Here is a 137640-nt window from a genome sequence, read left to right as displayed (position 1 = left end):
TTTCGGATGGTGCCATGTTAGGCTAATTGTTTCCTTTTTCTTTTTTTTCAGACAAAAGTTTTGATGGAGTCAATTCAATCATCACCACTACGAATCAGAACATGTCTCCTCTAAAATCTCCACTATCGATTAGGTTAATTGTTTTGTGGCCTCTTAACAATGTACTGGTTTGCAGACCACTGAAATCTCCCCTACATCCCTCATTGAATGCTTATCTACTAACTTCTAAGGTCTAACATAGCAAAATGGAAAAACTTAAGAAAAACAAAAACGGAAAAAAATACTCAAACGATTGGTGCTTTTTTTTTTTGGTTAATTACATTTACCTCCCCTGAGGTTTGACCATATTACTAATCAATCCCTGTAATTTGTCCAAATAACGGTCTCACCTTTTGAATGATCAAACATTTAACAAAAAATCCCTTAATACAGAAAATGCCCTTATTGAGGCCATGTTGCATTAAAAAAAGAACATATTTTTATTTTATTAACCCTGAAGCAATCCAAAAAAATAGAAAAAATGTTTGCTTATTATTTTATAAAAACCATGGGCTTGTTTGGAAGTGAAGTTTTTGGCCAAGTTTTTTAGCTACTAGTTTTTTAACAACTTTTGCTACAGGAACCCCAAAAAACTTATCAAAGTTTTTTACTTACACACTTCAAAATAATACACAAAAAACTTTTCCTTCAACTTTTCTTCTTTTTCCTCCCCCACCCAACCGGCCACCACCTCCACCACCACTTCCCGCGCCGGTAACTATTCAGGCCAACTTTTGCCGGCCTTCCTCTTTTTTTTTTTTTTCCTCTCCCTCCCCTCCCCCTTTGACCGATATGTTGGTTTCCAAAATCTCTTTTTTCTTTTTTTTTCTTTCTCCCTCCCCCCTCCCCTCTTTCCCTCTGCCTTTCCCCGCCATCTTCCCCGTCCCGCAACTTGGGGAGAAGGAAAATTGCAAAAAAAATATAAATAAATAAAAAATACACTCGGCTGTTGCTGCTTATTCTGCTGGCAAGATAAGGAGAGGAGAGGGAGATAGAACATTGGAAAAAAAAATCATTTCTGTTGCTGCAAAACTCATGTGCAAAACTCAGGTGGCGGCAGAGACAGAGGGAGAGGGAGGGGTGGCGGGGAAGCTTTTGCAGGGGTGACGGACAAAAAGGGTGGTGGGAAAGGGAGGGGTGGCAGGGGAGCTTTTGCAGGGGTAGGGGAGGGGTGACGGGGCAGAGGGGGAATGGGCAAAGGGGGTGGCGGGAGATGGCATTGGTGGAGTTGCTGCTGGGGGTGGCGGAGGTAGTGGGGAAGGGGGAGGGGGAAGGAAGAAGAAGAAGAAAAAGAAGAGAGGAAAGAAAAGAAAAAGGAAAGAAAGAAAAAGAAAAAGAAAGAGAAAGAGAAAGAGAAAGAAAAAAAGAAAGAAAAAAAAAGGAAAAAAAAAAGTTTTTCACCCTACAAAAACTTCTACAAAACTTTTCACCTTACAAAAACTTCTACAAAATTTTTTCAAAAACTTCTACAGTGCACTACAGTAAAGTTTTAGACAAACTCCAAAAAAACTCAGGTTCCAAACAGGCCCCATATTTTTGCTTCCATAAATATTTTTGAATCAATAATTATTTTAAATCTTAAAAATGAATGTTAAAAATTAGATAAATTGAAAAAAAAAATAAAAAAGAAGAAATTATTTTAATTCCTGAAGTATGGTTCAAATTGAGGAAAACATGTCTTGTGCTCTCTGCAACATGTCTTGAACCACAAATTCGAACCATACTTGAGGATTTAAAATAATTGCTTCTTTTTTATTTTTCTTTCAATTTATCTAATTTTTAAGATTTAAAATAATTATTGATTCAAAACTATTTATGGAGGCAATGATATGATTTTTATAAAATAATAAGTAAAAATTTTTTCCTATTTTTTAAGATTACTTGAAGGTTAATAAATAAAAATATGTTCTTTTTTTAATGCAATATGGCCTCAAAAAGGGCATTTTCAGCATTAAGGGAGTTTTTGTTAAATGTTTGATCATTCAAAGGGCGAGACCGTTATTTGGACAAATTATAGGGATTGATTGGTAATATGGTCAAACCTTAGGGGAGATAAATGTAATTAATCCTTTTTTTTTTTGTTTTGCCGTTGAAAGGAGATACATATCCATTGATGCTTTATTTGCTTTTCGCTTTTGGAGGGTGACTATAAATTGTGCTTTCAAGTTTCAAATACCAATTGATCTAAGTTGAGCCGGCGGCGGCCCATGTTGGCCAGTTCGACCTCATGATCTGAGCTTAAGTTTTTTATGCAGTTTACTCTGGCCCGATATGGGCTTTTCTTGGCACCTTCGATTGGCGGATTATGATAGGCCTGGCCCATTCGAAGTATGTTGCAAATAGAAACCAAAGAAAACAAGAAAAGTAAATAAAATTTAGCGCTTTTTTTTGGGATCTGCTACTCTTTGAAGTTTGAAGTAACTTGCACTTGTACGATACTTTTCTTTTTAATCTCCATGGCGAACTTTGGGTTTAGTTCGGGAGTTTGGGAGAGAAGAGAAAAGAAAAGAAAGGATGAGATATGAAAGGAAAATAAAAGAAAATAAGAAAAGTTTTGATTTTCTTCTCAAGTTGATTAGGAATTTAGGAAAGAAATGAAATGATTATGAACATATTAGTTATTATGATTTTTATGGATAAAGTTGACATTATGAAAAAGTTTATACAAGTTGTCATTTTCCTTCCATTTCTTCCCATTATTGAGAAGAAAGTTTTTAAATTAATCTTTACCTCTTTTTTTTTTTTTCCATTTTCTCTTCTTTTCTTCCCATATAAAACTCCCAAATAAGGGGACACTTTAAATTTCTCTTCTCTTGTTTTTTTTTTTTCTCTAGATCTCAACTCACAAACTAAGCCTTAGAGAGTTTCTCATTCAATTCAAGTATATATTTTGTAAACAATTAGGAACGATTTTACATGGAGCTGTAAATTAATCAAGTTAATATAAGCTTTTAACTTTGAGTTTTTCTCATTGAGTTATCGAGTCGAACTAAAACTCGATTCCATTATTTAACGAGCAAAAAAATATGCTCGAGTTTGACTTGTTAAAATTATTTCGAATTCAAAATTAAGTTTGAGCTCAGGTTGGGAAAAAACTCAGTTTTACAATAATATTTTATACAATTTTGTAACTTAAAAAATTTAACCAGTTTAATTAGTTTATTGAATGAGAAAATTTTCACCAAATATAAGAAAATTTCCAATTTTCTTAACGAAATAAAATTGTAAGCAATCAATACAAGTTAAATCTGCATAATTACTAAGAAAAATAGGAATACTAGTTCAAATAAATGCACAAAAGAACTTAAACTAGTTTAAACGAATTATGCATTGGTTGAGTTGAGATCGACTGATTTAGAAAACATGTCTAATTTGATGTTGGATCTCAATTCATTTACTCAAACGAATTAGTTGGACTCAATCGTACTACAGTCTCATTCTAAACTTTCTCTCTCCCTCTCTCTACCCTCAATATTCTCTCTACTCTTATTCCTCAATAGGAGGGAGATCTTGGCTTTAAACCAAGGTCTCACTTCCTCTTAGTTCGTTATTCCTTCATATTCCTTTGTTCTTATTTTTATTTAATAAAATCTTTCCTAAGGTATTATAGTGAGAGTTTTTTTTTTCTCTCTTAGGCTATTGCAATGAGAGTTTTCTTCTATCATAGGCTATCCTGGTGAGAGTTTTGCTTAGTTTTAACTTTTTTGTTATTTATTTTCTCAAATTTAAGAATTTCTTCATATTCATATATTGATTTAAAATTTATTTGATCTTCTCATCAGATGTCAACATTATTTTTGAATTTGAACCAGTTGGATAGCAGATTTGAGAGAATGAACATGCACAAATATTTATGGTGCAGTTTGTTTAATTAGTCAGATTTGATGATTGGTGATTCACAGTGTAATTTTTTATATTTTGTAATTCTATCAAATCTTATAATTTTTCAAATCAAATATATCTGTGATATATTCCATGTATACTTGACGATTTCCAGCGAAATGATTAATAATATTGACTTATATTTTATAAAAAAAAAATTCGTGAGCATCTCAATTCATTTAACAACTCTATTTAGCTAAGTCGAATTCCCCGCTCTGCCCTAATATATATGAGATGAGAAGATGAAGTCGTAATTGAGTTGGGCAAGATGTCTATTACCCCGCGTGACTATCCCTCTCTCTTAAGTCTTAAAACTAGAACTCCTAAGTCTTAAGCACTGTAGCAGTGTAAGTACATTTAACCCAACAAAAGCATGACAATGACGATTAAAGGGCGAGAAAAAGAAATAGAAAAATCTGGAACGAACAAGAAGCAACCAGGAAGCAGTAAAATTTTGTCAAACTCCGTAAAATTCCTAGAAAGCGCCTGTTCCCTTTAGCCCCAGGGGAACGGGAAGTCAAATAGAAAATATCTGAGCTAAGGTATGATTTGAGTCGTTGATGCCCTCCACTTCAAATCCAATCCAACGGCTCAAGATGTCTCCAGAATATTCTAGAAATTACCTTCCCACTACTACTGGTATTTAAGTTCCCCCACCGCTCCTTCCCTTCCCTCCCATCCCAAAACATACTGTACGCAGATTTTCAATCTATCCGATCTCGATTGCAATTTTAGTAGCCAGTTTTTGCTGCTAATTTCTGTGTTGATTGTAGAAGAGAATCATGGCTGGAAAAGGCGAAGGGCCTGCAATTGGAATTGATCTGGGCACGACATACTCGTGCGTCGGCGTCTGGCAACACGATCGTGTCGAAATTATTGCTAATGATCAAGGCAACCGGACGACGCCGTCTTATGTGGGTTTCACAGACACCGAGCGTCTCATCGGAGATGCTGCTAAGAATCAGGTCGCCATGAACCCCCTCAATACTGTCTTCGGTAAGTTTAAACGCTCGCCACTAATTGTTATCTCGATTGATAGCTAAAATTTCATTGAGTACATATGGATTGTGATGCTTTTCTTTTCGTGAAATTTCTACTACTGTGTTTTTTGGCTGAGAATTACTACGCTTTTATTTTTTGGATTTTTTTTGGCTTAAAAGTGTGAATTTTGGCGGAAAGATTATTTTAATCGGATCGGAATCCATAGGCTCTCACTTTTTTGTAGCTCGTATATATGTACCTTGTCCCCGTGTTTTTTATAATTAATTACGGAAGTATTCTATGTCCAACAAGGCTCTGTTTTCATTCATCAGTTTTCAAAAATTAGTTTTTCAAATCAAATATTCAAATACTAAAAATTTTTTTAAAAAGGACTCTTTTAGTCTAATTTTTTTAATGTTTAAAAAACATTTTAAAATATATTCTAAATATTTTTATACTCGTAAATATGTCAAAATATTTTTAAAAAATATTTCAAAATATACTCTAAAAACTTTGCTACAAAAACACCCTGAAAAACAACTAATTCAAACACTTACGTTTTCTGTTTTTTCCCTAATTTTGGTTCTTTCGTTTTGTGTGTTTTTTTTAATTAATGTGGGACAAGTTATGAATGAAGATTGTTGAATTGCTCCCGATTCTAGGTTGTTCATATATCGGGTTATTTGATCTTGAAATATTCCTGTCTGTCGTTAAAGTCGAAAATTTAAATTTAGTATCCTGTTGTTATTTGATTGTTGGTGTACTTACGAATTGGGTAAAATTTGAAAATCAGATGCGAAGAGATTGATTGGGAGAAGGTTCAGCGATTCATCTGTTCAGAGTGACATGAAATTATGGCCATTCAAGGTCATTGCTGGTGCTGGCGATAAGCCCATGATTGTAGTCAATTACAAGGGTGAGGAGAAGCAATTTGCAGCTGAGGAGATCTCCTCCATGGTCCTCAACAAGATGAAGGAGATTGCCGAGGCTTATCTTGGGACGTCAATCAAGAATGCGGTTGTTACAGTTCCTGCTTACTTCAATGATTCTCAGAGGCAGGCAACTAAGGATGCTGGTGTTATTTCAGGATTAAATGTGATGCGAATCATCAATGAACCTACGGCTGCTGCTATTGCCTACGGTCTTGACAAGAAGGCAAGCAGTTCCGGTGAGAAGAACGTGCTCATCTTTGATCTTGGTGGTGGTACTTTTGATGTTTCTCTGCTTACTATTGAAGAGGGCATTTTCGAGGTTAAGGCTACTGCTGGTGATACTCACCTTGGTGGTGAGGATTTTGACAATAGAATGGTTAATCATTTTGTTCAGGAGTTCAAGAGGAAGAACAAGAAGGATATCAGTGGGAATCCAAGAGCTCTTAGGAGATTGAGGACAGCTTGTGAGAGAGCAAAGAGGACTCTTTCATCTACTGCTCAGACTACAATTGAAATTGATTCTTTATACGAGGGTATTGATTTCTACTCAACTATTACTCGTGCCCGATTTGAAGAGCTTAACATGGATTTGTTCAGAAAATGTATGGAGCCAGTTGAAAAGTGTCTAAGAGATGCAAAGATGGACAAGAGCTCAGTCCATGATGTTGTGCTTGTTGGTGGCTCAACTAGGATTCCCAAAGTTCAGCAACTGTTGCAGGACTTTTTCAATGGAAAGGAGCTCTGCAAGAGCATTAACCCTGATGAAGCTGTTGCCTATGGTGCTGCAGTGCAAGCGGCTATTTTGAGTGGTGAGGGCAATGAGAAGGTGCAAGACCTTCTGCTCTTGGACGTTATACCTCTGTCCCAAGGTTTGGAGACTGCTGGAGGCGTCATGACTGTTTTGATTCCAAGAAACACTACAATTCCGACTAAGAAGGAACAAGTATTCTCTACATACTCGGACAACCAACCTGGTGTTTTGATCCAAGTCTACGAGGGTGAGAGAACCAGAACAAGAGACAACAATTTGCTTGGCAAATTTGAGCTTTCAGGCATTCCTCCAGCTCCTAGAGGAGTTCCTCAAATCAATGTCTGCTTTGACATTGATGCCAATGGAATCTTGAATGTCTCTGCAGAGGACAAGACAACTGGTCAGAAGAACAAGATTACAATCACCAACGACAAGGGAAGATTGTCCAAGGAAGAAATTGAGAAAATGGTGCAAGAAGCTGAGAAATACAAAGCTGAAGATGAGGAGCATAAAAAGAAGGTTGAGGCTAAGAACGCTTTAGAGAACTATGCTTATAACATGAGGAACACCATTAAGGATGAGAAGATCAGTTCCAAGCTTCCTGCTGCTGACAAGAAGAAAATTGAGGATGCAATTGAGGGTGCTATTCAATGGTTGGATGGGAACCAGCTTGCGGAGGCTGATGAATTTGAGGATAAAATGAAGGAGCTGGAAAGCATCTGCAACCCGATCATTGCAAAAATGTACCAGGGCGCTGGTGGCCCTGATGAGTCTGGTGGGATGGATGAGGATGCCCCACCAGCTGGTGGGAGTGGTGCAGGCCCGAAGATCGAAGAAGTTGATTAAATTGTAGAAATGCTAGACTAGTATAATAGCTTATGTATGTTATAGCCCATGCCGGGGAACAATTACACTTTTTTTTTTAATACTACTAAAGTGGGGATTTTATATTTTGTGGTTCGCCAACCGGGCGCATTACTGCTGTTCCCTGGTGTAGGTGCTTCTTTCAACTCTTAAGTTGCTATGGGAAGTTTCTCTCCGTCCTGCTTTTTGTGCTGGGTTTTTATCTATTACGAGCGGGTTATTATCATTTTATCATTTTAATGTTTGGTGTTATTATTAATTTTTTTAACGTTATTTTTTAGTTATTTTTCTTTCAAGACTAACAGTTAAATTTAACGAAATTTGTTAATTAAAATAAAAAAATGAGTTTAGTCCTTAAAGTTATTATCAATGTATTCTCATAAAATATAATTTTATTATCAATTTATTGTATATAATTATTTTTTGGGTAATTTATTTCATTATTAAATTAATTGAGTAAGTTAAAAAATTTTAGATAAAAGTATTCTTCTCTTTGTATAATAAAAAATTTAGAATGACTCTTTTTTTTTAATATTAAAAAAAATCAAAGTATTAATTTCTTTCTTCTTGATAATTTTATTAACATTAAAAAAATAGAAAAATCGGAAGAGGAGGGGAGAGAGAGAGAGTTCAATTTTTTTTAAAAAAAATACAAATAAGAAAGAATTAAATATTTTATTATTTTAAAATTATTTTACTTTACTATTTATCACTAGATTTCAATTTTAATCCCAACAATCTTAAATTAATATGATAATATTAGATTTTTTTTATTTTTTTTCTTTGCAAAATCTAATTTTGCTGTCTCCTTCTTTCTTATCTTTTTTTCTTTTCTTAGTATTAATAAATGTGAAAAAATTTGAGAAAATCATTTTATTTTTATATTTTTGGATCTTTTAAAGTGAAAAAAAAAGAATAATCATACCAATTTTTTTTATTTTTAATTATATATAAGGGTAAATATATTTAAAATTTTTTTACTATACTAATTAGATTAACGGCGAAATAAATTGTTTAGAAAATAATGTTAGAAATTAAAGCGATTATATTGCTATAATTTAAAGAAATAAAGTAATAATAACAACATAACAATTCTATAGAATAAAAGGGTATTTTTGTCCAAAATTTATTAACATGTTGAGTTGAATTGCTTATGGGAGTGAAGTGACTAAATAATAACGTTAGGAGGTAAATTGATAGTACTGATATACTTGAAAGGAGTAAAGTGATAATAACCCATTACAAATTTAGCTGCAAAAATGCTTTTTACTGCTTGGTTCAGCAATTATCATCTCTAACAGTGGAAATATAATTTACAAGTGATGCCTTGTTCAAGACAACATGATGTTTGAAACCTAAACGCTACCAAAATGTGCTAATGCGTATGCGTGAAACCTTAATGTGCATTTTAGGACGTAATTATCACATATCCTTATATTATATAAGAACGAGTTTAGAACAAAAACGGTTTTTAGATTTCAACCGCAAGTGTGGGGTTATTTTGGGAATGTTAGAGTGTTTGAAGTGTAATTAGAGCATTGAGTACAAGTTATTACAACTTTAATTTTACTATAATTACTTATATAACCTTTCAGACATTTAAGGTTAGGGGCAGGTTTGATATGTTACAATGTTTGGTGCCAAGTTGAGTATCAAATACAATTGAATTAAGATTATGTCTTGATAGAATTACATAAAAGCCCTTTTAATCATTTATTATACTAACATCCAAGCCTTCCAATTTCCTGCAAACCTTTCTCATCTGTTAAGGAATTAATTGGATGTTTACATAATTGGATTTTAATTATAATTAATTAACTTAATTATTATTTGAACAATCATTATCATATTTATGCCCCAACCGATACACTTTCTTCTTTTTCGGTTTCACCTCTTTGATTTTATTATGGCTATTAAATATTTGGTGGAAGTATTAGTTTTTCCTTTAAATTGAGGTGAGTTCTTTGGATTTGTCTTTTTCGAATGTAATTTTTTTTTGCTGATGAGTGGTTTATTCAAAAACTCCATATAATTTACTTTTTGATACTTCTAATTCCAAAAACTGACTAATTGTATTATTTTCCTTAGTAGATCCTAGAGATTCTATCTCTGATTTGAAATAATGTTGTCACTTTCTAAAATAATTAGAAAAGCAATTTTATCATCTTCTCCTCTTCGGTTAAGGTATTATCTCTTTATTTAAGTCAAATAACCTTATTTCTCATGAATTTTCTCCTATTATTCTTGATTCCAGGGATGTGTTGACTACATTACAGCAGTTATGTTTTTACCATAACTACCGCAAACCAAACAAATGTGCAGACATGCTAGGGAATTGGGGAAGAAGCATTAATGAAGACTCCACTTTTTTTTAATCCTATCCTGATTTTGTCCTTCCCTTACTTTTGCAAGACTTAAAAGGGTGTCATCAACACATGGATGACTTTACTTTAACTATTACTCTATAGGCTTTGACTTTGTTTTAATGCATATTTATTTTACAAAAAAAAAAAAAAAGACTTACTCATATGTCGTGATTCACCACCTACACATACTGTCACATACTATATACCGTCACATCACTCAAACTAAATCATGTAGAAGCATGATATATTTTGACAGTTCTCGAAAGAAAGGAGTTTGAATTTTCAGAATTCCCGATGTCTTGTTGCTACCAAGTAGCTAGGAATCCAAATTCCTAAGTGAAAAAAAAAAAGAAAAAAGAAAAGGGTATGATCCGACAATTATCATGAAGAAGCCCCAACCTTGGCAGCTTCTTCTAAGGTCTCAAATTGCTTGAAAACGCTAATCAGTATTGTTGAAACTAAGGTATGAAAAATCGATGAAAGCAATTGAAACTTGAGGGTTTGAGCCAATAGGCATATGAGTATGGGTGTTGCAATAAGCATAGCAATAAGGGATAGAGTTGAGACCTGGTGATTCTGCTAATAGTTTAATGCTTGACAAATTTTTTGATGGTTGGACAGAATTATTATGGCATTGTATATTATGGATATAGTATGGTTTAAGTAGTTATTTTTTCATGTAATATGATTTGGAATTCAACTTGTGTTTATTTTAATTGAGAATTTTATGACTGTAAAATTTATTAACTTAGAATTTTGTATTTCATTGAAACTAAAAAAGAAAATTAATCATGCTACATGGTACTAAAATGTCATTTGCACTTTATTTGCTTTCCCTGTTATGATCTTATTCTTGTATTCTACTGTTTATATAGTTTCAAATACAAAAAATTTACTTTTTATGCTATCTAAAAGAATTTGCAGTGGAACTTGATGAGTTTAAATGCTTTAACTATAGCACCATTTTGATTGCATTGTATGAATTCATTTACTCATAATTGTATATTGTACAATGATAAATAATGTTTCTTGATTTGATTGAAGCAACTATTATCCATAATTCAAACGAGTCAATTAAGTAGAGTTGATATATTGGATACTTATACAAGTAACTATTGGAAAATATCATTAAGCAGTTTCTACCTATAATTTGCAATTCGAATTCATATGACGAATTTCTTCTGATTTTAGTTACCATTTTCTACGATTTCAAATTTAGAAAATTTTATTTGCACCAATTTTTTATAATCAACATAGTTTCAATTCAGATCTTTAACAATTATGCAGATTTGAACTTATTTATGAGATTATAAAGAAATGCTCCTAGCAAAAAACATCAAATCTGAAATGTTTCTACAAAACTTTGAAAAAGACCACTTTTATTTCTTACCTATCTATCAGTTTTGGGCATTATTATCTCTGTAAGAAACATGTGATTAAGTCGTATTATGCCCACCAAATTATATAAATAGTTAGTCTAAAATAAAATTATTTTAGATTAGATTGGGCACAAAGTGATTGATGGATAAACTTGACTTGATAATTCAGGTTGAACTTAAGTCGTGGAAGAAATCAGTAGCATTGCTTAAGGGATCTTTCACGAATATATATAGATTCGAGAGATGAGGGGTCCAATTAATACTTTAAAATATTTTATCATCTTGGATAAGTTTTAAAAGAGACTTTTGGATAATTTTCAATTGCACTTTAAACATTTTTACCTTTTCAAACTACCTTTATCTTTGCGGTTGAAATTTAAATATAACCTTTGATCACAACGAATTTTTACATAGTATAACGATAAGGATGTTTCATTGTATATTATTTTATTGACTCACTATGTAACTTATGTTTTTTCTATTAAAATCCCATGATAAAATCATCATACTTCAGTTCTTATACTATAAAATTTTAAATAATAATTATTAATTATCTTGAATTATAACCACCAAATTCCGGCGCGTCGCGCTGCTATCCCTCCCTAGTAATCATTTATCATAACGAGTTGAAAATTGTGCAACCCTTAATGAATTAGAGACAAAAGAAACAGGAGGGCCTCAGCGACTCCGGTATTTGACATCAGAAAACATCTAGGACAGAACAGTTCATCAAATATAATTCAAAATCATAGAGTGCTTCTCATGTTTCGATTTCATGATCTATGTGTATCTTCGCCTCCTTGTTAGTTGTTAACGTACATGACAGTTTTCCCAAGTAGTGCCTAATCACTGACTAATTGTTTCAGGCATTGATTGTAAATATGATTATTACTACTTCTTGTAATCTTGTGTTTTGATTATCAAGATATACTATCAAAGGCATTGCACGCCTTTTGTGGGTCACGCAATACACTAGTGACAGCTGGATGGCAAAAGTCTAGTGAACTTTTGGAAAAATGTCGAATAAAGAGAGTTCAAATATTTAAGACAGCAAATCAAATAAAATGAGAGCTGCAACACGAAATTAAACTAGTTATTAATGGTCTAAGAGTCTATATGCACAATAACATTCAACAGGGCACGAGAGTCGAATATTATGCAAGCAAACTTTTTACTAGTATTTGCCATCTGCTTTGACTTTCTCTGCCTTCCTACTTTTTTTTTTTATCAGACATGATAAATTCTAAGTTACACTTACTTTTACTTCATACTAAGAGGAGGAGAGTGATCCAAAGGGGTTAAGGACGAAGTTCGAAGAAATTGAATCACCACTGGTCCAGACAGATGCCTGCGTATCTGTTGACGAAATTTTCCATAAAATCTTGAATTTTTAGAATGCAGATCGTTCTTTGACCTATGCTCGAGGGATTCTGCCTTCGTACTTATGGTCATCAAACATGATTAAAGCTTGTCCTGTACTTTCCTGGGTTTCGAGAAGGCTGAATGTCAATCTATCAAACCAGTTAAAAGAGGAAGAGTTTCAAAATTGGGGCTAACAATTTCAAAATGTGAGGAGCAGCAATATTCTGGTAAAAGCGCAAATCAATGACGATAAAGAAGATATGTATCCTCTCTCCAAAAAAAAAAACATGTATCCACTTAGCATTGACGAGGGCAAGAAGCAGCAGATCCTTCTGTGCATTGTATGTGAAACTAAACCTTAGTACTGTAACCAGGTGAACCAGGCGGGAATCTGCTTCTTGATCCAAAGTCACAAGTATGCTTCTGATTTCTTTGCGCAAAGATTGACTTTCGAGGGCACTAGAAGCATATGACATTGCCTATGAAATCGCGTATCCTCTAAAACAAACCACACGTTCAAGAAAAGTGGAATATATGAAATTATCGCCTGCTTCTCTGATGTCCCAGTAGGCTGAAAGCGAGAAAATTTGTTACCATGATTCAAGTAGAGAGATAGTTACGCGAGGACCTTACAAGATGTAGATAAAGATGTCAATACCAGTTCAAGAAGAAGTAGAATTACAAGAAGAGGGTGAAGTATGGACATGAACAAACGTATTCTTTCGCAGTAATGAACATGCCGAGGACAAGGTACAGGCAAGATAAATCTTTCGTAGTAATGAACATGCTGAGGAGGAGATCTTGTGTCCTAGCATCGAGGAAGTATAGGCAAGATGAAAGGATAAGGGATGAGAATGCATATGGCAACTCGCAGGAAAAAAAGGTGGATGAAGAGGACGATTCTGTCATGTACGAATTATGCTCCAGAAATGAACTGAATTTGAGATCCTGTTCAAGCAAATTTGTAAGGTGCAAAAGCATCTTGGTCCAAGACTGGGTTAAGGCTCCAAAGGCAGAGGCTGCTGGTTGATGCAGAAAATTTCACGGTTCAAGAGATTAAAATGATTAGACGAAAACCCAAATTCCCAGTTTCAGCTTTTCTGAAACCAAGACTATTTCCGCTCGCTAGGCACTAAACGATGATACAAGTAATGCCAATCTCGTAAAACAAAACTTAAGACTACTCAAATCACATCAGGAGGCTTTCACTGAACAGCAAGCAGTAATAACATGTTAAGAATAAAATAAGTAATATTGGATTCATAAAACTGGAAAACATATCTGAGTTATACAAATTTTCTAAGAATTAAGGAACAAAAAATCCACTAAGTCTAAAATCATCTATAGACTATTCATTGACTGACGACCACCAATACTGCTAGACAAGTCTTCTATACGAGGAAGATTCATTCTGTTAAAGAAAAGGAATAGGACGACGAAAAGAAAAAAAGTACTTTTCTTGAACAGCACAATTACTTGATAATCTCCAATTATGAGATCAGTTAGTAAATAAAATGAAACAGCAATCCTGGACCGCCATTACATTCATCAGACCAAAGCCTCTGTCAAGTCAACATATGCACGCTCACTCCAAGGAGAAGGGCGAAGACAGACACGGACCTCATGCTCTTCTGGTCCTACACGGTGCTTAGGAACAAGAATCTCAAGCATAGTTCCTGTTGGATCACCATATGCTTCTAATTTAGCATCTTCTGGTATGCGAGTTGGAAGGGGAATTTCGCGAACAAATTCTCCCTGAGGGCAGTGCTCTGGTGTTGGATCTGTTAGCTTAAATGTCCTGTCATGTCTCTTGATCATTGGTAAACACCCAATGCTGACACAAGATATCTTCACAATTCCATGCGAGAGAGTGTTTCTCCACGTAACTTTCACCCGCTGCAGATCTACAAAAGGCATGCTAACAATAATCAAAAACCCCTGGTCATCTTCATATATAGTTTTTGCAGCTGTCACAGGCCCATATGCACTCCTCATAACTCCAGTGAACTCACTCAACCAAGGAGGCTCAATCGCATGGATATCCAAGACTTTATCCTGATTCGAATTAATAGGCAAACAAAAATCATCATCATTTCCATGTGGGAAGAAGTTCTTCTTCCGCTTGTTGCAGATGGCCAGAAGTTCCAACCCTTCACCATTTGAATGGTTTGATGTCTGCGTAGATAAATTCAGGCTCGAACCACTAAGCAATCTTTTAGGATGGGAGCTTGGATTACTTTTTAATGCTGGAGGTCTCACAAGCTCAAAATCAGTGTTTGGTAAATGCCTCCATGAACCAAAATCACTGGCTTCAGGAGGAATTGAGAAGTTCAAGTCTCTTCCAGTTAGCTCCATCCACTTCTTCCGCTCCTCATCATCAAGAATCTTGAGATTGGGAGTCCGAACAACCTCGATACCATGGACACACTGGGGATTCGAGAGACCCCTGTAATGTTTCCTCTGCATTCTGTGAGATCGAACAAACCCCTTCTCCACGCTGAAAGGGAAGGGGCGCTCCCCTTGACGTGAATGCCCATTCATGTAGCTCCTGAGCTGCATCTTCCCCAGAGCATTTTCAGGTCTCTCTTTGAAGACCCACATATACATGTTCTCCATATCATGCTGAACCAAGAAAACATCCAGCTTCAAATCTGACTTGTCGTATCCATTAAGCCCATTACTTTCCCAAGTGACCTTATTCTTTGATTTCTCATTCAAGACTGGCTTAAAATAGAAACTGAAAAAGAACCAAGCACCCCAAACACTATCCAACCGCTTGGCACATTTCTTTCCAATCTTAGTTGCAATATTATTCGCCTCAACCTCATAAAGCTGTGGGCCAATACCAACATCTAACATATCACAACTATCGTTCCACACGGGAGGGGGAGGACTGGGCTCAGCTGAAAGAGGAACATTGATATCGGGCGGCTGCAAAAGATTGACCGCCCGATTCAACTCTCTCTCAGCTTCCTCGTGATTAGACGAACTAGAATCCATGGTCAGAAGGGTAGATAATCGATTGCTTTCCATCGATAAGCTAGTGAGAAGATCTTCACCCATTTTTTCTTTTGCGGGCATTTGTTTTTTAATGGGACGGACTCAATAGTCCCACCACAGCTATCACTCAATAACATGACCACTCCTTGACAAACATATTCACATAACAAATCAACAAACCCACAAAATCTCCGGCCTCATTCATCATCTTTAAAGCATAACCAACATTAAAGAATCATCTTTTACACCTGTTTCCAGACACCCTTTTGGCCATAATGACTAAATTATTTAAAAATTCATCACAAAAATATGAACTTTAAGAAATCATATCAAATAGAAAAGGAACATTTAGGCTAGTTTAAGAAATCATATCAAATAGTATAAATTGGTACATAATTTTTGCTAGTTTACAATAACGGATACAGAAGTTTTGAGATGAATAGGGAAATTAGGGTTACCTTGGAAACAGGGGTTTGAATCTGCATCTCGAGAGAGAGAGGGAAGGGAAAGGGAATGGGAAAACGGAGGGGCGTTTAAAGAGAAGGGATGGAGGTGGGAACGGAAGAGTCGAGACTCGAGAATGAGATGGACCTGCACCAGATAGGACCGCCGTTAGGATAACAAACGCCGTTAGCTAACGGTGATGATGATGAGAAGATAGAGAGATCGGTAGAGGAAGTAGGGTCAAATACGACGTCTTGACTTGACTTTGGAATATCCACGTAAAGCTACACTAACCTAACTAGTTTCCTAGTTCACTCCGCCGCTACTAGTTCGTACCTTCGTGCTATCAAAAAGAGGGGGAAAATTTTTTTTTTCTCCTTTGCTTCTTTTTCTCTTTCTTTCCTTTTCTTTTTACAAAAAAAAAAAAATTCAGAGAGAACTGGAGAGGAAATGAAAGATCTCAAGTTTGATCTTTAAAAGAGAAAAGAGTATCTAACCCGTTTCTTCATTTGATTTTTAGAGAGATTCATTTGAATTTAATTCCAAGGCACCATACATCCATGCAATTAGGGATGGCAATTTTCGACACGACCTGAAAACACAACACGAACCTAACACAAAATTAATGAGTTTGGATTGACGTTTTACAGGTTCGGATCAGAATTGGGTCGAACCTGATGAACCATAAAAGAAAATGGGTCAAATTCAAGTCAACTCGCGGGGTGACCCGATATAACCTGATAATCAGTTTACGAATTAAAAATAATTTAATAAACATAAAAATTATTTTATCTAACTAAACTAAATTATTCTTTTTTTCAAAGACATTAATCACTTAATCCTAAATGAATTTATTTAACTTGTGTGAAATTGAAATTATTATATTTGGACAAATAACGTATTATATTATTTTTTACTTTTATACTGTTTTAATTTATTTTATATTGGATTTGGGATAAAACACTTTTACGGTGTTTTAATTTATTTTAGATTTAGTTTTGGATTATTTATTTAAATTTTATTACTTGATTATGTAATTAGTATTGTGAGAAATTTGTTTTATTAGAAATTACAATGATAAATTAAAATTAAATTTCGGATCATTCGGGTCGACTCACCAACCCGAAATTTTCGGATGCGGGTCAGGTATCCTGACCCCGTTTCGGGTTGGCGGGTCAAGCTCAAGTCAACAGGTTTTCTGTTATACTCGAATCTCAACTCCACCCGCCAACTCGATTTAAACATACAATTAATATCATCGTTTGTTTATGAAATCCTGTTAAAGCAAAAAGTTTGCAGCAAGTACACCATTTCCTTAACCTTCAGTTTTGCCCGAGAGTCTTCTCATAGCATTGACCACATATCCTCTTTATGTTTTCCCATTTAACTTTATTGACCATATAAATCCTTGACTCGCTTTTTCTTTCAATTTTTTTGGCTGAAGCAGAAATTTGCTTTGAATTATCAACAGTGTACTTTGGTGATACGAAAAAAATGAATATATGATGAATTGTAATCACGGCAAGTTTTATTATAGTGATTGAACAACTTATAGATTTATCTTATTAGTTGCTCATCAACCAACTAAAGGATTTGACAACTCGATAACTAATGAGCCTAGTTGGCAATTTGATGCCAAGTCAAAATTTAATTTTAATTAATCCACTTTTTTCTCCCACTTTCTCTGCCCTTCCAACTTTTTTTTTTTGCGGGCAGTGCAATGTACATTGCTGCATTCCAACCTGCTCTCCTATTGCCGATTTCCTCTCTTCCCTGTTCTTTAGTGTTTTGATAATCGAACCGGATCGATTGGTCAAACTGCAAATTGGTCATGTCTTCGATTCAATGAATAAGTCAAAAAATCAGTTGAATCGACAAAAATCGAGAGGTTCAATCGATTTTTAATTTTTAAAATAAATACTTTAATTTTATTCAAAGTTTTAATATTAAAATAAATAAAAAATTTATTAAATCTTTGAACGAGGGTCGAAGAGATAAAATCAAGAATCAAGAGATTTTTCGGTTTCCTCTCCTATCTGAGTTTTGAAACAAATTGCTATTATTCAACTCTTTTCGCAGAGTAACCAGCCACCCATTCCTCTTCATATCTCCCCATCTATACTCCCCTTTTCCATGACACTGCAGACTCCCCCATCACAAGCATCAGAGGCTTTCTGAGGATAAAAGTCACGTTACATATTCGAATTACACTAGGTATTTGGATGCTACTCCATCGCATGTTCATTAAAGTCGATACATTTTTTTTAAAAAAAGTTGAATATTACTGCTTCAAATGAATCGAGCAATTTGGTGACCTGCTCATTTTTGTTAACGTCAACAACACCCTTCATACAAACTAATCTCATGCTATAAAGCTAAGAGTAGATTTCTCCCGGAAATAAGAAGAGAAAAGACAAATCAGCCAAAGTGCAACGGCCGCGCGTGTGAAGGGGTAGAAAGGCAGAAAAAGTGCAAGTGGCGACGGGTAAGGTAAGCGGTGCTTATCACTTATCAGGCAGAAACGGACAGCTCTATCATGTATGGTCGGCGGAGAAAACAGGAAAGGCGAAACATCCCCTTTCCGCCCCAGCTGTATAATCATGCGGGATTGCGTCTTGCGTTGCGGGTGGTCCTTTTATTTTTTTCTTCTGCACGTTAAAAAATGCCTAACTTGCAACCAAAAATAACAATAATAATGTCATGACCCCATTCGTTCCTGCTTTCTACGATCAATGTCGACTTATAAAGCTGGACTTGGCAATATGGCATAGTGCGTTTAATGACGTGCCTAACTTATGATCATTTGCTCATCACAGTATGAAACTTTGAATTGTGGACCGTCCACGAGTTTGACGAGAAAAAATGTCATGTTTGAATTGAACAAGTCCACATACAAAGTCACGGGCATTATTGCACAACGGATCGTTTTATGGAAAGGAGGATTCTTGCAAACCATGTAGGTGGATATACTAATTTGACCGTACGCACGTCACCGAATGAGATTTGGTCAAATAATTAGAGGTGTAAACGAATCGTGTTGCTTACAAATTTACAATTTTACTCGGTCTAGTTCGAATTTGAATTATGTTAGCTCAAGCGTAGACGAGTTGTGTTGCTTACAAATTTGCTCGGTCCAGTTCGAATTTGATTTATATTAGCTGAATTTGAGCAACTCGAATAATTAACGAGCTTAAATTTGAGTCTAACATATAATGATCCAAGGCTCATCGAACTTAATTGAATTTCAACGTTATGATGCATTAGCTGCATGAGCAAGGAGTAGTAGACAAGTACTAATATATTATGAGTGACAACTATAACTAATTTTTGCATAACAAATTATTAGTTGCTTAAAATCCCGATTAGCAAATAATAGTAGCATTGCCAAAGGAGGAAGTAAACCAGTTTGGAATTTCACTAAATGTCAGCAATGACGTCATATTTTGATGGGGATGGTGCAGACAAAGAAACTACTACTCCCTCCGTCCCACTTTGATAGTCCTATTTTCCTTTTTCATCTGTCCCAAATTGTAGTTCACTTTCCAATTGAAGAATGTAGTTATATTTTAATTTTTCTAAAATATCCTTATTCAATGTAAGTTGTTGTTACTATAAACCTACTCCATTTAATGAGAGTTGGTTCTTTTTTTATCACCAATTCAAGTTCCCATAAAATTGTACTCTAATTAATGTAAGGATATTTTAGAAAAATAGTTACCTAAATTAATTGTTCCAAAAAAGTTAACTACTTTTTCTTAAACTGTGTGAAAAAAAAAATCAGGACTATCAAAGTGGGACGGAGGGAGTACTAGTTTTGTTGGATGACTTGGGGAGCTCACGGAATAAACCAGGAATTAACGGCGTTTGTTGCTTTCCTTGGGTAAACCGGTTCCAAATAGTAATAACCACCTCTTAACACCAAAGTTGCAACCACCCCGGAAGACTGGATTAGAGTTCCTCAATTTGAAATTAGTACTTAGCCTCCACCCTTTGGGACGTGATATAAGCCACCCCAGATAATGTATCACAAGTCGATAACTTTTCCCGCTTACTAATATATGGAATTCTTGCTTTCAACAGCTTATGGGGTCACCTTATCTTATCACCTTATAATTTCCTAGCACCTTCTGCTACGCAGATTCTCAAGTTCCCAGGCTTCCTTCTTGTTTTATTTTAATCAAGTTTATCGGGGATCCAATTGTAAAGGTCCACCACGATATTAATTCAATTATTAGGCGTTCCAGCTCTCATTTGGGCCGTGTTTTCTCTGGTTCGGGTGCTTTCTGAAGTGACAACCGACTTGATGGACAATCCCAATGAATTAGTGCAGTCTAATCCCCCGGGGAAGAGGGGGGGGGGGGGAGGGTAGGTTTACCCATAATCAAGGGGATTACTTTCTTGAAATTCTTGTACAACTAACAAATTCAATTGTACAAGAGATTATGATCATATAATGTCGATGTGACAATATAAGATAAATTGCACGCAAGCACTAATTAATTACATGATTTAAGGCAAATTATGAAGCTGGACAATTTGTGATTGGCCCCCAATATGATAATAAGTGCACCTGTCGTTTCATGATCTCCATTGATTGATTAAGAAACAGATAAAGAATGAGGTAAGCTTAGATGGGCACTTCATCGTGTTCTTTAAGGCGCAAATTGTTTAGTTAGAAAATGAATTTCCTGATCAATCAACTCTATATGCACCAGATATAACCTGCATCTCACAACAATAATTGACCTATTATAAGTTACAACAAAATTATTAGACTGATGAACGCTTCAAAAGTGGAGATGCATGCATGCACGCACCCAGGCTGCTCAGACACTGACCTGCGACAAAGTGGTGGTGGTGGTGGTGCTAGGCGGCTGCGACAAAATTTAACGAAGCAAAACAACATTTGTATTAGGATGACAAATTAAATACTCGAGGCGAAATCTGGACTAGTTATTTCAATAACCACATCTTAGTTAGTAGTATGAATTTTGAGCTATTCCGTCTGAACTATCAAAAAGTGTAAATTTTGAACCATTTTCGTCTGATTTGTTTCAACGAATTCATTCTTCTTTAAAACATTTTTATTGTACAGCGAATAGCGCATATGCACACACACACACAAAAAAAAAAAAAAAAAAAAATCTCTCTTCATGTTTGTAAAAAGCATCTTATCAAAACAAAGAAAGCAACAAAAAGAAAAGGTCTCTTTATGCTTTTGATTCCTCAGAGTATCATAGCTAAAGTAAGTTGATGCGCTGTCTAAGTGGTAGTCGTTTAACTAACAAGACACGAGGATGTGTTGTGACGTAGTGATGCTTTAAGATAGAACGGAAAAAATAGCCAATTGGCCAAGGCTGTTGTTCCTTGTTACTAGGACGGAATTACACATTTTTCTCATCACCCCATTTTCCATTCCCTCTTCCAGTCTCCCTCCTTTTACCCTCCCCTTTTTAATCCCTTCAACAGACGGAATTAGTTGTTTGAGCCCTAAACTGTTGGTCCTGAATGGAGGCCGATTAAAGCGATCAGAACCTCATTTTAATGGGCCATGTGATACCTGTGTACCAACAGTTTAGGGCCATGTGATCAGATGATCTGGTCCAGAATTAATAAACCCATTCTGTTGGGCTAACCGAAAGTACTACCCCTTGATTGGGGCGGGAATAAAATGTTGCAATCACGTACCAATTACGTCATCACCATCTCTGGTGATGCTAGAGGTCAGGAGTTCAACCCCTGTCTCTCACAAACTTGTCACTTTACATGGCTAGTCTTCTGCCCCTACGGGATAGAGTGGGGTCTCCTCTCCCGGGCCGTAGGGAATTAATCGGGCTCCATAAAGATTGATCCGGACACCCCTGACAAAAAAAAAAAAAAAACTACCAATTATGTCATCATGTTTGGATTGTTAGTTTTTGCAAAAAAAAAATTTATTCGAAAATACATCTCCTAAAAATAGCAATCCAAACAACACTGCTCCAGCAACAGAGACGAGTACTGAAAGCAAAAGCCCAAGTCTTCCATGTCAAAATAGAACCATTATCAAACAACAATTTCATCTCGTAATATCCGACACTTTCTTCTTCTTGGGCAATATATATATATATATATCAAAGTTGCCAACCTTTTGTTGGTATTGATTTCAGAATTCTCATATATTAATTCATGTTCATGGCGGAGGATGATAGCTCAACCCTCATTCCCAAATTGATCATTTGCTTCATTGCAGCAGCTTCAGCAGCAGTAGTAGTCACCATCTATCACTGCATAACCGCAGGTCACATAAGAGCCCTACTACGCTTAGGCCCCCGCTATCGCACCACATTCGTCCTCAGGCACCACCACCACCAGCCGGAAATTCCCCAAAGCAGCATGGAGAATTCCTTAGCGGAGCTCATCCCATCCCACAAGTATCAGAAGGGCTCCGGTTTGGTCTCTGAACACGACGGAATGTGTGCGGTTTGCCTGTCAGAATTTGAAGAAGGCGAAGATTTACGTACTTTGCCCGAGTGCGTGCACTCTTTTCACGCTGAATGTATAGATATGTGGCTGTATTCTCATTCCAATTGCCCCGTGTGCCGCACCAACGCCGCCCCTTCCCCTCAAATGCTAATGCACCTGTTAGAATCTAACGTCGAAACCCCGCATGAGCGGCATAACTCTCCGATTTTGAGTGTGTAAGCTAGCTGTCCTCCGTCGCAGGCCGCATGATTGTTGAGGCATTTTTTTTCCCTTTTTGCAACGGGGTAACTGGTAAGCCTATGCCCTTAACAATATTCAAGTATATAAGTTTCGATTAACAATACATTCCTTGTTGAATTGCAGAACTTGTATATCTTTTTTTTTTTTTTTTTTTTTTTGTTGGCTGGGCAAGAACACTTGAAAAAAAAGCGTTTTTATCAACAACAAAAAAAAAAAAAAAAGGAGGAGGAGAATCCGAGATTGTGCAATGCTCAAATATGAATCCATGATCGCTCATATACATGAAATATTTACCATGTAATGGCAAGACTATTTGCATCTTGATTAATGGAGAAAATGGAAGGCTTGTACATTGAAGAAATTGAGAGTAAAATTTGTACAAGGACAGTTGGGCTTCACTTTGTTATATTGAGAGGGACATTTTTCTACTACAAACAACTGCAAACAGAATCTTCGTCAAAAGAAGAATCAATGGAGACGACGAAGATATAAAAGCTTTGGCAAACTTTCTTCGGAAATATATCCTTAAAGTTGACGTGTTGGCATGTACTATGATGTTTTTTTTGTCCTGCACGGCTGTTTTCCTCATTCTTTTTTGCTTTTTTAAAAAAAAATAAATAAACTAACCGATTTTCAACTGAAAAAATGATGGATAAAATGCCAAATTCGTCACCATTTACCACTCAAAGAGGAAAAAAAAATTGTGGCCGAACAGCCACTAAGTGTTTCTTTTATCTGTCTAGTTGCTATTTATTAATTTATTGAATTGGTGTGTTTCCCTCCTTTTTGTTAATATACGTTGGACTTATGTTTGCGCGATTGCAGCATCTTCTACGGTCGGCAAAAGTTATTAATGCTTACACGTTAAACATAAGACGAAGAGGTAAGCCATAGCATTGAAAGTCTTTTCTAAGTTTCTAATTGAAGATTTGGAGCATTTTGTTAATTGTTGGCCGACAATGAGAGGTGTCGCCAAAAGTCAATTGCTGGATGATGCGACCATTTTACTTGGGCATTGGTCATCAACTTGATCCAAACATAGTGTAGTAAATCCCAAATCCAATTCTCATTTTTGCACACAACCCAAACCAGCCTCATTGGTCGATGAAGTGACAATTCCATGTTAGTATGTTATTAGAACAAATAAGTTTCCACAAAAATAAATCAAAAATTAATATATTTCTCCTTAATTTCAGTTGGGAAAAAAGGTTAGAAGACAGTAAATAATCCCATCTCAAGGCTAAGGTAAGCCATACACCTCATTCGTGGTTTACAAAAGATATAGGAGTAGTAAAAAGAAGATCACAAAACTTTAAAGCCAAACGAAATAGTTTATTAGGGGAGGGAGAGAGGGAGAGATGGATTGGGTGGTACAACAGGACGAAGGACGAAGGATAAGTGAGAGATTTTAGGTTCAAAATCTTCTAATTTTTTAAAAAATGAATTAGTTTATTAAAGTTAAAAAATCTTAACCAAATATTACGCATTGGCACTTACTGGGCCCTAACAATCGGCCCACACAGCTGATGAATCATGAGTAACAAACTTCTTGTGAACCACAGCGGACTTGGAACCTTCATATGGTCCATCTTTTGTTCAGCGTGGTTAATGTCAAATGAAATTGTTACTACCAGACACACAGTAAGGAAAAAAAGAAAAAGAAAAAGTGGCTGACTAATTGACAATTGCCTTATTTATTAGAGCATTTACTGTAATTAATTTTCGATGTTCTCCTCTGTGGTGTTGGAACTCTGCGTATCTGATGGTAAGTTGGAAAAATCTTAAAATGGGCCTAGTGGGCCCAAATGTCCATGTCCGATGAAGGGCGCAGAGGCCCACTTGCTGTCACCAATGCCACTACACTCTGGGTACAACAATGTCCCCTTTACTATTATTTTATCCCCCTTATGGGTTCTGCTTCCAAACCTGATCCTCCTTTCATTAGACTTGTATTTTTTTCGACCTTTCATCAAAATCAATTCATTAGACCCTTCATCAAAAAAAATTCATTAGAGCCACTAACTATATGTCAGAATTGGCGATCGCTAGTTTTTTTTCCCTATATGTTAGGGTCTGTCTAACATAATATTTTAGAGTTTTTCTAACAGGTGCTACATTGAATATTCGTTAAGACGTATATCAGTTGTTAGATTTTTGAAAAAATAAAATTAATAAAAAATATATATATGTATTGAAAGATAATAATTATTAGTATGTGTACATACATGATAGGTCGGGTAGAATTTATGTGTATTAACAAGTGCCTAATAAACATCAATTAGAAAAGCTTTATATTTTATGCTTGAGATATGGTTTAATTGTAGTTGCCTTTCAAAAAAAAATTCCATTTCCATATTTAAACTACTATTCCATACTCCATCCGGGAATTTTGATGATACGAAAAGGTTAACCCATCCATACAAGACCCAAAAATTCCATAACAAGCACCCCTCCTTAGAGGCCGACGTCCTTGTTGGCCTGGAAATTCGGGGCTCCCCCTTCTTGGAGGCAGAGTCCCGTGAGACTCGAACCTGGGACATTGGGATTATTTGTCTGGCTCTGATACCATTGATACGAAAAGGTTAACCCATTCATACAAGGGCTAGAAATTCCATAACATTTGATGGGTCAAGATTTGCACCAAGCATTACACTTTTTTTTTTTTTTTTTCTGAGGAAAGCATTACACTTATTGTTTCTTTTTCCTGCCTGAAGTTTGTACTCTGGAAGAAGTTGGATGCTTTTGTTTCAATCAGCGGTAATAATATAAAATATAAATTATCACATGAGGTGGAGACCGGCTCGAAAATTCTTCCCCTCCAATCGTTTATTGCGAGAACGACCCCCTGTTAGAAGTTTGTCCTGGGCAGCATTGATTGCCATTTCAGCTGATGCTCTTATTGAGAATGGACCCATACTATAGCCCCAAAAGAAGGCCCGACAGGCATTCGTCTAGCCCCACAACCCACCTCAAACGGTGAGAACAAGAAGTACACTACCATTTGGGACACCCCCCCCCACCCAACACTCGGCCCCCCAAAAAAATAAAAAAAAATTGTCTTCCCATGAATAAATTGTCCAAGAATTGAGTTAACATCAAATTTTCATTCACAACCAACAGCCCAAAGGCTTGGCCATCACCAAGTTCTTCTTAAGGAAACCTTTTGCTAAAAAATTCATATGTGTGCATAGTGTACTCGTCGTCTGATTTGATGATAGATCAATTTCCATCAATCCCGCGTTAAGTCTAGTTGGATTTATTTTTATATTAGGATAAAGTAGAATAATATAGATAAAATGACGATAAAAAAAAAAAATTGCATGTCACAAGACCACATGAAAGCCTTCCTAGGTATAAGCTTTTTCCCTGTGCAGTTCAATGTAAATATGTAATGAATGAAAGCTCACGCAAACATGAAACAGAAAAACACACTAATAAAACAGCTAAGAGGAAAAAGAAGAACAGCTGGAGAATGTGATGTGGCCCATTCAATGAAAGTTAAAGATGCATCCAAAAGTTCATCGATATATCAACCATCAAGAGCCTATTATAGCATGGACAAAAGTTTCTCGCTTCAACTTTATTGATTGACCATTTCTATGCAAGCTTTTATTAGTAAGATTCATTCAGGATGGCATTGAAGCCTATTCATCATCTAACTAAAATATAGACGAAACTATGGCATATAGGCAAGCGATCTAAGTCAGCAAGAAATGATTTTTACTTGCCAGTTTGATGGAGTAAGCAATTTTCCGGTTAACTTATGGTTCTATCTCAATTACGCCCCAAGATTCCATCCCCGCTACTTTTTTTCTTTACCTTGAAGCCTCTGCAATTGTAGGGGCGAAGTTGAATTCTGATAAAACTTGTGAAACTTAAGATAAAAATAATAAAAATGAGTAATGCTCAATTTTCATAAATATTGGTAGCATCTTGTAGCCGTTAGTGACTCTTTAATTGGGCAAAAGAAGTCCGCTTATTTGTCTTAGCTTCAATAGAAATTCTGTACATTCTAGTCATTTAAGATGTTAAACTGTTGGGAAGGCTGTGAAAGCCAATATAAGTTGTCTCAATTGGTAAGAACGATCATTTATTTACAAGAGATTCTGTGTTTGAATTACGTTGTTAACGTGAGAACTGTGACAGAATCCCTATAAGCCATCTATGGTTTTGGTGGAAAGGCCGTGAGGTTTCCAGACCTCCTACAATTGCCCGCGGAATGCAGTACAGCAATGCCATTTAAAGGTTCAAAACAAAATTGAACGATGGGCCAACAAAGGGAGGAAGAAGAAAACGAAATTACAGAAGAGAAAACTGAAAAGGTTATCACTGAAACGAGGTAGACTGTTGGACCAATTTAGTGTAGCAACTTTGTACTCAAAGGCCAAAAAATTGAGGGACACTGGCATGGCCAAGACTGGATTCTGGCGTCCGAACAGTTCTGGATTCATCTATTTTTTTCATGAATCGTTGTAGCTCCTCTTTACCTTTGTGTCTCTCATTTCAGGCTAATTTGGCTTGTTAAATTTTATCCTGTTTGGAAGGGGGAGCTGAAGAAGTGTTGACAACTATCCTGTTCTTTTTCTTACTTCCGTGACCTGAACGTTTTTGGATTGATGATTATATGGAACTTTTTGGTATTATTCATTGAGATATTTTTTAATGTAATATGATGTGTATGAAATAAAAATTTGATTAGAAAATGCGTCCATCCGTAATATGAACAATTAGTTCAAATGATTAGTATATCCACAACACTCCTATTACATTCTCCTAGAATGAGGAAAGATTTCCACAGCAAATGTGTTGGTGCCAAAGTAGGGCTCTCGATGAACAATAACAGGTTTTACCAGGACATAAATGAGAAATGAATGTCGAATAATGGGATACTGAGGTCAATCAGTCAAAAGGAAAAAGGACTTCCAATTTGTACACAGGTTGGTTCCGGGGGTAGATGAAGTGGGTTGGCACTATACGACCATGCAACACTAGATTGTCTTACTTAATCCTTAAAACAGTTCCCCTGGACTCATAATCTATGTACAAAAACCAAGAAGAATGACAGCTCAAAGAATCTCATCTTATTTGGAGTAGTCAATCAAAAAAGAAAATTTAAGATCAGCTGTTTCTTACTTGGCTGCGTCCTCTACTAGCATTTTTTTTTTATCGCATATGATGTATCATCCCTCTCACTTGGACACGGGAAACCAAAACAAAAAAAAAATAAAAAGAAAACCATCAAACAAGAGTGCTGAAAGGAGAGGAAAAGGTAAAGAGGCATAATGCTGAATGAGTTAACTTTCTTCTGTCTATATGATTCCCATGTGAGCATCTCTCCTTGGATGCGACCTTCCAACCGTATAGTTCACCGACTTTTGCCACGCGCTGGCTACTCACTAGTGGTTTCTTCAGGTTCCTGCTTCCTCCTATAAATTATCTTTGCATGTTTGAGTTAGATATTGCTTGCTTTAAAGCTTTAAGATAAATACAAACGATTTATCACTCGAAGAAAACTATGTAAAACTAGAAGCCACGACATCTGTGGCGTCTATTCCTTTTTATTTAATACCAATACACATTAGACAATGACTTTTATCCAAATTTAGGAGGATTTTGTTCTTTAAATTCGTGGGATTTATGCTTTGTAAAGCTAAAAATCTTTGCAAGCCATAATCACACATCATCATTCCTCAAGGTGATTAATTATCTGTAAGAAAAGGGAACTCTTTCTTTATTTAAGGCTAGCTTTTCCCAAAGATGAGAAGCTGATTCTGTGTCTTTGCATTGCATGTCCAGAGAAGACTGGGACAAGTCATCAAAATTCCTAGTAAGATTTTTTTTTTTCTTTCTTGGGTTTTTCTTCTCTCTGCATATGCTTTCAGTAACTCAGAGTCGGTTGTCTAGTTTTTGGTTTGAGCTTGAAGCAAATATCTTCTTCTACATGGTTGAGAGATTGAAGCGGTAGTATCTCAGTTAAGGGGCACCACTTCTTTCTAGCTTCTTTGAGCCACTATGATACAGATATAATCATATAAAGATGAAGTCTTTGAGTAGTGTAGGACTTGGATTGAGTCTTGTTTTTGGATGTCTTTTCTTGGCCCTTGCTGCTGAGCTTTACTATTTGTTATGGTGGAAAAAGAGGATTCCCAACAGACATAATATCGAAGATGGTTATAGCAGCACAGGAACAGTGGCCAAAGAGTCTTTCTACAAGCTTTGTTGGAAAAAGCCCTCATCTTTAAGATCCGCTACTCTGAAACTGAATCCACAACATGTTTGCTCTTCTCATGAGACCCTTGTCCATGAACCTCAAGCTCAACATCATGGCAATTCGAACAAGGATTTATGGCCCTATGAAGAAGATAGTGTGGAGGCAGAACTCGTGAGGATGCATAACTTCTCGGGGCCTCCTAGATTTCTCTTCACCATCAAAGAGGAAACAAGAGAAGATTTGGAGTCTGAGGATTCGAAATCTAGAGGGGAAAGGAGTAGAAAAGGATCAAGGAGTAAGAGCTTAAGTGATCTTTTTCACATAGTGGAAACTCCTTACTTGACACCTATAGCTTCACCGCCATATTATACACCCCCTTTGACTCCAGTGAAGTCCTTGTACAATGGCCAACCTGGTTTTAATTCATTCTTTGGGTCGGCTAATGAAGCAGAGTTCAATTGGTTAAGGTCTTCACCTTCTCCGATGTTTCAATTGCTGAAGGATGCTGAGGGCAAACAGTTGAGAAGAAAACTCACGGTCACAGAAGAGATTGATCAAGATTTTGTTCACAGAAATGATGTTCCTTCAACTTCAACTATTCTCATGGATGAAGAAAATGAATCATTTATCACGCTTGTTGTTAATAAGAAAAAAGAGTTGAAGAATGATCAACATGATCAGAATGTGAATGTGGTTCAATTTCCCTCCAACACTTCGCAGGTACTCCCCCTAGCTTCTTCACCTCCGACATTCAAATTAACGTCCGATAACAAGTACACCATGGATCAGATGCTCCAGCAAGGTCAATAGAAGGGTCTTACACCAGTGCAAAAATCGTCAAGTATCGACAAAATTCAAGGAGACAACATTCTCATTTAGATAAAGAAATCTGAAACTGATGTTGAGAGGTGTCTGATGCCAGTGGAAGACCAGTGGGTTGGTTCGTTTTATTCAATCTCCTGTCTCCTGAGTTGGCTGGATGTTCCTGTAATTAGCTAATTATCCCTTTTCTGGGTTGTGTAATCATGTACTGCTGACGACTAAGCCTTTACTGAAAATCAAGCCACGGTGTTAGTGTTACTGCTACAGATGAATGTTAATCAGCAAGTATTTATTGTTTTCTGGCACAATATTCCCTTTCACTCTGTTCCTGACATTTACATTTTCTGATTATTGAACGATCCAATGATTTTCTTTTTATTATGACCAGATGTGAAGTTATGGACTCGAGCAAATACTAATTTTTTCTGGTTCACGTATTATCAGCTTCAAACAGGCGTCAATGGTGAATTGACCCCCCCCCCCCCCCCCCCCCCAATTATGATGATACTGAGGGAGATGGTCATCCGTACACGTAGAAAAGGAACTGTGGAGGGGCATAATAGTTGTCGAGCCAAGCATCTCTCCTTTTCTTTTTTGCCATAGAAATGATTTTGAATAGACCAGAGGAGAACAGCTTTTCAAATAGGTACAAAAATCAGGATGGAGGTGAATTTGTTCGATAACTAAACTAGCCGGTTCATAAAGGGTGCATGAGCAAGTAACTGATATGCCCGGAAATAACCATTTGTTTTTACTATAAAGTATAAACCAGCGAGTTGCTAATGTGATGTTTTGGCATCAACCTAAAGAACAGGGCAAGTAGCTAAACAGAGCACTTGCCCGTGACAAAGTCCCGTGCGTGCAGCCCCAAAGGCACCCCACCTTGAAGAATCATTTCGTTGAGCACATTTTTCTAATCTCTAAAACAATATATAGTAATGTATTATACTGGCACTCATGGTATTGGCAAAACCATGTCTGAACTGAAGATGATCACATGCTTCAAAAGATGCAATCAAACAAATCCGAATTGAGCTTTCTGGTATCGGTCTCCCTCCCACTGTATTGTAATGTTTATTAATGATGGATGTGCATGGCCTTAACAGTAAGAGGCTTTTTTTACCCAATGCATATGATATGATCACAACTTGACCGAATATCGCAAAAGCTGTACCACAAGGAATAGAATAGGGAGTAGGGACCAATTTTCTTTCTTTCTTTCTTTCTTTTTGGGAGAAAGAAACTAAATTCAACGGCTAATAATTGGTCTTACAGGAAAGATGGTTATAAGTATCATTTTGATTCACATTCACGCTTCATCTTTCCAAATAAGTAACCAATTTTATCTTAGCTTCAAACCAGTTTGATAATATACCCAGCAGCGTTTAGATTACTCAACTTGAAATCATCATCTTAATGACTGAAAAATGACTTCTAATTTACTCCACCATCTAAATGCTTCTACAGTTTACAAATAGTACATTTCTGCCCACCTAACAAAAATCAACACCAAGTAATCCGTGGCAACTGATTAGAAGTGGGATGCACTTTCTCCTTGCTGGTGCTATGCCACGCAACATCTAGCAGCAGTACATGCCTACATCATACGCAAAATCTGCCAGTTGCTTGTAATAATTCTTCTAAGTGACACCAGTCATAACCTTAAAACCTTCTTGAATATTTAGCTCAGGCAAGCAAAAATAAAATATTTGGGAAAAACCACAAATGCGGCACATATGTACCCAATAATTGGTGTAGCAACTGATTGCCATCTCGTTTTACATCACGATCAAGAAAGTAAATTGGACATCAATACTATCCCATCACTATATACTAATAAAAAAAAAAATAACCATTAAGAGTAAGGTGGCAGCGCTGTCATGACAGATGCCATCCGCTGAAACCTTAACAATCCTTCCTCAATTATTGGGATACTAAGCCGGAACCCAATGGCACTTCCAAGTTCCAATAGCGCAAGCTTAAATATTACAGTTGGAGATGGAGTCCGACGGTAGCAATCTCTGTTACTCCTAGCTCAACGGAGACAGGGTTTAGGCCAGGTTCATCTAATAGACTAAATGCACAAAATCCGTAGAAAGAGTGGTAAAGATCTGGGAACTGTCCGGGGGATTTACAAAAACCACCATACTGGAAAAAAAATAACAAAAAACAAGGAATGATGAGATTTTGCAGCTCAAAATTTACATTTCTTACATACTCATTACAAGTAAAAAGCAGACGAAGCCGTCTCATACAGGAGAAGGAACAAGCTTAATCATTTTTCAATGTAAGAAACCATGGTAAAGCAATGAGATATCATTTAAAACACTACCATCTTCAGAAATCTTGAAGACAACCAAACGTCATCCATAAACCCAGCAATTTACTTGTTAGGGGTGGGAAAACAAGAAAATCTAGTTGAAAAAAAAAAAAAAACGCTTTCCGTGTCTCTGAGAGAATAGGGACACACAAAAGGCTGTAATCTACTACTTCGGTAAAGCCTGAGAGACCTATTCATGGAACATAGTTTCTATTTGCCAATAATGCCTCATGCTATGAATGATTTCCCCCAACTTCCTCCCATAATCCACTGCCAGATAACTTACCGCTCCTTCTTGCAACCCATAATATTTCGAATAGGGAAATGAAGAACGCCCTGGCTACAACCATACTGTTACAAGGGACAGACACTTTCCTAACACTTAGGTGAGGGGAATTAGAATTGAATAGCACAAAGTAAACAGGAAATCATGAAGTTTTTGGATTGTTTGCTTCATGGGACATACAAGTTTTCTCCTCCATTGGTTTTTTTTTTGTTTGGGGGGGGGGGGGGGGGGGGGGGGGGGGGGGCGGGGGTTGATTTTCAATATTAATCTCGTAATTCTTGCCCATGCAATTGCATGTTTATTAATTGAGTTCTTTTGTACGTGCTGTACGGAGTGAGACTTTAATGATTCCTGATATAGTCATAGTTTACAAGATTTTACGAACTAAATAACAAACATCTTAATACTAACAAGTCAGTAAAATGCTAGGACTGACAAACACATCTTAATAACAACAAACACATTGAATGTAGAAGAAGGTAGCACCTGGGACTGACAAGTCAGTAAAAATCCTCGTAAGCCCCCTTCATCAATAAACTTCTCAGCTCCTAAGATTTTGAGAACTCCTCCTACCCTGTAGAAGCGCAGTGCCAATCATGCCATCAGAAATGCAACCAAGCTCAGGAAGTTAAAATGGAAGTTTTGAACTTACCAAAAAGCATAACATGTATCAGTAAGCTTGTTTGGTCTGCCTTGAAATCCACCGTCTTTTGCCTGCCTCTGTAACAGGCAAAGAAGCAATATGCTAATCATCTAAGAAGAAAAGAGGACCCTGTGGGCACATTAACTATAAACTGCTGGTTGTTTTAGAAGTATTCTCATCTATATCCATAGTGAAAGGCTAGTTGAAGTCATAAAATATGGACAGATTTGTACACTTATGGGAAAATTCCTCCTCACCCTCTTGTACAATGAAATAAAGTTCTTTCCTGTTCTGAATCAAGGGAATATGTGTTTTTAGACTCTGGGATTAACCATATTTGTCTATAGATGAAGAAAACCAACCTGCAAGCACCAGTCAACCAGCATTGGCACATCTATAATGCAAGGGGACATAACTTTAGACAATGGATCATCTTCTATGTAGCCCATCAAGCGGAGAGATGCAACAGCACAGTACGTGGCACCCCCTGTGATACTAAGTAAAGAAACCCATGAGTATTGCACAGTATCCTACTATTATGTTTCTCTCAATTTTTCAGCATTCTCAAATGGAGAACAAAATTGAATTAGGAAACAGGAAGCATCTTCCAGATCCAGAAGTCACTAATCATTCGAGGAGTAAATTCATATAGGAACAGCCTTGAAGAAAAGTTTAAAAAAAAAAAAATCTGTTGCTTGCAAAAATAATAAAAATGATCCCCCCCAAGGAAAAAAGTTGAGCAACCACTACCCAGTACCAAACAACCTGCGGGTAAACAGTGACATTCCATACAAAAAGAACAACACTGTTAAAAACAAAAATAAACAAACAAAACAAGAGTAACCTGGCAGAATAAAATGGACAAAAAAAAAAAAAAAAGAATAACCTAGCAGAAAAAGACCAATGTTGTTCAACAAATAACCTGCTGCTAAAAAGATACAGCTGTTTGATTTTCAAATTGTATGTGAAAGGGAAGCACAATAAAGCTGCATCCAACACCACTAATATTATGGGTTTAGAAAGAAAAAAAACAATCGAGTACAATGACACCTAGCAAAAGTAACTGAAAAAGATAAGTTGATCAAAAACCATTGAAGACTACCAAAGAAACAAAGAGAAGTTTGTTTATTTGCGGGAAAAAAGACGAGAGAAAAAATTCAATGCGCTGAAGATCAAGCAGATGCCAAGATCATACACAATTGTGTCCACTCACCATGTGATTCCGAACCAGGAATCAACCCAAAACCACCATCATATGACTGCAAGGACAACACTTGTAAGCACATCTTAAATGTATCTCAGATACACAATAGGAACATATGTTTGCAACTTGAATAATTAAACAAACTAAACATGCCATTCAAGCTTTACATACCTGACACTTTATTATGTAATCCTTTGCTTTCTCTCTGTCCAGACCACTCCAATTGCCCAACAAAAAGCAGATGGCCACTGATACATTAAACTGTTAGTATTATCTATCAATATAAGAATTTCAATAAGAAGGACCTAAAAGCATCTTCCTCACCTGCACAAAATACAAAACGGAGATCTGTCTCTGCACCATAATGAGTAGGCATAAAACTGGAAAAAGACAACAGCTTTCATGTATCAGTTTGTAATATTAGTCAAGAATCAACCGGTAGATAAAAAAGAAGTGAAAAATATAGCGACTAGAATTAAGAACAATGTCAAAGCTAGAAAGGACTCCTTTAGGTCATTTTCTTAATCGATGCTAAAATGACAAATCACAAAATCTTCAAGTTATAACAGTGATGTGGCAACTACAAATGTTAGAGTATGCATCCAGCTTGACACTATTCCTGCCAAGAGTAATTTCAGAGAATAGAAATTAGCTCAAGAATGAGAAACTGTCTTCAATAAATAAATAAACAAATAAACAATTGAGGATGTAGAAGATGGATGCTAACACATAGCAGCATTTAAGAGATAAGCAAAGCTAAGCATTTTGCAGCCTTTTTTTTTTATTGTTCTTCAGTGAATGCAGTGGTGCAGGTAATTTCTCAACATGTGAAAGAAATTTTCCAGCTGTGATCTAGAATGGAACAAAAGGTAGGTTGGACAAAGGTTGCAAATACTTCTTTCATTGCTAATTCTTTACTTTTTTTTTTCTATACTCTCTGGAGTTTGATATATGATACACTAACAAAGATGATAAAGTCATGGTCTACAAGCAAATCATACCTACATTTTTTGCTCAAAATCACAATATGAATCAGGTAATAAATCAATATATCTACAGATCTATCTTAAAAGTTGGCAATTTGACAAGTATCCGAGGATGGAGGGGAATCCATGTTCCCCAGAAACTACAAGGCCATGAAACACATTACCTTACATGGTCCCACAAACGATGTACCCCTAAATCAGAGTCTTAAGAATGAATTTGAACAGAGAAATTACCTCCCATCTGACTGCTGAAGGTTTTTCATTGATTTTAAAATTGACGTAAAATCAATAAGTGACAAGTCATAGCCAACAGTCTTCAATATGGCCAGAGCGCAGTACGTGCTTGCCAAATGACTACCATTGGGGACTAATGCCTGCAAGCAGACACTATTGTGTTAGAAAATACATTCTAATACTGCAATATCCAAGAGAAGAAGAGAAATATATGGTTCTTCCAGCCAAGTCTAAATCCTAACTTGACTTGTAACCAGTTCTCATACCCCTTCAACATTTGATTGAAACTGAGAACTTCTTGAGCCGTGGAATCCATAAAATTGTCCTGTAGAAACACAAAATCCCATGTCAAATCTGCCACCTACAAAATATAGAAACATATTAGATTTAGAAAGACTCTTGCGAAAGAGCTCATACCGTTGTTCAAATCATCCTTGTTCTTTGGATGAGCTTGCAAAGACAAAACCCACTTTATCACGGCGTCTTTGTCAATCTATCAGACAAAATTATAAGACAACCGTCAAACCTGAACACAAACACAATATCATCCAAAAGAATTAACTACCAATACCCAGCTTAAATTCTCCAACACATTAGAAAGTCGAAACCTTTCCCTTATATCCCTTCTTAAGCATTTCCTGGGCTTCCACAGGCTTAAGGTCTTTCTTCCATTAATTAGACTGTCCTCTTCTAGCCTTTAGCTGGGCAATTGCTTTATAATAATATATTCTCTCAGCTCAAGTTGTTTAATCCGAGCAAATTAAAGCCAATTTCTGCAACCATCGAGTACAATGTAGATTCAGCGTGTCGCAATTTCCGTTGCTAAAGCTACAAAGGTTGACGTCCAGTTAAGTTCCAAAATCGGTTCTTGATTCCGTAAGTTTAAGATATTTAATGCGAAATCAAGTTTAGTGTGTAGATTTTTGCTAAAATTATTGGGAAAACATAACTCGATTAATCCGTAACGAAAAGAGTAGAAATTTCAATTGACAACCTACTGTGGCAGCCTAATGAATTTAGTAATTGAATTCTTAGATTCTGTAAAGGGACTCAAATATTCTGTATTATTGAGCGAGTAAAAGAAGTACTCGATCGAGGGAGCCAAGAATGTCGAAGCCTATGATGGTGAAGTAGGCAAGAGTAAGGCGGTTGATTTCCTGAGTCTGGTAATCCGACGGCAGGAGATCATACATCATCTCCAGGAATCGCAAGTGCCGATCCTTGTCGAAGAATTGTGGCTCTGAATCCGAATCCCACAAGAAATCGTCCTCATCTGCAACCATTGTTGAAGACATTATAATCTGGTGATGGTGCTCTGCCCTATTGATACTTTACTGAATGTGGTTGGATCCAGTTTATTGTATAAGCTCAAAGAGAGTCAAGAAGGCTCTCTACATGAGTTTTAGGCAGGCTCTGCCCTTTTGTATTTTGCTGTCATGTGGCTACTGCACACGACTTCTTCAAGAATCGTTCACTTTTATGGGAAACTGGGAAACGCCGTAGATGTTTTCTAATCCTACTATAGTCGTAGGTGGGCTCCGTTATCTACTTCAATTTAACGATTAGGAAGAATTTGCAATGAACGTTAGTTCCACTTTGGATTTATCCTTTTCCTAAAGGAGGAACACGGAGTTAGGAGTGTGCAAAATCGAAAAATTTTGATTTATCGATCGAATTCAAATTAATTCAAATTGAATTTAAAAATTCGAATTCGATAATTCGGAATGAAAATCGGAATTTCGATTTCGAATTGGTCGAATGCGATAATGAGATTTTTCAAATCGAAATTTCGATTTCGAATTCACAATTCGAAATCAAAATTGAAATCGGAAATCGGAATTCCTATTTTGATTTCAAATATGTTTTTCATATATATATATATATATATATATATATATAATATAATATAACATTTATATTATAATAATAAATTTTATATTTATGAATTCGGTGAAATCAAAATTCCTATTTCGATTTCAATTTCATACATATATATATATAATATTTTTATATATATATATGTAATATAATATTTATATAATAATTTTTATATTCATGAATTCGGTGAAATCGGAATTTACCGAATTTCGAATTGAATTCGGAACGAATTTGAATTCAAAATTGGTGAATTCAAAATCGAAATTGGTCGAAAATTCTGATACCAAAATTTCAAAAAATTTCAATTTCAAAGTTCTGAATTATCGATTTCGATTTCGTTTCACACCCTACATGGAGGCGAACATGGGATCATCTTTACGGCACTTGATATGCCTTGCTTTGCCAACAAAGTAACATATTCTGTTTGCTCCCTTTCGAATGTGTTTTGTTTCATATCTCCTCTGACTAACTTAAAATCCACGACGTAGCCGCATTTAGTTTTTCCTTGTTTACATTTCGAACACCTTGTTTGGAAAGCCATTTTCTAACAAAAAAATTTTACGTTTTTCGTAAACATATTTTTTAATCATTTTTTTACTTTATGTATATCAAATCGTTACAATACATTTTCTATAAAAATTTCAAAAAATTGCAATCCAAATAGAATTGGCAACGACAAAGAAAGTTGTGACATTTATAATTTCTTGTTGTTTAGAAAGAGAAATTAACGCACGTAAGTACTAGGTTAATATCAATAAACTCTCTCAAAAAGTAATATTGGGGTTCAATTTTGTCAAATATTAATTTACTTGCATCGTAAACACATTTTTCAACTTTATCTTTTTATCTCACATGCATCACATGATAAAAAAGTATTAGAGTAATTATTCCAAATAATACTTTATCCAAACACTTAAGTCTGTTTTTAGCTTGCCTACTTGAAATGTTGAGTCGTACCAATCCATCTCCTATAATAGCACAATATTCCCAATTAGGTGTAATTGAACCAAACAGCTCAATTTGTGGCCGATTATTATCAATTTGCACTTCACTTGATTCTGCGAATTGATCAAACTATCGCCGCCAAAATCAATAATTGACATAACCATTATCACAATGGTTGAAATGATAAGAGGACAACTGATGCAACGTTTTAGGTTATCAAGTAAATAATCCGGTCACTTCATTTATTACTAGGTTATTCTCCCACTTAAAAAGAAAAGAAAATTATTCACTTCATTTACATATTTTTCTAATCATGTCAATTACTAATTTTTTTGGGGACATCGGTCTATTCACATAATTAGGTGAAGTATGCATGATCCAACCAACTACAAATTGGGTTATTTCAGGCGATTGTATCTAATTGGGAATATTATAATGTTATAGGGGTGAATTGGTGCAATTCAACACTCAAGGGGGCAAGATGAAAAAAGAGTATTTTTGAGGGGGTTTATTGGAATTAACCTTATTACCTTGTACCGACCCAAGTTTTTTTTTTTTTTTTGGGAAGGACTCTGGAGTCTGGACCAAGCTTTAGTAAGTCCAGGCGGCAGGGTATATAGAGTAGAGCCGTAGAATTTCAAAATCCAAAACCCAAACGACGAAGACGAAGCAGGCCCAGCGGTTGGTGGGCAACCAAGTGAAGGTACCGTACCAGGTTTTCTGGCTTGCCGTTTTCAAAATTAAGCCAGTAATTTCGACGAGCACCTGCTGTGCATCACCGCACAACTATGAAAGGAAGCAAAGCATCGGCCTTAACACTTGCCGAAAAATGCAAGGTCCTAAGATACAGAAATAAACTTACAAGCAAGGTCCTTTGTTATTAAGTTCAAATGACGCAGCTGGATCGATTGAAGCTGACTGCTTTTCTATCTTTTTCTTCTTTCGCTTACAGAATATATTGGCAGCAAATTGGCAAGGTAACCTCAACACAGTAAAAGCTGACGCTAAAGGGAGGTATCGAAAATCAATACGATACAGCAATGAATAATAACGAGTTATCTGTTCTTGTATAATTAAAAATTTGGATTCTTCAGCTAAAAAAGCTGTTGCTCTTTGGTTTTATTATTGTGGGTTTTTTTTTTCTCATTTTATCTCAGCAAAGGGGAAGTATACACCTCAAAAGTCAAGTATTTTGTCAAGAAAGGGAAGCCTTACATTTGGGTTCCAGAAAAGGACTCGCATAATGTGGTACGACCTTGCTGCTTCTTCTATCTCTTTTCCCATGTTCACGTTAGCATTACTACCTAGTTTCAGGTTCCTGTTTTCGTCAGCCTACTTATGTATCCTGATCCATGCTCTTTAACTGCTCACCAGATTTTCTTCTATGGCTGTTAGCGTTAGCATTTAGTGTCATTGCCAAAGTACAAGCTCTAAGTGCTAATTCTAGTTATTTCACTCACGTGGTCTTTGTTTGTCTTGTTTTTCTTGTCATTTCTAATAAGATTTGTAAGAAAGAAGTTTTACGGTTTTCACATGACATGGATTGGAACTTAAATAAGCCTTGAGCCGATAAGAAATGATTGCATGACGGTGATTGGTGAATACCATTCCTTGCACGGATCTGGATTGACTTTATGTCATAAAGCTTAGCTCTGAATGACATGACTCCACTGTTGAGATTCTTGTTGCTAAGAAATGTGGTGCTTCCAATGCGATATGTTGATATTGCCATTTAAACGCAGACATTAACACTGTTTGTTGCATGTTCAAACTTTGATGTACTTTTTGTCTTCTGACTTCCCATTATGACATTCTCTCTAGTAACTACTGAAATTTGCACTAAAATATGTTCAATTCTGCATTATTGGTTGCTATTTGTGCATTTTTAAAGTGCCATGCTTCCTACAAATTTTACTGCATTCTTTGGTTCTGATCCGCTAGTTGCGGGCAACATATGAATTGTTTTATGCACTACAGAATCTTGTTTGCAATTACATCTGAAGTTGATGTCTACTTGTCTCAGTGTATCTAGATTCTTGTTTTGTAGAACGCGATGATTGATGAGCGCAGTTCTTTTGCTGTCGCCAGTCCTTTTCCAGGTCCACTTGCAAGCTTGTTGAAATCAATAAAGAAGGTTGGTGGTGCTCATGATTGTTCGTTCTTTAGTTAGTTGTTTTGTGTTCATGCAGATAACTTGCCCCGCTCCAGCTTCTTGGCTTATATCTGGAACCATTCTTTCTTGCCTTGACTTGTCCTGAATCCCTCCCTAAGAATTGTAAGCAGATGCAATGGATTACTTAACCAATAAGGGCTTCATGCAAATTGAAGCTAAATTTTTTGTATGTATGTAGTAGTAGTTGCATAACATTGTAATCTTCAACTGTTTAGCAGAGTTTTCTTAGTCTAAGAATTATACAAATGCAGTTACCAGCTCGGGTTGCATTGACTGGTGATATTGTTCCTCTCAGAGATGAAAAGGTGCGAGTGCATACTTCTTCATACCTGAGCGTGCATATTGTAATTTAATCAATTGAATTTTATCACCCTTCTAGTAATTACAGTCAAAACTTATGCTAGCTTGATATTGGCCACTTAATTATTAATTTTCAGAAAATTCTGTTACTACAATGGATTGGCTAGTTACTTGATGGAATGGAAGACTAGGATATTGTGTGATGGCTTATTCTTGTCCTCTCAACAGATTAAGTTGGCTGCAGAGAGCCTCAGAGAAATCATATCAGTAGAGCAAAAAACTATTAAGGAGTCAAGCTATTCAGTTTCTGGCATATTAAGTTCATCTCGCCTTGGTTCTACATCACGAAGCGATAACCTTAAGGAGTTGCTGGAAGGAAATGAGCAACATTTTGTATATAAGTTCAATCTGAAGTAACAAACTTCTACCCTTGCCTTCTAATTATAAATTTATGATTTTGTTCTCAATTTTTTCAATGGTGAGTATCAGGTATGCATGTGGATGCAATAGTATAATCACTGGCTAGACACCAATATCTAATTCGTTTAAGGCCTCTTATGATCTCAGTGTTCTGGGAGAGACGAGTTTTTCTCCTTGCATTTATTGAACAGAGGAGAATCTAATTGGATAACTTTTAACAATAGGTAGAAATATGGTCATAGCATTCATAAGGTGCATGATTTAGAAATAATTTTTGAAATCCGGCCTTAAAGCATGCGAAACAAACTTACATTGAACTATTCACTTACAGTTCATGCACTTATATTGATGGCAATGGAGGCAATCATGAAGTTAATTTGGAAGATATTGAAGCATCTAAACCAGATCCATTATGTAAGCAACAATTCAACACCATTTTCTGGAATTTTAGATGTGTTTGTACATTTTACTTTTGGGTGATGTTTTTTATATGTTGTTTTCTTTGTTTTAGCACCATTTTCTACAAGCCTTATTGATGGAATTAACCAAAGTGAAATGAGGCGCAGAGCTTTGATACTCTTCTGTATTACACACTTGAAAAAGAATGCAAAGGTAAAAGTTACTGAATTTTAAGTGCTGGTAAATTATGTAGTTACAACATTATTTGTTCTAGCATTTGGCATGGCTGTTAACCTTTACATATTCAGAATTAGTACTTGCTTGCAAATCTTCAAGCATTCTAATGTTGGTCCACATCAAAGTATTAACATCAGAAAGTTACTACTGGTTCCAAAGTTTTTGTTTAGTTGATTTTCGGTTCAACATTTAGTTGAAGTGCAAAGCAGGTCTAGTCAGAGTCAGTGGTAAAATGCTGAGTTCAAAGCAGGATTACTTGCAGTGGTTTAAATGTTATCTAACCGATGTCTTCTCGCTCTGTCTTGCTTTTCTTATTTTCCTTCTCTTTAACAACGAAGTTGCAATGTCCAACTTGCCTATTTTTGAGCTTGTTATTTCCTGGTGAATAAAAAGCTATGATGCATGGAGTACAGTGACTTATAGATATGACTGCCTTTAAGATGTTTGCTGGTTTCCTCTAAGAATGGCAGATGTTCTTACTGTTCCTATATGTGTTGTTAAAAATATAATGTAAGAAAGCAACATTATTACCAGATGTCATTAATAAGTCTTGGTTGAATTTGTTCTGAAGGAGAATCTTTATGTTTTTACCAATGGGTTTCAACTGCTAATATCTGCTTCTGCGTGAAGGATGCTTATCTGCTCTCTGTAGACCGGAAAGGATTTGATGTGCTAGGAAAAGTTCTAGGTCCGGGGCGGGCCGATGGCTCTCGTGAATATGTGTGGAAGGAATTTAGAATCATCTTCAAAGAAGAGGCCCGCCATATTGAAACGTTTTGTCGACAGCTAGCGCAAATGGAAGAGGAAGCCCTTAAGAACATTTCAAGTTTCAGTGGGCTATGAGCAAAGGAATTTTTGAGGCCACGCAGGATAGTGAGATGAACACAACCTATGTTGTCATGATACGGTGGGCAATCTCGTGAGGCATGGATTGTTGCTTTTAATACCTTACAAGAAGTTAGTTATACTAAGTGTGAGCATACAAGACTGTGGACTATGGAAGCAAAGAAAGCAAAGATTCACCTTTACCTTTTATTTTATTTTTTTGTCAATTGGAACTTGTCTATATTACGTCTAGACCTACTCCTACTCTAGACTATACTAAGGGGCGCACCTGTATGGATTTAAGCCACTTAAAGTGGCAGCCACATATAGTGGCAAGTGGTGAGAAACAAGGTTTGAACCCTTGAACTCAGTCTTAAAAGGCTATGGTGTGCTGTTCTTTACCTTTTATCAAACTTGCTTTTTATGTTTTCCTCGGTTAACTATTTTGCGGCTCTAAGAGTGGGTCTAAAAAGTAGAACCATTGTATAATGCTTTCTCCTGCATATTCAAGTGTATATGATTACTTGAATATTCAAGGTGTTAGTGAAGTTGCCGTGAAAATCTACAACTTGGCTATATCGTTAAAATGGTTGATATGGCTGCATTGGTATGCTTCTGTTACGTTGGTGGTAAAGCTCAAACTAAAATAAAGAAGAATCCAGAACCATTGAAGGTAAATCAAAATGAAGTGAAAACTTGACACGCACCAATAATACAGGTTAACGAGGATAAGTGAATCAGTATATGGCAATTCTCAGCTGAAAAAGAAAGTTGTATCAAGCAGCCCAACGTTTTCACTGTTTTCCATCACATGCGCTCACACGGTAAACTACAGCATGCTCCAATTCAGGTCGAAGAACGAGAAATGAGATACTTTGCCATTAATTTTCTTTCCCATTGGTTTCTTGAAATTTGTTTTTGGTCGAACGTTAAATGCCAGCCATCTGATCTAAAAACTGCCGTCGTTATCATTGAAATTGAGGTGAAAATAATGTGGAAGAACTTAACGCAGTTATCCTCAGCATTTCCCGGTCGAAATTTGATTGTGTTGATGACTAAATCAAATCCCAAGGATTATGTTACGGGATTCATGCATGTCTAATTCCTTAACCTTCTCTGTTCCCGCTGTCCAGTACACGCATTCCACTCCTTGGCTATTATTCTCGCACAAGAAGCTAGATGACTACCAAATCAGTTATATGGCAATTGTCGGCTCAAAATGAAATGCTATAGATATTAGATAATACTATAGGTAAGTTATCGTAACAAAATGCGGAAAAGGGCCAAGGTTTTTTCCAATTTTAGAATCTCATGCACGCAGAAAATATTAGTGAGGACATGCTCCCATTAGAGGGTCAAACTTTAAAGGACAGAAAACGACTAATTGCTGCGACTTGAGCAAAATTTCCTCTCTTTTACTCGTTTGTTTTAGGGGCATATGTACCTTGTTTTACCGATCTGAACAGGGTTCTGTAATCTTTAAAAACCTGCTGATGTAGAGGTCGAAATGATTTTGCAGGCGCTAGACAGCAGGATACCCTCATGTTATAACAAGCAAGCAAAACCGCATGATTGCATCACCATGGGTGTATCATAAAAGGCAAAAAGCAAAGTTAGATATGAGTCGCTTCCGTTATATCATTCAGTTCTTTGCACCATTCATAATATGTAGATTGCTATCTAGATCAGTAATCACATAATCTACCAAAAGCTGAAAGAGATTTTCTCTTTGACAAAATCAAAATGCTAAATCAGAGTACCATTAGTCACTGCAGCCGGTTTTGCTCAATCAATTGTCTCAATTTTTGGAGGAGCACGACCAGAACCAGACCTAGCTGAAGGAGTGTTATTGTCCATAGCGCAAGCCATGTCAGGTCTACCAGCACCCTTGTACATCTTGTTAATAGGTTTGCAGATACGCTCAAGCTCCTTCATCTTCTCCTCAAATTCAACCGCCTCAGCGTGCGGCTGACTATCCAACCATTGAATGGCCTGGTCAATTGCATTCTCAACCTTCTTTCTGTAAGACACAGGCAGCTTAGCGGTTATCTTCTCAAGCTTGATAGTTTTTCTCATTCTGTAGGCAAAGATCTCCAGGGCATTCCTTGCCTTAACCTTCTTTTTGTGCTCCTCATCCTCAAACTTGAACTTCTCGGCTTCCAGGACCATTTTCTCAATTTCTTCTTTTGACAATCTTCCCCTGTCATTGGCGATAATAATATGATTCTTCTGGCCGGTAGTTTTATGCACAGCAGAGACATTTAATATGCCATTGGCATCAATGTCAAAGCAAACATCGAACTTTTCAGCTCCCTTAGGGGCTGGAGGAATTCCCGAGAGATTAAATGAGCCCAGCAAGTTGTTGTCCTTTGAACTTGCACTCTCACCCTCGAAAACTGCAAAACGAACAACAGTTTGATTGTCTTTTGATGTTTCAAATACTTTCTCCAATTTGGTAGGAATAGTGGTGTTCCTAGGGACAACAACCGCCACAATTTCTCCAACAACTTCTATACTCAGGGATAACGGGGTGATGTCCACCAGAACAAAGTCCTGAACCTTCTCCTGCCCCCCGCCAGCCAGGACTGCTGCTTGGACAGCTGCACCATAGGCAACGGCTTCATCTGGGTTAATGCTTTTGCAGAGATCTTTTCCAGGGAATAAATCTTGTAACAATTGCTGAACCTTGGGAATCCTGGTTGACCCACCCACAAGGACAACATCATTGATGCTGCTCTTATCCATCTTGGCATCGTTCAAACACTTTTGAACTAGCTCCATGCATTTTGTAAAGAAATCCTTGTTCAGCTCCTCAAATTTGGCCCGACTCAAAGTCGAGTAAAAGTCAATACCCTGAAACAAGGAATCAATCTCGATTTCTGTCTTAAGACTGAAAGAAAGGATCCTCTTGGCCCTCTCACAAGCTGTCTTCAATCTCCAGAGAGCTCTAGGATTTCCACTAATATCCATATTATTCTTTCTCTTAAACTCCTGGACGAAGTGGTTCACCATTGTATTATCAAAGTCCTCTCCTCCAAGATGAGTATCCCCAGCAGTAGCTTTCACTTCAAAAATACCTCCTTCAATGGTGAGAAGAGAGACATCAAAAGTACCACCTCCAAGATCAAAAATAAAGACATTCTTTTCGCCAGTGCTTTCAGACTTGGTATCAAGACCATAAGCAATGGAAGCAGCTGTTGGTTCATTAATGATACGCAACACATTGAGGCCAGCAATGACTCCAGCATCCTTGGTTGCCTGACGCTGTGAATCATTAAAATAGGCAGGGACCGTGACAACAGCATCCTTGACAGTTGACCCGAGGTAGGCCTCCGCAGTCTCTTTCATCTTAGCGAGGACCATAGCAGAAATCTCCTCAGTTGCGAATTGCTTTTCCTCACCCTTGTAGGTCACTACAATTATAGGTTTGTTGCCAGAACCAGGAATGACCTTGAAAGGCCAGTGCTTCATGTCACTCTGTACAGATGGATCAATGTACTTCCTGCCAATTAACCTCTTCGCACCTGCAATCACAACAAGAGATTAGTATCAAATATTCGATCAATTATAAAAAATGACAAGCCTCAGAGGATACAAAATTTAGAACAATTAACGCAGGTTAGAGTCTGGACTGGTGCATGCACTGACCCCATTAAAAAAAGGGAGAAAAAAAAAAGAGTTGTTTGCACATTGCATAGAGATCACCTTTTCCTTTCCTATAATGCAATACAACTCTAGAACGACCGAAAACCTTGGGAGTAACTTCACTCTCTGCGACTGCTACTGGAATAATCTAAATTTAATTCACAAATCTTAGTCAAGACAGTCAAGCAAGCATCATTATTTATTCACACAAAGAACTTCGAAATTGAACAAATTGAACCAGGTATTCCAAACAGACAACCAAATTAATTAAGTTGATATGGTATTAAACTTCAGCTCAGGTAAAAGCGCGTCCAAAATCGAATAATATGTAAAAGAAACTGGCATCATAAATGACCACTATAAAAGGTTAGCTTTTTCTCCTATTTTGGGCATTGGAATATTATCACGTGTACTAATACCAAAATGGTCAACTAAAAAGTGATCAAAGAAAGACAGCAAATAGAAAATTACCCACCTATCATACTACTTAGTCACACAACATAATGCACCCAAAAAGGGGGAAAAAAAGTGAGATGAGAACTAAAGAAACCATCAAACATAAATCAAATAGTTGGGTTTCCATAAAACCTTACCGAAAACGGTATTGGTGGGGTTCGTGTCAACCTGGTTCTTAGCGGCATCTCCTATGAGACGCCCGGTATTGGTGAAAGCAACATAAGACGGCGTCGTCCTGTTACCCTGATCATTCGCTATGATTTCAACGCGACCGTGTTGCCAAACGCCCACGCATGAGTACGTCGTCCCTAAATCGATTCCGACTGCCGGTGCCAGCTGAGGGACTTCGCGTTTTCGTTTTTCAGCCATATTACTATCAAACTCTAGCAGTTGATCAGAAAGAAAAGGATTCAGTACCTTGCTTGGACAGAGCGAGAGTTGCTCGAGGAAATGTATACTTTTACCAGAAGCCTGGAAGCATACTAAAAAGGTTGAATTTTAAAATTTGAAGGATGGCCTTTTTATTTTGTTTTTCTTTCTTTTTCTGTCCGGTTTATGGTTCCCTTGAGAAATAACTATGAAGTGGCGCGGGAAGCTCAACTGACTGCCTTTCAAATTTGAAACCGTTGACTTAATATATACTTGTTTTCATAAATTGCTCTACCAGGACAATGGTCTCTTATGCCTTACCTTATTCCCCTATACATTTCCTTTCTTTTCAACTTGGAAAGAATAAGTGTACATAATAAATCCAAACGTGATATTGTAAAACTAATAATATTAGATTACTAACGTAGGGATTGGAATAGTAGAGTGAAAATCGGACCGAGAGAATAAAGAACTATGGTATTATTATATTCACTGATCAAGGTTCTTCACCCTATTTATAGTTAATCCAAGATCAAAGGTACATGAACCCGATTAAACACTAATACATGAATTTAGTACCTCAAGTACACCCATAAATGGGTTCATCCAATGTACCAATGAACTTAGGGAGAATACATGTATCTTCCTTATTGAGAATATAAACGGACATCCATATCTTATAATTATTTCATAATCATATAGTATATTTCACAATTTCTTTTAATTTTATAGAGGATAATAAATGTGATCGAAGTGCTATATGGTCCTGTTTATACATTGCACAGAATCGTAAGCACTTTTTCTTGTATTGGATTGACATTTTTAGTTTTTATTAAACCGACAAAACAGCATATTATTGGATGTATATATGTAAAGGTAGATATGAAAGAAAGCTTAGTCCAAGAGAATTAAGAACTAACGTATAGGATAGAGGATTATTTATAAATTTTTTTTAGGATAATCCTATAATGTTTTTTGTAATATGATATATGTGAGATAAAAATGCAATTAAGAAGAAAAAAAGGTGATTGAAAAAATATGAGTGTGTTTGAATAAAGTAGTATTATCTGAAATAATTATTATAACATTTTTTATAACAATGTATATATATATTAGATAAAAAGATAGTTAGAAATTTTTAAAAAAGTTGGAAAACGTATTTATTGTGTAAGTAAACTAATATATGACAAAAAAAACTTGGTATCCAAATGCACCCATTATGTTTTTATGCTGCAAGCCAAAAAAAAAAGTTCCAAATAATGGGGTAACTCACTAACTCCTTTGTTTATTGCTGAAAAATAAAAAAATCGCAAAAAATGAAAAGTGGTATAGAACTATACCTTCTAGGTTGAATCAGCCCGGCAAGCAAGGCAAAAAAATATTTTTTTAAAGAAAAATCGTTGGGTTGCCGGGCTGACTAGGCCTAACCGTCAGCTGGGAATTCTCCTAAAAAGCTGTTGCATTTCAGCCGCTTGAAAAATTTTTTTTTTCCTAATTGTTGGCTGCCCGGCTGAGTGTGCCAGACAACCAATTAGAACCCCTTGGCTTCCAAATTTCGAATTACAAGTCAAATGGTCAAAGCTACAAATTTTTATGGGATAATTTCAAAAACCTCTTTTGAGGTTACTGATTGTTTCACTTAGCATTTTCAAACTTTAAAAAATCTCACTTGATTCCCATGCTTTACACTTCTTGTAACATTTAAAATTCATTTCAAAATATAATATTAAAATCTCAATTTGAAAGAGAGAATACAATTTCATTTCAAATTTGCCCTTCTTTTGTGATTTCTTAATTATCATAATATACCAAATTTATTGCTTAATTATAAATTGATCGATATAGCTCTTTAATGGAAATTTAACATTTGACAATAGGATAAAAAAAATCTTTAACAATTTTTGTGTCATTGGTTTTGACAAAAAGGTTTAGTTAAAATTATGAATGATTTACAGTACTCTTAAAAATAACTTGCAATAATTTATAACCATAAAAATACTCTTTTTGACTAACTTTAAAAAAATAAAAACAAGTATATATATAAATTTTAACATGTTGTATCTTTTTAGTTGTCAAGCCATCGATTTAGACAAAAAATTAAAAATATGTAAATGATTTATTAATTAACTCAAAACACTTTACAATAAAGAAAAATATTACCTTTGTAACTTGCAAAAACTTCAATAAAATTTTAAATTATGGGCGGAAAGTTTTAAAAAAGAAAAGAAAGTAAGTAGTTTTTTTTTTTGGTTTGGGAGTTGGTTACAAATGAAAAAACAAGATATTTAAACAAATTACTTTACAAATATGCCCTTTCTATAAAGTAAAAAAAGGTGTTTTGGTGAGGGTTTTATAGTGGAGAGACTCATTAGGGATTAAAATTTTTCGTATTTTTAAGGATAGTTTTGTCATATTTAAAAATTTACTTAAGACTCCCACACTTTCCTTCCCTTTTTGACTAATTTTGTGCGGAAAGTTTTCCTTTACATGGAGTGAGATGAAATCTTTCAAAGTCTTTTCTTTTCCTTCACATTTTTGCTTCCAAACAATGAAAAAACTTTATCATCCTTTTGAGGATGATCATTTTGGCCCAGATAATCCGAGGCCTCATATTCTGGTACCTCCTGGAGGCGCCACCTCGGCGCGTTACTTATCGAGGTGATCGTAACCTATGTGCCACCTCGGCTATAATCTTCAGGTCGTTAGCCGGGGTGACAGCTGACTGATGGATACCTACAAAAGATAGGAAATGACACCTGACATGTCTGACGTCCGATGGACAGCTGCTCTGACACACGCCGCCTGAACCTGGCGAGTGTCCAATCAAATCTTTTCATAAAGACCAGTCAAATCCACCAGATGCACTGACCATCTCCGATCTCTAGGAACCTGTGCGGCCAGTCCCTCTTTCCAACAAATCCCCTATAAATACCCAACGTATCTACAAAGATAGGGGATGACCAATTCTCTGGTAAAACACACTACTCTTTTCTACTACCTCTTCATAACCCAACTAACTTAAGTTTCGGAGTTATACCGGGGGATTCAGCCCCCCCTGTAATTTGAGCAGGTGACCTCATCCCAGTGAACTGCCCAGAGTAAGATTCTTCTCCGGACCCGAAGGTTCACCCCAGCAGGACCAGAATCACCTCTTCACCTTTCAAAACCCTTCTTTTCTTTCATTTCCTTCCTCCCAAACTAGCTATTAGTTTTACATGCAGTAAGTAACTTTCGTTAGGTATTCTTGGAGGTCGAGCTCCGTGGATCAAATTATAGGAGGCGAGTCGAGTCACCAGCCTCCAACACAAATGCATGGGCAGAGGCGGAGAGCTGCTCTGATCCTCTCCGGTGGCATCCACGATAATGAACCCCAATTGCTCGCATACGGATTGCCATAACGCTTACCTCGTTTTCCGCTGCATCTGTAGGCGTATGTAATTCTTCAAAATTCCAACAGGCCAGTGATATTCCCAGGATTAGGTTGCCCTGTTTCTTTGACGTTAATTAATTCCATTTGTATTGTCCATTGCCTCAGGATTCAGGTGGTAAAGTAAAGCTCAAATAAATCATTTAATAAGAAAAAATCCAGATTTCCGTACTCAATTTATATCTAGATGAATTGAAATTTGATACTGTAGCACTCAAGCTTAATGATAATTAGCTCACAATAACACAAGATATATTAACAAAACAAAATGGAAACAGGGCCAAGGTTACCTGTTTGGATTATACATTAATATTTTCACCTTATTTACATATACTGACTTGCTTGCATCATCAACACATTTTTTAATCATTTTTTTATCTCATATGTATCAAATCAAAAAAGTGCTACAGTATTTTTTCACAAAATTATCTCTAAGTAATTTACGATTCAAGTTTACTATCTTAGGCGCGTACGAAATAAGTTATTTGCACTATCATTGGTCAAATCAAAGAAGGCACCAAAGCAGAAGTTTGGATGAGGAATCATTTCCACCATATCATTCAGTAATTTTCTCCAATAATATGTAAATCTTATCCCAAGTAGTAATCACATAATCTGCCAAAAGCCAAAGGGGTTTCTCTTTACTTAAAAGTCAAAATGCAGCATCCAAGTCCCATTGCTCACTTTCAGCCGCTTCTGCTCAATCAACTATCTCAATTTTTGGTGCAGCACGACTAGAACTAGATCTGCCTAGAGGAAGAGCATCATCGTTTATGACGCCAGCACCCTTGTAACTCTTGGGAATAATGGGTTTGCAGATGCGCTTGAGCTCTTCCATCTGGTCCTCAAATTCATCTACCTCCACAAGCTGGTGACCATCTAACCATTGAATGGCCAGCTCAATTGCATTCTCAATCTTCTTTTTGTCAGCTGGAGGCAGCTTAGCAGTTATCTTTTCATTCATGATTGTTATTTTCATTCTGTATGCAAAGATCTCCAAGGCATTCTTTGCCTCGACCTTCTTTTTGTACATCTCCTCCTCAAACTTGTACTTCTCAGCTGCCAGGACCATTTTCTCAATTTCTTCTTTTGACAATCTTCCCCTGTCATTGGTGATAATAATATGATTCTTCTGGCCGGTAGTTTTATGCACAGCAGAGACATTTAATATGCCATTGGCATCAATGTCAAAGTAAACGTCGAACATTTCAACTCCCTTAGGGGCCGGAGGAATTCCTGAGAGATTAAATGAGCCCAGCAAGTTGTTGTCCTTTGTACTTGCACTCTCACCCTCGAAAACTGTAAAACGAACAACAGTTTGGTTGTCCTTTGATGTTACGAATACTTTCCCCAGTTTGGTAGGAATGGAGGTGTTCTTAGGGACAACAACACTCGCAACTTCTCCAACAAGTTCTATACTCAGGGATAACGGGGTAATGTCCACCAGTACAAAGTCCTGAAACTTCTCCTGTCCCCCGCCAGACAAGACTGCTGCTTGGACAGCAGCACCATAGGCAACGGCTTCATCTGGGTTAATGCTTTTGCAGAGATCTTTTCCAGGGAAGAAATCTTGTAACAATTGCTGAACCTTGGGAATCCTGGTTGAACCACCCACAAGGACAACATCATTGATGCTGCTCTTATCCATCTTGGCATCATTCAAACACTTTTGAACTAGCTCCATGCATTTTGTAAAGAAATCCTTGTTCAGCTCCTCAAATTTGGCCCGACTAATAGTCGAGTAAAAGTCGATACCTTGAAACAAGGAATCAATCTCGATTTCTGTCTTAGTACTGAAAGAAAGGATCCTCTTTGCCCTCTCACAAGCTGTCTTTAACCTCCAGAGAGCTCTAGGATTTCCACTAATATCCATATTATTCTTTCTCCTAAACTCTTGGACGAAGTGGTTCACCATTGTATTATCGAAGTCCTCTCCTCCAAGATGAGTATCTCCAGCAGTAGCTTTCACTTCAAAAATGCCCTCTTCAATGGTGAGAATAGAGACATCAAAAGTGCCACCTCCGAGATCAAAAATAAAGACGTTCTTTTCGCCGGTGCTTTCAGACTTGGTATCAAGACCATAAGCAATGGAAGCAGCTGTTGGTTCATTAATGATACGCAACACATTGAGGCCAGCAATGACTCCAGCATCCTTGGTTGCCTGACGCTGCGAATCATTAAAATAGGCAGGGACCGTGACAACAGCATCCTTGACGGTTGACCCGAGGTAGGCCTCAGCAGTCTCTTTCATCTTCGCAAGGACCATAGCAGAAATCTCCTCGGTTGCGAATAGCTTTTCCTCACCCTTGTAGGTCACTACGATCATAGGTTTGTTTCCAAGACCTGGAATGACTTTAAAAGGCCAATGCTTGATATCACTTTGCACTGATGGATCAATGTATTTCCTGCCAATTAACCTCTTAGCACCTGCAATTAGTCACAAGAGAATAGTATCGAATATTCGATCAATTATCTTAAGTGACACATCAAAGCCTCAAAGGATGCAGAATTTGGGCCAAGCAAAGCAGGTTGGATTGGAGGATGCACCGACCCAAAAGAGAGAGAGATAGAGAGACCCGTATGGATAGGGCACCATTTCCGGTACTACAAGAGTAATGTCCAAAAACCTTTGGCTTAACTGGAATAATCTAAATTTAATTCACAAATCTTGCTGGAGAAGCTCAAGCAAACATCTTTATTTATCCATACGAACAACTTTGAGAAGTCGACAAATTGAACCAAATATTCCAAACTGACAACCACATTAATCAAGTTGAAAACTTCAGCTTATTATAAACACCCATCGAAATTCCAACAATATAAGGAGAAAAAGGTTAGCTTTTTCTTTTGTTTTGGGCATTAGAGAATTGCCATATGTTCTAATAGCGAAAGGGTCAACTAAAGAAGTGATCAAAGAAAGAGCAATTAGAAAATCACTCACATATTACTGTAATTAACTAGTAACACAATATAATGGTACAGAGTGAGCACTAAAGAAACCATCAGATAAATTTAGCTTCGTTGATAAAACCGTACCGAAAACGGTATTGGTGGGGTTCATGTCAACCTGATTCTTAGCGGCATCCCCTATAAAACGGCCGGTATTGGTGAAAGCAACAAAGGACGGCGTCGTCCTGTTGCCCTGATCATTCGCTATGATTTCAACGCGACCGTGTTGCCAAACCCCCACGCATGAGTACGTCGTTCCTAGGTCGATCCCCACCGCCGGTGCCGGTGCCGGTGCCGGTGCTTCGCGTTTTCGTTTTTCAGCCATGTTATCAATCTCTGGTCCAGTTAATGAACTTTGAAGAGAGTGAAAGTTGGTTGATACAAAATATACTACTCTTACTCTATTGCTTACACTAGAAGCATGCAAGGTAGAATATTAATTTTAAAAGACGACTTTGGTTGCGTCCTTTTGTTTTGCTTATTATTATTATTATTATTATTATTATTATTTTCTCGTTAGGTGACTGCCTTTTGAAATTTAAAACCTTTGACTTACTAAACAAATTTTTATAAATTGCTGTGCCAGGACACTCGTCTATTCCGCCTTTCCTTATTCCCCTGTACATTTCCTTTCTATGCCCCTGTACACTCTTCTTCTTTTTTTTTTAAAAAAAAAAACAAAGAAAGATTTTGGAACAAAAAGTATAAGCACAAACGGAATGATACTGTTGTAGTAAAATTATTTTAAAAAATAAGGGATAATTTCAGAAACCTCCCCTGAGGTTTTTGACAATTTTATTGAGTTCCCCTGAGATTTAAAAAATTACACATACCTCCCTTGTCATTTAAAATAACAATACTACCTTTAAATATTTTAATGAAATTCCCTTGTTTGGTATGCTTATGCTTAGAATGACTTTAAATTTATTTTTTCATTCTTTTTCCTTTTTATTCCTTTTTATTTTAATTTTTTGCTAATAAAATTGTAAAATTACTACTATTATCTCAAGTTTCTATTGTAACCAAATGTAGAATTAATGATTTTTTTTTTATAAATTAACTATATACGTAATCCAATATTTTTTGCTAATCTTTGTTTTCTATTTTTTTGGTATTAAAATTAATAATAAATCAAAAAGAAATTGCCCAAAATCACTATTAAATTATGATAATTTCACTACTCAAAAAATTCATAAACTCTAAATTAATTATTTCAACATTTTATATTCTATCTTATAAATCTAAATTCATAATAAAATACCATCAAAAGTATCCTATCATAGTGATAAAATTATTATTATAATTGTTCATCAAATAGTATGTATCGACATGAAAAATTCGGTACTTTTTTCTTATAATTACATTAGACAATCTTTTTTTTTTTAGGTGTGTCCCGCAGGGAGTGGACCCCGCAGACTATTCACCACCCTCAGCAACTTGCTGGCAGCAAGGTTCGAACCAGGGACCTGAGGCTCCATCTTCAGCAACCTCAACCACCAGACCAAGCCCCTGAGGGCTACATTAGACAATCTTATAATTCTATAGGGAAGTAAATTAAAATTCATTACACAAGGGCATTTTTGGGTATTCATTTAAAAATTTGACCAAATCAATATTATTTTAAGGTTTTGTTACTAAAACTATCAAATCAAGGGAGATATGTGTAATTTTCCAAACTTTAGGGGGAGCTCAGTGAAATTATCAGAAATCTCAGGAAAGGTTTATAAAATTATCCCAAAAAATAATGGAACATGAAAACAGGCTCACATTTTTTGTTAAGTGTATAAAACGTGCCAAATAATTGACAATTCTTTTGTTTATGGCGTGAGACTTAGCACTGTATGTGATGAGCTAATGATATGATTTACAATTACAGTACCTTTCTAGGGTATGGTAGGAAGGCTGGCAGAGAGCAACACGTATTGACGTTAGATACAGTTCAAACAGAAACGTTAAATTGTTGCACAGCACGTGAAGAGGAAATATACGAGAATTGCTTGCGGATGCAATTAGAAAGCACACTGACTTCCGTACGAGTTGGGCCAGAAAGTGTTATTGCATGTTAAAATTAGAGGCATTTATGTATTTGCAAATATACCCATTACTAATGGAAAAATGTTGTAAATGCCTTGGACAAAAAATGTGCGTAAAGAAGGTACCGAAATTTTAAGAAATAATAAATGATTATCGCATACGCGTGGGGGATAATAATTTGGAAGAATGAAAAGTGGAGGTAAACGAAAGGATTCAAACCTTCTTTATATTTATATACATATATAAATTTAGTACCCAAGTGTTCAGCTTAAGCATCCAGGAAAATGGTCCCATAACTATCGATACGGTAAATAACACAGTTTTAGATATGATATAATAGGTTCTAAAAATTTTAGCTACCATTTGATTACCCGTTAGACCTATCCACTTAAATAGGATTATGGGTAAAAATAAGGGAGTAAATTTGTCATTCAAAATAGTAAGTTAGCGTAATAAATTAGTAACTTTTGCAGTCGAAAAGGTAAATTGTAAGTAATATGAAACATACTTTTTAAAGAAATAAATTACAATAGTATATCCCAAATATACTTTTGACGGAGTAAGTTTATTTGAAGTAAAAATATGTTTTTATACAAAAATAATGAGTTTTAGTTATAACATAGTAAATTTGATTAATGACAAAAACATGCTAATTTATGGCCATAATATTGTATTATGCTTAAAAAACTTATATGAATCCCATATTTTAGAGTTATTTGAAATAACACAAAAATGTATTATTACTGATTAAAACTGAGTACGTTACTTAGTTAGTATAGTTATTAAACTTGTATACATGCTTGATGGTATGTGTATAAATAAGCATTTTTGAGATTTATGGGAAAATTGAATTTTTCTTTTGCAGTTTTAAAAAAAAGGTAAGTAAAAATCTTTTTTCTCAGAGCACAAAAATTCACAAGTCAAAGTTCTTGGTCTAAAGGGGAAAGAAACATTCTGAATATCATTGTTTACAGTACTAAATAAATTAGATGTAAAATACTCGTTAAAAGCAGGTGCGCTGACATATAATAAAGGAAAGACATAAAAAGCAGACCATTTACGAGAAAAATTGTCATTTATAAAAATAGCAACGCTTTACGATTTTCTTATCAGTCTTGCAACGTATGAGCAAAATGGCAATAATTAAAATAGTATTTTATTCGAATTATACATATTTCATTATTTTTTCCATTTAAAAAAATGAATGAGAATCTTTTATGAGAAAGCACATAAGTTAAAGGAATGGTGTAAAAGGGAAAAGAATAGCATATACGTACAGTACCTATAGTTTATGTTCGAAGGACTATAGTGCTATTTTTGAAAAATATCCCGAAAAATATGTAATTGAAACAGAACCAATTCTTCACTATTTAAAATGTCAAATATGTGATTGTATTGTAACTGTTATTCATTAGTATCGTCAAGTATCATTTTCGCATAAAATTTCACCTCTTTAACACCAATTTTCCCATAAACCAATTTATTTATCGGATAAAATACATGAAAATTCGGTTTTGAATAAACAGTAGCTGTTTATGGCTTTCCTCTATTATAAGAACAAAGTACCCATTTTTGCATAAACAAATTTATTTATCGGATGAAATAAAAATAAATCCATTGTTCAATAAAACACTAACTCTTTATGACTTTCCTCCATTATAAAAATAGAATACCCATTTCAGCCCCTCTAGAAAAATTCCACCTCTTTAACACCAATTTTCCCATAAACCAATTTATTTGTCGGATAAAATACATGAAAATTCAATTTTTCAATAAAACACTAGCTCTTTATGGCTTTCTGCCATTATAAGAACAGAGTACCCATTTTTGCATAAACAAATCTATTTATCAGATGAAATAAAAATAAATCCATTGTTCAATAAAATACTAACTCTTTATGACTTTTTTCCATTATAAAAACTGAGTACCCATTTTTGCCTTTCTAGAAAAAAAATATTGGCTTTGTCACTGACTGAAATATTTGTAACTGAGATTTATCTTTAGTGAAAAAATGTATGATACGTAATTTTTTCACTGTATTGAATTTATATGATGGCAAATTAAATGGGTCAATTGGATTAGTGTGCAGCAGTTTTGTGAATGATTCTGAAAGTAAACTATATTGTGGCAGTAAAATACATTGAATTGTGAAAATTATAATTTCAACATGCTCCTAAATTTTGGATATGTGACTTTCGGTGTTCCGAATATCTTAAATTAACAGTTAGTTATTACTATGAGTAATGTGGTAAATATGAGATGTGAATGTTTGTAATAACTGTTAGTTAATACTATCAGTAAAGTCAGCAGTAAATGTGAGATGTTAATTGGAATTTACAGATATTAATTTGACATGGTTGGTTATTATCTGTTAGTTAAAATTCGGGAGTTTTTATTTTATTGGTTAGTAGGGAAAATGTGAGGGAAATGTGGGAAAAACATGAACACGATTATAGGATTTGTACGAGCAGTTAAAGGATTAGTTGTGAGATAAACATTTCTTAATTTTAGAAATGTAAAATTGTAATAAAATAATATTTGAACTTTTGACAATTTGAAAAGCTCCTTATCTAAAATTCTCTCTGCAATACATATAGACAAATATAAATGTCTTTTTTTTAGTGGTTGAATGTCATATTCGCGAACTATCTGCAGAAAAAAATAAATTTGTAGACTAAACTAATTTTGTTATACCAATTATGTTATTCTTATTATTGTATTAATTGTTATGCTATTTTTCTCATTTTGTTAGGTTTACATTAATGCAAGTTTAATTCCTATTATGTCTTGTGTCCCGGCTCAGAAAATACATATTATCCTATTCAAGTGGATACGTCCAACTGATAATCAAATTGATGCTAAAAATTTAGAATGAATAAGTTACTTTTGCATAATGGTTGGAAAGGTTTCTTGAGACTTTATGAATGAGGTGTCTTGCGTTTGCCAAAAAAATTTGTAGCATATTTTTGTATTGGAAATGGAGTTAAAACTTGCTATGGGTTACTTTTCTGTATTTCAATTTCATCGTAAAGGGTAATTTGTTGTTCAACCTAATTTCATTCTGATTTTATCTAACTAATAAATTAACATATTAAAATAGATAATTTATGGAGGAAAGCCATAAGTAGCTGGTGCTTTATTGAAAAATGGATTTATTTTTATTTTATCCAATAAATTCTTTTATGCGAAAATGGGTTATTTGTTCTTATAATGGAGAAAAATCGTAAAGAACTAGTGTTTTATTAGAAAACAGGTTTATTTTTATTTTATTCGATAAATACACTTTTCAATTGAAAGGTAGGTACTGTATTCTTATTATGGAGAAAAGTCACAAAGACCTAATGTTTTATTGAAAAATAGATTTATTTTAATTTTAATTTATCCACAAATTTTGTTATAGTACTTTGTTCTTATAATGGAAAAAAGTCATAAAAAACTCGTATTTTATTGAAAAATGGATTTAATTTTAGTTTAGCCGATAAATAAATTTTGTTTATGCAAAAATGGGTACTCTGTTCTTATAATGGAGGAAAGTCATAAAGAGTTAGTGTTTTATTGGAAAATGGGTTTATTTTTATTTTATTTGATAAATAATTTTTTTTTGTTTATAAATGGGTACTCTGTTCTTATAATGGACGAAAACCATAAATAACTACTGTTTTATTGAAAAATGGGTTAATTTTTATCTTATCTGATAAATAAATTTTTTTATGAAAAAATGGGTACTCTGTTCTTATAATGGAGGAAAACTACAAAGAGTTTGTGTTTTATTGCATAAAAGGTTTATTTTTTCATCCAATAAATAAAATTTTTAAGGAAAAATGGGTGTTAAAGAGGTGGTATTGGATGAAAAAATGATACTTTAGAATACAAATGGATAACAGTTAAAACACAATCACAGATTTGGTATTTTAAATAACGAAGAATCGGTTTCGTTTGCATTACATATTTTTCGGGTTATTGTCAAAAACAGCACTGTAGTCCTTCGAACGTGAAATATAAGTACTGTACATATCTGCTATTCCTTTCCCTTTTAGATCAATCCTTTTGACTTATGTGCTTTTTGATAAAAAAATTTCAATTTTTTTTAAAATTTGCAAAAAATAAATTAATTCTGTATAAATCGAAAAAATTACTATTTCAATTATTGGCACTTTGCTCATGCTTTGGAGGACTGGTAAGAAAGCCGTGAAGAGTTGGAATTTTTATTAATGAAAACTTTTTCCATAAATGGCCTAATTTTTATGATTTTCCTTTATTATATGTCAAAGTATCAGTTTTTAACCAGCATTTTACATCTATTTATTTGGTGCTTTAAACAATGCTATTCAGCTGTATCTTTCCCTTTCAAACCAACTATTTTGACTTGTGGATTTTGGTGCTCTGCGCAAAAAAAATTTCGCTTACTTTTTTTAAAAACTGCAACAGAAAAAATTTTAATTATGTATAAATTTCAAAAATACTAATTTTTTCACATATGATCAAGTATTTATACAAATATATTAACATTACTTACTAAGTAAAGTACTCAATTTTAATCATTAATAAAACATTTTAGTGTTATTTTAAATAGCAATAAAATATGGGCTTGGCATAAGTTTTTTAAGCATAATAGAGAATTTTTGCCATAAATAAGCATGTTTTGTCATTAATGAAATTTACTATGTTATAAGTAAAAATGATTATTTATGTATAAAAACATACTATTACTTCGAATAAACTTACTCCCTCAAAAGTATATTGAGGATAAAAATTGTAATTTATCTCTTTAAAAAGTATGTTTCGTAATACTTTCAATTCACATTTTGCGCTGCAAAAATTACTAGTTTATTACGTTAACTTATTATTTTAGATGACAAACTTACTTCTTTATTTTTACGCATAATCCTATTCAAGTGGATAAATTCAACAGGTAATCAAATGGTTGCTAAATTTATTATAACCTATTATAATAAGTTTTTTTACCATAACGATAGTCATGGAACCATTTTCCCGGATGCTTAAGCTGAACACTTGGTCACTAAATTTATATATGTATATAAATATAATGAAGGCTTGACTCCTTTCGTTTACCTCCACTCTTCCTTCTTCCAAATTATTATCCCCCATGCATGTGCGATAATCATTTATTATTTCTTAAAATTTCGGTACCTTCTTTATGCACATTTTTTGTCCAAGGCATTTGCAACATTTTTCCGATCGTAATGGGTACATTTACAAACACATAAATGCCTCTGATTTTAACATGCAAAAAAACTTCCTGCCCCAATTCGTACGGAAGTCAGTGTACTTTTTGGTTGCATCCGCAGACGGTTCTCATTTATTTTTTTTCCACGCGCTGTGCAGTAATTTAACGTCTCCGTCTTCCTACCATAGGCAGGTCCCCACCATAAAGGTATCCACCTTTCTAGCCTACTTGGCTCAGAGTTACTGGTATCTAGACTCAGATTTCAACTCTACGATGTGCACCTTAGTGTATGTTTGATAAATCTGAAATCTATATCTGAATCTATTAATTATTGAATTGTTAAATATTCAATATAATATATTTGAGTGTATATCGCATTCAGTGATAAGTGAATAACTTATTACTTAATTTTGGGAACAAGTTTTGCCTAGAAAACTTAGTGCTACTTAATTAATTCAGATGTTCAATTTTTTATCATCAAATGATCTAAATATGTTAAGATTCGAATCTATTAAGTTTAGGTGCTGAATTAAACTATCAAACAGGGCCTTAGCAACTTATTGGTCCAATTGGAAGTCATAGCCCATTGCGAATGGAAGAACTCTGTCTTGGATTGTACCCAGTAGGCCTGGACCCTTGGGAATTCGGGACACCCACGATCTTTAGCAAATTCTATACAGTATCTCTTTGGAGTTGGACCGAGCCTCAGTCAGCCGGACCATGCTTTGCCATGAAACAATTCCTGAGTGAACCCCATTACTTCCCAACATTGTTCTATTGATCATTGTTACCGGAAACCACAGCTCTGATTGAAGTTGACTTCATCGTTGGAATTTCAAATTGTTGAGAATTTAGATCCAGTTAACTTTATTACGTTCTTATGACTCGCGATCGAATTGCTAGTTTTCTTTAAATTTTGTAAAAATATATTTTTCAATTAACCTTTTATTTGGTATATATACAAATCATAGCAAGTTACAGTATATTAAAAACACTCCAATTGAGAGCTCTAAACTTAATCACAAAACTCTAGCTTAGTGGTCACCACTTCTCTTAGTAGGGTGGGAGGTCAGGGGTTCAACCCTTGCCTCCCACCAAAATTGCCACTTTAGGTGGCACCTTTGCCTCTCCTTGCCCATAAGTTAGAATAGATTAGATTATAAGACTTCTACTGTTGCGAAAAAAAAAAAGAGCTCTAAACTTGATGTGCCGAAAACACCTAATTATCATTAGTAAAAAAAAGAGCTCTAAACTTGATGTGCCGAAAACACCTAATTATCATTAGTAATCACCCGATAATAATCCTTATAAAGAAATGAACCTAACATTTTTTTTTGGTTTAGTGAAGATGTTATAATGCCTACTATCAATGAATTATCTAAAAGCATTATTATTGATGCCACTTCCAAGGCATATTCAGCCACATTAAACAAGTAATTTGGAATCTGTTTTAGAAGCGTCTTAGCCCTTAATCACGTGAGCACGACCTTTTATGAGGAGATTTGTCCGTTGTTAACAAGTGATTTGCCACTCCCAAATTTCTTAATTACCACACGTGACTGCAGTGTTAAATGCAGAGATTAATTAAGTAGCGAAGTTGGAGCTGTGTGGGAGGCGGAGGTGACAGCGAGTGAACAAATAATGGCGGAAAAAAGGCTGCAACAACTACAAGGTGTGGCTAACTTTCCAACTGTGTTGTGTCTACTATACAAGAAGAAGGGGGAGGGGGTTTGCTTTTTGCATGAAAATGAGCTAAAGAAAGAGATATTCTGGCCCAAGATATTGATTAGATAGGGAATAGGATTCTTGCTCCACCACCAACCATTCCCAACATTTTCCAGAACCTCAATTTTCTAGTACCACCACATGCATGTGCCTGGCTTTGGAGCTTCATCGGATTTGATCCCATAACGTCTTGCAAGAAGTTAAAAATCACCACCATTTCTATCTGTAACAAGTCGCTTTTTTTTTTTTTTTTTGTTTTTCCTTTCTCTCTGATATATTTATATATATATATATATTGGCTGAGATCTCACCAGGGCCTTTAATTCCGTGAAGAATTTTTTCTCGTATCAACACATTCAACAACGTGGCCTGGATTCCGACGTTTTCATGGCGCCTCTTGGTTCCCTCCCACCATTAGAATTTAGATACGCAGTGAGTCGACGAGAGTGCCTGCCTAGTTGTTGTCTTGAGGATAATTATTAGTTAGTAGACAACATGCGATGTTACGAAGATGACGTGCATAAATAAATGTGTCTGTCATCTATATATTCTTTTCTTTTATCCATGTCTGCATATATAGAATCACGAAAAGCATTATGTACAAGCTTGGTTGAATTGATTCTCATAATGGACTGCGTTTTTATCCTACTGAATTGGACGGATGAAGGATCATGACGTGATTGCGATGATACAACTGATTCCTGAAAATGTGAGGGTATGTTTTTGTTTTAACAGTTTTGAAAAGCCAAAAATTGTTCTCGACAGGCGGCTATAAGTATAAGGGCTGCTTCTTCTTTCTAATAAACTAAAACCTTAGTTTCTTTATTAAAACCAAACTTCATCTTCCTATATAATGTTTTTGCTATACTTGTTCTTCAGAATTGTATGTCATGCGGAGAATTCTGAGGAAAAAGGAATAGGAAACTATTTGTTTCAAATTGCATTATTCCAGAGAACTAATACAACTTGGTTGACGTTTGGAATGCAAAATGTTTACATAGAAGAAAAGCCGAGTTGTGTAAATTAACATAAAGCTCATACGTTATAAAGCGTGGAATCTTTTCTTTTCTGATGTTTGTCTCTCATGCACATTTTCCTCCCTCAAGGAATGATAACGAAAAAGATCGAGACTAAAGCAACGAGAATACAGATTGCACTGAGAAAGAAGGGAAAAACCGAAAATGGCATGAAAACAAAAGAACAGTATCGATAGTCGGATCGAATGTTCTTTAGTTACAATTTTCTTTGAGGAAAGAAATGTTGAACCATTGACAAAAAGTACTTCCACTAGAATGTTCAGTCATATCCATGCAATCAATATAGTATAATATAATTCAGAACATTGATTTGATCAGTCTTCCGAAAAAAGAATGTCCTATATATGGTCTTAATTACTAATTGATTAGTTCTTGATCTCAACATAAAAATTAAAGGGTTTGAATGTTTTCGTCGACAGTGTGGAATGAGACATTTATCTACTAATTAAAACGAGATATATTTCTTAGGATGATTTAGTTAACTATTTTCCAAAGAATTCTAATATTCGCCTCAAATCATGATGACCATATAAATTTGTTCAAAATAAAGCGATACATGGGGCCGCAAGACTATTATATTAACACGATAAGCATACTAAGTTTTACCTCCAATGATTAAACCAAAAGATCTTTCCTTTACCGAAAATTCTTGCTGCTACCTAATTGCTTCAGCAGGAAAATAATTCCTTAGCCCCATTTTTCAGCGGTGATGGGGACCCTTGGCATTGGGTGGTGAGACCTCATTTTCACAGCTAAAGATGGAGAGGTGTTGACGAAATTTGATTTTGGTAGGGCAACGCACGGAAAAAGAAGGTATTGCAGGAGGACGCTGCGGATATGACGTGGCACGTGAGAAAAGCAGCAAGTCTCCCGACCATAAGCATCTGAGCCTCACGACCAGTCTCTTCCTTCCATCTCTCCCGGCTGCGCCAGTCTTCCCCTCCTCATTCCTCAGCCCTCCCGCCCCACAAATATTTTATGCATGTCGCCACCACACACATGCAGGGATTGGATTCCTTCGTCTAAGGTGTGCTCCATCATATGGTGTATAGATGGTAGTAGTTTTTACTAGTCCAAATGACCAAGTGCAGAAAAGTATTTTAAGTTAGATGATGCGTCACGTTTGGAGGGGTAGCCATTGATCAGATCGTATACTTGCCTGCTTTCGCCATCCCCAGATACTCGTGGAAATTTAAGCAAAACCGAAGAACATGTAATGTACATTTCCCATTAATTACACTAATTAAACTCAGAAGGAAAAACAAATAGTAAGTTTTTTGGACAGGAAGACTTGTTATTGTGTGCGGATTTGAGGTAGGGCAAGTCACTTGCATCGCAAGTAAGGATCAAGATTGCACTTAATTGCGTTAGTCTATGTAAGGCTTCATTCACCCGGGGGGGTATGGGTTCCTCTTTAGGGTCTAGCAGGCTCCTTGTGGAGGTTAATATCCCACATCGGGGTTGGGGGGGTTTGGGTGGTTAGTATATTAGTCTCCTGTGAGACCCTCAAAAGTTACCGGCTTTTGTGGATTCTCACGGGTTAAGGTTAGTAAAAAAAAAAAAAAATATGTAAGCCTCGCAAGTTCCTTCACTGTTTGTATATGTAAGTTGTAGCTAGCAAGCTGCCTTGCGTCCTTGTTACGTTCCAAATGTTGCTGACCCCTGCAATTGATCGATTGATAATTAATTCACTTTTTTTTTCTCCTTTTTATTTTATTTATTTTAACCCCTACAATTGATGGATAATTCACTTGGCACAACATTCATATTAGAAAAAGTTTTATGCTTGTTGGAATGCTAAATAAGACCATGCGGCAATTGTTCCAAAACTTTGAATTGAGCTGCAAAGAGAATAAACTTGACTTTGGCTGATTCCAAAGTGAAATTACCATGGAACACTTTCACTGTGAAGAGCTACGGATGGACTATATATAACCTGTTGAATACGGTTAAATTACAAATAAAATAATGATAAGATCGATCCTGAGAGCTGATCTCATTATGTGGAACTCCTTTAATTCGATGGAAAGTTCTTCTAGCCAATGGGTTTGAGAGCAAATTGATCTACTCAACCTTTGACTGCATCATGATGGCCAATGAATCGCTGCCTGCCCTTTTCCATGTAACATTCAATTAGGAAGTTCATATATTTATCGACTATTTAATTTCTAGAGAACCGGCATGTTGTTAACAAGACATTAATTAACCGAATGTTTCTGTAGAAATTATAAAAATGCACACTTTTCATAATTGGAAATCAGTTTCAAATTTCATGGAAAAACCTAAAAAAAAAATTATTATCTGACAATAATTTTGAAAGAACTTAAAATAGAGCAGCACATAACCAGCAGATTAATTCCATATCTTTATATAATCACAAGAGGATGCATGTCGGCCAGGCTTGGCTGTGCATATAATCACCGGCGGTAAGTAATGAAACATCAGGAGAATAAGGCATTGTATCAACTTACTGACTATTCATGTTACCACAGTAATCTACTTTAAAAGATGAGCAAAGATGGCTTTTCATATGATAATGTTCATGATATCTGCCTGTGCACTATGCACGAAAATTTATACAAATCGGCGGGGACATGCCGGAACAAAGAAACTTACATTCCAGGGTCACATTTCCATCACATAACCCCACCAGGCCCTGCCTTTTCCTCAAGTTTATTCTTATCTAATGCAAATCAAAACCCACACCCAAATTTTTTTAGTCAATTAGGAACATAATGAAGTGTATGTACAGGCTTAAAAAAAAAAAAAAAAACGAAATCAAAAGTGTATGTACACCATAATTAGATATATATTAGAATATTAGATTAGGGTTCCATTCACCATTAGCATCTGTCTTTATCAGTGCATGGCCATCAAATTTCCTTTTTTAATTAAGGGTTTTGTATTAGAAGCACAAAGTTGAGACCTGTAAATAAAGAACTAGTCGTATGTCTTCAAGCCCTGAAATTAATTTAAAAAAAAAAATAAGAAAGAGAGAAAGAGAAAGAGGAAGGGGAGGGGAACGGGGAAAGAAGAACAAACCACTATAATAAATAAGCACCACTCCTTTAACTTTATAAATCTTCTTCTCTTTTGGTCTATACCATCTTTCTCTGCAACTCTCTCTTGTTGATGTGATTCTCCACCATAAACCACATCAACCTTTACAAAAGAGAGAAAGGTCCAGCACCACCATGGTATTCTCTTCTGTTCCGGTTTATCTAGATCCTCCCAATTGGCCACAGGTAAACTACTGATTAGTAATATTATTACCAAGGTTTAATTTCTCCACCCTCTTTTCCCAACCAATCTTAAATCCCCTTAAACAATAACTAATAGTGAGACCTAACTAATGGAAAAGATACATATCCACGTAAATATTCCGAGCTAGCTACCTTTTTTTTTCCTAATCTTTTTTTCTTCATTTTTTTCTTGAATATTCCAGAAAATATTTGATGCATCTGGCTTTACTTTCCTGCAGCAACAAAATCCGCAGCAAGTAGCTGGTGATGGTGAAAATTCTCAATTTCCACCACCTCTTATGCCGCCCCCACCTCCGCCTGGAGCTGGGGGCACGGCATCTATCCGACCTGGCTCGATGGCCGAACGAGCTAGGCTAGCAAAGTTACCACAGCCTGAGGCAGCCCTCAAGTGCCCCCGCTGCGAATCTGCAAACACAAAATTTTGCTACTTCAACAATTACAGCCTGACGCAGCCCCGTCATTTCTGCAAGACTTGTCGGCGATACTGGACTAGAGGAGGGGCACTAAGGAACGTCCCAGTTGGAGGAGGATGCCGAAGAAACAAAAGAAGCAAAGGAAGCAGATCAAAGTCCCCAATGACTAGCGACAATCAAAGTAGCAATTCCACCTCAACTAGTGGAGTTTCTACTAATAATAGCTGCTCCACTGATGTAATGAGTCATTTGCCACCTCCACCTCCGCTATCTTTCTTTCCTCCTCTGCATAATCTTGCTGATTTTTCGAATGTGGATATCGGAATGAGCTTTGGTGGAATCCATCCAACAGTTACGACCAGGCCCGGTGCTGGAAGCGAAATTGAGTTCCAGATTGGTAATACTTTGGGTGCTGGGCCACTTAATTTGTCATCTCGATTCGCAGACCAGTGGAGACTGCAACAAGTGCAGCAGTTGCCATTTCTGGGTGGATTGGAACATTCAGCTGCTGCTGGAGTGTATCATCTTGAAGGTGAAGTTATTGATCAGCCATTAGGATATGATGGCGTGACAACGGATCAGCTGACATCTAAAACATTGGAAGCTCATGGGGGTTCAGTCAAGCTGGAAGAAAATCACCAAGGGCTGAACTTGTCGAGAAATTTCTTGAGCATTCCTGGGAATGATCAATATTGGAGTACCACTGCCAATGCATGGACAGATCTCTCTGGTTCTACTTCTTCAGCTAGCCATCTCATGTGATAATATGGTATCCCTAATCTTGAAAACGTTATCAATATTCAGGCATGTGTGTCTTAAAGCGAATACGGGTTCTGGTAGCTAGAAAGAAATCTTATCAGAAAAGAATATGATCAGGATCGATTGTTAAAAGATGAAATGGGGAGCAACGATTTGATCAGCATCTCTTTCGAGCGTCTGCTGAAGAAGTTTGGAAAGGGTAGGCATCGATTTTCATTTTTTTGTTCATTTCATTTTTATGGGATATGCTTACTAGAGAAGTACTGTAGTGGTAGACGTATATGTGTTGATGCCATCTGACAGGAAGGTTTAGGTTCGTTTAACAGATCCACTCCACTGTATTAAGTAAGTTCTTTGTTTTAATTGCGTGGAAGAATTATGTAAATTTCTAAACTCTACCGTATCCTTCCTAAAGTTGAATTAGGATTAATAATGACTCCGCTGGTGAATGTCTCCATTTTGAAGATCATATAAGGATTAAAGATGCTACATTAGAAACGCAATATTAAAGGCACACAACCAATTTTCAAGATTATATATAGCGAAAGGTGGTCCATTTAGATGATGAGCTATTAAGAACGCCAATGAATTCTGGAGAGCAAAAGCAAAGATCCATGCATTTTAGTTGACCTACCACCAATTTGTAATTAAATTTGAAATGTTCATCCAACAACATTGTATGTTTTAAAAGAACTTCATCCAATTTGTAATTAAACTTGAAATGTTCATCCTTGTACTTCTACGTGCATTCTAGGCTTGTGACTTCAATTTACAATCTTTTGCTGTGAACAAATTTTTGGAGTCGGTGCTTGGACAAGATCACGAGTCAAAGAGAGACATACGAAGCCTCTTGACGAAATGTAAAGCTTTTTCTTCAGTCAACAAGAGGCCATTTGCTACTTTGACAAGATAAATCATCTTATGGTTTCCATTTTGACGTATTTTGTGATTGTGTACTTGTCCACTGGAAGCCCTGGATGTTTGGCTGAATATAGTAGCTACGGGACTAATTGGTTAAATTCATGCATGTTGCTTGACTCCCCCATACCTTGCAACTTTCTTCTTTCACTAACATAGTGACCAGGAGGCAGGAGCAAGTTAACTAAGATTTAAGAAACTCAATCCAACGCTGGAAGTCTGAGAATCTCTTTCAGTGGAGAGCACTGCAGAAGTTGCATTCTAGAAGTAGTTTGCTGGCCATGAACGCTGTTTCATGAAACCGGCCATGCTTAAATTCACAAATATGGAAGCCAGAAAGCTGAAATGAGTCATGGTTCACGGTACCAAGTTTCTTTAATCACCAATATGGTAATCCCAAATTCCCAGATACCCCTATTTCTCGTGTATATATTTTGGAGTTGTCATAAATTGAGGTAGTCACCTTTCACCCTTCCAAGATTACTGCTGAGCAGACATTTATTTAAGTTCGTGCCCATGCTTTGAAATTTAGAGAGAGAGAGAGAGACAGTTTGCAAAGCAATGATCTTGCAATTATGATGAGGCAGTGAGGCATCTAGAGAGGGTTAGTGAATCGTACTTGTTTGTTGTTTCTGGAGACTGGAGTGAGTGAGATACGTAGGTTGGTAGTTAGCAGGACGGGCAGACAAAAGAAAGAGAAAAACGCCAAATTCTCACGCAAAACCATGACGGGGAAATGAAAGCATTCTCGAATTGTAGGCTTGCTTGGAGAAACTGAGGTATGAATCAACATCAACGTCTAGTCATTTAGACCAAATGACTGGAAACAACTTTTTCATATAATTAATTGAGAATCGAGAAGGGGGAAAAAAAACATGTTTTGAGTACATAGGATATGGTATAATTAACTTACTAGGAATTAAGGACTATTTTACTAGTATGCATTTGATACCAAAATTTAAACTTAACTAGAGCAAAACTAAAATACGGCCTCTAAAGTTCCATAGTACTGGAGTAAGAGCTTTGTGCATATATAATACCAAAACGGATTTTGTTTGCCTCGTTTGCTCATGTAATTGAATGAACAATTACCATTTATGCAGCTTTTATAACATGAACACTACTCCTGATATGTGTATTAAACAAAATAGAGTACTGGTGGTCAGGAAGAGAGGGAGGGGGGGGGGGGTGGGGATCAGCAGCTGGTTTTGATAAGAGTAAGGAATCTGGGTCTGGATTTGCTTTTACAGTGCCCAAGATCCCTTATAGGTAGACATGAGAATAAAGCAAATTCAGGTTCAACCTATAAAATCACCCGTCAATAAAGCGACACTGTGTGTCTGTGTGTGGGATGTAAGCAATCCAACAGTGATGAGGTTCCTTTTTCTTTTCTTTTATGGTCGGTCACCCTTATTGTACTGTTGTATTTTATCCACAAATTATCGATGCCATCAAAATATTACTAGTACTATTTGGATCTCAAAAATGCTCTTGTTTTTGTGTCCACCACCGCGTTACAACAGTTGATGTCCATATAAGTTGGCGTGAGAGGATCCCTCTGTTTCTGTGGCAGCCTTTTGAGAAGTTCTTGTTAGTTTTCTTTTTCCCCATCTACACTTCCAGCTGAGTCTAATACAATCATGCCAACACCCCACCACCCACTCCTCCTTCTTCTCTAGATTCCAGCTTGTGTATATATGCTCTTCTTCTGGGATCTACCTCACAGGCCTCAGCTAATTAACGAGCCAGTTGAAGCGCATGATTAATGATTTAGAAGCTTATTAAGTCTGTGACCGTCTAATTCTCTATGCCCCTTAAGATTTGTCTACGCATACTGCTAACAAAACATGCAGTAGAATTTAATTAGGATGGTGTGGTACTAGTCTCGATTTGAGTATTGAAAGTTTATAGTAAAATTCGCCGCATTTAACTAACAAACAAAATTTTGCATCTCACCAATCCGGGCGTTGTACATCCCGTTGGGGCAAATTTCACTTTCTTACCTTGAAAATCCTAAGACTATGTCGTGGCACTTTACAGTTTCAACTTCCAAGTATGGAAATGCAATGCCCTCGTTTTTTACACTTAATCTCAACTCAAGATGTTAAAATTGTGCTAAACCACAGTGAATTTAATTTCTGATAATATTAATTATTCATGGATGTTGAACGTAATCTGTCGAGTGGGTCGACAAATTTGACTAGTTGAAGAATCAATACAAACTTGATTAAAAAGTTCAGGAACTTGATTAATTTCATACAATTAACCCGACTGAAAAACTAGAAAATAGATTTTGGTATATATTTCAGTAATTCATAGCAGGTTGGCACAGATTTTGATGGTAGTTCAAATCGGTCAGCAACAGCAAATTGGAAACAAGAAACGAAATTCCTTGACCCTGAAAAATTCCAAGCTCATCATTCATGAGAACCGCGAAAGAGCAGTAACATTTCGAGGAAATGATGAATCACTTCAAGGTCATTGTTTATAGTACGGTTAAGATAATCATTGCTTTTGTCGCGTAATCCACAGAAGAATGCTGCGTCAGGCATCAACGGTGGGGCGATGTTCTTGGCTTTTCAATCATCGTCTGTCTCAACTCTCGTCTCGAGGGGTAATGTCCCATACTGTTGCTTGATTAATTGGATTGCATGGTCTTTCGGCTTCCATCTAATTCAACAGCAACAAATTAAAGCAAAATGGAAGCTTGCGTAATCCAGCACTAATTTTGCATGGCGTTTTCGTTTAAAGTTCTTTTTATCTTCTTCTAATGCCGCCAAACCAGCACCCTCATGCTCTCTTAACTTATTATGCGGTCATAGATGTAGAAATTTTGACTGGTCTTGAAAACCTGTTGCTTTTCTTTTCCTAAAGTGAGGGAGAGGGACAGAGAGAGAGAGATTGGGTTTTCCACAAACCTATGCTCAAAAGAAGGCAAACCCTCAATCGAGAAAACTAAACTGAACGGAACAGTGACGTCTCGGCTCCGCTAAAGTCGAGAAAGATAGAGTTGTTCGTTAATTAAGATGGATGACCAGACAATTGTGCTTTAGGAAGGGTGTTTATTAAAAGTTGGCAACGGACGACGAATGGGAAAAAATATATATATACTTAAGGAACTTAACGTAGTAAGACTTCTTCTTTTTTTTTTTTCAATTTTATTTATTTAAATGTAATGTGGTGAAAGAAGATAAAACCAACAATCGAATTTATTAATTTCTAAATCACGGATCAAGCACTTACATGGTCGCCGCTTTGTGGATGTATCATGCCCAAAAGCTAATGGTGGTCTTTGTCTTTCCATGCCTAGCGCCCCAATTAATCACTACACCTAGGACGTCACTTTCACGTACAACACGATTTTTCCCTATTCCTCTTTCGTCAATCATCATGATTAATGTTTCAGGACCCCCTAAATTTTTTTCTTAAAAAAAAAATATATAAATTTGCCAGTTCGTTTATATTATAGATTTCAACCATTATGCAATGAATTTCAACTATGACTTGGAATTCACCTTGCTAGGAATCTATCACAGAATCTAATTACCTCTTCCTTCGTATCATTCAATTCATAGCTCCGGAAACAAAGGCTTTTGTTACTTTTGACATTAGCCTTGCTTTCCATCATTTCTCCAAATTATTTGGTAACCTGTATGCCTAAAAATGGCTTCGTGGAATTGTTTTCCAATCAAACTTTTAATCCATTCTAGGTAATTTTAGTTGCCTACACGGTTATACCTGTTGTTTCCACTCAGTCTATGGGCCTTAAAAGAATTCCGCATCGTCACCAACCAAACCAATGTGAAGTGAAAAACGGTTCGCAAAATGAGACTAAATCTTTGTCTGGAATGGGCCTAATTGTGAACTTAAATGGGCCAAATGCAAAGTTATTATTATCCACGTATCTATTTTCCTAAGATCAAGAAATTTTAACAGCACTTAGCTTCAAAAAAAAAAAAAAAAAAAAAAAAAGAATTTAGTACTCCGTATTTTGATAGTTGGAGCTTGGAAGCGTACACCGGCTGTACAGTGCCGGCCTTCTCCCCACAGATTAAAGGCAACGAAGTTATATTTTGGAGTTTTCCCATCTTAGATTCAGGAATTTGACAATCAAAATACAATCAGTTCTGATACTGCTAGGATTACCGGGATTAAATGGTAAGTAGGTTAACCCAAGACCAAATTGAACACTTTAAAAGAGGTCGGCAAAACCCAATATGAGAAAAAAAAAATCAAAAGAAAATTGGCATAACTTTACGTAGATTTTCGAAGGAGACGGATTTTTGGGTTCTTGTTTCACTTTTGAGCTTAAGTATGAACCACCCTCCCAAAAAAAAAAAAATCATGTATGAAACCAAAGCAAGCCAAAACTCATCTTTAGCATGTCCATCCAGCTTAATTGAATACTCCGACTGACTACTGATCTAATTGACGTTGCAATCAAACTACAGCAGATTTCAATAAGGCCGGATTGAGTGAAATTTTTTGAAGTTTTTATATGCTTTCCTTTTTTTATCTTTTTAACTTCGTCGTGAGACTGGCTAACGCCGTGTTATCACTGCTCTACAATGTGTGAACTTCCAGAACTTGTCCAGCCCCACATGATACCCAAAGTCCTTCGGAAGCGACATCCACTAGGACTTAAATGGCTGAACTAACCGAGAATAGTCTACTATCCTGTATAAACTGAAGGAAGAAAAGCTGTTAAATTATGAAACAGGAGAGCATCAAACATTCATAACTGAGAGCGAGCGAGAAGACTGACAGGCCATAAGTCTATTTGTGTAGTGCAATAAATAAGAACATTAAGCATTCGTAAGTGAGGAAAATGACCCCTTCACCGGTCAATGCCACATCTTCTCCCGTACCATCCAAAGGCCTGATTTTATCAGTACTGGGACTTGTAGCGAGACATTTTACGGTTGATTTGCCTCCTCATCCCGCTAGTTCTCATCATCATCAACACTGTTACTCAACACTGTTACTACGGTTGATGATGAAGGCTATGAATACCAAATCAGGTTCAATGATTTTTATGCGTACCGGTAAGTTCAAGTGCATGCATGCTTGGGCTGCTGCGTGATTGAAATTGGAGTCTGCTGCACTTGCATGCATCGATCAATCTCATGATGATTTATTTGGCTATCATGCATGCATGCGTGGGAATTGAAATTCACGTCCGCTAATTCTAAAATTGCAGTTACTTGGTGGCTTCTGCTGTTGTTGGAATTGCCTTCACTCTCATACAATCCGCTTTCGATATCTTTAAAGTGAGCACTGGAAATCGACCTGGTGGTGCGGGCTTCTATTTGCTCGACTTTTATGCCGACAAGGTATTTATGTTGTTTTTTGTAATGCAATTCTGCTCGATACAATGTTAGACATGTAACCTCAGTGTATATTTATTAGGTCATTTAACTTTGCTTACACGAAATGTCATGTTTATTCTTTTGGGCTTGAGCAGGTTACATCCTACTTGCTTGCCACGGGTGCTGCTGCAGGGTTTGGCCTCTCCGTTGATTTGAACCGGGCACTAGGAAATGACTCGTCGTCCCTCACAGATTTTCTTAATAAAGGAATTGTGGCAGCATCTATTTTCTTAGTAGGATTTGTGTTCTCAGCTGTATCATCAGTTTTTTCATCTTAATTTAGCTCTTCCAAAGAGAGGTTAATATAGTTCCCAAGACTCCCACATTTGAAGATGGATTCTCCGGGTCAAATCAACCATACACACCCGGCACATGGAAAGCTCTTTGTTCACTCTTTGGTCTTCTTTTCTTTCCTCTAAATCTGTTGTTTAGTTTAGAAAAATAAATCTCGGATAGTAATCACCTTATTTATGTTATTCCATTAGGTGAGTCGCGTTTGTACCAGAGAAGATAACTTCTCATCTTTTTAAGCTATTTCTAGTACGTTAAATAAAATGCAAGAAAATTTTCTTGCCTGAAATCCTGAGACAAGATTTCGTGTAAGATAATTCTGGTATATACCATCATGCTTACCATTCCATTTTACTTGTTTACCACATGTTTATGTTTTTGTTCCAAACGAGGACCCCACTTCTAATAGTTGCAGGTTATTACTGTCAAGTTGTTTGTAATGTCTAGATGAAATTTGGTAAAATGCTTTGCCTATGACCTATGTATAGGCCTGGGTTCGAGTGAACAAATTAAAGATGGGTGATTATTCACTCTTAATCCTCTTCGTTAAAAAAAAAAAATGGAGAGGAAACTTATAATCACTATTTCGTGAGAAATGCTACAAGTATAATAATAATTGGTCAATTTACTTGAGGAGGCCTATTAGTTCCTAGTTAACAATTAATTATCATTTTTCTGCTTTCAAACTAGAAGGAAAGACATAATTTGGACCTATTAATACACTTCCCTAACTATATATACAGGTTCATTGTTCACAATCATCCCAAATTTAAGCCCTCGCATTCAAATGCTTGGCTTACCAAACCATGGAGAATTCTACGTCTTGACTAACATGCATCCTGGGAAGAGTACAACATGCCTGTTTATGTAAATTGGAGACGAAAGTACCCATTTAAGAGACTTAATTGCAAATCTTCAAGAACTCAAGAAACGGGACTTATAATGTCAGAAGAGCAATTCTGATTGCTATTCCTTTTGTTTGGTTCTTACCTCCATCAATTAGTTATTGAAGTGAAGATGGAAAGTAAATCAGAATGCTTTCTTTTTAGTTTTAGCTTTTGTAACGGGGCCAAGGATGTTGTTAACTTATTATGATAAAAACTTTAGCTTTATATGCAGTATGAAAGCTCTCCCTAAATAAATTAGGGGTTTGAAAGCCGATAGTTCTGTCACTACAGGCATCCTGATGAATTGAATACTTCTGTCATGTAATCCAAAAAAGATTACGGAGGTTGCCAACAACTGTTTGTCTCTGCCAGTAAAGTCTCAAGATATTGCACAATTGTTTGCATTTCCTCATCTTTACTCAACTGTACGATATACATACAAGATAATGGCGTTTTGTTGAGTTAGTGTTTGAGCTCTGTTTATTTACTTTTACGATTCTACTAGTATGATCGACAATGTAATTGTAAGATTATGGACAACTCTCTCATTCTTCAATTAGAATTTTGAATATTCACCAAAGTGAAATAAAAATTCTTGAAATATTTGGATAACGAAACAGAAAAACGATAAATTAAAAAAAAAAAATAGTAGTTAAGGCTGTTTCAAAGTTACCACTTCAATTCTGTCATTTCCTATATTCCTTACTTTTAATAGTCCCCATGTCTAACTGCGCGATGAGGACTGCGCAAGATGAAACATACACAACTTAGATTTTGAATGTAGTATGAAGTAATTTTTCTGGCAGGACAAAAGAAAAAACTAAACATTCTGATTGTTTCAACACGCTAACACTCAAGATGGTGGAAGGCTGGGAAAGTACCATGTAGTTAAGTTAAAAACTTAAATGGCTGAAATTACAACGTACATATCAGTGAACGCCCTACGCTGGTGTGCTTGTTGATTAATATTAATTGCAGGCTAATCGTCTTGTTTCCAGGGCTAAAAATTTATCAAGAAAGATCGCTTCAGACAAAAAAAATTATAGATACATACACGGCATTATGCTTTATCAGTAACAGACATTCAGACCTGAACCGGCTGTATATCAACAAGTAGCAATAGTAGTATAAAACTGCACGGACCAGTCATAATTATTCATGTCAAGAAAGACTCGGGACAGCAAGATCGATGGAGCCTCCGTCATCCGCAGGCTCGCCTCCGCCATCAACACCTCCGCCTCCACCATCCACCAACACAGCGTCTCCGACCTCTCCCACGGCCAACCCTCCTCAATCGTCGGCCAGGCCTGCACCATTTACAGTTACGTGCACGGCAGGTTTACCAGTAATTGCACTTGTTTTGCGGCTTCTTACATTTGTTTTCCTTCTCATCTCGCTGATTATCACCGCCATCGACACCGTCACATACGTCGATGACTCCGGCCTCGAAATAAAAGTCGACTTCAGTGACCTCTATGCTTACCGGTAACTAAGCTGCATTATATATAAGCCTGCTTTGACTACAACTACGCATAATCAAGATTTCAATGACCTGATCAGATACTTGATACTTCATCTTTAATGGGAGTTTATTGTTGTGGACTACTTAAGTATTTTATTATTCATCCACAGTTACATGCTGTCTACAACTGTTATCGGAATCACCTACACCCTCCTACAAACCGCTTTCGCAATATTCCAAGTGAGCACCGGCAAACGATTTGGTGGTGCTGCTTTGTGTTATCTGGATTTTTATGGTGACAAGGTATGTCTCGTATCTTGCATGAAACCTTCTATACGGAATCGTGGAGTATCCGAGAGAATTGTATGTATGGGGAGAAAAATTGAACGACAATTAATGATTGCAGATGGTATGTTATTGAATTAATTAATGGACGTTAATACAGTATCGACTGAGATTGAACCTGTATTTGATAATGGTTTGATTATTAACGAGGATTATATGAAAACTAAGTAATTTGCTGCTAGTGACTTCAACAAAAAAAATTTTTTTTTTGGTTTAAGGAAAAACATGCTTTCTATCTTAACCTTGGATTATTCTAGTTGTGGATAAGAGTTTTATGTACTCTATTTTTTTTTTTTTTGTCAATCAAAAGAGATTTTACTTTGTCACTGACTATGGCTCGTAGTACATAAATTGCTTATGCCAAGAGCGAATATGCAGCTATTTGGAAAATGTGGTTTAATTTAAGGGAAATGATACTATTTGTTAGACATTCCCTTTGGTTTTGAGCAGGTTATTTCCTACATGTTGGCCACGGGCGCTGCAGCAGGGTTTGGGATCACAGTCGATTTCAATCGCTTACTACTGAAGGGCACGGACGCCTCAGATTTTCTCAACAAGGCAAATGCTGCTGCCGGCCTTCTAATTGTGGCATTTTTGTTCTCAGCAATATCATCGGTCTTTTCATCTCTGGCTCTTCCAAAGCTGGTTCCCTAGATCGGTTTGATATTTGTTAGGGAGAAATAAAATATGTTGGTAAAGGATAACTTGGGGCAGAGAAATTGTAGCTTCTATTGTCATTTTGCTATTTATTTAATAAAATAATCGACCCAAAAGAGTGTTACAAAATTAAGAGACACAAAATAATTAAGTACCTCACAAATTGAGGGACAAACGAGACTCATATTATTAGACTACGCTCGTAATTGTGAAACTTGAGATGTTAATTACCACCAAAGAGAAACCCGTTTTTAGGCACAGCCCTCTAGCCTTTGTGGGATTGGAGCTGTACCTAAATGGAACAGTGTAGTAAGAGATTCTCCACTGTATTTACATTTTTTTTCTTTTTTTTTCTAATACCTGGTGGAGCCATATATACATCTGATTGGTTGGAATTCATGTCGTGGGCCAAAAGAGAGTGACAAAGGGACGTGAAATTTTCCACAAGTCAACTTCTAAAAAACCATATATACATCTGATGTGTTGGTATATATACAAATGATCGGTTGGTATTCATGTTATGGGCCAAAAGAGAGTGACAAAGGGACGTGAAATTTTCTACAAGTCAACTTCTAAAAATTCAATGGTACAATAATACACAAGTTTTTCATATACAATAGTATAATAATATATAATAAAAAATAATTTTAAAAACACCACATCCATAGATATATTAAAAATAACTCTAAATATACAAAAAAAATAAAATATGCACTATTTTCTTCTTCCATCGATCACCACCACCCACCACCACCATCCCTACCCACCATCGTCACCATCCACTCCATTTTCCTATTTCCTCTCCCTCCCATTCTCCCTTCCCCTTCCCCCCTAAATCTGGGCTCGACTAAAGGAAGGGAAGGGAAAGGAAGAAGGGGAGGAAAGAAATGGAGGAGGAAGATGGGAGGAGAAAAAAGATGGGGGAGAAGGGGAGGAGGAGAAAGAGAGAGAGGGAGGAGGTAGTGGTAGTGGTGGTAATTTTTTTAAAAATGTCACAAAAATTTTAAATTTTAAAAATGTTTCAAAATATTTTCCAAAAACATCTCAAAAAATATCACGAAAAACATCTACAATAAAAAAATTTTCATATACATTAATACAATAAAATATTTCATAAATACTCTAAAAAATAGCTAATTCAAACAGACCCTTTTATTGTTTTGTTTGTCACAACTCAACCAACTCCAACATCTTAATTTAGCATCATGGCATGGAGCCTTTTGGAGCCGCTGGAGCATTCCAAGTCATTCCTATGCTTGACTTTCTGGGTCAGTAATATAACTACCAGCAATCAGCTAGCTTCTTAGCGTGTCGGCCTCGCTGCAAAAGAAATGAAAAATAAAAAAAGAAGAATATGGACTTTGTGGTCGTTTGGCAAAAGTCAATGCTGGTATCTACAGCAATGAAACTTCAGAAACTTTGCACTGCTAAGAAAACAATAGCCTAAGATTCCATATTTATTTTTCCCACCGTACAAAATGTATGAATATATAAACCTTAAACAATGTTGACCAAATACTTGTTGTAAGCTTGGTTCACAGGTTAATTTCCACACCATGTGATAGGTATAATAGCCACACAAATTTTATTATATGATTCCCTTCTTTTTTTTTTTTTTTTTTGTTAAAAATGGAAGTTAGGAGGAAGAAAATATTAATTACTCCATTCCAAGGTAGATAGATATCCGGTGCATTTCTCTTTCGTGCATCTTAGAACAGTACATTGGCTTATTTTAATCGAACCCAAGCTTTTGTTAGGTTATTTCTCTTAGCTGATATCCATTGACTTCGTCATAGTATCAAACATTACTCATCAATATACTTATATAAATATGTACATAGTGCAAGCCAACTTAGTATTTTCCTTGAAGTTTACTTGCTTTGTTTATCCGTTTTCTGTTTCTATTATTAGTCCAATAATCGTTGCATAAAATGAAATTAAGGGAAATAAAAGAGGAATATTCAAACCAGGAAGAGAGTAGTATATAGTAGTATATCCAAGAGGACCAATGTAGGATTCTAAACCAAGTCTATCCTTTAATTGCTATTTTATTAGTTTATCTATTAATTAAGGATAGGGATGGCAATGGGGGCGGGTGCCCGCGGGTGCCCGCCCCGCGGGGGGCTCTCGGGGCGGGGGTTGGGGCGGGGGCGGGGGGGAATTTTTTCCCCCCGCTTAGAAACGGGACGGGGGGCGGGGGAGTATACCCCCGCCCCATCCCCCGCCCCGCCCCCCGCAAAACAAAAAAAAAATAAAAATATATATAATTATATATAACATATAAGTTAATTAGTTATAAACTTATGATAATGATATTATTAGTTAGATATACTATATAATGTATATTAGTTTATGTAATATAATTGATATAATCAATTATATGAATAATTCTACATGTCTACTAATAGAATTTATTAATTAGTTATATTAAATTTACTAATATATTTATACTAAATTTCTAATTACACTTAATAGAATAACACTTTTTTCTAAAAAAAAAAAAGCACAAACACAATAATGAATTAGTGATTGCATTTGTACTAAAAGTGAAAACTTGACTATTTTAGTTATATTTATTTCATCATATTGGATTGTATTAAAATAACTTTTGTTTAATTGTTTTTATGAGTTTCAATTGTAAAATTACAATAAATAATAATTTGGTGATGTGTTAATATTTTAGTACTTGATTATTTATTAAAATTTAATTATAATAAAATTATATAATAAAATTTTATTAACCCCGCGGGGGAAGCGGGGCGGGGCGGGGCGGGGGGAGCAGGAGGCGGGGGACGGGGCGGGGGACGGGGGGAACTAATAGGCAACGGGGCGGGGGACGGGGGAGGGGTCCCCCGCCCCAACCCCGCCCCGTTGCCATCCCTAATTAAGGAAGTCATTTTGTTTTAGTACTCAAGTAACAAGAGGATTTGTTTGTGATGTTTTCTGATTGGTCGGTTTGGTACTTTCTACTTCTTTTAAGTTTTGCTTGTTGCTTTGATTTATTTAAAAGGGCTCTACAGCTGGTTCATTGGTGTATCAAAGGACAACCAAAAAAAAGTTCCCAATTCTGAGCTCTTTCGCTCCTTCGTTGTAAATCAACTTGGTTTCCGGCTTCGGGAAGTTCCTTCGTCTTTTCCACATTTCGACAGAAAGCCTTGCGGCTTGTCTTATCTGTTCATTCATCCAAGAGTTTTGATTAGCATAATATTTGAGAGAGCCTACAAGCTTGGCAATCTGCAACTTCTGTAGTGGGAACTGAAAAGGTATCGCCTGGAAACCTCGGGCGAACTGAAACAGATAGGAAACTTGTTTCTCAACAGCAACGAAGCAGGAACTGAATTTTGTTTTTGATCATTTGGGTGGAAGATTGTAATGGCTGGAGAAGGCGAAGTACCTGCAATAGGAATTGACTTGGGCACCACTAACTCGTGCGTGGCTGTTTGGCAACACGACCGAGTTGAAATCATACCAAATGATCAGGGGAACAGGACGACGCCGTCCTATGTAGCTTTCACCAACGCTGAGCGCCTTATTGGCGATGCCGCTAAGAACCAGGTTGCCATGAATCCCGTCAACACCGTTTTTGGTAAGATCTTATGAAATTTATTAACTCCGATGTATTCCTCATTTCTTTATCTCTCAGTTAACCAACCTTTTTTACTTAACCATTATGTTCTTACTTCTTACATATATTTGTCTAACGCGCGGAAATGCAATATATGTTCAGCGGGAATGAGCTCCTTTTTTTTTTTCTTTTCTTTTCTTTTCTTGAAAACACTTAAGATATTGTTGAAATTTTTGATGGGTTTTTCTGCTAAACTTCATTGAAGTGTCGCACGATTCTTCTTCAAACAAAGGATAAAATACACTTTATCCCCTGTGATTTAATACTTTTTCACATAATTTCTTTGTGGTTTGAAAAATTATGTATAACATCTTCACAATCTGGACTAAAGTGTCAAAATCAGGAAATTTACATTTTATAACAGAGTCAATTAAAATATCAAAAGTACTCATTTGTGAAGTTGAAAATTATTAATTAACCACAAGAGAATTACGTACATATTTTGAAAATCATAAAGGGGTTATGTAATAAAACATAAAATTATAAAAGATTAAAATATCATGTATATTATATTTATATATTTTGGTCTCTTCAATTTTAATATATTTTGGTTATTTTATCCGTTTTATATTTTAAACAAGTATATTCTCGACACTTCCTTGAATTTCATTACAGAGGATTATTTTTTGTTACCTTGACACTTTAGTCCAAATTATGATGATATTATGTATAGCTTTTGTAATTATGGGGATTTATATGAAAAAAAAACTACCATTTATCATTGTAATTACCCTAAAAAACTACCATTTATCATTGTGAATCTGTATTTTCATACGTTTTTTAATGTAAAGTTTCTTTTACAAAAGTAATGTAAAGTTTCTTTTACAAAAGTAATTTTAGGTCTGACATAGTTTACTTAAAAATAAAGAAACGAAACTCCTCGTGTGTACATGACACGAGATGCATCGAGTGGTTATCATTGGAAGATTTTCCATTTTTAGGTCAAAAGTTCTCCCAATCAAAATCTAACCATTGTAAATTCAGTCAGTTAAGGAATTTAACCACTTTAAAACTTACACTTTTTTTTTTTTTAGCAGGTTTATTGAAATTCTGGGATTTAGAACCAAAAAAAAACCTCCAAAGTTTAAAGAGAGTTGAGGATCATATTGTTGAAAGTTAGTTACTAGATGAATCTTGAAAGTCTAACAAAATAGTAGTAAAGTTTCAATTATAATTACATATAATTTCTGGTAATCATTAATTGATAAGCAACCAAATTCAATAAAACTATTTTTATGTACTCTGGTTCGTTTTCAACTTTTCGGTTTCCAAAAATCAAAAACTGCGAACAAATCATCAATACAGACTTTTGAAATGGTTCGAGTGTTTGAAACGTTTAACAACGAAAAGCGTTGAACGGAATCAAAACGGTTGGGCCAGTTTTTTAGATTATCTAAGTAGAAATTATTGTACTAAATATACTTCACAATGTCAATGCATATAGATTAATCTGAAAATACTAAAAAAAGATTACTTCAGTTTCGATCCTTGGAAATATCAACTAAGAACTATTCGTTCTTTAATGTTTTGGTGGTGGGCAGTTAGCTCCCTCCCCAACGTCAGAAAAAAATAGCTTAGAAAACTTTTTTCATTTTTTAACGGTTTCCAAAAAGGGAAAATCATCCAAAACGTCCCTCGCATTTTGTAAAATGACTTTTTTCGTCCCTCACTTTTAAAAGTGTAATTTTATGTTCCTTACATATTCACGTCGGTCAAATTTAGTCCCTAACTAGGTTTCCGATCATTTTTTGGCCAGAATCCATCACGTGCCTTGCACGTGATCATTTTTTAAGGGTAAATTTGTCAAATTATATTTTACATAATCTGATCTATAGTCCTCCACATTTTATAAAACAAATTTTTTCGTCCCTCACATTTTATCACATTTTATAAAATAATTTTTTCATCCCTCACATTTCACAAAATGAATTTCTCCATCCCTCACATTTTACAAAATGAATATTTCCATACCTCACTAATTATGTATGTGAGGGAAATCCTAAAAAAATTGTGTGTGAATACATTTTGTTTAAACACAAGTATATGTCTATTTGATTTTGCTTAATAATACGAATAACATAAATATATGTATGTGTCTATTTGACTTCATTTAATAATACGAATACCATATATTATACGTGATCATTTGATTTCATCTAGTATTAGCTAGTAAATAATCTTGCATTCATTGTTAAGTTGGCCAATAAAACTATTTTCGGTCAAAATACAATAAGAATATGCAAATTAAGGTTCTATTGATAAATATTAGTCATAATCATACAAAAAGAGAAGATAGCCCACAAGTTGGACCCAATTACATACATGTGTTTATACTATTATTATTAAGCAAAATCAAATAGACATATATATATATGTGTGTGTGTGTTTAAAAAAATGTATTCACACACATAATTAGTGAGAAATGAAAAATTCATTTTTTGAAATGTGAGGGATGGAGAAATTCATTTTGTGAAATGTTAGGGATGAAAAAAATCATTTTATAAAATATGAGGGACGAAAAAATTTATTTTATAAAATGTGGAGGACTATAGATGAGATTATGTAAAATATAATTTGACAAATTTACCCTTCAAAAATGATCATGTGGATTCCGGCCAAAAAATGATCGAAAACCTAGTTAGGGACTAAATTTGTCCGATGTGAATATGTAAGGGATATAAAATTACACTTTTAAAAGTGAGGGACGAAAAAAGTCATTTTACAAAATGTGAGGGATGTTTTGGACGATTTTCCCTTCCAAAAATTGCCTTCTCAAGTTGCACAAAAAGATATTACAAGTATTTCAAATCAGAATTAAAAAAAATGCTGCTACTCGAATGTTTATAATAGCTTGTTTTCTGAATCTTCTGATATGTTTTCTAACATATTAGATGCCAAGGCTTTCTAACATTGTCTCCTTTTTTTTTCTTTTTAAAGGAAAAAAAAAAAGAATTTTGTTCTCTATTATCCATCGGAAAACAATTTCTGCTCCCGACTTCGAGCTGAGGCCTTTGCTCGCCTCTGCTTCTGTTGACATCCCATTTTACATAATTGATATCAGTCTGTTGACATTGCAGACGCCAAGCGATTGATTGGGAGAAGCTTCAGCGATTCATGTGTTCAAGATGACATAAAACTATGGCCATTCAAGGTTATTCGTGGTCCAGGCGACAAACCCATGATTGTAGTCACCCACAAAGGGAAGGAAAAGCAATTTGCAGCCGAGGAGATTTCGTCTATGGTTCTTGGAAAGATGAAGGAGATTGCGGAGGCCTACGTTGGGTCCACAGTGAAGAATGCTGTTGTCACGGTCCCTGCCTATTTCAACGACTCGCAGCGTCAGGCAACCAAGGATGCTGGAGTCATTGCTGGCCTCAATGTATTGCGTATTATTAAAGAACCAACCGCTGCTGCCATTGCTTATGGTCTTGACAAGAAGTCTAATTGCAAGGGCAAGATCAATGTTCTTGTTTTTGATCTTGGAGGTGGTACTTTCGATGTTTCAGTTCTCACTATTGAAGAGGGTTTTTTCGAAGTGAAAGCTACTGCTGGGGATACTCATCTCGGCGGAGAAGACTTTGACAACAGAATGGTGGACCACTTTGTCCAAGAGTTCAAGAGAAGGCACAACAAAGATATTAGTGGAAGTCCCAGACCTCTCAGGAGATTGAGGACCGCTTGTGAGAGAGCCAAGAGGGCCCTTTCTTCTGCCGCTCAGACATCAACCGAGATTGATGCCTTGTTTGACGGTATTGATTTTCAATCGACCATTACTCGGCCAAGATTCGAGGAGCTGAACATGGATTTGTTCTCGAAGTGCATTGATCCAGTTAAAGACTGTTTGAGGGATGCCAAGATGGACAAGATTGAGGTCCACGATGTGGTCCTTGTAGGTGGTTCAACCAGGATTCCAAAGGTTCAGGAACTGTTGCAAGAGTTCTTCAACGGCAAGGAGCTTTGCAAAAGCATCAACCAAGATGAAGCTGTTGCCTATGGTGCAGCTGTTCAAGCCGTACTCTTAGGAGGCACAGGCAATGAAAACATCCAGAAGGTTCAGGACCTTGTATTGGTGGATGTCACCCCATTATCTTTGGGCGTACAAACTATCGGAGAAGTCATGAGTGTTGTGATCCCTAGGAACACCCCAATCCCTGCAAGAAAGGAGAGAGTATTCCATACAAGCTCAGATAACCAAACCGTTGTTGCCTTTCGAGTGTTCGAGGGTGAGAGAGCAAGATCAACAGATAACTACTTTTTAGGCAAGTTTAAGCTGCATGGCATTCCTCCAGCCCCTAAAGGAGTCCCTAAGATCAATGTATGCTTTGATCTTGATGCCAACGGGATGTTACATGTCTCTGCGGAGGATAAATTTGCAGGCCAGAAGAATCAGATTACCATCACTAATGACAAGGGAAGACTGTCAAAAGAACAAATCGAGAGGATGGTTCAGGAAGCTATGAAGTTCAAGTACGAGGATGAGCAGTTCAAAAAGAAGGTCAAGGCAAAGATTGGCTTAGAGGATTATGCATACAACATGAAAAATACCATGAAGGTCGATAGCATAAGTTCTCAGCTGTCTCCGGCTGAAAAAGAGAAGATTGAGGATGCGATTGAGGACGCCGTTGAATGGTTGGCAAGAAATCAGCATGCAGAAACGTATGAATTTGAGGAGAAGAGGAGCGAGCTTGAGAGCATCTGGAACCCGATAATCCTCGAGATATACCGGAGTGCTGATGGTGGACGGGTTCCCATACAAGATCATCCTCCTTTCACTGGATCTGGATCTCCTTTCACTGAATCTGGATCTAGTAGCGGTTTTGGTTTTAAACTTGAGGAAGTGGACTGAGCAGAAGCAGCTCACTCCAATTTGCAGTTTTTTTTTTGCCTTTCTGGTGTTGTTAATTCTTATGTCGTTGCATAGTCTGGGACGATCGTAATTTGGTTCTGTATGCTTTTTCGTAAGTTGCCAAACTGTATATCTGAATAATGGGATAATTACTGAACAGTTCAATGTACCCTAAGTCGGAGCGATTGTGATGATAGTATTGCTCAAGCCTTTCCTATGTAAACTTGTTTGGTTTCTGCTTATTTATCATATCAGTAAGGCATTAACGGCGCAGCATTTTTGTAAAGATAACCCAAAAGAATCATTTTAACATCGGTTCCAGACCAATTGGAGTGCCATCCATTCAACAGTCAGTTGGGCATTACAGCTTTGCCAAAAGAGATAATTGATTATACACCAACCAAATTCCAGTGATCTGATTAGTCACTTGTGGAAACCCAGTTAGACATGAATTTGTGACTACTAGGTTTTAAGCTCAAGAAACTATGACTAGATTGACTAGGGCAAATGTACCACTGCGTAATGCTTGCTCCTACTTTTAGGCTGACGACAAGGGTGAAAACGGAAAATATAACCCCTCTCAGTCGAGATCTAATTGCTTGTATTTCTTTTTTTTTTTCCTTCCGTTATTTTTGGTAGGAGATTGCTCGTCATTGGAAGCAACCGCAAGTCTTATGACGCTTGCAAATTATACGTAGGCAGTTTGACTTACATTTTGCTAGCCGTTTCTGATTTTGTTGATTGGTATGATAAAAATTGAATATAATCATGCCCATGAAATTTGGGGGAACTTCCTATTCAAAAATATCGAAAACTTGGGAAACTTCTCCAAAGCTGCAGCGTACGTATAAAGGAAAATCAAGGTAAAATATGTATTCTTGCGTTCCTTGCTAATTATGATGATGAGATGAAAAAGTCCTTTATGTCACCTTTTAACGTTATAACCATTTTGTCAAAAAAAAAAAAAAAAACGTTATAACCATAATGCCTTAGTAGAGACAGTTGAAAACTTGATAAATCAAAGACAAAATAATACTCACACATTTCCACAAGATCAACGATTAATGTCAAGCAGAAATTACCTAGTCTCTTGTAATTAAGGATTAGAACTTGCTTTCCAATAGAGAACAACCAACTAAAACACACACACAAAAAAAAAAAAGAACAAAAAAGGAATTTTGCTGTTGGGCATGTCATAATCTGCGCGGACCTTTTCCTGTTTCACGTAAAAACGTCTGTCAAGAATCACGGTACAATTTATGGCTAAATCAAGTGCCATCGTTGGTGTAGAACTGGTGCTGGTTTAAAACTTGAGGAAGTTGATTGAGCGGAGCTTGGGGAAGCTTGATTTTGCAGTTTTTCTCTTTTCCTCTTCTGTTGTTAGTAATTCTGGTGATGTATGCTTCTTCGTACGTAAGGTGCCAGACTATTTCTAAAGTTTTCGTCTAATTTTGTTGCGATTTCTCATTGCTTCCGGGAAAGTAATCAAGTTGCCGATTCTTTAGCAAACATGGGATGTGATCAAGGTTTCAATACAACATATCATCAGCTTGTGGACCTCCCTATGAAAGCTCGTGGGGCGTTTCGCTTAGATAGAATAGGCTTGTCTTCAATTAGGAAATCCGTTTAGCGTGGATGAAAAGTCTAGTTCGAAATTCTGCAGTTGAGCTTTATTTGATTGGCCGTTACATTCTGTTTTAACCATGCAGTTGTTATTAAATTGTCTTCAAACTGTCGTTAAGTTACATTGTAGTAACTTACAACCATGTGGATAATTTTCTTGTATTTGGATTTGTTGGCAGAGAGTTTCATCCATTTACAAGGGGAAACTTTCCCAAAATTTTTCTAATAAAAAATTACCTTTTAAAAAAAAAAAGGTGCCAACTATATATATATGTGAATAATGGTATAGTTACTGAACAATTTCAATATATCCTATATACGTGCTGGAGTGATTCTGATGATTATACTGCTCAAGCTTTTCCTGTCAAAACTTGTCGGTTTCTTCTTATTTCCACATTCGGTTCAGCAGTTTTAAAATGAATGCAAACGTCAGTTCCATATCAAATGGAGTGCTAGCATTTCAACAATTGGGCGTTATATATAGAATGCTATTATATAGGCACTCTTCCGATCCATTTTATGTCCAAATCAGCCAAAAATGGGCAAAAAACTTTTCTCCACTCTGGTGTGGAACGGATCTGGCCAACTCATTCCTTTTCCTTTCTTTTCTGACTTCAAGAAACTTCTAAATGATGAAAACTCATATTTCTACCGATTTCTTTTTCTTTTCTTGCCAAATCTCTCCTTCCAAACGCATTGTTAAAGTCAAAAAGAGAGTTCTGAGATAGGATGCTATACCATAAAACTCAAACACTGAGGACAAAAAGCTCGAGCCCTGCAGCTTGTCTATTTATCGGACCGGAAAATTCGGCCAGTCAAGGACACAAGAAAGGAAAAGAAAGAAGTTAACTGACTTTAGCCCCACCCCACGTTGACCGCAGCGTTATAAGAATCCTTGTTAGATAATTGACGGCAAATTGCGAATAGGCAGTTTGACTTGCATGGTTAAATTGTGCTGCCTGTAAATTGATGGTGTCATAGGTTGAATGTACTCATGCCATGAAACTTGGGGAAATTAACTTCCTGCTCAAAATCATAAACTTCTCCATAATTGTGGTGTACCACTAATGATCAAGTGCAAGACGCCGTCGTGACAAGTCTCACTTAGCTAGCTCATTATGATGAGATGACAAAGTCCTTTAATTACGTTTTGATATTAACTAGTATAATACTATAACAGCGAAAATTGAAAGTATACCTGGTAAACCAAAGATAAAATAGTACTTTAGAAGTTTCAACATTGATGTCCATCACATATTGGATGGTTCGTTTAGTCTCTGTTTTAAGTAGGAAAAATAGAGCTTGTAATGAGAAGAATTAGGATTCATTTTCAAACAATAAAAAGAATAGGAATTATATTCTTTTCATAGCCTGCCCGAAATCTTTTTCCTCTTTCCGTTTATACATGTAGCTAGGCTAAAACGTCTGTCAGGAATCACGATACCATTTATAGCTGGATCAAATTCTTGTAGGAAATTATATCCTCAGTTGAATGAGCCATTCTTAGTAATGAACAAAATAAAAACGGAAAAGAATGAGAAGTCATTTTTTCCTCCGTATTTCGCGTCAACCATGTAATTACCAGCAAACAGCTTAGCAATTAGCCGCAGCTTTCCTTTCATCAATCAAAGTAAACGATGCATGTGGGATCTGAGTACAAAATATGGAGCGCTTTGTCATTCGTAGGCAAAGAAAAAGAAGTCGTTGACTTGTTAGGTGATCATTAAGTCAGAGTCAACTCCAGCACGGCGATGATAGATAGCATTATATTGTAGCAGTACGTCTAGTATAAATTAAGAGGAGAATGGCTTACATAACAGAAGAGTATATGCATTGATACCAGCTGTCTAAGTTGTAAAAGTTTAATACTACTCCTGTATGTATTAGTTTCCCTAGCAGTACTACTACAATTCCACCAACTTACACAGTCCATCAGCACGAGAAAACCACCTTGGCCAGGAAGACTGAACGAATATGGCTCCTCCACCTTCCACCGCTGTTTCTCCGATAGTGAGCCTGTTGGTGAGGATTTTAACGTTCGTCTGCCTGCTCATATCCGTTATCATCCTCATAACCAACACTTACACCCAAAGTTCGGATTTTGGTGATGTCAAAACCAAGTTCACCGATTTCCGTGCCTACCGGTAATTGTCATGAACTCCACCTCTAGTCACGGTAGTAGTTTTAAGTTCGGAAATGTTTACAAGTTATAACCATGAACGATATTCATAGAAATGACTGATCATTATTTAAAAAACCATCATGTGACTATTAATTATTTATATACTTTGGTTTGTAAAATATGTTTCTTGGCTAGTTAGTGGGATTTCAGCTTCTTCAAACTTATTCTCGAGTTCTGCAGGTACCTGCTGGGTGCCATTGTTATTGGACTTGCATATACTCTTTTCCAAACTGCACTAACCATCTTCCTGGTAAGCACTGGAAATCGCATCGGCGGCGACGGGATGCTTCAGTTGGACTTCTATGGTGACAAGGTATATGACCTTCTCCTCCCTTTATATTCCACTTTTGTTCCCACTTCTCATTCAATGCACAAACAAAATTATGTATTATTGGTTTACATAAATATAAATCAATGACTCCATTTGGAGTAAAGATTATTTACTGTAATAATTTTTGTGATTTGACGTGTATAACATAAGATAGATGATTGAGAAAAAAAACAAAAGTGGAAAGAAAGTAGGCCTAATACTTGAACAAAGGGTTAGAAAGTAGCTATAAGCGGATTGATTCCAAGAAGTTAACTGATTTTATGGATCTTTCTATTACTTCTGATTTTAATGACATATAATTTTGGCACATAACATTTTTTCAGAGCATATTAGGAGGACTTCATAAGCATGCTATTACAATTAGCCTGAATTGATATTACATGTTCCCGTTCTTTCTTAGCAAAATATTTTTTCAAAAATATGGTCCAATGGTGGAGCCAGAACAAATTGTCAGTGGAGGTAAAAGCAACATTAAAATTTTTTACCCACTCTTTCTTTAGTTTTTTAAGCAAAAAAAAAAAAAAAATCACCAACAAATTGAAATGAAAAAACTTTTTTCAGTTTACTTTAAATGAAACTTTATGACCCACATATTATTTTAGAATTTTAATTTATGAACTAATTTAGAAGAGCACGTAATTTTTTTACATCTTTCATAAGAAAATTTCAAGAGACACACTTGAGATGATATCTTTAATTTATGGGTACCATCGGAATTTAAGGGAGCGGTGAAGGGCGTGCCCTAGTGCCCTCACCTTAAATCCGCCACTGATATGGTCATATTTCCCTAAACAAAATCGTGAACCGAACATGTGAAATTGATTGACTAATTAACCAATGCAATTAAGAAACATCGCCGACTTGTTAACGGTTGACTGGTCCAATACGCGTATGCTTCCCTGCTTTTACTTTTACTAACAGCCATGGCCATTAAAAGAAAGTCTAGATCAAGATGTGAACTCCAGGACAATCTAAAATGAACATTATTCTAATTATAAACTGCATAATAACTATATAAGTTGGCTTTCCAGGTTATATCATACGTACTTGCAACGGGCGCTGCAGCAAGTTTCGGTATGACCCAAGATTTGAAGACACTTGTAGATCGGAGTGATTCTGGAGTTGATAAATTCTTAAGCAAGGCTGATGCAGCCACCAGCCTTTGTCTGCTAGGATTCTTGTTCGCTGCAATATCGTCGATTTTCTCAGCTTTCTCTCTCCCTAAGAGAGCTTAATCATTCCAGGGATCGAATTCAGCAGAATTTGGGATTAAATATTTTGCAGTATTTCCCCTTCCCACCAAGTTATTGTATATCACGGTTCCAAATTAATGTGTGCATGAAAAATTAATAGCAATCGGTTTTGTTTTTTTTTAATTGACTCTCATTTTAGTGAACTCGATTAAATGTTTCGGCTGACTGAGAACCGAAAAAGAAGCTTTTACTAGCCTTGTGGAAGAATAGTCACACATTTATATTTTGACATCTTGCAGCAAGACTTTCAGAAATTACATGAAAATGGAGGAACGCAGATAATCAAAGTTATAATTTGTACAAACCGCTGGAATATTTTACAGGCTCAAATTAGTGACGCAACATCAATTCAAGCCAAATTATCTTCCTCTAAGAAAAGAAATGATCAGCAAGCTGAATAGGTGCGCCAATTTGCTGGAGTTTGGCCATGTGCTCGTTATTCTTTAAGCTACGTCAAAATATGTATGCGCAGTAGTATTTCAGCATCAGATGATGTTGCAGCCACTTGAAAGGTTATCATCGCTGAAAGGGCTAAAGTACGAATAGCCCATTGAAGTGGGTGGAGGCGGGGTATCATAAGTAGTCCCCAGAGGCGGGGCTGATGGACTACAACCAGGACACGGTGGTTGCGGAGCCGGTGGAGGTACAGATCCACATGCATGTGGCGGCCAGTAGGAATTTCCGTCACAACTGTGCACAGGGCAAACATATGAAGCAATGGGATAACCAGCCGCATGATTTCCACAGCATCCGCCAATTCCATATCCGTGCACATTCCTATTCACACCACCATGATTATGGCCACCGCAACACGACGCGGAAGCCTCACAAAAAATCCCACTACGCTGGTCCCGAGCAGTAACTTGCACATTTTTGTCACTTAAATCGTCTTTTTCACCCTTGAAGCTCAACTTAATGGTCTTGGAATAGGTTACCTGAATATTTGTCAACCCTTGGATTCCTGACAGTCGCTCCAATTGGGCTACCACATTCGGGTCATTAAATAGTTCATCAACCACTTTCGATTCCGCTATAATTTCTAAATTCTGGCCATCTAGCTTTGAAGAAGTAGAGGAAGCAGAAGGGCTTTGCTCCCACAAAAGCTCCGCCTTTCTGCCTACTCCCTTTTCAAGCAACATCAAGATTGTGGAAGGCTCCACATTGCCTGAGATAGCCACAGTTCCTTGCTTTGCGTCTATGCTAACAGAATGAACACCCGCAACTCTTAGCAGCATCCTCTTCAGCTTATTCTCGCATTTCGAGCAGTGAATTTTAAGCTTGAGAACGAAGTTGCTTGGTGCAACCAAGGGCAGAGAGTAAGCCATTGACCGAAATACGGAACAAATTTGTTTGGGTTATAGCTGCGTTCTGTATAAAATTAAAGGGCAATCGGACATAAGGTACAGCAAGTATAAATTAAGATTAACGCGCAAGCATTGATCATTAGTCTGCCCTAGCTCCCACAGAAAATACAGAATAAGAGGACTAATCAGGTAGCGACTAGGTACAACAGTACCACTTCTAGATATTTGCAGGAGTTTTGTATTAGAATACGTCCGCGTTATTATTCAATCCACCAACCGTTGTTGCATATGTCTGAACAAACGGAAGTTTTCATCTTCTTTACTTTTGAATTGTTAGGTAGACTATATATTATTAGGATACAAAACGCATTGAACTGCATATGAGCTATAATAAATTACTTTCACAGTAAGAACCAACGACTTCATATTTAGCGCTTGAGGACCTCGGTCTCTTCTTTAACTACCCTAAAATTAATTAGTACCTTTACTTTGCAAGACTAGCATTCCAGCAATTCAAGAGTAAAGAAAGACCTAGAGCATATCGTATTTTAAACATCCTTTCTTCTTTCAGACAGGAAAGCCTGTGTCCTTTCAATCATACAACATAGAAAAAAAAAAAAAAAAAAAAAATCCCACATGCTTAGCGAAAGCAAAAGAGATCGAACACCTTACCATGTTTGTAACAATTTTAATAGCAAAATCATATATAGGTATCTTAAGCTTAATATGTTCAAAAAAAAACAAAAGAAGGAGAAATTTAAAAAATAATAATAATAATTGCGTGTTTCAGATAATCCAGCCATTTCCTATTTCCTACGCACTCCGGGATAGCAAAATACTGCAATTGAATAGATTCAGGGTCATTCATATATTACAGATCTCTTCGCAGAGGACAAACTCCTATTTTGGTGCAATCACTTCATATAACTCCACAGGATGATATGCCTAAGGACTATTGGTAAATAAAGACGAAGCTTATTATCATATATGAAAAATAATTCAAGAACTTACATTTATACGGACAGTTTCCAGCAGTTGGTTGTATTTTGCAGGCTGTAGAATATGTAGATAGATACAGTATGCCCTCCTGGCTCTGGTGTATTTATGGAGGAAAATTGATGAAGTAATTGAGTTGACGTGTATTGTGAACCTTGTTTAAATAATGAAAAAAACTTGCAGCCAAATTGTGGCGAAATTCTCCGGTGATTCCCTTTTTCATCTACCAGGATTACGTGTTTTGGACACGGTGGTGCGTGCATGTTTGGGGTTTCTTGTGGCCTAAGAAACTGTCACATCTCCAAACAACGGAGTAACACAAAAATAAAAACCAGCAAAAAAGTAAATATTTTAGAGTAAATATTATATATCACTATTAAATTCATAATATTTGTGTAAAAGTTGAATTTTAAATTCAAATTAACATCTAAATTCAGAGACTTCTTCTTTTTTATTTTTGTTTTTGTGCAATAAATTTATCTAATATTATGAAGAAAACTATCTTAAGAACATTATTCGAAAAGATAAATACTTATACATTTGAAAAACTTTTGCGAACTAGCTCCACGGGTTATTGTGATTTTTTTTTTTTTTTTACTTCGATTTGTTTACAGAAAACAAAAATTATTCCTCGCGAAATGAAGCAAAACTTTGACATTTTCTTCTGTGCTGTTTATTTTGGGCCGCGAAGAGCTTCCGGGAGGTCAAGCCCAGATTGATCATGACAGATAGAGGAGATTGACATTGATCTGGCCATTGGGCTCCTGGAAAGGCATCTCTTATCATAGTGGGCCTCATAATTATCAAGAGTATAACGCTCTTCTGGCGATTCCGACTGGAGGGCATCTTGTACAAAGGAATTGCGAACTTGGGAAGTGGAAAATGAATCAGAAATTTGGAGGGGGGAAACCGCCAACTGGAACGCCGTCGTTAGCTTGGTCGTGCGCTGTCGTGATCGTTTCGCTCCTCGCCGGTGCCTCGGTCGTCCACAACATCTATAAGCCTGATCTGGTAACAACCCCCCTCCCCCTTTCTCTCTCCCTCTAAATACTCACACAGCTCGTACAACTGTTCGATAAAATGCCCATACGAACCGTGCAAAACTTTCCTCTTGAGTTTTACTAGTATTTTTAACTGGGACCTCTTTTGTGAAGTTAGCCTAAAATTGTAATGTAGTTTGCTGGTGAGCTTGCAGACTTTGCCTCCAATTGAGAAAAGCGTTGATGGGGCTCAACGAGAACCCGTGGAAAAACACTGATGAATTTCCAGTTTCACTTGTCTGTTGAGCTGTAATTCAGGAGTCAGTCGCTACCAGCAGTGGTGCTTCATAACTTTATACATTTGAAACTTTTTTTAAGTATATACAATTTCATGAGTTCCACTGTGATTTGGATCCCCATTTTTCCTTTTTTAGGTGGGGACTTGTCTTCTAGTATTTGAATTTCGGTTCAAGTTTGATCTCTTCGTGACGTGTCTAGGGCATGCTAATAATCCACATCAAGTTAGAGATGGAGAACTGCAACCGTCTTTGAGCTCATTCTCAATCCCCAAATCCTTGCAATAATCAGTAGTATTTGGCTTGTCTTAGAGACCACTGTTTACTAATATTAGCAGTTATGCAAAGGAAAATTTGAAGTAAATCCAGCCGTATTTTATTGTCAAATTAGATATAATTGATACTTGCAAGCAAATTGCACGTGTAATCAACTGTTTGTATTAAATATGGCCCCTAAAACATGGTTGATGTTACGTGCTAATTGATACGCCATTCCCATGGCAAACCGGAGTAATTGGCAGTCCCACCCTGTTCTTTTCCACCGAGCGCAAAATTTTGTGTGAAGCAAAAAATAAAGCTCAGAATATCTAACTTAGGAGAAATGCAAGAACGTAACAGCCACTGCCAATGATAAGTCATTTTAGAAGAAGATAGTGCCGATTATAAAACTGCTTTTTTCTTCCACAAACTTCCTTTCAAATCTCTCCATAAAAGTTTAGGGGTTGGAGAAATGATAAGAATCAGCAAATTGGATTGTTCCAGCGGTTCGCCAAGTCATTTCTTGAGAGTACATTTTTTCAAAATATAGGGGCCTTAATCCCACTTGCCGTGCTGAGTATTGCCAAATCCAATTCTATTGAATTAATTAATGAACCTAGTAGTTCCCCTGCGCAATCCTCACTGGAACAATAGTAGTCCAGTTGGCTGTTGTGCGTAATAATTCTTGTATCTCTGGTCCAATAATCCGAAGTAACAGAATTCATTGCTCTAAAAGTTGTAACAGGGTAGTCAAATCAGGGAAAGAGCCCACGAATTGACTTAGGATTTTCCTGTTTTCAGATATTCGTGAAGTGTGGTGGCGTAGTACTACCAGAATAGGACCGGTAGCGGGAAGGTGGTTCATCGGTGCGAATGGGCTGTTTATCTACTTCCCAACCACACGCCATTAATTTCTGCCATTGGATCGACATTAGACTCAAGGCAACGCCCACTCATTTGCCAACTCACGTGCTCCGCCCCCACCCCCATCAGCATTTTTCATCATCATAAACATTTCAGTACTCTTATAATTAATTATTATATTTATAACCCCCCCAGTCCCGAAACACCAGCGATCCTCAGATCTTCGTTCCACCTCTCAGAACTTTTGTACCCTTTCTCGCTGTGTCTTTCGGAGGCTTACTCTTTGAAGGATGAAGGTGACGGTCGTTACACGTAGCGGCAGAGAACTAGTAAAGGGTGGCCTTGACCTCGATGATTCCGTATGCTATTCTATTCGTCCTCTTCTTCTCTTGTTATTTTCTCAATTTAGCTAAAAGTTATTTGCAACACTAGAATTGAGAGAAAATATGATGGGTTTTGGGCTCTGTCCTTGTAGGCTACTGTTGCTGATCTTCAGGAGGCAATCCATAAGCGAAGTAAGTCAGTAGAAAATGCTTCTCACATTGCTTTGCTTTCTTGGGTTTCGTTATTTTCGAGGTTTATAATCTGAGCTGAATTCGTGTTTGTTATTACGAGTGCCTGTGCAAGTCTGCTTGTTCTTGCAAGTTTCCCTCTTTTTTATGCCTGGATAGTAGATATTATAGTTTTTTTTTTTATGTGATGCCCGTGAGATAAAAAAAAATGTTTGTAAAATAGGTTGATCATGCAAGCAAATAAATTTTTGAAAATAGTCCACAATCCAAACATACCCATTTCTCGACATTGGCACGGTTTATTTTTACTATTACAAGCAGTATGTTATTATTGTTCAATCCTACCAGGTTCTTCTGGGTTAATTAGCCGTGTTTTTGTTCGATTTTATTTTTTTTTCAATTGAATGGATAGAAATATCCAGTTTGAACCTTTCTTAAAATTGACTGTGGGAAGGAGCGAAAGTTCTGAGATTTCTTACACTTTCTCTTGCCTCTTTTGTAAAGATCGAGGGCAGATGGCCCTTTCGCGAAGCTAAAATCTAAGGTTTATTGATAGGCCACATTGATCTGAATCTTGAGTTTCTCCGCCATCGGGGTTCATCTCATGAGCATTATGGACTCATTGAGCGACGGCAGTGAGGTGAAGTGGCCAAACTTTCCCCTGTGAAGACTGTCAGAACCCTGTCAAATGTACAGGGCTTTCCTTAGTGAACTTAGTTTTCCAAGCGTTGTTCTTTACTAGTAACCATGAAATGTTTCATTTCTTTCTCATAGTATCAAATCCTCACTGTCAGGAGTCTAAACAATTGTGAAAGATCAAAGTAAATGCATACAGTTGTGCATGTAAGATAATGTTGTGAATAGTTGCTACGCTATTCATGAGTTTAATTTTGATGTTTATATTGTTAAATATGGAAGATTTTATCTTCAGATCGTTCATGAACTTTAGTTGCATTGGATGTTTGAGCAGCACACAGATTCTGTGACAATGTGGGCATTTTTTAATTTTGAGGCTAGTGCCATCAAGATTCTCAATTGCTTTTCCATTCTGTAGAATTGTGTAGCGCATTTAGAGATATTCCACTGTCAACTTATACAAATTAAAGGGTAAAAAAAAGTTTATGCACTTCTGATTATTAAGGCTTACTTTTAGAGCTTCAAGATTCAAATTTTTATCATGATTCCTGATCATTTGGTGACAATGCTCTTCAGTGCCAGAACATCCCCATATTGCATCATCTGAAACTCATTGACTGTTTGCAGCATTGGTTCTTTGAATTGCAACTTGCTTTGGTTTTTTTCTTTTTTCTTTTTTTTTCCCTGGACTACGTGTCTGTAGCTTGTTTTGTCTCTCTGTGTCTGGTAATTGTTCCTTAATCCATATGAGGTGTTGTATTAAGCTCGTTTTTGTTAACAGCCAAGAGATACTATCCCTCTCGACAAAGACTCACCCTCCCTCTCCCACCTGGATCCAAGGAGAAGCCTACCATTCTTCACTACAAGAAGAGTCTCAAAGAGTACATTGGTGAGAGCACAAATGAGTTGACTGTAGCGTTCAAGGACCTAGGTCCACAGGTTGCCTACAGCACACTTTTCTTCTGGGAATACTTGGGGCCTCTTATTCTTTATCCTCTTTTCTACTTCTTCAATGTGAATCAATTTTTCGGCTATAAAGGCAAGCGTGTCATCCACCCTGTTCAGACATATGCATTATACTACTGGTGTTTCCACTACTTCAAGCGTATCATGGAAACATTCTTCGTGCACCGTTTCAGCCATGCCACTTCCCCACTTTCAAATGTCTTCCGTAATTGTGCTTATTACTGGAGCTTTGGCTCCTATATTGCTTATTATGTCAATCACCCACTTTACACGCCTGTTAATGATCTCCAAGTGAAGATTGGCTTTGGTATCGGGTTGGCTTGTCAATTGGCAAACTTCTATTGCCATATTTTGTTGAGAAAGCTTCGTCCTGCTGATGGTAGTGGAGGATATCAAATCCCACGTGGCTTCCTCTTCAATATCGTTACATGTGCCAATTACACCACAGAAATTTACCAGTGGCTGGGATTCAACATTGCAACGCAAGCTGTAGCTGGCTATGTTTTCATGGTTGTTGCAGCTGCCATTATGACTAACTGGGCACTTGCAAAGCACAGACGATTGAGGAAGGTAGCCTTCTTTTCGTTCTTACTTTGATCCAAACTTGTGTATATCCAGAGGCGATAGACGTCTAAACGTTCTTCATATTGAGACGTGTATTTAATTGATAGAAGATTAAAAAAATTAAAATCCTATGCATGTAAATGTACAATTCTATCACCGGCTTCTTAGATCACTAAACTATTTGTCTTGTTCGTGAACCTTTTGCCGTTACTGTGGGTAAATTTTGTTTTGAAATACATGCACAAGATGCCATAGCAGAATCTCTCCTTTTCAGTGTCTGCTAGTATGAACTTCCCCAATGATATGAATCTGACCATTTTGCTAAGTTATTCATCTGGTGGCTTGTGTAGTCACTGTAGTTGCTTTAATAAATCTATGCATCATTGCAGTGTGAAGCTATTCCTCAATTTCATTATCGCTCCAAACTCTCTATCTAGTTGTAGAGCCTTTTAAAAAAAATTAATAATTGACAGAAGAACATTCACTACCAGTGTAATTGTAATGAATTGAGATAACTCGTGTTAGTCTGTTCTTCACTTTGTTTTGATGTTCATTTTCACTTTACTTTGCAGCTATTTGATGGAAAGGACGGGAGACCCAAGTATCCTCGAAGATGGGTGATATTGCCCCCATTCCTGTAAGTGATTGGCAGGCCAGAAGTGATGCTCAAGCAATGAGATTATGAGTTTGGTCGGATGTGCTAATGGTTGTGCGCAGTCAGTTCAGATTAAATTGATCCAAAAGATGGATCATATTTTCACCTTTGCTCATTTTTGTGTCAAGCTTCAATTGAAATGTGGTACTGTTCCTTTCATTTCTTTCCTTAGAACCATCTTTGGTTGCAGTTAACCTCTGAATGGTCAGTGCTACTTGTGCTGTCAATGTCAGTACCACCACTTTTCAATCATTACATGTACTTTCATATTTATCTTTTCTAGAATTTTGATCGTATTTCATATTTCTCCTGCTTATCGTCTTAAACCCCCTGATATGCTGGTTCCGTAGCAATATACCGTATGCGTGTGTACTGGATACTTGTGCGGCTCCAATTGTTGATTGTTGCTATTGTCAAGTGTCCAAAGATCAAAAGGCAAGTTCACCATCCATGATCCAACAACAGCAGATATGATTAAGCCATGGGACATTGTACAGGTGTAAAAGTTGCGCTAGTTCCTTGCATGAAAATCTTGGCTCTAGGCAGATTCTTGATCCCTGATTTGGCAATCACATGGACGTGCACTTTACAAATATGTGAAAAATGTTCAAGGAAGCCACTTTGGAGGCCAAACGGGACCTATGGGTTCATCGTTTGAATCTCGACCAGGAAATTTGATTTCTCATTTCTGTATAAAAGCTGCAGCACTTAAGAGAGTTGAGACAGATGAACCACTGCAGGTCATAAACTGTCTTTGGTTCTGTCTTAGTGCCATCCCCATCTCAGAGAGTTCTTGGATCTCTTGCCTGCAGAGTTTCTCGCAAAACACTCTGTTGTCATGTAAATTGAGCAACCTTTTGGCGTCCAGACATGACGCTCGACTCGACTGATAAGAGAATGGAGTGGCATCAAGTTGGAGGAATGGGGCGCGGGGCCAAATTACGCATATCTTAATTAAATAGAAAAAAAAAAAAAAGTTTCGAGGATGACAACTGTGTTGGGATGGAATGAGGAAAAAGCTCATCTCTGATCCGCCTCAGGTTGTTATTACAGGATGCACATTTGCTACCAAAGTAGAGGATTTAGCATCTCCATATTAATGACAACTATATATACGTGACAGAAAGGGGCATAAATTTTTCAAGGCATCACACGTGTCATCTTATCTTTTAGGTTGTTATATACTTTGGAAAGCTCATTCCCTGATGCCAGCGCGCAAAGACTATTTGTCTCCACAATTTGATCTTTCTTTCTCGTTCGTTCCACCACTTTGAGATGAAATATATACTTAGTGTTGGGTTTGAGTTTTATCCGCCAATATTTTATTCGTTGGTATAGGTTTTATCTCATCAACCTGTCCATTTGAGGTCGGAGAATCAATAGGTCTAATTACATCTATTCTCCACATTGAGCATGGTCAAAAGAAGCAGTTATACTATATAATTCTATAGGAGGAGCATGTATGACATATAGAAACATGCTACTATTCACAAATTGTCAAAAGACCATTTGTTATCCCCGTTATGTAAACTGAGAAACCTAGACACAAAAAAAAAAAAAAGTTAAAAGATTGCCAATGGTAATATGGGGGGAAGTTCTTACAAGACCACCCCATGTGAAGAATGGTACGAGTAATGTAAGTGTAAATTGTAATGCAGCATTTGTCCAAAAAAAAAAAAAAAGAGTTGCTTATTTCACAGAAAAAGCTACTCCACTAAAGATGAAAAAGAATTGGCAGATTAGTTTCTGAGGTGCTTGTTACTAGTAGTATTATTTATGCTTTGGTTTTGGGGTTGCAACAAATTTTGATGGGTCGAGAGAGCCTCCCATTAGATAGGAGTCCACTTCCAAAATAGGACATGTGAGGTCCATAGACGCAGCAAGTGAATAGCCGCAAAATAGTTGCGGGAGAAATTGACTAATATCCACAAACAAAACCGTAACAATTGCCTCTCAAAATTCACCTGACCTCCCTCATTTCCCTCTTTGAAATTGAGAAATTTTGTAGTACATTATCATGTCCGCGTTCAACTAACATCTGTCTCTAGTCCATTTTAAATCCCAATCATTTCCCCACCGTCAACTTAAAACCAACGTCCAAATCAAAATAAAAAAATGTTTTTGGGAGATAATCTCCAAGCTCCGAATTAAAATTAGGATATACAATTAGAATAGAAAGAGATATTAGTAGCAAAAACTAATATGTAGGAAAAAAAAAATTGATCTATTGGTACTAATATGTACAGAGCGGGAGGGGGAGAGGTAGGGGTCTGAGGGGAACCGGAAAAAGAGAGAAAAAATGAAAGAAAAAGCGGAAAAGGAGGCGGCAGTGGACACCACGAAGAGGAGGAAGAAATTATAGCCCCCACGATCGCTACGTGTCATCCCTGTCCGCACATCCAGACTGTTGGAGGCCATCCAACGGTCCAGATTCGTCGCCCTTCCTCATTATAATCCCTCAAATTTCTCGGTTCCCAAGTGAGAACACGGGAGCGCAACTCATTTAGCTGTACGTTTTTTTACCCCAATCCACAGTGCTAAGGAGGAGGAGGAGGAGGAGGCCATTTCCTCCACCCACCATTTTCTGTTCTATTATTATCTCCTTTTCGTTTGCCCTCAATCATCTCTTTTACGCACTCGAAAAGGTATACTATTTCCTTTCATTTTGCACAATTGCTCCTCATTTTATATCTTTAGACTTTTGAATCGGTGCATTTGTTGTTTAATTCATTTTGCATCTGGCTTTTTTTGTACAGTGTAGCTCTTGATCTCTGATTGATCCTGCTGAGATCACGTTTCTTATGCATAAGCGAGTTTCTGAATTAATTTTTATGTTTTCTTTTTTCCTTTTCTCGCCGTGATGTGGTGTTTAAGAGATTTTTTATGCTAGTATTGATTGGCATATATTTGTGGAACGTCGAGTTTTTGGGTGAAATGCGAAATGCATGTCGCTAAAATGCTAGTCTATTTGTGGTTTTAATGGATCTTTTGCTTGCATTTTTGTTCTAGGATATGTGGGTTCTGTGCATTAATAGCATTTTTATTGAGTCTTTTCGAGAAAGACTGGGTGATTAATGAGCAATTTTTTGATAATTGTGAGCCTTCGGTTGTGTTGTTTATGCTTTTTGATCCGATCTAACTTGTGCCATTCGATTCATTGCCATTTTCTTTAATGTCGAAAGTAAAATTGATTCGAATGCATATCGTGTTTACATGATGATTATGTGCAGAATTGTACATGGATGTGCTTCTCAGTTCTTTTGAAGCTCACTCCTTTTCTTTCTTCTCTTTTTCCTCTCTTTTTATGTATATTTGTATGTTGCATGTATTTGATGAGATGTGATCGCTATTTTCTTAAAAAAATTTCTTTTTTTTTTTGAAACTTGAGCTGTTTTATGTTTTTCACTCTCTAATATTTGTTTCCACATTTTATTTTTATGTCATAATTCAGGAATTTTTATTCATTTTTTCTGTGCGTGACACGTTGGATCATCTACTTCCTCCCAAAAAAGTAGCAAAAAAGATAAAGTTCATTGTATCCAGTGCATAATATTCTATATTCTGTTATTTCCAGTCCTCCTTATGAGGTTCCTGAGTTCCTAGCCCATACCGTACTGGAACCAAAACGGAAAGGAGGGAGGGTCGAATAAAACCATTTCGTTATTCTACTAAACTGCTTCTTTCAAATAGTTTTGTATTTATTTATAGAATGGGAAAAGATAAATACGGAAACAAAAGAATATCTGGTAGTAGTGTACTGTCTTAAGAAAGCTGTGATTTTGTACAGGAGGTAGCATAAGATGGCCGAAGGAGAGGATATCCAGCCACTTGTGTGCGACAATGGGACAGGAATGGTTAAGGTACTACAGGATTTGTTTTGGTATTTCTTATTGCAGAACTAGAGTTCCAACTTTTTACGATCTTGTTCCTTGGTGATTTGAGCTTCTTTTGTGCTCTATCCCTCATCTTCAGTGTCAATTTTTTTTTATGATTTTTTTACTGTCTCTTTTGATTTTTCAAGGCTGGATTTGCTGGAGATGATGCTCCACGCGCTGTATTCCCAAGTATTGTTGGTCGCCCCCGTCACACTGGTGTGATGGTTGGGATGGGTCAGAAAGATGCCTACGTGGGTGATGAAGCTCAATCAAAGAGAGGTATTTTGACTCTTAAGTACCCAATTGAGCATGGTATTGTTAGCAATTGGGATGACATGGAGAAGATATGGCATCACACTTTCTACAATGAGCTTCGTGTGGCACCTGAAGAGCACCCTGTCCTCTTAACTGAAGCACCACTAAATCCTAAGGCTAACCGTGAAAAAATGACTCAAATAATGTTCGAGACATTCAACACTCCTGCTATGTATGTTGCCATCCAAGCTGTTCTGTCCCTATATGCTAGTGGTCGGACAACAGGTAAGCATTTTTTTTCAGCATTTGATTTACACCTTTTGGTTTCTAAATGTCTTCAACCAATCCCTCAAGGCCTCAACCCCTCCACCACCACTCCCTCAAGGCCTCAACCCCTCCACCACCACTCCCCCCCCCCCCCAAAAAAAAAAAAAAAAAAAAAAGGAGTGAAGAATGTGAAAAGAAAAAAAAAGGAATCTGGAAATAAATCTGAAAATTTTCATGACTGCATATGTTATAGGATACACTAATTAGCTGCTATAGATCGCTAAAGTATATACAGCATAAAAAGTCCAGGCCAAATATGTTATCTGGATAGCAAAAGAAAGTGCTGCTTGTGGAATACCTCCTTAATGTCCTTCCAGATATGCTGTGAAAAGTCTCTCTCAGAAAATGCCATAATTTTGAATGTTTTTGGTAGAGATTTTTTGCAGTGTAATCATGTGAATTCTCATAAATCTATTTGGGACCAGCTTTTGGATGCTTTAGAGTCAATAGGAAATTCTCAGAAAAGGTCATGAATATCAAATGTGGTTTCTTTCTATGTTTAACCAATGCTTTGCTGTCATGATCTTGTTGCAGGTATCGTGTTGGACTCTGGTGATGGCGTCAGCCATACCGTTCCCATCTATGAGGGTTATGCCTTGCCACATGCCATCCTCCGTCTTGACTTGGCTGGTCGTGATCTCACTGATCACCTAATGAAGATCCTCACTGAGCGTGGTTACTCTTTCACCACCACAGCAGAGCGGGAAATTGTGAGAGATGTGAAAGAAAAACTGGCATACATTGCACTTGATTATGAGCAGGAGATAGAGACTTCAAAAACTAGTTCTTCTGTAGAGAAGAGCTATGAATTGCCTGATGGGCAGGTGATTACCATTGGTAATGAGCGCTTCCGATGCCCTGAGGTCCTCTTCCAGCCTTCAATGATTGGAATGGAAGCTGCAGGAATCCACGAAACCACTTACAACTCCATCATGAAGTGTGATGTTGATATAAGGAAGGACCTTTACGGAAACATTGTACTCAGTGGTGGTTCTACAATGTTTGCTGGCATTGCTGATAGGATGAGCAAAGAAATTACAGCATTAGCTCCCAGCAGCATGAAGATCAAGGTGGTGGCACCACCTGAGAGAAAGTACAGTGTCTGGATTGGAGGATCCATCTTGGCATCACTCAGCACCTTCCAACAGGTTTGTTACCTTACATACAAAACAAGATGATTGTTTGCTTTAATTAGGAATTCTTTGGTTAATATATTGCTTGCTTTGTTTGCAGATGTGGATTGCAAAGTCAGAATATGATGAATCTGGTCCCTCAATCGTGCATAGAAAATGCTTCTAATTTTGCGGGAAAGTGTTGAATGATATTTTAGTTGCGGGTCAGATATGCAGCTTGCAAGATTATATTTTAGCTTTGTTCTCTTAACTTGTGATTCTCGTTCTGAGTTGATAGCCTTGAGATGGCGAGGAGTTGATTGCTGGATGTTCCGACTGTTTTATTGTGTTCAATGTAGAAGTTTCAACTGTTTCTATCTGATCTCTCTCTCTCTCTCTCTCTCTCTCTCTCTCTCTCTCTCTCTCTGTGCATCTGGTGAAGCCCTGCCTCTTGGTTTTTGTTTGTTTGTTCGGATTGGGATTTCACTCGAAACTTTTCCCTACCGTGAACATTGAACTGATTTAACTCTAGATAAAACCTGATTTTCACTTTTTTAAAGCATAAGACAATATCTTATCGTACAACTCTGATTCTGCTATAGAATACTAAAGGAGATGACATGTCAACTACAAAATCATAGTGTTTACAGGAACTTCCTTTTAAGAAGTACCGTGCAAAGGTTTCACCCTGAGGAAAGCAGGGAGACTAGAGCTTGATCTTCTTTGCCGTAGAAGGGATGATCATTCTCTTCAAAGGTTCTGTTGGCGTCGGAATTTTGTGCTGGGTTTTCGGTTGTTAAATTTCTGTGCCTATTACGAATCTCCTGCGCATTTGGAATCCTTTCGTCGTCTGCAGCCAACAGAGCGTCTTCAGTGCTTTGACGTTCACAAAAGTGAGAATGACATCTCAAATATTTATCGGAATATGCACATTTCGAACTCTCATCTGTTAAGATTGATCGTTCACAGAAACTCCCAAACCCTTTAATCCCCACTGTTAATTTTTGCTCTCTTGCTCTCTCTTCCTTGAGAAATGACCCGTCCTTGATCAGCTTCAGCACTCTTTCAGCCTTTTTCTGCACACTTAATCCCCAATCGAACCTGCATAGGAGATGATTTTATAGCTCCAATAATCATATCTTATTTGCTTTGTACAACAAGCCACGGGATTAATTAAACGAACCCCTTCTCATCTATGTAAGACAAATTTGCCATCTCTCTGATGATATCTCGATCACCTTGAAATTCCTCTGCAACTCTTGCTGGTCCATGCGTGAGGAGGTGTTCCAGCAACATCATCGCCTGGTAGGCCGCTCGCCAATTGTGTCTATCATAGTTCTGCAACCTGCATCAAATCAAAGACGCGTAGAACTCGTTTATATAAAGAACTTCTGCATGATTGCTTGTGAAGCTTATGCAAAGCCAGACAAAATCATTTAGCCAACCAACGGAGAAACCTTCTATGCAGAACATCAACGATTCTCCAATAATCATCAACTTCAAAGGCAGCACGTGATATAAGTCTCATCGTACGTGCGTCCGGTGCTGAGGAATCTCCATTTGTGGCTTCTTCTGTCGATCTTTCAGCCCAAAAAAAAAAAAGAAATTGACAAGCAAAAAAATTAATCGAACAGACTAAAACGGCAGAAAAAAAAAAAAGATATATTATCTACAGATGCATACAAAGAAAACCTTACAGTTGAGCTGGTGTAACATCAAGAAGAGCCAATCGGGCAACCTTGATTTTGTCCTTGAAGAAGAACGACGCTTGCCTTTTGAATTCATGCAAGAAATGACCATCCATGTTGGTCCTTTCAAGATTAATGAATCATTTATGTAATGGAAATGAGCCTTTAAAGATTGATCTCATTCAAGTCTTTTACGTACACATGGAATGAAATGCAACTACTCCATTACAAAAACGATTAACTATCATCAACTAATCTATAAAGTGGATTTGCACATGTAATCGGAGGTACATAAAGTTGCTTTACAAGTAAATTTATCCCAATAGAAAAGAATTTAAAATGCTAAACATTTGACGATAACTGTAAGAAAAAATGCGGCCATATCAACCTGGAAATGACTATTGTCAGTTTCGATGGCTTGGCTTGTCTTTACGTTAATGTTTGCTTCCTGGCTAACGCGTTATGGTAAATTTAACTCTTTTTTTTTTTTTTTTCCTAATCAGGATCTAGAGGTTATTACTATGGATGCTCCAAGTCAATAAAGTTACCCTCCCAAATCGTCATCCCTGTTTTCGCGCGTGAGTAGTCTAATCCAATTTGCACGTAGAACATAACCGTGAAAAATCGAACCATCCGGATTCGTTTACCTAAATTTTCCGCATTTTGAAGAAAGCAACACATGCCACGTACTCCAGTTTCGCTTGCCACTATCTTTTAACCTTCGAGGACAATAGGCTTACGAAGGAAACGTAGCGGCTGCCGGCTAGCATCACTAGTACCTTATTCACCTCAAATTCTTTCCCCTCCTTCAATCGTTCCATGGGCGGTCTTGCGAAGTAAGAACCATTGATATAGTTGCCAATCGCTCTTCAAGCTTACTCTACCAGCCTTTTTCCCTTTCTCTGTTTTTGGTGAAAATTGCATCTACAATCGCATGCGGCCTAGCCAAAAATGGCACGTCCAATGGAATCAAGGGCAATATTTCCTTTAAAAGAACGAGAGCACATGTCACAAGGATGACGTATAATGGGCTTCAAGCAAATAGCACTACTAGTATGGCATACAATGGATTTTCAGAAACAACAGGGGAGCACTCTTGCTTGGCCCCAATTTTGCCCCACCAGTCCATACAAAACTCCGTTGTTATCCCTCGCAAGTTATCCCAGAGTAAAATCAATTTAAAGAAAAAAAAAGAAAAGAAAAAGACAAATCTGAGTGCTAATCAGTTAGTTTTATATCAAATTTGATCAGATCACTTTGCAAAAACCTATGACGTAAGAAAAGCAAGACCTCCAGCTACCTACTTACGTATGTCCGAGTAAGCCTTTCTCTTCTGAGTTTAAGATATGAGATACTCATACTACAACTCCCTGATGCATCTATCCCAGGCTGCAAACTCAGCCATAGATCTTCCAAATTCCAGTTCTATACCCCAAAGACATCAGTCCCATCTCCCATAACATGTTGGGAATACTTGCCATGTTAATCTTTGATCCCGGAATTTCGGACCAATTTACAGATATCTCGACCATTGGGATATGAAATGTATTGCACAAGTAGACCAATTCCACATCAAAACACCACCTGTAATAGAAATTGTAATTTAGCTACCGCATGGGAAAAGTCAGACTTGCAAAAGAGAAGGCAAGGGGGGGAAAAATCGAAGTTACAACAGTATAATGGTAAAACAAGAAGTACAGATATACAAACAAAATGCATCTATATGAGTTTAATCTTAACCTCCATTGAAGCAATTTCATTTCAGATCTTAAAGGCAATTCTTTTGTCCTTAGCATCTTACATTTAGACAAATTCATAATCTCGTCAACCAAGACATAAACACCTTCCAATTTCCTATTTCTTCAGAATACCTATCCTTGAAAGATTACTATATTAGGCAAACAAGAACCATATCACCTTTTACATTATGAGACATCTAAGCGTAGGGCATGTTTCAGGACAATTGTGCACTCATCCAGAAAACAGAACCTGAATTCAATCAAAACAGATGCAGCATCACTCCATAAGCAACTGAAATGGGCTGGCCTAGCAATCATGTCCTTAAATCCCAGAGTCCATTGTTACTAATTTAAGATGGGAACATTGACTATCAATATATGATGATGATGATGATGGCAATGGAAACTAGAAGCATGAGGTTTTAGTCCTCTTTGCCTCAATAGCCTTGCAATCGTGTCTTGTTCCAGGCTAGATTACTAAGTTCAGCAATATTTGAAAAGCATGTCTGTAACTCACTCTCATTCTGACTCTCACCTATTTCCTGTATCTTCTCACAAATTTGGATCCATATGTTGAACAAATGATGCTTAAGAATTCTACACTCTTCACTAATTTGTTGTGTGCCAAGATACTGTATACATGAATAAAGCTCAAATAGCACAATCTGAACAGCTCCAGTATGTTATGCAAAGGAGACACACTTGTCTCCCTTTCATTCAACCTTCAAATTAACCCACACCCACGTTGTACACATCACATAAAAGATCAATCCAGTATCACAAAATGGTAGTGTTCCTGTCTTTATCAACTGAAGCCTAACAGATTGTAGAAAAATTAACCAGTCATATTCAGTACGACACGAAGACCAAGCAAATATGAGAGGGAACAATAAATCATTATTCAAAATTTTAAGAGGAAATGCTAGTTATCCAAAGCACAAAAAAATAAAAAATAAATAAACTTGTGGTAGTGCACTACTACCATAATTGAAGGAGAAAGCCAGGTTCCTAGTTAGCAGATTAAAGTCAAAGATGGAAAAAAACTAATAGCACCTTTTCAAACGGATGTTTGTGAAAAGCTTCCGGGCAGCAGCCCTAGTAAACATCTTAAAACCACACTGGCAAAAGAGCAATTAGTTAAAACTAAACGAAGAGCATAATCCTGCAATTTTGAGAAGGGAATCAAGAGACAAAGATGGAGAAAACTTAAATCAATTTATGGACCATAATCTAACCTGTGTATCCCGGATACCAGAGCCAACAGCCAACATAACCACAACGTGGAAACCCTTCATCAAAAAATTGCGGTACCACTTCCTCTGAAGCACAATTAAAACAGCTTTTACTTGCCTAGAAATTGTACAATCATATTTGATGGAACAATATTGACATTGCATAAAAATAAATTAACAAGACTCAACTGTGGCCAGAGCCTGTTCCTCGAGATGAGCACGAGAACCAATTGCAGCAACTAGGACATCTGCTATTCTTAATGTTGAATCACTAGCTATAGATTGTCCAAATTCATGTCCCTTCCTAGCAACTGCAATGATCTGATGGCTTATTATTAGATATATCATAAAAACTCAGCTATAGAGAAACAAAAGACAATAATATAAATACATGAGAAATTTAACTGAGCACAAGTTGTTTGAAGTCATACCCAACTACCTACCTGATTTTCAAGCTTTTCAAGGTCAGTTACTTTTGTTGCACCATCAGCATCAAGCATTAGAAGGATTTCACCACGAGAGTGCAGCATTCCCTGTTTTACAATGCTTTCACAGAAGCAAAAAGCTTTAATCAGTTGCTACTAGAGGTCAAATTACAAACAGAGAGAAAAGAAGTAACATCACCATAAATAGTTAAGGATGGATAGATAGCTCGATTGGACTCACTTTTCGTATAGCTTCTCCCTTCCCATGGTTCCTTCCCAGAAGAATTACTCTAACGTTCTCTACCAAGTATCTTTTGACATAATCAAAAGCTACCCTTGTTGTTCCATCAGCACTTCCATCATCAACAATTATCACCTAATCCAACATAAATTCATCCAGACAGGAGTAGAGTCACTTGGATGATATAGAAAGCATGAAATATCAAGCCAATGTAGCACTTTAAAGGACAAGAGTATCATATTCCCTTCTTTTTACTGCATTGTCCTCAAACTAACTCATAAATAAGAACTTTGGAACGAGGCATTGTACAATCCAAAAATATATAAATCTGACAGGAGCAAGTCAGGGTATTGCATGCCACAAGCTATAAAGGTTCCGCCAGGATTCACTTTTGACTCAACTACAGGCCCTTAGTCAGCAAAAGGAACATGCAAATCTCTGCTAATTGAAATCCATTTAACATCAACATCCACCACAGGAAAGCCAATCCACAATTGAACACTGCTGCTCTTGAGTTCACTTTGTTTGGTAGGTACTGTAAAAATCATATTCAAAAGACACTTGAAAGTGGAACGATTTGGTAAAGCAGACTGACAGCTTCAATTTCCCTTCAGATTTGGCAGTCTAGAATAACTCCTCAGTCATACTCAATAACTAACACAGGTTTTCTTAAAAATTATCTTTGTAAAAAGCATAACTGTTGGCAAAATTTGTTGCAATTACAACTGTAATAGCTGTTTTTGAATCACTAATCCAAATTAGCAGAGCAGTAAGGTTCTATTTGTACATTTCTTTCATCAAGAAAAACATAAAATGATGATAGCTTATTCACCACTACAAGAAGCAACCTTTCAGAAAGTAGCAAAACACATAACCACATCACAACTGGGTGCTCAAAAAAACTTCTTTCACTATACTCCTCCACTCTGCAACAGCAGCAGTTCCACTATCTGCCCTTGTCTTCACAAGATTTAAGTTACCTTTTATAGATGAAACCTATTGTTTATACAGTTTTACCTACAAGTCTTTTTGAGATGCAGAAGCTGATAAAATCAATCAACTTCATACATTTAAATGCAGAAAACAGACAAGTTCTATAATTTTACCTCATATGTGAAAGACTTGTCCTTTGCCGCACGCTGTTGAAGATAACTAGCAAAAGGATCAAAGTTATGATGCATATCAGATCAATTCATATTCCCAATAACTAATCAAAAATACCATCCATTGAAGATACAAAATACTAGAAAAAATTATCTCAAAATGAATACTGGAATTAGAAATGGAAGAGAGAGAGAGAGAGAGAGAGAACAAGTAAAATAAAATTTGCTAAGCCTCAGCTCACTTTAAGGTTTCATCAAGAGTTCCAGCAAGCCTATTTTCTTCATTGTAAGCGGGAACAATCAAAGATATGTACTTCTCAGCGGAATCAAAAATATGAGGACAAGGAACCTGGAAGGGAAGACATATAATAGTCAATTTACTGAACATAGATATGACTCATTAAGTTACAACTACACCACTATCAGCTCGTAATGTTGATCACTTATCCCCCAAACCCCCAAAAAAATAATAATAATTGTAATGTTGACCCCTAAACCAGTATTCCTTTGGCTCCAAATCAATCTCCCCAATTAGCGGCAGAATTGCATCCTGAGGAATTGAAACATGTTCCTAGAGTTCAACAGGAAATTAACGGAAAGGGAAAGAGTAGAAGAGACAGACACAACAATTGAACTATAAGTTGCAGATGAGTTCTCTCTACTTTATAAAGTCGTCATGATAAATAGTTTCCATATATTGATAGTCAGTTGTAGCATGCTAGAAGCATCCAACTCCCTAGTTAAGAACTAATGCAAAAGCCTTCTATTTCCGTATAAAATTGCATTAAAATGTAACTTTCCCCTAGAGAACAAGAGATCTTTGTGTGTTCGAAATTACCTGGTTCAACGAATTAGGATCCTCGAAAACAGGAGGAGCTTCAACGTGGCTGCGAACAGCAATATAACATGCTCACAAATTAATGCAACCACAGAAAAAAAAAAAAAGAATAACTGTAGAAAGATCGGAGAATTAGAATAAGAAACATTAAAGTCGAATTCACCGCAGGTCTTGGTAGGAAAAGGTAGACGAAGTATAGAAGAAAAAACCAAAAGATAAAAGAGCAAATACTATACTTGTGATTGAATCTTCTCCGGAAAGTTTCCAAGACCATAGCAGAAACTACTCCAAATGCTAACATTATTGCTACAATCAAAAGCACCTCGAACGCCGTCCAGATCACAGCTCCTCCCATCTTATTTTCCTTCCTCTGTTTGGGCAGTTTCGACGCATCGACCAATTTGATGGAAAACCGTGCAGAAGACTGCGGCTTAGCAGTTAGCCCCAAATCCAATCCCTTAGAATTTTATTTACATTGAACTAAATTAAAATGGAGGTCAAACCTTCCCAACAAGCCCGTCTAGCTCAGTCGGTAGAGCGCAAGGCTCTTAACCTTGTGGTCGTGGGTTCGAGCCCCACGGTGGGCGTGTGTATTCTTTGTTTTCTTCATCCATTTTGTTTTCCCGGAAAATTTGAAACGATGATGTAATCTTAGTTATTTAGTATTTACTCATTACGTCCACAGTCCCACAGTCTGATGGATATTGGACCTTGCAGGATGAGTCCAATCTGTTGCTTACTCCAAAAGTGAAAAGGATTCCATTGCTTGGTCCAAAAGTGATTTGCTTCACTTGTGTCCTCTTCTCATGTCGGCCCAACAATGCCATCTGGGCTTGCTACAGAAACTCTTTAATTTTCTTCATTTTTTTTAATTGCTCTGTTGGAATCTATCAGTTTTTCAAATACTAAACTCCGTTTGAATTGGCCTTTTTTAACAAACAAGCTTTTGAAATACAATACTATAATAATACACAATAATTCAAAAAACATTTCATCCATATAATATATTAAATATTTCAAAAAAAATTTCATATACAATGCTACAGTAAAATTTTTCAAAAACACCCCCAAAAACTGGTAATCCAAAAGTACTCTAAAAGGTACTCTAAAATTTTTTAATGTTTAAAAAATATTTCAAAATATATTCAAAAAACTCTACTACTCTTAAATATCCCAATATATACTCTAAAAAGTAAAAACTCTGTTACAGTTAAAAATTTTAAAAACATATCCAAAAATAGATAATCCAAACGGATTCTTAGAAATATTCTTGAAAACAACTCCACAAAGCCAATCAGAGATATTTCTCCCAATCCCAGTTGCTTCAGGGAAAAATAAAGGAAAAAGATTTTGTATAATATTAAAGTAAACGTAACTCGTTACTTCAATTCTGTTTTAGGTCATTAAGTCCAGAAATTAATTGCAAAAATCATTAAAAGATTCGAAGCAACTGACCACTGTTAATCTTAATTAGGCCACCTGCATATTTATTCGATCACGCAAAACGAATTGTGTAATAATTGGTTTCACGTAGAGGGACATGCTGAATGCTTAATCGGTGCTTTGCACGGTAGACACGTGAAGGTCCTGTTTAATGAAAGGGAATTTTTAGAAAGACATGAATATGGTGGTGGGTTCAAATATTTATGTGCACTCGAATGTTTGTATATGCAGTCCAATAAGTTTTTTTTTTCCTTTAACAATGTATAAGATTGTAAAGTGGATTCATGTAAAAAATTTGTTGTGATTAACTGATAATTGGATTTGCAGGCACCGTCTGTCAAGAAAGGATTAAAATCAGTAGTGTTCGTTTTACTTGGATTTGTTGGATAGGATTAGAGCTGTACACGAATTGAGCCGCTCGTGAGCTCAACTCGAGCTCGAGTTCAAAAACATTAAATTCGTTGGCTCGCGATGTCAATTGTGTATATTTTTATTTTTTTATTTTAATAGTAAAATTACATATACGTCCATAATATTTTATTATTTGTTAAAAAAATTATTATTTTATTTATTTTTTAAAATAAAATAATTATTTTTATTTTTTAAAATAAAAACAATTATTATTATTTTTTATTTTTTAAGCTTGAGCTCGACTAGAATTTGAGTCGAACTCGAGCTCGAGTTTGATATTTTGAGTTTGTCGAGTTTGAATTTCATAAAATTAAATAAGAGACTCAGCTCGATTAAGTCAAAACTCGACTTCGATTCGACTTATTTACACCCTTAGATAGGACTTAGGCAGGGTGATGGAGGGAAAAATTCAAAAGAAATAAGGAAGCAGGGGTGGCAAGTTGCAAGGCCGAGATCCCAGGTCCCCAACACCAAAGAAGCATCGTCGAACACAACTCAACTTTCACCATTTTCACAATTATGTTAAGGGAAAATCGTTCAAAACGTCCCTTACATTTTACAAAATAACTTTTTTCATCCCTCGCTTTTAAAAATGTAATTTTACGTTCCTTACAAATTCACATTGGTAAAATTTGGTCCCTACCTAGGTTTCCGACTAGTTTTTTGTCAGAATTCACCACGTGCCTTGTACGTAATCATATTTTAATGGCAAATTTGTCATATCAAATTTTATATAATTCGATTTATAGTCTCTCACATTTCATAAAATAAATTTTTTTCGTCCCTTACATTTCACAAAATGAATTTTTTCATCCTTCACATTTCTCAAAATGAATTTTTTTTATGTTTTATTGATCATGTGTGTGAATAAATTTTTTAAAAAATATATATATATTTATTTGATTTCACTTGAGCAATACGAATAGTGTGTAATATATCTCTATTTGATTTCACATGCTATTTGTACTGTTCAAGTGAAATCAAATAGATATATACATTGGTTTAAAAAATTATTAGTTTTTCACTTATACTCATTTTCTTTTACTCAAAATTTGAAAATAAAGAAGGCATTTAATCCTTAAATATTATCAAGTGTTTATATCAAATTAAATTTGGATAGAAAAAGTAAACAAAAGAAAAGTATGACAAAAAGAAATAAGTGATTGGCACTTTCAAATTTTAACAAAATCACAAGGCAAATAATTCAACCGTTAGTCTTAAAAGTGTCGAGTAGAAATTTCAGATTTAAACTGAAATTTGTTAGCACAATTGTAGAATTCGAGTTAGGACCCATTAATTAGATGACCTTATGATACAACTCAATAAATAAATTATTACCAAAAGAGAAATGTCACAAATATTGAATAGGTTTAAATGGTAAAATCATATAAATATATACATGGGTTTCAAACAAAATTATTAGTTTTAAACATCTTTATTTATCTATTGAATAACATGTGTATAACTACGATTAACATGTTTAGATGAAATTCAATAGAGATAAATTACATGTTATTTATACTGTTCAGGTAAAATCAAATAGACATATACGTGGATTTATAGAAAAAAAAGCTATTCGTATACATGATCAATGAGGGTTGAAAAAATTCATTTTGAAAAATATGAGAGATGGAAAAATTCATTTTTTCAAATGTGAGGAACGAAACAACTCATTTTGTAAAATGTTAGGGATGAAAAATTCATTTTGTGAAATGTGAGGGACTATGAATCAGATTATGTAAAAATTTGATTTGACAATTTTGCCCTTAAAAAATAATCACATGCAAGTCACATGGTGGATTCCGACCAAAAACTAGTTGGAAACCTAGGTAGGGACTAAATTTGGTCAATGTGAATTTGTAAGGGACGTAAAATTACACTTTTAAAAATGAGAGACGAAAAAAGTCATCTTGTAAAATGTGAGGAACGTTTTGAACGATTTTCCCTTATGTTAATTGAAAGCCATGGCAATATGGCAAAGGGATAATTTCAGAAATTCCTCCTGAGGTTTCTAATAATTTCACTGAGCTCCCCCGAGCTTTGAAAAATTACACTTACCTCTCTTAATTTGATAGTTTAGTAACAAAATCTTAAAATAACATTGATTTGGTCAAATTTTTAAATGAATATCGAAAAATGCCCCTGTGTAATGAGTTTTAATTTATTTTCCTATACAATTATAAGATTATCTAGTATAATTATAAGGAAAAGATGCTAAATTTTCATATCCATACCTACTATTTGATAAACAACTATAATAATAATTCTATTACTATGATAGGATACTTTTGATGGTACTTTATTATGAATTTAGATTTATAAGATAGAAAAGAAAATGTTGAAACAATTCATTTAGAGTTTATGAATTTTTTGGGTAATGGGATTATTAATAATTTAGTGGTGATTTTGGGCCATTTTTTTTTATTTATTGTTAATTTTAGTACCAAAAAATAGAAAACAAAGATCAGCAGAAATATTAAATAACATATAAAATTAACTTGTCAAAAAAATCATTTGTTTGACATTTGATTACAATAGAAAATAGAAGCAATAGTGGAAGTTCTACAGTTTTATTGGTGAAAAATTAAAAAAAAAGGAATAAAGAGGAAAAAGAATGAAAAAATAATTTTAAAACTCATTCTAAGTATAAGTATACCAAATAAGGGAATTTCAATAAAATATTTAAAGGTAAAATTATCATTTTAAATAACAAAAAAGGTATGTGTAATTTTTCAAATCTCATGAGAGCTCAATGAAATTATCAGTAACCTTAGGGAGGTTTCTGAAATTATCCCTACGGCAAGGGAGAAAAAAAGACCACCTCAATTCATGTGATCAAGAAAGCTGATGGAGAGATGAGATGGGCCTTCACAAACCGAATGATTAAAGTAAAGAGGGGGAACATGCAAACGAAAGAAGCTTCTTCTTTTCTCTCCAACCTTTAACAGAGACCATAAATAAAAGCCTTCCAAGAAGGCCAGTGGCAAATATTCATGGGCGAGCATCCTGCATGCCCCCATGGTCGGCCCTCCACAGTACACAGTACACACTGCATATTCTTTAACTTTCTCCCATCATCACATCCTGACCTTTCGCACTTGAGGCTATCATTCATGTAACGTAAACATACATTCATCCCGTGTTGCCTAATTTTATGCTGCCTTCAAAATCACCGTAAGGTTAACAAGTTCAACCCCTTTTGGCTAGAAGAAGACTACTGGCCATGTTGATCTGTCACTTTTTGCAATAACTTTGTTAAGGTTTTTCACAACATTTTTCTTTTAAAAAGTTTTTTTTTTTTTTGGAAAAAAATGAAGGAAATATTTCAGTTGCAGTAATTGTTTTCAAACATAACAACAACTAGTTTGGTCGAGCAAAGGATGGCACGCCTAATTGGCAATGTAAGTAGCAGAATTAAGAGAGCAATGTTGCGGTTAAATTACATAATTAGTGGACTATTAAGCTACCTCCATCCACTAACTCGACGCCCACTTGAAACTGTTGACAGCAGATTCTCACCTTCTTAAAAGGTGAACTTTTTTAACTTTTCGAGAAGCGTTTACTAACCTAATGCAGTTATTCCAGTTGAAGTAGTAAAGAAGTAAATACTAGTACTATATTAAACACTGAAAACTTGTTGTCTAGTGATTAATTTTACCGGGTTGTGACTTCAGCCTTTGGCTTTCATTTCACGGGTAGATCTCTGCTCGAGTCACGAAAAAAACAGTGTTCATTGTCGGACAATATTCAGACTGACGCAGGATTGAATGAAATGACTAGATTATTATTTTTTTCTGTTTGCATGAATCCATGCTCCCAATGGATGCAAACACCATAAGATATACACTATATCAAGTTTATGAGAACTATCTCTTAATTAACTATGAACGCTAAGTACCAACTTGATGCCACAAACATTTCTGCTGTTGTCCGATGATTGCCTCTGCTAAAACAGAAGCATATGCTCAAGATATGAAGTACACTGAAAATTGATGCTTATGATTAGAAAATTGAACCGTTCCAACACAAAAATTTGTAGTTTCTTGCATACACTACTTGTTAATTAGATTATTGGCCCCACGATTTTTTGGTAGCTTTTGTTGCATTCTGCACCTAATCAATACTTGACATTAATTTCAGAGCAAGTAAGGCCCCTGGTCGATTAAATTCCAAGTACTTGAGACTACACAACAACAAGCGTCCTATAGTATAGTCTGCACATCATTCATCAGCTTTGGTCACCAACTTAATTGGCAGTTCTTTTTTTTTTTTTCATTTTCTTTTGCAAAAGATTGGCATTGATCTCATGAGCTTGCTCAAAGGGAAAAAATTCGAAAGAAGTGAATTTGTTGAGATCTGAAGAAACTGATCCACTCGCAATTTATGCAGGTCTAATCACGCATCTCTTAGCAGGAACGTGGACTTATGAACATTGTTTATAGATATGGCAGGTTCACAAGTACAAAAATTCTTCTAGCCCACGAGAAAAGGAAAAAGTAACTACAAAGTCTTTAGTTCACCTCTAAAACCTGCAATTTATTCTGCTAGTTTACAGTCAAGAAAGATACAGAAAACTAAAATCCCCCAAAAAATTAATCAATTCCCGCCCACCCCGAAGATATAAAACTAGTATTTTTCCAATAAAAGCATGAAAAGAAGAAGAAGAAGAAGAAAGACAACAAAGGATGGTAGTCTTCAGAGGAACGGATAAAGAAAAGATCATGGAAAGAAACATGCCTAGTGAACCATGGCAACAGGAGGTGAATAATTGATGCTTCTCTGATTAGGCAAGGCAAGCATAGCGGTATGATCCAAGAAATCATTGAGTGCAACCACAGATTGCAGTATTGTCCTCAGATCATCCGCAAATGAAAAACCCATGTTCCCAATTCTCCTCACTGCATAAACATAAAATGTAATGGCACCTTTCCTGAATTTAAATCTAGCCATTTCGCATCCGGTCTGACCCCTTATAAGCTTCTTGTTTACTTCACCGAGTGGGATTTCTGGCGGCCAAACTCTGTCCACAGCAGCCTTCATATTCTCAGACTCGAATACAAAAACAACCACTTTAGACTTCTTTGTCCCAAGGCCAAGCGTCAGAGTGTGCCATGCATGGTGAGCCAAGATCGTGAAATTTGTCGGCAAGAATGCGGTAGTTGAAGGAAAAGGCTGCTTCCCGTTTGTCTTTTCTTGGTTTTGTTGGTGGTTGAGGTTGAGTGTCGGTGGAAGTGAGAGGAGGCGCAAGAATTCAAGAGGCCTAGCGCGCCGGATTGTGAAGGATTTAACAATAAACTGGCCACCAAACCGAAGCCCTTTAACTTCAGAGCTAGGCTTGAATGCAGCAAGGTCTGATGAGGTGGTGGATTTGGAGGTTTGATCATTCGGGTGCTGGTGTTTTGGTTTCTTGTTCTTCTTTTTCTCTTTTTCTTCCATGGATGAGGAGGAGGAGGAGTGGTTGAAGCGGCGTTGATGGTGGATTGGACTGCTTTTGGTCTTTGCGAAATGATAACTAGCAACCAATCTTCAACTTTTGATGATATGTTATACTCTGTAGCTAATCCTACACCTTTTCCTTTATCCGTATTTTTTATTGAGATGGTATATGGCAGTATCTTCTTCTACTATCTAAAAGGAAAGTCCACTTTTATAAACTTTATCGTCCAACAATTATTACTAGTTTGGTGACTCTTCTGTGTACTCCTTCCGTCCCACTTTGATAGTCTTGTATTCTTTTTTCATCTGTCTCAAATTACAGTCCACTTTTCAATTGAAGAATGTAGTTATATTTTAATTTTCTTAAAATACCCTTATTCAATGTAAGTAGTTGTTACTATAAACCTATCCCATTTAATGAGAATTAATTCTTTTTTTACCATCAATTCAAGTTTTCATAAAGTTGTACCATATTTAATATGAGAGTATTTTAAAAAAATAGCAATCTAAATTTACTTTTTTTTAACCTGTGCGAAAAAAGAAACAGAACTATCAAAGTAGGACAGAGGGAGTACTTCATAATTTATTGTTGGTTTCTCTCTCTTTTTTTTCTTTTGGCTCTTTATTGTTGGTTTCTGGTACACTGAATTTGTGGACTCCAAAAAAAAAATTAAAAAAAAAATCGATGACTAAAGTCAAAAACGCAATTGCGAATCTGTGATGTGAATAATACGTTAGCAAGAGATGTAATGTAACTCGTTTGATTGGGATTTACACCAAGGACGAGTACGAAAATTGAAGTTTGGGATTTACAACAAGGAGGAGCACGAAAATTGAAGTTCGCGTTGTCTGGCTCGATTGATGGAATAGTTTGAGGGGGCTCACGTTGCGGCTGGAATGTGTTTGATGGTTAATGATTTGGATGTAATTTATGAAATGTAATGAAATAGTATTCAGTAATCAGTAAGCCACTATCTTTTACTAATACGATATAGAATACCTCTAATATATACATACATATATACACACACACAATTCCAAAAGAAAGAGAAGAGCAAAACTTTATAGAGAGACATGTACCCAATCTAATTGTACAATTTCTAAAATAAAATTACTAACCAAAAACTACGTGCAGTCAAAAGCTACATCAATCAAACAGATATATGAGATTACTAAATTATTAAGAGCATAATTCTATTTGACATAATTTTAAAATTAATTGTCTACTGGATAAGTTCAATGTGATGAGAATTAAACTAACCAATGGTTAACCCTCTCTGCAAATGCAAATGCACGCTTAGTTTCAATCCAACGCTTAAAATGCACACACAACATCGCACGCTATCGCTAACTACCGTTTAGCACCGCATGCTTTTTTGTATTTAAATGTTCAATATATGCTATTAGAATTCAATAAGCAAAAAAGACTATAAAATCAATCATACTTAACTATCTCCAATGCAAATATGAGGGTATTAAAAACCAACAAAAATGTGGACAAAAGACAATACACCAAACCATTAAACCCAGCAAACTAGTCAGAAAAAAGAACCCAACAAATTAAGCCTTCAACCCAAATTTTCCAAAAAACTCCACCTGCTCATGGCGCACCATTCCTAACTCCCGCTCCTTCTCTTCTGTTTTCCTTGATTTGAACTAGGTGAAATACCAATGAAGTTAGCTATACTTTAGTGGAGAAAATAAAATTCTTATTATCCATCTAGTTCTGAGACTTATTATATCACTTTTAGTTTTACTTCTCCTTGACTTCTATTCAAAATAATAATCCATTTTAATGAAATTTGATATTTTGGTATTCCTATGTTGGTTAAATACGGCTCTTCAAAAAATTAAAAAGAAAAAAAGACTTTTATCAGATGTAATAAAAAGAAGAATATCCCCGATCTTTCAATTACAAAAAACACATCCGCACACAATTACTTTTTCCTCTTATGTTGTTGTTCAAATGATTTTTTTTTTTGTTTTTGTTTTCAACAATGTAGTTAATATAAAAAAAAAAATCTAAATACAGGGAATATAACAAATATAAATATGTGCAATGCTAAGGTAAGTTGGGTGGAATGTAAATATAAAAAAAAAATAATTATTTTACACGAATACTAGAATCAACAGAAGTGGCAATTACAAGTATGGAAGTGCTAAAATTAGCTCCCTAGCTCTTAATATAAATACGTGCGAGGGTTTGGCATCCCTTTTTGCTTTTTATCGTATTTTTTATTTGGTTATTTACAAAGCACTTTGTTTGGAAGGAAGGAGATGAAGAGAAGACGAGACAAAATTAGAGAAATTAGCACATTTCCCTCATTTGAGAGTTTTAAGTGAATAAAAATTGAGAAAAATATAGAGATGAAAATCTAAGAAAACTCTCTCTCAAAAAGCAGAGAGAAATGAGAGAGATTGAGGATGAGCATTTAAAGGCCTGAAAGTGCTGCTCTTCTTTCCTAACTTCAGCATTTTAATTTTCTTTTTGCTTTTCTCACTGAACTCGCAAACCAAAAAATTGTTGGACTGAAGGCACTGGTGGAGCATTTGAATCACTTCCCGATATTCTTGAGCAAAATAATTAAAAAAAAAGGTCATGCTGTTAATAAATAGACACCAGAAGCAGCATATGCGGTTAAAGATTTCGGGGTCACAAATGATTATTAGCACTCTTAATTTGGTATACGCGCAGTTACTGAGGATTAGGACCACCATTATGGATATCTTATTAAGGTAATTGCCATCTAGTCGAATGTCGAAAACATTAGGACCACCACCATATACCATATGGGGTGTCTGCGCGTGTTTTTTGTTTTCTAAGGTACACGTACCACCATACTACTTGCTGTCCAATTTAATCCGTCTTGGCTTTGTAGAAGCTAGAAACTAGTTTTTTTTTTTCCGGTATTTTCTTCAACATTTTTCCTAGTAATTAATGATTAAATACGCTCTTAATGTTCTATATATTTTCAGGACTAATTTTTAATGATTTGAAAAAGGTTAAAACAAAGGAGAATAACTTCCACGTCTTGCATATACATACCAATGTTTTGAAAATCAGACCGAATTGACCGATGGGACTAAGAATTGCTCAAGCTTTCGATTCAGTTCACTACTAGTGTTGACTTATTATAAAAAATCGATCAAAATTGCTAAAAATCGATCAAACTGTTTAACTCGAATTGATCCGTGAACCACGATTTTTCATTTTTTCCATCTTTTTGTTTTAAATGAACCTAAAGTTTTAAACATTAAACTTATCTATCGAATCTTTTCTTCGAAACCCTAATTTCTAAAAGAGTAATCAAACTCCTTCTATTTCTCACCTTCAGACTCAAAGATCGCCATTTTCTTTTGTAGTTCTACTAGAGTTTGTTTAATTTCAAGAGTTTCAATGCATTTTGTTTAATTATAGAATATGATTGTGGTTTGTGTAGGATTTAAGATTTTTCTCCTAGTAGGTACGATTGAAATGAATTTATTTGTTTGAATTTATAATTTTAAAATTTATTTATGTTTTAAAATATTTAATTTTTTAGTAGGTGATGTCTTAAATTGGTTCATGGGATATCTTATTCTATGTACAAATGTGTATCCATATATACATATATATGTGTGTGTGTGTATAACGAAACATTATTGATGCACACACAAGTGGAAGAAGAACTACTTTAGTGCTTCATTGAGTACTGATACTCTACGCCATGTATGAATAAGATTTGAAAGGGATGTATGGTGGCATAACGCCATTGCCAACCCACAGATCTTGAGACTTCAAACAAAGTTGTTTAATTCGTAAGGCACCAGATGCATAAATGATTTCGCCAGAAAAGATATTCCATCAATTGGGAAGACCAACCAAAAAGTAGTAACATCTTGATCGTAGACAGTAGAGGGGCCACAGGACACGTTATTACTTATTATAAACTCTGGCATGTCTTTTATGGGCAATGGATTTCGCCTTTCTTTCGCAACCTTCGATTTATTAAAGCTAATGTTTGTGGTGGGCCGTATTAATGACACCAAGCAAACTTATGTTGTTGTCACAGGAATGATAAGTGACAACTTCCCATGGGCCAAAAGTCATTTAATTCTGAATCGTTGTGTACGATAATCCAAGAAACTTGATCAAGAAGGTGGCCTAGATGGCCTTCAAATTGCTCTGTTTAAGCATCTCCAGATTGTCGTAGAGCGACAGCCCAACGGACTGCATGAGCTTCTTCTTCGGACTCACCGCTTACCGATAGCCGATACAGTAAAAGCAGTTACCCTCAAATCAATTCCTGGGGAAAAAAGGATTATCATGTAATTCGGAGAACCAGTCCTTCGGCCTTGTGGTCACTGCCAAGTATTTAAATTTTGGTAATTTTGGTGGTGCTGGGAGGTCAAGAATCCAACTCTTGCCTCTCACCAAATTACCACTATATGTGACTGCTTTCAGTGGTTTCCTTCGATAGAATTTCTATTCCCATCGACTTTCCCTCTCCCTAAATTATGATAGATTAAATTATAAGAATGTTATCGTTTTAATAAAAAAAAAAGGGTAAAAAATCTCAGCGGCCACTAAACTATTGATCGGATCATATTTTGGCCATCAAACTATTTTTCGTCAGTAATTGGCCACTAAACAACTTAATCAGTAAACTCATGACCATTTAGTTGATAGTTACTCTTAATTTATGAAATTAACAGTTAATCTGTGAAATAGAGTCGCGTAGTTGTTAGACAAAATTACCCCTGTGCTTTGCAACGTGTACTGCTAATTTCATAGATTAAGAGCAATTATTGACTAAATGGTCACGGATTTACTGATTAAGTTGTTTAGTGGCCAATTATTGACGAAAAATAGTTTGATGGCCAAAACATGATCTGACCAATAGTTTAGTGGCCGCTCAGGTTTTTTGTCCTAAAAAAAAATGTGAATGCTTACGTTCATATGATAAATTAAGTATAAAAAATGTGAAAGCTTACTCACTAGAAAAGTACAAGTATATAAAATGTTTAATTGTGAGACCATTTTCAATTAGGTCGTTGTTCGTATTATGATGAGATGGAGAAAATCAAGAAACTACCCTAAGATGGAGGGATTGCGTTATAATGGACTGCAGACTTGGTAATTGGCTAATTGCAGCTCTTTTATATTCAGATCGAAGATTGATATGTGTCTGACAGCCAGTTTCAGCTTCGACCCACCCCAATTTAAAGCAGAAAACAATAGTTAGTGTTAGTCAAGACGGAGATTTGCTTAATTTTTTATTAACTAATTTATTCAACTCTCATAGTTGTAACTGATATCACCTTGAGTTCAACCTTAGTCAGAACTACTTTCGAAACTGGCTAATCGTCAAATTGTAACAAGAACAAGAAAATGTCGGAGTTAGCCATGCATAGTAACTTTCAGCACTTTTTATTGGCTAGCAATGAATACAAGCAATTGTGTTTAATTACCAAAAGTTTCCTACCTGCTAGCTAGGTCAGAGTAAAAATTGAATTCAAAACTTTTCTCTTCTCTAGACTAGAAAATAGAAGCAAATGAATCATTTACCTATCTATCTGCAGCAATGCATTTAAGATATGCTATGAACTTTCAAATTAGCTGCAAATTATATATAGTAGGTTTTTGGTCGTGCGTGTGTGGTGTTTTTGTCCTTCGGGTTGGTCGTTAAGGTCCTTAAAGAGCACATGGAGAGGAAGTTGGAATGCCAAAGATATGGCCTCCCGGCTCCAAGGGAAGGAATGAGAGCCGAGCACAAGATACAAGAATTTGAGTAGTTGTCCAATTCCTGTTTCCAAACTCTTCCTTCGTATATGGGGCTTGTAAAATTAATGCAGTTTAGTTAGCGGGTTTATATGGCTTTGATGCTTCCCTTCCTGCTGCAGAAGTAATAGGCCCTCGTTCTTCCTGCTTAATTGCTACATTGGTTCAATCCAAAATACTATAAGATCTTGTGTTTTTCCTTTTAGAGAACGTAACGTATAATGATGCATGTTTTATACTTATCTTCATCTACCTGTTGATTCGTAGTGTAAATTTGACTTTGGCAGTTGGATTTAATTTAGAATTCAATCCAAATCCTGTATGTATTTATCTTTTTTTTTTTTTAACCCTCTCACCCCTCCTCACTTCCTTCTTATCCTTACTTATCAAGATCAGAAACCTAATCGGAAAAACCATAACAATCCTCCCCTATGTATATAGTATTTAACTTGGCAATACTAATTACCAGTTACGTCTCCGTTTCCAAGAATGTTTTTCTTGAACTTGCTTTAGTTCTTTACGACAACAGAAATTGAATTGGAATCGTATTCTAAAATTTTCACAATTGCAAACTACAAATACGAGTAGTTAGAAGGGTAAATAAGCAGGAGTAGGACATTGCAATTGGCCAGTTGGAGAAAGCAGCAGCGCCGCCGCGTTGAGCGTCCTCTGCCCTTGCGGTAGTGCCAACTGCCAAGGAGATTCTCATATTCAGGGTACGTATGAGTTATCTTTTACATTAGGAGTTGGACGAGAAAAAGCCTGAAAAAGATTATGAAGGGTGTTTTGTTCTTTAAGTCGAAACCTAAGGCTACCCCTGCTGACCTAGTTCGACAGACTCGTGATCTCCTCAGCCATGTCAATTCTGCGCCAAACACTTTCCAAAGCCAAAGCCAAAACAAACGCCAAGTAAATATGATAAATACCATCGGCAAGCTATTGGAAGATTTGAAGTTCATTCTTTATGGAGATAGTGATACTCAACCCGTAGCATCAGCTTGTGCGCAATTGACCGAGGAGTTCTTCAGGGAAGATACCTTGCGCCTTCTAATTATTTGTCTTCCAAAGTTGAAACTGGAGACCCGCAAGGATGCTACGCTACTGGTTTCAAATTTTCTTAGGCAAAAGGTCCGTTCGAGGTTTATTGCTTGTGATTATTTGGAACAAAATCTCAACTTAATCGATGTTTTGGTTGGTGGTTATGAGAATAATGGTATGGAGATCACGGCTTTGCATTATGGTTCTATGCTAAGGGATTGCATACGCCATCAAGATCTTGCAAGGCATGTCTTGGAATCGAAGCTAATGATGAAGAAATTTTTCGATTATGTACAAGTTGCACGTTTTGAAGTTGCTGCTGACGCTACGGAAACTTTTAAGCAATTGTTAACGAGGCATAAATCAACTGTGGCCGAGTTCCTGTCCAAAAATTATGATTGGTTTTTTGTGGAATACAACTCTAAGTTGCTTCAATCTCCGAATTACCTTACCAGAAGGGAAGCCGTGAAGTTGCTGGGAGAGATGCTGATGCATCGCTCAAATTCAGATGTCATGCTGCAATATGTTAGTTCGAGGGACAATTTGAGGATTTTTATGAATCTTCTCAGGGACTCCAGCAAGAACATTCAAGTTGATGCGCTTCGAGTTTTCAAGTTGTTTGCTGCCAATGAAAACAAGACCCCAGAGATTGTTGGGATTCTCGTGGCAAACAGAACTAAGCTTCTACAGCTCCTCTTTGCAGAATTGAAGATTGACAATAATGGGGATCCACAATTGCAGGCTGACAAAGCCCAAGTCGTCAAAGATATTTTTGCACTGGACGTCAAGGTTAAGGCGTGAATAGGATTGGTGTTGTTTGGAGTTATTTTCTTCACCACTGAAATTTTGCAGGTGTAGCTTTCACATCCCCCCACCTTCCCCCCCCCCCCCCCCCCCCAACATCCTCTCTTTTTTTGAGGTACTTTGCAACAGTAGCGGTTCAGTGAGTAATTATAGATCCCAAGTTTTCTTCTTCCTTTTTTGCTTTTTTTGGTTGTTTTGGGTATATATTCTTTGAGAGCTTGATTCTCTGCTAATATATATTTTTTGAGGCAGGATGAACTTTAGACTCCATTAATTGTTCCATATATTACATCCACATGCATGCATGCACTCATGCATACAGATAATCAAAGAAGCATTGGATGCCAACTTCAAAATGAAGAATTTGCTTTAAGAAAAAGAGAGAATCCTAAGCACCTTATCTTCTGTCGGGGGCCACCTTTAGTTCTTAACGCCCACTTAGTTATTCGTTACACAAAATTGAAGACCAAAATCTATAAGTTAACGACATTTGAAAAGCAAACAAAAGAAAAAAACAGCTCCCGGATTCTGACACATATAAAATACAAGTAAGTTATGATATGGTACAATTTTCGGCATGCACGCAGCCGGCACACAACTCTATATCGCAGAGAATCGTCCAATACAATACTTAACAGAACGGACATAAATATTGAGGTTAATTAAGTGATTGACTAAGAGATCAGATGAATAAACAATGGAGAACCCAATAAATTAGATGCCATTTTGGTATAAATCCATGCAGCAGCTCCTTCCTGTTGCAAATTACTGATATCCTAGCTGGTGTATTGGCATGTGCCATAACCTGAAAATTCAAAAACCAGAGACGAAGCATTCTAAGTACCATCCACGAATGGTAAACTGCTGATCAGAGGGAAGTATATATTGAGATGGAAAATTGTGTTGCAGCAATAAAAATAGAGGGACTTACTAGGGTTGGTAGAGGTGAGGAAACCGGTTTGAGAGAAATCACAGTTATAGTCAGCTTTGCCCTTGGATTGGTACCATGAGTTCATCACAAAAGCTGCATGAGACCTCACATTGTTGGGATTGAAGCAGGCGCCCTCGGCTTGAATCGGGCTGCAATCTAAGCCCTGGCTGCAAACGTAATCTATGTTGCTCTGCAGTGCGGCGTCTGTGGCCCCTGCCTTTGGCACGCACCATTCCTTGCCCTGCAATGCCGGTGCTCCTGGCACCGGAACTGGCTGTGACGACTGCAAAATTAAATTCATCATCACACCGCCGAGCTTAATTTTATGGTCACCGTAATACTCCTACGTCTTCTTTTCAACTAAGCAAATAACTACAGCAGAATGAAAAAAAGATGATGCACTACTATACTAGTGTTTTCTTTGAATGGGGAGACTGTAGAGTACTCGGGTGATTTCTGATTGCTGTTTCTGAAGGTCAAAAGAAAATGGGACAAGATTTAGCCGACTGGTCCATCCAAGAAAAAAAAAAGAAAAAAAAAAAGCAAAAGTGTAAAGGTGGAAAGGGTTAAAGGCAATATTATAGCACAAGATTCCTGTCTGACTCATTTTAGAGAGGGCATCGAGGATTAGAACCATTCCGACTCTAACATTCCACAAAGTAGAAGAATCAAATTTCTTCTGCTAATTCAAACATTTTTTTTTTCAGTTAGTAAATTTTCCAGCCTAATAAGTTGTCTTCTGCTTCGCATTAGTACCACTACAACATGCAAAGTTTAATTAATTGGATGATGCAGTTATTTATTTATTTAGTCATTTATGGATTTGAAATTTCACCAATGAATCTTCGTCAGAAGAATCATTTATCGTCCCAAGGTTCAACGCGGAAATCGGAGCAGTCCAACGCGGAACAGATGTAGCCTTCGCCAGAGCCCCACACTCCTCTATTTTTCACATTTCGCTATCCCGTAATTTTGTCAAACATATGAGGTTGAAACGGGATAAAAGTTCAAATGCGGTGTCCCTACTCCTCCTAAAGCCTAAAGGCAAAACAGACAAACGATGCTTCGTGTTCCGTGTTCAAATGTCGGCCTAATTTTTGAAGATTCCAATAACAAAACAGACAAATGCTGTGTTTAAAGTAAAGGGAGGAACTTTACCAGAATTCATTCTCAATGGGCAATCTTCAGTGAAAGGACTGGTATTTGAAGGATTGATTATAGCAGAATTAATGCATGCTCATGCAATGCAACCATTATTGTTGTCTTAGCTCTTGACTGGGAGAATATAAATTAAATGCAGATATTGGGTGATTTTCAATTCATCTTCTAATTGCATTATGGTAAGGCGTGGACGGAGTACTAGTAAAAAGGGCATCTATGAAAAGACATCAAATTCAAGAGACGGCAAAAGTACTTCATTCATAATTAAGGCAATAATAGTTATAAGAGTCCGAATTTCATACCTGTCCCCCCCGCATAATTCCAACGTCATAAACAGGAGTAAAATCAGGCCTGAACAATCCCCAGCTTCTCTCAGCCAACGAACCCGGTTTCTGATTCTCATTGAACAAGGCAAAGATGTACGTCTCAATCTTCCTGTGCGGCATCAATGGAGTCCCGCTCCCAGAGTTGTACTTCTTCACCAATCCTCCGTTATACGCAGCAGCATTAGCAGGAGTGCATTGTGGCTCAAATGTTTCCCCTTGAGATGGCCAACCCGTCTCGGCTGCCACAATGTCCACATCCGCATATCCCAGTCTCTTCATTGACATAAAAACCGCATCCAACAGCAAATCAAACTGGTTCGTGTAACTCCTCTTGGAAAACCTGTCGTAATATCCTCTGTTTGGTCTGAAGAGATCGAAGTCAATCTCCTTGGGGTCGAAACCAAAATACGGGTACGGATTGACCATAAAAGGAGACTTGGTTTCGCGTAAAAATTGCAACATGGGTGCCAAAACACCTACATCCCAACCAGGCCTGAATTTAGCCAGGCTGGGCGGCTTAGCAGATTCGAGAATGCCTAGAGAATGTGGTGTCGTCACCTTTACATCTGTGATGCCATTCTTGACGAGAGCCTGGTGAAGGGTTCTCATGGCAGCAACGAGGTTGTCGATCAGATTCTGGGGTCCCCAGTGGAGGACCTCATTTCCTACAGCGATGTAGTTGATTTTGGTTTGCGGGTAGAATGGCTTGATGTGCTCATTCACCCATCTGCGAGCGTATCTGATGTTGGTGAGGTTGGGGATCTCTCCGTTGGGGACCGTGACGGTGAGCAAGATTCCGGTGTTGGCGAAGGCCCGGATGATATCGGGGTTGACATCGAATATCTTCACGCGGTCTATGAAGGTCTTGTCTTTGATGAATTGAACAACTTGAGCCGGTGGCGGAAGGTTGTCTGCAACGGTACCATAGTTAACCCCTATCGATTGCACTGCTGAGAAATGTTGGATAAAAAGAGCAAACACAAGAAAGATGGCCATGGCCGAAGATTGTGTCCTCTTGGACATCTCCATATTTCTGTTATTGTTATTATACATGTAAATAGGGAACAGAGATAGATATACAGGAAGGAGAGATGGGTTCCAGGTCTAACTTCTACCTCCCTAGTTCCTATGTGTTACTTTAATCAGGAGGGATGGTGCATGTTGGATTTGGCTACGGCGTTTTATACCAGCACTTTTGATCTGTTTCAGACAAGACCAGTTGTTTTGTCCGTTCAGTTGGAACGTTCGTGAGGCTGACCTTTAAGCTTGGGTGACGAAGTGAGACCACGGGTTTGAAAGGAAAAGTAATAGTATGTGATGAGATGAGGCATAGTAGCTCATCAATCATCAAATATTCTGCGCGTTTTCCGCAATACTCAATAGGTTAGGATATTATTATTATTATTGTTCTCTTGACTCATCTAAAAGTAAACAAAGAAAATGCCGTCCAGGTGGACAGCAAGAAGGCGACGCGAAGAAAACGATGGGAATCTTATGATGCTGCGTAGGAAGAGTGAATTGCTCGATTTTGGATAGAAATAAAAAAATCTTGATCAAACTTGGCAATATTGAATTGGTTGGAGAAGCCATATCGTAATCTAAAATTCTAGATGAGCATTACGGTGGTATACAAGTCATGGGCTGTTAAATGATGTACGATAAATCTAGACTTTCCTCGTGTTTGGTCTTGAGACTTTTCAGAGTCCACTTCGGCCTCCATTTTTGAGTGTTGGACTAGCAGCTTTTGGCCCATCCTGTGCGCTGTCCGACGCCGAAGGGCTTAACAGACCATTGCGTGCCTGGTGTGACAATTTCAGGTCCACATACATGTCCAACAGGCTAGAAAATAAAAAACAAAACAAAACAAAACGTTCCACATCTTAATTCGTCAAATTTAACTCTCCATTTAAGGCAAAACCTACATCTTACCTGCAGCCCTCTATTGCATCTGGATTTAGTAAATTCCTTCCTATTTTTTCAGAAACAAAAAAAAAAATTGTTTTTCTTTTCTAGATAGGCATTGATCCATAAAGCATCCAACTGTGTAAGATGATAAAGAGATTTACAGGGTCTTAATATATCCGCAGAATTGGTTGCCCATTAACTGGTCATTATCCATGTAGTTGGTGGTGAAATGTCAATTTTTCCTTTCAATTTCCCTTCTCTGTAACATATGATGCACATAGTCGAAGGTCAAATGTCAGTCCTGGTTTATCCTCTGTGTAAAAACCTAGTTGGGCTCGCCTTAGACATTAGTGTAGCTATTTTTTGTAAATTGTAAAACGCTTTTAATCAAATGCTCGAAACTTGCCCAGTGGTAACCATACATATTAGGAAATGCCCCATAAAGGGTTCCCCCAAGTGAGGGAATTGCCATATCCGAAGTCATTTCCCATCACTACAATCTGTAACACATATTCCAGTCCCTTAATGTAGTAAAATAAAATAAAATAAAATAAAATGAAAGGGACTGATTGATTGCAATTTGCAGCAACAGAAAGCAAGTAGCATGGATACGGTCAAAAAAATCATTTGACCACCGGAGAAAGCTTAACATGACCAATACAAGCAGCTCAAATTAACAATTGAAGTGGAAACCCGCAGAAGAGAAGAGAGCAAAATTTGCCTTCCAAGGAGGCAAAAAGACCCTAAAAAGACAACCAACAAAACAGAAAACTTGCTCCACCAGCGAGCATTTTCAGCTCGCAGGATGCAAATGCAGTTGATGATGGAGAGAACCTGCACCACATCCAGAACCTGACGCTCTTGCTTTCTTCTGGAGCACAAAGAATGAGATAAAATGTATAGGGCGCCATTATTAGATGGGAGTAGGATAAAATGTTCCCATTCTAATACTGTGTGTAAATTCATCTAAATACCACTATATCATATCCTCTGCTCTTTTTTGCAGAATGCTTCTTCTAACTCTACCCAGAGAATCTCCTCAAAATTGGTTCTCAAAACGAGGAAAGCCATAGCACCTCTTTCACATACCAAGTCAGGTCTGCAAACAGGCAAGAACTTACACTCCCTAGCTGCCTCCAGAATTTATTTGTCAAAGAGTCATATACGAGGAGCGCCTCCACCTATTGTCAGGCTTTGGCTTCCAATTATTGCTCTTCACAGGCTTCAACAGTCGCTCAATTTCAAGCTCAGACTGCAGTCTCCTCAAATGTCCACCACACTGTTTATGCTCCATAGAAGACCCTCCATAAGCATTGGGTTCCTCAGGACTAAACTTTCTTTGATAGGGAGACTGCCACTTAGCTTGCAAATAAGGAAGAGATCTCCAAGGGGGGAAAGGCATTGAATTCTGCTTCAGAGAAGATCTAGCAGCTTCAACCATAACCTGAAGGAACTGTTTCAGCTTTGTCAAAGAGCCCACAAAAACTACAGGAAGTGAATTCAACATTCTATCATAGGACTCCACAGCTCTAGCAATCTCAAAGTGACTACGGAAATCAATATCAATTATCAGACGTTCAGAGCTTGAGCTTCCAGCATTCGTGTAGTTAACCACGTCGATGTACTCATGATCCCCTGAATACCAGAATGGAAAAACACGTGTTATCGAACCAGCTTTATTACCAAATAAATTCTTCATGAAAAGGTTCGTAGGCATTGGCAGCAAACCACAGGAGAGTTTCATTCACTGTCAATTAGAAGGCAGTAAGAGAAATGGACAATGCAACCAGCTTAGCAAGAATCAGTGCAGAAGGCAAGATGTATGTTGTATGTTACAGATGCCTTAGAAAACCCTCCAACACATTTTGAAATTTCAAATCTTGGATGTCAACTATATAAATGCATGTTGGAAATTAGAACAAGATTATACCTCCAGGAACCTTGGAACTGCCAGGCCACTTGGCTGCACAAACACCAGCATCATAACCAGAAAGCCTCAGAAGCTTCACCAAGGAAAATCTGATGCAGCTGGCATTACATAAACCAGACTTGACGTGCAGAAGGTCCTTCTCGCTTATAGATAACAGAAGTGAATTAACCACCGAAAGCGTGTCTATCTCAAATTGATCCATTGCCAGCTTGTGATACTATATGATATGAAAAACAAAAAAAGGAAGATATAAGCAATGACTCATGACGACCAGTCTTCTATTGTATAATTACTACAGATTTATTCGGATTAGGAGCTATTTTTTCATTATTCAAAAAAAAGAGTGGGGTGGGGGAATAAGAAGAGAGGAAATAAGTTAGCTTGAGACACAAAAGGAAAGGTGTAATTCCTACGACTTCATGCGAATTTAAGGAGAAAGAGGAAAGCAGGAGTTTCTAAGTCTTCTATCAACTGTAATTTTACAAGCAAGTAGTAATTTGGAGTTGTTAATTTGCACTTGAAAATGGTAAACATAACTCCAAAACAGGCCTAAAAGGAAAGTAGGCATTCACTTCATGACGCTGAAATGTTTAGTGAGGTAGACAAGTTACTGCATAGATGATTCAACTAGCCACAAGGTTTCGCTATAACGCCATGCAAAAACATTATTGTTGGATATATACTCAAAAGGATCTCGTAATATACAAAAAACCTGTGAAATAAGAAGTCCACGTATCTACAGAGAAAGCAAAAGACACGCTCCTGACTAGTTAAAGAATATGCCCAAGTCTTGGAACCAGCCAATCCCTTCCTTACCCAGGTCATCTCTGGAAAGAATATAACAAGAATTACTACTGTATCGCAACCTAGGCAACACAAAGTCTTAAAGAAGCAACACCTGCACATATAAGATTTTCAGGGTACAATTCATTCAATGAAAAATTAAGGGAAAAAATCAGTTAAAAAAAAAAGAAAAAAGGAAAGCTCCTATTTGTTTTGTTTTGTGAAGTTCTAGAAAATCAAAAAAGAAATCCTATAACCAAATTTCGAAGCTTATAATCTAGGCAACAAGGCATGAATGAATCCTTCTAAGCCCTTCAAATGACCGGGAAAACAAGAGCACAATTCTTTCAAGAGTTTTCCTCCTCAATCAATCACCAAAGGAAAACTCATAAAAACAAAGAACTTGCAAAAAAAAAAGACATTCCAGAAAATAAACAGTTAACTTTTAAAACAAAAGAAAAAAAATGATCAAAACTAATCCTTAGATGAATAAGACTTACAGAAATTTTGTCCGCGAGGTCAGCGATATCGCACAATCCAGACTCGCTATCGCTGCTACACCTGGAGTCAGCTCCCCCGCTACTCCCATACTCCAAGAATTCACTGACCATCATCGCCAGGTCATGTTCGCCATCCGACGGACTAAACCCTCCGTCCATCTGTCCCATACTTGCGCCACCTCCGCCTCCTGCAATCCCCGGTCTCACCCGCCACAAAAAATCTCCTGATGCCGCACAAACTTTACAGTCCATCATCGTCCGCACCGTCATAACAATTTCACCATTTTTCTTTCAACCGCTAAAAAATCAGGAAACGAAAAATAACGCGAATTGAACTTCACAAAATTCTGTAAATTCAATTCAAGTTTCCTGAATTTAACGATCATTAGGTGTTACTCCGATTGAAGATTTACCTCGAATTCCGAACCTTATTCGGACTATCAAAATTCTATGACTAATAGGAGAAGGCAGTGAAACTGCATTAAAAGGCAAACCAAAAAAAGAAAAAGAAAAAACAAAGTATAGAGGATTTTCTTTTGTTATTTTTTTTTTTTGAAGGATTATAGAGGATTCAATCGAATTGAATTTTCGATTGGAGAGTTATATATAGGTTTGAAGGAGGGGATATATTTGGAACTTTAACAATATGATCCAGATGGGTGAGGTGAAGAAAAGAATATTCGAGGAGAATGAAGTGCAAGCCTGCAACCCCAGGCGGATGAAGAAGAAGAAGCGCAGCGAGGGACAGCTACTTCATATAAAATGAAAAGAGGAGGGAACGTGAAATGACATTTCTGGGCTTTTCCTCGGAGGCTTTTCGTAATACCCAAGCAAAATCCTGCGACTTCAACGGATAAGGTGAATGAATATGGAGACGCATGTGGACGGATCTACGGGGTTTATTCCCTTTTTTTTTGTTTGTTTTTTGAAAATATTACGGGGTTTTATTCAATTTACAGCTTCTTTGCCATCTGCTTATAATCCGCTGTCAATCTTTCGCTGTTTTGCCTGCATTAAATCACGTACGGTAGACGTTAAATATTACTCACAGCTAGCTTTGCTCGTGTAGAAAATTTGGCAAGTTGACAGATGACAAACTATTTATTTTTTGAGTCAAAAAAGATATTTTGTATTTTCTCCTAACCTCGTTAAATATCAAAAAAAAAAAAAAGCAAATAGAAGGATGCATTATTAGCTTCATTTATGTATGCATATTAGAATAGTAAACTCATTCGTTTTAATAGAAAAAATTTTGCCTAAAAACTATTTAGTAAAATCAAAGGACATCCCAAGTTTACCTAAAAAGCATACTATTTGTGATGCAATGACTATTTTGATCGAATTTTGTGTTCCAAAATTTACCTAAAAAGTGAGAAGAAAAAGGGACAGCGTCAACAAAATTTATCTATAAAGTGTGAAGAAAAAGGGACAATGTCTAGAAAGCATAAGTTTATGTGAATAGGAAAATTAATTTTAAAAAAAATCGAGAGAAAAATGGATAACATTTAGAAAGTATCAGATATTAGACATTTTTTTTGTCGTCAATTTTTTAAATAGAAAACTTTTTTTTTGTCATGTATACATAATACTACAATTTATCTTTTTTTTTTTTTACCCTCATACGATACGTCTCCCTAAAGAATCCTTCAAATAGATTTTATGTTTATTTCCACTAGTTCGTTGTTTCAATTGCAAATAATCAAAGAAATGTGACTCACGAGGCATATGGGTGCCGTGATCTATTGGTATTTTCACTTAGATATATGCATGTCTACTTCACCCCCACAGGGAAAAGCAATTTCATTGTCAAGCTCATTTTACACCTTCTTTTTCTTTTTTTTTTTTTTTTTTTTAAGCTTACTCCTGAGATTGGATTTATCTTATCCACTGGCTAGAAAATGATTCTATTCATTCGAGCGAGAGTAACATGTTGTTTTGTTTCCTTCGTTATTTTCGTCGGAGCTTCATGAACCAGCATTTGTGATTTGTGGTGGGCGTGCTATAAAGCGACGGCAAGACTGCAACGTAGAAGAAATCAATTTGTCAAGAAGAGAGAGACAGGGTGAGGAAAGGGGTAGGAAGGGCATTAAAATGCATGGACAAATGGGACAAAATCCGGCGACCGGCCGCCCGGTTATGGGTTTCGAGGAAATTCTTTACAGTTACGGGAGGTTTAAAGTTCAGGGTTGACTGGAGCGGGATGACGTGATTCGCAAGGCAATTCCCTGACGACGAAGCGCGGTGATGAACGTTAAAGAGTTGACTTCGAACTCGGCTTCTCCGATCGTCTTCCAACTTCCACCGCCATACACCCATGCGAGTTGCCAACCAATATCACATGGGAAGGACTGGTTAGGGACTTAGGGTTGGTGATTAATTAGTTGAATCACCAAGTGAGGAAAGAAGCATGTTGCCTTAATTAGTGCAAATTTTCTCTATTAAATCCAGATTTAATAACAATTATTCGTCAAGAAAGTTGCAAAATAAGAGAGTTAAATCTATATCTATCCATCTCGGTTGCAAGCGAGTCCAAAAGCGTTGCATCGCGTTTCCCTTATTTTCCCCATTAGAGAGGATTGAGTTTTAATTGGGGTTCGTACGTTATGCATGCTGCTTGACTGTTAGCCAGTTGTTCCAAAATAAAGCGTGTTCAATATTTTACGTCGCATGACTTGATCAAATCAAGAACAGATCTTGTGCGTG

At 36.5% G+C, this 137640-nt stretch overlaps 21 protein-coding genes and 1 non-coding gene across 27 annotated transcripts; 12 read left to right on the top strand and 10 right to left on the bottom strand.

Moving 5' to 3' along the window:
• Window positions 1-4444: 4444 nt before the first annotated feature.
• On the top strand, window positions 4445-7535 carry LOC113725483 (heat shock cognate 70 kDa protein 2-like). The gene is made up of 2 exons (XM_027248665.2): window positions 4445-4917; window positions 5696-7535. Exons 1-2 carry the CDS (start codon window positions 4704-4706, stop codon window positions 7429-7431), a joined length of 1950 nt encoding a protein of 649 aa, XP_027104466.1. The 5' UTR covers window positions 4445-4703; the 3' UTR covers window positions 7432-7535.
• A 6261-nt stretch (window positions 7536-13796) lies between these two features.
• LOC113725485 (uncharacterized) lies at window positions 13797-16228 on the bottom strand. Of its 2 annotated transcripts, none has more exons than XM_072073952.1 (2): window positions 16015-16228; window positions 13797-15178 (listed from the first exon to the last, which is right to left on the bottom strand). In XM_072073952.1, the coding sequence occupies exons 1-2, from the start codon at window positions 16039-16041 to the stop codon at window positions 14105-14107; spliced, it is 1101 nt and encodes a 366-aa protein (XP_071930053.1). In that variant the 5' UTR covers window positions 16042-16228; the 3' UTR covers window positions 13797-14104. The 2 variants fall into 2 exon arrangements, with proteins under 2 accessions (XP_071930053.1, XP_071930052.1); XM_072073951.1 differs by having other exon boundaries at window positions 13797-15819; window positions 16015-16225.
• A 5946-nt stretch (window positions 16229-22174) lies between these two features.
• Window positions 22175-22684, top strand: LOC113723781 (putative RING-H2 finger protein ATL36). The gene has a single exon (XM_027246754.1). The coding sequence runs from the start codon at window positions 22175-22177 to the stop codon at window positions 22682-22684; it is 510 nt and encodes a 169-aa protein (XP_027102555.1).
• Window positions 22685-31446: 8762 nt separating this feature from the next.
• On the bottom strand, window positions 31447-36844 carry LOC113725486 (geranylgeranyl transferase type-1 subunit beta). Of its 2 annotated transcripts, none has more exons than XM_027248667.2 (11): window positions 36500-36844; window positions 35829-35904; window positions 35678-35736; window positions 35412-35551; window positions 34516-34571; window positions 34363-34439; window positions 34201-34246; window positions 33350-33474; window positions 32997-33064; window positions 32831-32918; window positions 31447-31886 (listed from the first exon to the last, which is right to left on the bottom strand). In XM_027248667.2, the coding sequence occupies exons 1-11, from the start codon at window positions 36704-36706 to the stop codon at window positions 31725-31727; spliced, it is 1104 nt and encodes a 367-aa protein (XP_027104468.1). In that variant the 5' UTR covers window positions 36707-36844; the 3' UTR covers window positions 31447-31724. The 2 variants fall into 2 exon arrangements, with proteins under 2 accessions (XP_027104468.1, XP_071930051.1); XM_072073950.1 differs by having other exon boundaries at window positions 31633-31886; window positions 32842-32918.
• A 1965-nt stretch (window positions 36845-38809) lies between these two features.
• Window positions 38810-43017, top strand: LOC113725489 (uncharacterized). 2 transcript variants are annotated; one of them, XM_027248672.2, is made up of 9 exons: window positions 38811-39070; window positions 39187-39248; window positions 39392-39482; window positions 40282-40368; window positions 40659-40712; window positions 40936-41120; window positions 41459-41541; window positions 41639-41739; window positions 42394-43017. In XM_027248672.2, the coding sequence occupies exons 1-9, from the start codon at window positions 39023-39025 to the stop codon at window positions 42604-42606; spliced, it is 924 nt and encodes a 307-aa protein (XP_027104473.1). In that variant the 5' UTR covers window positions 38811-39022; the 3' UTR covers window positions 42607-43017. The 2 variants fall into 2 exon arrangements, with proteins under 2 accessions (XP_071930050.1, XP_027104473.1); XM_072073949.1 differs by lacking the exon at window positions 40659-40712 and having other exon boundaries at window positions 38810-39070.
• Window positions 43018-44201: 1184 nt separating this feature from the next.
• On the bottom strand, window positions 44202-47134 carry LOC113725481 (heat shock 70 kDa protein 4-like). Its single transcript, XM_027248662.2, has 2 exons — window positions 46827-47134; window positions 44202-46112 (listed from the first exon to the last, which is right to left on the bottom strand). Exons 1-2 carry the CDS (start codon window positions 47056-47058, stop codon window positions 44374-44376), a joined length of 1971 nt encoding a protein of 656 aa, XP_027104463.1. The 5' UTR covers window positions 47059-47134; the 3' UTR covers window positions 44202-44373.
• A 3821-nt stretch (window positions 47135-50955) lies between these two features.
• LOC113725482 (heat shock cognate 70 kDa protein-like) lies at window positions 50956-53817 on the bottom strand. The gene is made up of 2 exons (XM_027248664.2): window positions 53522-53817; window positions 50956-52912 (listed from the first exon to the last, which is right to left on the bottom strand). Exons 1-2 carry the CDS (start codon window positions 53757-53759, stop codon window positions 51186-51188), a joined length of 1965 nt encoding a protein of 654 aa, XP_027104465.1. The 5' UTR covers window positions 53760-53817; the 3' UTR covers window positions 50956-51185.
• Window positions 53818-66494: 12677 nt separating this feature from the next.
• On the top strand, window positions 66495-68249 carry LOC113725487 (dof zinc finger protein DOF3.6). 2 transcript variants are annotated; one of them, XM_027248668.2, is made up of 2 exons: window positions 66495-66663; window positions 66864-68249. In XM_027248668.2, exons 1-2 carry the CDS (start codon window positions 66613-66615, stop codon window positions 67854-67856), a joined length of 1044 nt encoding a protein of 347 aa, XP_027104469.1. In that variant the 5' UTR covers window positions 66495-66612; the 3' UTR covers window positions 67857-68249. The 2 variants fall into 2 exon arrangements, with proteins under 2 accessions (XP_027104469.1, XP_027104470.1); XM_027248669.2 differs by having other exon boundaries at window positions 66496-66663; window positions 66900-68249.
• A 5350-nt stretch (window positions 68250-73599) lies between these two features.
• On the top strand, window positions 73600-74418 carry LOC113723780 (CASP-like protein PIMP1). The gene is made up of 4 exons (XM_027246753.1): window positions 73600-73635; window positions 73719-73816; window positions 73972-74104; window positions 74236-74418. Exons 1-4 carry the CDS (start codon window positions 73600-73602, stop codon window positions 74416-74418), a joined length of 450 nt encoding a protein of 149 aa, XP_027102554.1.
• Window positions 74419-76287: 1869 nt separating this feature from the next.
• On the top strand, window positions 76288-77911 carry LOC113723779 (CASP-like protein 4D1). Its single transcript, XM_027246752.2, has 3 exons — window positions 76288-76803; window positions 76951-77083; window positions 77576-77911. Exons 1-3 carry the CDS (start codon window positions 76508-76510, stop codon window positions 77777-77779), a joined length of 633 nt encoding a protein of 210 aa, XP_027102553.1. The 5' UTR covers window positions 76288-76507; the 3' UTR covers window positions 77780-77911.
• Window positions 77912-80830: 2919 nt separating this feature from the next.
• Window positions 80831-86476, top strand: LOC113725480 (heat shock cognate 70 kDa protein-like). The gene is made up of 2 exons (XM_027248660.2): window positions 80831-81368; window positions 84485-86476. The coding sequence occupies exons 1-2, from the start codon at window positions 81155-81157 to the stop codon at window positions 86251-86253; spliced, it is 1983 nt and encodes a 660-aa protein (XP_027104461.1). The 5' UTR covers window positions 80831-81154; the 3' UTR covers window positions 86254-86476.
• Window positions 86477-89714: 3238 nt separating this feature from the next.
• Window positions 89715-91765, top strand: LOC113725479 (CASP-like protein PIMP1). Its single transcript, XM_027248659.2, has 3 exons — window positions 89715-90020; window positions 90239-90371; window positions 91421-91765. The coding sequence occupies exons 1-3, from the start codon at window positions 89851-89853 to the stop codon at window positions 91622-91624; spliced, it is 507 nt and encodes a 168-aa protein (XP_027104460.1). The 5' UTR covers window positions 89715-89850; the 3' UTR covers window positions 91625-91765.
• Window positions 91766-91838: 73 nt separating this feature from the next.
• LOC113725478 (uncharacterized) lies at window positions 91839-94062 on the bottom strand. The gene is made up of 2 exons (XM_027248657.2): window positions 93958-94062; window positions 91839-93010 (listed from the first exon to the last, which is right to left on the bottom strand). Exon 2 carries the CDS (start codon window positions 92965-92967, stop codon window positions 92128-92130), a length of 840 nt encoding a protein of 279 aa, XP_027104458.1. The 5' UTR covers window positions 92968-93010; window positions 93958-94062; the 3' UTR covers window positions 91839-92127.
• A 492-nt stretch (window positions 94063-94554) lies between these two features.
• On the top strand, window positions 94555-99976 carry LOC113725477 (very-long-chain enoyl-CoA reductase-like). Its single transcript, XM_027248656.2, has 5 exons — window positions 94555-94953; window positions 96278-96699; window positions 96816-96855; window positions 98270-99024; window positions 99591-99976. The coding sequence occupies exons 2-5, from the start codon at window positions 96631-96633 to the stop codon at window positions 99657-99659; spliced, it is 933 nt and encodes a 310-aa protein (XP_027104457.1). The 5' UTR covers window positions 94555-94953; window positions 96278-96630; the 3' UTR covers window positions 99660-99976.
• A 1957-nt stretch (window positions 99977-101933) lies between these two features.
• LOC113725474 (actin) lies at window positions 101934-105624 on the top strand. Its single transcript, XM_027248654.2, has 5 exons — window positions 101934-102318; window positions 103461-103533; window positions 103695-104088; window positions 104665-105278; window positions 105364-105624. The coding sequence occupies exons 2-5, from the start codon at window positions 103474-103476 to the stop codon at window positions 105427-105429; spliced, it is 1134 nt and encodes a 377-aa protein (XP_027104455.1). The 5' UTR covers window positions 101934-102318; window positions 103461-103473; the 3' UTR covers window positions 105430-105624.
• Window positions 105625-105763: 139 nt separating this feature from the next.
• On the bottom strand, window positions 105764-107854 carry LOC113725476 (ENTH domain-containing protein C794.11c-like). The gene is made up of 6 exons (XM_027248655.2): window positions 107815-107854; window positions 107578-107665; window positions 106940-107014; window positions 106700-106822; window positions 106426-106587; window positions 105764-106343 (listed from the first exon to the last, which is right to left on the bottom strand). The coding sequence occupies exons 1-6, from the start codon at window positions 107852-107854 to the stop codon at window positions 105926-105928; spliced, it is 906 nt and encodes a 301-aa protein (XP_027104456.2). The 3' UTR covers window positions 105764-105925.
• Window positions 107855-108142: 288 nt separating this feature from the next.
• LOC113725473 (uncharacterized) lies at window positions 108143-112948 on the bottom strand. Of its 2 annotated transcripts, XM_027248653.2 has the most exons (10): window positions 112745-112935; window positions 112509-112557; window positions 111913-112019; window positions 111674-111719; window positions 110568-110702; window positions 110345-110434; window positions 110091-110222; window positions 109905-109988; window positions 109723-109787; window positions 108143-108514 (listed from the first exon to the last, which is right to left on the bottom strand). In XM_027248653.2, the coding sequence occupies exons 1-10, from the start codon at window positions 112861-112863 to the stop codon at window positions 108328-108330; spliced, it is 1014 nt and encodes a 337-aa protein (XP_027104454.2). In that variant the 5' UTR covers window positions 112864-112935; the 3' UTR covers window positions 108143-108327. The 2 variants fall into 2 exon arrangements, with proteins under 2 accessions (XP_027104454.2, XP_071930049.1); XM_072073948.1 differs by lacking the exon at window positions 109723-109787 and having other exon boundaries at window positions 108256-108514; window positions 112745-112948.
• A 74-nt stretch (window positions 112949-113022) lies between these two features.
• Window positions 113023-113095, top strand: TRNAK-CUU (transfer RNA lysine (anticodon CUU)). The gene has a single exon. It is a non-coding gene; the product is annotated as a tRNA-Lys (tRNA).
• Window positions 113096-118768: 5673 nt separating this feature from the next.
• Window positions 118769-119972, bottom strand: LOC113730496 (uncharacterized). The gene has a single exon (XM_027255208.2). The coding sequence runs from the start codon at window positions 119796-119798 to the stop codon at window positions 119100-119102; it is 699 nt and encodes a 232-aa protein (XP_027111009.1). The 5' UTR covers window positions 119799-119972; the 3' UTR covers window positions 118769-119099.
• Window positions 119973-125851: 5879 nt separating this feature from the next.
• LOC113729552 (putative MO25-like protein At5g47540) lies at window positions 125852-127471 on the top strand. The gene has a single exon (XM_027253834.2). It carries the CDS (start codon window positions 126334-126336, stop codon window positions 127396-127398), a length of 1065 nt encoding a protein of 354 aa, XP_027109635.1. The 5' UTR covers window positions 125852-126333; the 3' UTR covers window positions 127399-127471.
• Window positions 127472-127905: 434 nt separating this feature from the next.
• Window positions 127906-131189, bottom strand: LOC113730495 (glucan endo-1,3-beta-glucosidase-like). The gene is made up of 3 exons (XM_027255207.2): window positions 129796-131189; window positions 128333-128615; window positions 127906-128206 (listed from the first exon to the last, which is right to left on the bottom strand). Exons 1-3 carry the CDS (start codon window positions 130870-130872, stop codon window positions 128178-128180), a joined length of 1389 nt encoding a protein of 462 aa, XP_027111008.1. The 5' UTR covers window positions 130873-131189; the 3' UTR covers window positions 127906-128177.
• Window positions 131190-132275: 1086 nt separating this feature from the next.
• On the bottom strand, window positions 132276-135657 carry LOC113730494 (uncharacterized). The gene is made up of 3 exons (XM_027255205.2): window positions 134938-135657; window positions 133655-133871; window positions 132276-133359 (listed from the first exon to the last, which is right to left on the bottom strand). Exons 1-3 carry the CDS (start codon window positions 135205-135207, stop codon window positions 132875-132877), a joined length of 972 nt encoding a protein of 323 aa, XP_027111006.1. The 5' UTR covers window positions 135208-135657; the 3' UTR covers window positions 132276-132874.
• Window positions 135658-137640: the final 1983 nt, after the last annotated feature.

This window comes from Coffea arabica, chromosome 2c (genome assembly GCF_036785885.1).
Source record: "Coffea arabica cultivar ET-39 chromosome 2c, Coffea Arabica ET-39 HiFi, whole genome shotgun sequence".
Classification (NCBI taxonomy): Eukaryota; Viridiplantae; Streptophyta; class Magnoliopsida; order Gentianales; family Rubiaceae; genus Coffea; species Coffea arabica.
The sequence above is the reverse complement of the archived record's forward strand: the minus strand, read 5'-3'. Positions and strand labels throughout refer to the sequence as shown.

What these genes read in the sequence shown, in the direction of transcription:
- LOC113730495 (XM_027255207.2), bottom strand. Translation starts at nt 130,872, where the DNA reads ATGTATAATAACAATAACAGAAATATGGAGATGTCCAAGAGGACACAA. An exon ending in GAATTATGCGGGGGGGACAG is followed by an intron (nt 128,616 to 129,795) that starts GTATGAAATTCG and finishes TTAATTTTGCAG; the next exon opens with TCGTCACAGCCAGTTCCGGT. An exon ending in CCTCACCTCTACCAACCCTA is followed by an intron (nt 128,207 to 128,332) that starts GTAAGTCCCTCT and finishes TTGAATTTTCAG; the next exon opens with GTTATGGCACATGCCAATAC.
- LOC113725478 (XM_027248657.2), bottom strand. Translation starts at nt 92,967, where the DNA reads ATGGCTTACTCTCTGCCCTTGGTTGCACCAAGCAACTTCGTTCTCAAG.
- LOC113725482 (XM_027248664.2), bottom strand. Translation starts at nt 53,759, where the DNA reads ATGGCTGAAAAACGAAAACGCGAAGCACCGGCACCGGCACCGGCACCG. An exon ending in CCCCACCAATACCGTTTTCG is followed by an intron (nt 52,913 to 53,521) that starts GTACGGTTTTAT and finishes GACTAATTGCAG; the next exon opens with GTGCTAAGAGGTTAATTGGC.
- LOC113729552 (XM_027253834.2), top strand. Translation starts at nt 126,334, where the DNA reads ATGAAGGGTGTTTTGTTCTTTAAGTCGAAACCTAAGGCTACCCCTGCT.
- LOC113725487 (XM_027248668.2), top strand. Translation starts at nt 66,613, where the DNA reads ATGGTATTCTCTTCTGTTCCGGTTTATCTAGATCCTCCCAATTGGCCA. An exon ending in ATCCTCCCAATTGGCCACAG is followed by an intron (nt 66,664 to 66,863) that starts GTAAACTACTGA and finishes TGAATATTCCAG; the next exon opens with AAAATATTTGATGCATCTGG.
- LOC113730496 (XM_027255208.2), bottom strand. Translation starts at nt 119,798, where the DNA reads ATGGAAGAAAAAGAGAAAAAGAAGAACAAGAAACCAAAACACCAGCAC.
- LOC113725479 (XM_027248659.2), top strand. Translation starts at nt 89,851, where the DNA reads ATGGCTCCTCCACCTTCCACCGCTGTTTCTCCGATAGTGAGCCTGTTG. An exon ending in ACCGATTTCCGTGCCTACCG is followed by an intron (nt 90,021 to 90,238) that starts GTAATTGTCATG and finishes CGAGTTCTGCAG; the next exon opens with GTACCTGCTGGGTGCCATTG. An exon ending in TGGACTTCTATGGTGACAAG is followed by an intron (nt 90,372 to 91,420) that starts GTATATGACCTT and finishes TTGGCTTTCCAG; the next exon opens with GTTATATCATACGTACTTGC.
- LOC113723780 (XM_027246753.1), top strand. Translation starts at nt 73,600, where the DNA reads ATGACCCCTTCACCGGTCAATGCCACATCTTCTCCC. An exon ending in TCAATGCCACATCTTCTCCC is followed by an intron (nt 73,636 to 73,718) that starts GTACCATCCAAA and finishes TCATCCCGCTAG; the next exon opens with TTCTCATCATCATCAACACT. An exon ending in TCGACTTTTATGCCGACAAG is followed by an intron (nt 74,105 to 74,235) that starts GTATTTATGTTG and finishes GGGCTTGAGCAG; the next exon opens with GTTACATCCTACTTGCTTGC.
- LOC113725481 (XM_027248662.2), bottom strand. Translation starts at nt 47,058, where the DNA reads ATGGCTGAAAAACGAAAACGCGAAGTCCCTCAGCTGGCACCGGCAGTC. An exon ending in CCCCACCAATACCGTTTTCG is followed by an intron (nt 46,113 to 46,826) that starts GTAAGGTTTTAT and finishes TTGTGATTGCAG; the next exon opens with GTGCGAAGAGGTTAATTGGC.
- LOC113725473 (XM_027248653.2), bottom strand. Translation starts at nt 112,863, where the DNA reads ATGGGAGGAGCTGTGATCTGGACGGCGTTCGAGGTGCTTTTGATTGTA. An exon ending in ACTCTTGATGAAACCTTAAA is followed by an intron (nt 111,720 to 111,912) that starts GTGAGCTGAGGC and finishes TCCTTTTGCTAG; the next exon opens with TTATCTTCAACAGCGTGCGG. An exon ending in CTGGTATCCGGGATACACAG is followed by an intron (nt 109,788 to 109,904) that starts GTTAGATTATGG and finishes CTCTTTTGCCAG; the next exon opens with TGTGGTTTTAAGATGTTTAC.
- LOC113725477 (XM_027248656.2), top strand. Translation starts at nt 96,631, where the DNA reads ATGAAGGTGACGGTCGTTACACGTAGCGGCAGAGAACTAGTAAAGGGT. An exon ending in GCCTTGACCTCGATGATTCC is followed by an intron (nt 96,700 to 96,815) that starts GTATGCTATTCT and finishes CTGTCCTTGTAG; the next exon opens with GCTACTGTTGCTGATCTTCA. An exon ending in GGAGGCAATCCATAAGCGAA is followed by an intron (nt 96,856 to 98,269) that starts GTAAGTCAGTAG and finishes TTTTGTTAACAG; the next exon opens with CCAAGAGATACTATCCCTCT.
- LOC113730494 (XM_027255205.2), bottom strand. Translation starts at nt 135,207, where the DNA reads ATGACGGTGCGGACGATGATGGACTGTAAAGTTTGTGCGGCATCAGGA. An exon ending in ACCTCGCGGACAAAATTTCT is followed by an intron (nt 133,872 to 134,937) that starts GTAAGTCTTATT and finishes CATATCATATAG; the next exon opens with TATCACAAGCTGGCAATGGA. An exon ending in CAGTTCCAAGGTTCCTGGAG is followed by an intron (nt 133,360 to 133,654) that starts GTATAATCTTGT and finishes TCTGGTATTCAG; the next exon opens with GGGATCATGAGTACATCGAC.
- LOC113725476 (XM_027248655.2), bottom strand. Translation starts at nt 107,854, where the DNA reads ATGCAATTTTCACCAAAAACAGAGAAAGGGAAAAAGGCTG. An exon ending in AGAGAAAGGGAAAAAGGCTG is followed by an intron (nt 107,666 to 107,814) that starts GTAGAGTAAGCT and finishes TTCCTTCGTAAG; the next exon opens with CCTATTGTCCTCGAAGGTTA. An exon ending in GTTGATGTTCTGCATAGAAG is followed by an intron (nt 106,588 to 106,699) that starts GTTTCTCCGTTG and finishes GATTTGATGCAG; the next exon opens with GTTGCAGAACTATGATAGAC.
- LOC113725483 (XM_027248665.2), top strand. Translation starts at nt 4,704, where the DNA reads ATGGCTGGAAAAGGCGAAGGGCCTGCAATTGGAATTGATCTGGGCACG. An exon ending in CCCCCTCAATACTGTCTTCG is followed by an intron (nt 4,918 to 5,695) that starts GTAAGTTTAAAC and finishes TTTGAAAATCAG; the next exon opens with ATGCGAAGAGATTGATTGGG.
- LOC113723781 (XM_027246754.1), top strand. Translation starts at nt 22,175, where the DNA reads ATGGCGGAGGATGATAGCTCAACCCTCATTCCCAAATTGATCATTTGC.
- LOC113725474 (XM_027248654.2), top strand. Translation starts at nt 103,474, where the DNA reads ATGGCCGAAGGAGAGGATATCCAGCCACTTGTGTGCGACAATGGGACA. An exon ending in ATGGGACAGGAATGGTTAAG is followed by an intron (nt 103,534 to 103,694) that starts GTACTACAGGAT and finishes TGATTTTTCAAG; the next exon opens with GCTGGATTTGCTGGAGATGA. An exon ending in TGCTAGTGGTCGGACAACAG is followed by an intron (nt 104,089 to 104,664) that starts GTAAGCATTTTT and finishes ATCTTGTTGCAG; the next exon opens with GTATCGTGTTGGACTCTGGT.
- LOC113725489 (XM_027248672.2), top strand. Translation starts at nt 39,023, where the DNA reads ATGAAAGGAAGCAAAGCATCGGCCTTAACACTTGCCGAAAAATGCAAG. An exon ending in CACTTGCCGAAAAATGCAAG is followed by an intron (nt 39,071 to 39,186) that starts GTCCTAAGATAC and finishes TTTCGCTTACAG; the next exon opens with AATATATTGGCAGCAAATTG. An exon ending in ACTTGAAAAAGAATGCAAAG is followed by an intron (nt 41,740 to 42,393) that starts GTAAAAGTTACT and finishes TTCTGCGTGAAG; the next exon opens with GATGCTTATCTGCTCTCTGT.
- LOC113725485 (XM_072073951.1), bottom strand. Translation starts at nt 15,637, where the DNA reads ATGCCCGCAAAAGAAAAAATGGGTGAAGATCTTCTCACTAGCTTATCG.
- LOC113725486 (XM_027248667.2), bottom strand. Translation starts at nt 36,706, where the DNA reads ATGTCTTCAACAATGGTTGCAGATGAGGACGATTTCTTGTGGGATTCG. An exon ending in TTCTTGGCTCCCTCGATCGA is followed by an intron (nt 35,905 to 36,499) that starts GTACTTCTTTTA and finishes TTTGTCTGATAG; the next exon opens with ATTGACAAAGACGCCGTGAT. An exon ending in TTCAATCAAATGTTGAAGGG is followed by an intron (nt 35,552 to 35,677) that starts GTATGAGAACTG and finishes GTCTGCTTGCAG; the next exon opens with GCATTAGTCCCCAATGGTAG.
- LOC113725480 (XM_027248660.2), top strand. Translation starts at nt 81,155, where the DNA reads ATGGCTGGAGAAGGCGAAGTACCTGCAATAGGAATTGACTTGGGCACC. An exon ending in TCCCGTCAACACCGTTTTTG is followed by an intron (nt 81,369 to 84,484) that starts GTAAGATCTTAT and finishes TTGACATTGCAG; the next exon opens with ACGCCAAGCGATTGATTGGG.
- LOC113723779 (XM_027246752.2), top strand. Translation starts at nt 76,508, where the DNA reads ATGGAGCCTCCGTCATCCGCAGGCTCGCCTCCGCCATCAACACCTCCG. An exon ending in AGTGACCTCTATGCTTACCG is followed by an intron (nt 76,804 to 76,950) that starts GTAACTAAGCTG and finishes ATTCATCCACAG; the next exon opens with TTACATGCTGTCTACAACTG. An exon ending in TGGATTTTTATGGTGACAAG is followed by an intron (nt 77,084 to 77,575) that starts GTATGTCTCGTA and finishes GGTTTTGAGCAG; the next exon opens with GTTATTTCCTACATGTTGGC.